The sequence below is a fragment of the Mixophyes fleayi genome, chromosome 3, assembly GCF_038048845.1.
Source record: "Mixophyes fleayi isolate aMixFle1 chromosome 3, aMixFle1.hap1, whole genome shotgun sequence".
In the NCBI taxonomy this organism is placed as follows: domain Eukaryota; kingdom Metazoa; phylum Chordata; class Amphibia; order Anura; family Limnodynastidae; genus Mixophyes; species Mixophyes fleayi.
In genome coordinates this window covers 298,891,142-299,035,320 of record NC_134404.1, presented here as the reverse complement: position 1 = coordinate 299,035,320, position 144,179 = coordinate 298,891,142, and the positions used below count along the sequence as shown (strand labels likewise).

General features: G+C 39.0%; 1 protein-coding gene across 3 annotated transcripts; it reads left to right on the top strand.

The window, feature by feature from the left end:
• The first annotated feature begins 22,953 nt into the window (after positions 1–22,953).
• Positions 22,954–120,992, top strand: BCL11A (BCL11 transcription factor A). 3 transcript variants are annotated; one of them, XM_075203855.1, is made up of 4 exons: positions 22,954–23,853; positions 28,611–28,940; positions 113,448–115,178; positions 119,390–120,992. In XM_075203855.1, the coding sequence occupies exons 1-4, from the start codon at positions 23,799–23,801 to the stop codon at positions 119,452–119,454; spliced, it is 2,181 nt and encodes a 726-aa protein (XP_075059956.1). In that variant the 5' UTR covers positions 22,954–23,798; the 3' UTR covers positions 119,455–120,992. The 3 variants fall into 3 exon arrangements, with proteins under 3 accessions (XP_075059956.1, XP_075059955.1, XP_075059954.1); XM_075203854.1 differs by having other exon boundaries at positions 113,448–115,330; XM_075203853.1 differs by having other exon boundaries at positions 113,448–115,458; positions 119,390–119,474.
• Positions 120,993–144,179: the final 23,187 nt, after the last annotated feature.

Sequence of the window (144,179 nt, the reverse complement as noted above, 5' to 3'; positions counted from 1 at the left end):
GGACCACCTGTGGATCTGTCACAATGTCTCAGTCAGTAATGAATACACCTGTGCTCTGAGGACTGGGTTTGGGAAACCCTGCCATAAGCTGAACGTTTTTAAAATGATTTGTTTGTGCATTCAATTACTTACCCTCACGGAGTTAACTTTTCTCAGAATATTGCAGCCAATAGCAGCACAGGGGAGTGTTCATACGTACTGTTATAAGCTTCCAACCCCCTGGAAGTGGTCCTGTGTTGCGTGCAGTTCTGCTACTACCCACCCGCCCCATCAATCAAGTTTACCATCTAACTTTTTTCCCTGCAGTCTAGATGCAGTTGCTGTAGGAGAGCAGCTTGGCTTGCTGAGAGGTCGCATGCCACTGTCGAGTCCAGAAGGGTAGTAGACACTTCTAGAACATCTTAGCACCGGCCAATAGATAAGGTATAGCCTAGGTTGGTGATACAATGGTCTGACCTTTCCACCTTTATTGGTTTTGCCAATTGTGGCAGACTGTCCAGCTCTTGCCACCCCTGATAGTTCATGTTTAGGTTTTTCAATAAACTATCTTCTTTTCCAAGTTTAATTATTGTCTTGTCGTTATTTGTTAGTATAAGTGAGGTATAAATCTAAGTCTGTGTTAGGGAGGTGGTTGAAGGAATATAAACGGTATACATTTTATAGAGGCTTTTATATTATTTTTGCTTTGCTTTTTTAAATCGGTTTTCAGCACAACTTATGGAAAGCGTTCTAATTCATGTTTGGATAACTGTAACTTTCAATTTCTGCTCTTATACTATATGCTGGATTAATCAACTAGATACACTACTGATTATTAGAAATGTGTACTCATTAGGATAAAGCTGGTTACACAACTATGCAATTTCTGTAATGATTTCACTAATCATAGAAAGTCCTGATGAGCATGCCGATTCGTGCGTATACACCTATACAATTTAACATCTGCTGAAAAGATATTGTTCCATCGTTGATCATGATTTTTAGGAAGTTTATAAGACCAAAATCAACAGATATGATGTACTTTGGTATGATAAAACATGATCATGGGAGCGTACATACTCTCACAATATCTGACCAAGCGGTTGTGAATAGGTGTGTACCAAGCTTTATAGTGAAATGAGATTTTAGGAGCTGAGAAAGCTCCACTATAATTAATAAAGCAAAAGTATTTTTATTACAAAAGGTATTCATGAGCACAAACATGGCTAGTTTGCTCTAATTTTGTAATGTTATTATTTTTATATGGACAAACAACTGTAATGTGGATGGTTGTTAAAGTCTGCTTGAGCATCACTTAAAAGACATGTTCCTGTGTAGTAATACAATAAAGGCAACAATAAATGCATTCTACTGTATGCTTGTTTTTATATTACTTTCCAAATAGGTCAACTCTGCTAATTGTTACTAGTATGCCCTCTTTTTAGTCTAGCCTTGAAAAAAGCTTTTACAATCCCATTCACCACCAGAATATTATAGTTATAGTCTTAAATGTGTTATTTGAAAAGTAAAGATTGTGTTTTGTTTTTGTTTAATGTAATACTTGTATGCTTTGGGTGACAGGGCAATTGAAAACCTGAACGAAAAGCAGTGTAGTGTTATGGTTATCCTCAGATCTATGAAATATGACACTATTGTAAAATGGTTGTGATCATCTGTAAAAATGCTTTTATTCCATTGCTACAGATTATGTTCCTCTGCTTCCTTAACTAATAGTACTCACATAGAGCCCAGAGTCTCAGAGGCACACCATGAACCCACATGATCTGCTGTACCAGTCAAGCCCAAATTGTAGACAGCATACTGTAAGCACTTGGTAAAGTCTCTGAAAAGATAGTGCCATTGTTTGGGAAAGTTATTTTCTGTGCAGAAAACTAAGGTGTATGTGTTTGGTGATTGTATGATTTTGAAGTGAAAGTTGATTTACTGTCAAAAAGACAGGGATATCGGTTGCCATTTTGACGAGGCAGGCTGGACAACCGAGGTAGTATACAAGGCAGGTATACTGGCAGCAAAAGCCCTGTTTGAAAAGAGAACAGTTAAAAAGCTTTTAGAACTTTCTCCCCAAGAGTAATCGCAAAGTTTAGCGATAGTTAGTATTGCTAAGCGGTGCGATCGGACGGCATGGTTTATTGTGCAACCGTGCTTGTGACTTGGGTTGAACGGCTGGAGGAATTACGCTGGTACAAACTGGTAAACTCCGGTACTACCAGTTCAGTAATACTCAACAGATTTTGTGGAGAGCCAGGATATCGAGGAGCTGATATTTCTGTTGTCCATAGTGATATTTCTGTGTTAGGAGGTGTGTGGGCGTAGCCTGTGAAACCGTCCACGGATAAAAATCTCTAGTAGGTTCTGTTTGAAAGGAGAACAAGTAAAAAGTCTTTTTGCGTAGCGTTGAGAAATAGGTTGTTTTCACAATGGGTGCTAAGCAAACGCTAGAGATGTTGTGCTGCTTAAGGAAGGACCAATTGATTCGGCGAGGTTCCGTATGTTTAATAAGTATGGTGCGTATGCAACGGCATACTGCGACAAATGGGTCAAGATGACCCGGGAGTGTGTGAAACCTCTCCCAAACATAGGTAGTTTCGAGGCAGAGGTGTTAAATAATGTTAGAGATGATGATTATATCAAGTAGGATTAGTTCTCTTTCCACTAAATATTCTTGAGGTACCCGAATTATGGGTGGGAGGTCACTAGGGGAAAAGTACAACACCTAGGTCCCTTAGTCTGGAGTCTCCCAATAGTTTACAAGCCGATCACTGTTAAATCTGAGTATTGGGGGACTGGGAAGAACGTACAGACAATAGCCCGCCCACAAGTGTTGATGAAAAGAACTGATGACATTATGAGGAGAGTGTATATTAACGCAAGCTGAAGGAGGTTGTATATGACATTATTGATAGACATAGGATGATGCTATCGATGAACATAAAGTGTTTAAATGTATTCTGAGCTTAAAGACATGCGTTGGACAGATGAACCTGTTAAACTTGAAGAACTGTAGTAGAGTATTCTGTATAGCTGATACATGTTCTATTGTACCTTTCCAAATAATGTATTACGTGTTTTATTGCACCCTTGAAGGGCATACAAAAGGTTATCTCCAAGCTCCAGAAGTGTATGGTCTATAGTAAAAGAAGAAGTAATTTAGAGGATTAAGACTCTCTCTTATGATAACTTGTTTAGATCTACAAACAGCGTGGTCATACACCAAGGGGGACTTGTATTACATAATAATGAAACGTGGTACGGAGATCCTGCATATAACATCTTTAAGGTGATAGTTTATTATACTATCAAAGGGTGGACCTATAGAAGCAAGCCACGTCATTTGCATTGTTCTCTGTAACACTGACTGTGTATATATTATCATAGCTGTGCACCCAGTTCTCAGTCTTCACTGACCACAGTATTCTAACAGATATACTGTCCACCGGGTCCTGTGGGTGCGCAGCGAGCACATGCGATAGCAGCGGTATGTATTTATCTTTTGGTATTGGCTGTACTGTATCATAATATAATAATGTATTGAATTTTTGACTATTTACATCTGCTAAAATAAATCACTTTGTGCGTTAGAAACACAATACAATCGCCTATGCAATGCTTATTTCAAAACGATAGAATACCTTTAATAGTAGCTAGTGGTTGCCTAAAACTGTGGATGAGTGACATAATGTTACTCACCCAGTGTTTTAAATTCTCCTGCGGCACCTATACATGGAGCGCTGGATGATGACATGAGAAGCAGCCAGCAGCTTCTTACATGTGAAGCTGTCGGCTGCTGCTCTTCAATGTTAATGCGACACTGGAAGCGTGGTGCTTGGCTATTATGTCACAAAAGAGAGCCACACTTCCAGTCTGAGGAGCACAGGATGCTGCCCCCACCTCTCGCCTGCTAAGTAAGCAGCGGGGTTGCAATGCCTGAGGGTCGCTGCCTATGGAGTCCTAACAAGTCGGATTGCAAATATTTAAGAATGATGAAGATAAGATAAAGATAATTTTGAATATTTTTTATCTCTTCATTTTCCTGTAATGCATACACTATCTTTAATTGGCTAATTTCACCACAAGTCGCAATAAACCTGGGTCTAGGGGCAGCAGAGGTAGAGGTGTGGTTCTTTCCATGCACAACACATATGTTATTCTTTCTTTGCCAAGGAGTGAATAAGAAAAACCAACGTATGTGTGTGGTTTTCAATATATGTTCAATCATATGGCTCCAGGTGGCTGTCAGCATCACGCTTCCAAGCAGAGCTCCTGCTGACAGAAGCTTAATCTACTGGAATTGAGTAACGAGGCTCCCCTGCTCTTGTTTCAAACCTCTCCTGGTGCTCCCAGCTCAGTGTGCCCTCGTTAAGTGTATTGCCCATGTGCATGCTTTCCAGTCCTGGACGCATGTGTCCTGTCTGCCTCCTGCTCATTCCACCTTGAAGGGTGGTCCTGTCCTACCAGCCACAGCACCAATGCCTCCAGTGTCCCTTGTCCTGCCAGTGGCCCCTTGTTGGCTATCTAACCTGGTTTGGCTGTCAGTGGCTCCTTTCAGACAGCCGGGCTGTTCAGTAGGGAATATAGCCCAGCAGCTCAACTCCTGCCATAGGGCCCTGCTTCTGTTCAGCTGTTTGTCTTGGTGCTGTGCACCTACCTTCTGTGGGGGCTATTGGTGCTCCATTGCCGCTGTCTTGCAGCCAGCGCTCTCCTCCTGTACAGGAACAGCCCCTTGGACCTCCGGCTCCCTCCTTGGACTACCATTGCAGATGGGATTTGCCATCCTGGGAGGCAGAGACACCATCCAGGCCTTCACTAACTAGGTCTCTGCACCACACAGGTCCTGTATTGGATCCAAGCAACATCCAGGCCTCAGCACCTTCAAGCCCCATGCTCATTCCCTACACCATCCAGGCCTCCAGTAACTAGGCCCCTGCACCAATTAGGCCCTGCAATGGACTTATGCACCAGCTCATCCAAGCAGGTCTCAGCACCTTCTAGGTCCCACACTGCACCCCTACACCATCCATGCCTCAAACAACTAGGCCTCTGCTACATCAAGGCCCTGCATTGGACCCCTACACCATCCACACCTCTTCCAACAAGGCTTCTGCACCTTCTAGACCCTGCACTATTCCCATAGATCATCCAGTCCTTCATTAACCAGGTCTCAATATCTTCTATGCCCCACACTCGTCCAAGATGGCTCCTCTCTGATCAGGTATCTGGAAAGCTCTCCCACTGTCCACTGTAAAGTCTTCTCCACTCTTTCAGGGTGTCTCTCCTTCCTTAATCCATATTTCTCTCAGGCTGCAGGGGACTCAGGGTGCCTATCTCCCTGAGTGCTTCACAGAATCTCCAACTGCTGTCAGTAGGAGCTCCTTCACATGCTCCCCCTTCCCACTGCACACGAGTAGATGTAGCTCTCTGCCAGCAGGGTGGTATACAAAGCAAATGTGTGGCCTGTTTGGGTTGTTGGCACTGTATATATATATATATATATATATATATATATATATATATATATATATATATATATATATATGATACTTAACACCTGAAAAATTTCATATAGTTTAAAAGAAACACGTTGGGTAGTGGCTGCTCATCTATTCCTTTTTCTCAGAAGTCTTCATCTTTTTACTATGTAAGTTCTCCTGAAGTGTAAAAATAATATGCACTAGTCAAATAGAAGGCTGGTAAGTGGGATATCTATATTGATTATAACACTGGTGGATCACAAGTTTTGAAAAGAGTGTGATTTATGGTGATATGCACATCTTGAAAAAGCTCTAGTATGTGTTAGGCTGTAGGCCCTGATCCCCAACCCACGGAACCAGATTAAGAGATCTTCGCCTATAGCAGCCGCCTTTCCCTTAGAGCTTGACGCGCTCACCGGTACTCAGATGCCCCCAGGACTTAGCTCCAAGAGTAGTGTGGGTTGGAAATACAGGACCACAGCGACGAGCCAGGAGACTGGTAGAAAGCAGCAGGTAGTCAGTACAATAGCCAAGGTCAAGGGTCACAGGCAAGCAGGGTATTCGATAAACACGCCAGAGGTCGGGGTCACAGGCACGGTAGCAAGGTCCAAGGTACAGGCAAGAAGGGTCAGGGTCACGAGCAAACAGGCAGAGTCCAATAATCCAAGCAGGGGTCATACACAAGAAATTAGTCCAACAGGTTTCCACTAACACAATTCAGGAGCAGGTTAGCTGACAGGCAAACTAGACGCTATAACCGGCAGTGAGGCTGCAGACCTCACTGCCCTAAATACTTCAGACAGCCAATCAGAGCCTAGCTCTGATATTACTCACAGGTCCCAGCTAATAAATTAATTTAAGCTTAATAGCCTCCAGGCTATTAACTAAGTTTGCGCATGCACCCGGTTGTCCCCTGTTGCCGGGACACGGCGTTACAGTGCAGGGCGTCCGACCGTTGCCAAGTGCTGGGCAGAAGTGACGTCCCGGTCGTCAAGGTGACGGCCGGGACGCCAGGGGGCACAGGAAGCGAGCCGCGGCGGCTGTGAGTACCGCCGCGGCTCGTGACAGTATGTAGGAATTTTTTATATCATTGGTGGAAAGATATACAGAATTTATAGAAACACCTAAAGGGAGCCACCTGGTGACACTATTTGTGCTGGTCAAACACGGGTGTTGTGTTAAAGAAAAAAGCATGACTGCACTATTCTCCTATTTTCTTCTTATATGTCATCATCACTGTACATTATAAATAAACAGATAAATTGTTCATTTTACAAAAAAGATGTATTCCGTCAGTCAATGGGCGATAGTCTATAAAATAGGAAGAAAGAAAATTTGGTCTTGACTTTAGGATTATCCTTCTTCATGCTAACATTTTCTGGCACTTCCGCCTCTTCTTATGTCAAGGAGTAAGAGTTGTGCATGATTTAGTTAACATCACTTTGTTTTTTTTTTTAAGTTCCCTCACTCCCATGGTACATACGACTACATTGAGTAGTATTTTAGGAGAAAAATATTTTCCCTTAATGAAAGGGGTGGTTCTAAAGTGGTAGGAGGATGAACTTTTTATATCACGCTTACATTGTTACATAGTGCATCTCCTCGGATTTTTCCACTTCTCTGCACATCTCGGTGCGCTTCTAGTGGAGCTATCTCATAAGGGCAGAGAGCAGGGCTGCACCTCGATGTGCACAGTGAGGACCATCTAGGTGCACCAGTGTAAAACCAAGACATTTTGCACCCAGTACAAGTTGTATATGAGGTGCTCTGTGTGCCTCCATACATATACAGATAACTGCATAATACAACTTGCTATGCCTGTTAGATAGAATTTTCTGTATATTTTGTGTATGTAAGGACAACTGTACATCAACACTTGACTCGGGTGTGAGGCTGTTACAGTGAACCTGCTTAGACCTGTCTGCTTAATGCTGCAAACTGTAACTTGGTAATGCACACCTGTCAAGTTATCATTTTAATCTCTACATTAATAAATTATTGCCTTGTTTTGGATAGGTTAGGGAAGTAGCCTGGAGCTAGCAGAGTGGAGGATGGGGTTAGTGTATATTAGTTATTACTGTGTCATAATCAGCTGGGGATTGGTTTGGAGAGCCCTTAAAAATGTTGCAATGGGGCCCATTTTTCTAGTTACACCCCTGCTTGTATTAGACTTATAGCTTGTATTCAAATTATTATATCACCTTGGTTATGTATTATTAAAGATGTTTTTTCATCTCATTTCCCAATAATCCAATGTAAAATGATGTATTACTATAAAAAAGTTGATCGGATCTCAGTTTCTAATGTATCAGATAACAGTGCAAGATGTTATGACATATGGAAGGTATTTCCACTTTCATTTATGTTAGTCAGGGTGGTTGGGAAGGCCTTTGTACTGGGAGTCCTATAAAAGGCTGCACATGACATTCTTCCCTTTGTGGAGCACTGAGCACAATAAGCGCACAAGGGGAACAAAGCAATTCAAAACTGTATTGCATCACGTGGCCAGGGATGGAACTAGGGCAGTGCGGCAAGTGCGACCGCCCAGGGCGCCAGAATACAGGGGGTGCTCTCTGGCAGCCACCTGTCTCTCTGTTTCTTTTCTTCACAGCTTCTGGTGACTGGCTCCTCCACCGCTACGCACAGGTTAAATAGCTGTCAGGACTGAAACCGTTTGAGCAGTGCGGGTAATGAGAGCAGCCACTGACAACTCTCACTCCCCACAATGCATACAGAACTTTTTTTTCATGACATCAATCTGTGTGTACTAATGGTGGCTGGCCCCTCACACCGAACCTACCACATTGTTCAATATGCTACAGATCAGAGAGATTCCGTTCTCCCCCCTCCCATTTCTCCTCCCCCTCCCTCCTCTCATTTCTCTTTCCCCTCTCCCTCTACTCTCATTTCTATCCCCCCTCCCCCTCTCCTCACCCTCTCCTCCCATTTCTCTTCCCCTCCCTCCTCTCATTTCTCTTCCTCTCCCTCCTCTCATTTCTCTCCTCCCTCTCCTCTCATTTCTCTCACCCCTCCCTCTCTCCTCTCATTTCTCTTCCCTTCCCCCTCCCTCCTCTCATTTCTCTTCCCCTCCCCCTCTCCTCTCATTTCTCTTCCCCTCCCTCCTCTCATTTCTCTCCCCCCTCCCCCTCTCATTTTTCTCCCCCCTCCCCCTCTCATTTCTCTTCCCCTCCCTCTCCCTCCTCTCATTTCTCTCCCCCCTCCCCCTCTCCTCTCATTTCTCTCCCCCTCCCCTCTCATTTCTCTTCCCCTCCCTCTCCCTCCTCTCATTTCTCTCCCCCCTCTCCCTCCTCTCATTTCTCTCCCCCCTCTCCTCTCATTTCTCTCTCCCCTCCCATTTCTCTCCCCCCTCCCCCTCTCCTCTCATTTCTCTCCCCACTCCCCCTCTCCTCTCATTTCTCTTCCCCTCCCTTCTCTCATTTCTCTCCTCCCTTCCCCTCTACTCTCATTTCTCTCCCCCCTCCCCCTCTCCTCTCATTTCTCTTCCCCTCCCTCTCCTCTCATTTCTCTTCCCCCTCCCCCTCTACTCTCATTTCTCTCCCCTCTCTCCTCTCATTTCTCTCCCCCCTCCCACTCTCCTCACCCTCTCCTATCATTTCTCTTCCCCTCCTTCTCCCTCCTCTCATTTCTCCCCCCCTCTCCTCTCATTTCTCTTCACCCTCCCCCTCCCTCCTCTCATTTCTCTTTCTTTCCCCCTCCCTCCTCTCATTTCTCATCCCTTTCCCTTCCCTTCCCTCCTCTAATTTCTCACCCCCCTCCCCCTCTCTTCTCTCATTTCTCTTCCCCACCCTCTCTCCCTCCCTCCTCTCTCCACTCCCATTTCTCATCCGCCTACCTCCTCTCTTTCTTTCCCTCCATTTTCTCTCTCTCCTTCCCTCCCCCTTCAGAGACCAAAGTGAGCTGCTGGGATAGAACTTGTCCATGAACAAAAGTGTTGGCTGCTATGGGGAAAATAGGTAGGTCTAATTATTAAATGGGAATACAATTAATTTAATGTGGGGGCTGGAGGGATTGCAGGTCGGTCTACTGATTAAATGGGAATGCTGTTAATTTAATGTGATGGCTGGTATGGGAAAAATAGGGTCTGTTTATTAAATGGGAATACTACTAATTTGTCAGGGCTGGTCGGGGTAATATGTCTGCTTATTAAGAAGAAATGCTATCAATTTAATGTCGGCGCTGGTTGGGGTGAGGAAATTGACATTTATTAGATCTGAATACCATTAATTTAATTTTTGGGCTGCTTGGGGGGGGGGGATAAGTAATTTTTTAAAACAAAAAACACTATTAAATTAATATCAGTGTTCATTCATTGCTCGGCCCTCTAGAAGGTGAATACTAACTAACTATCTCTTTTCCAAACAATTCAGCTAAGCAGCCACTTAGCTTAAGACACCGGCTGAACCACCAGCTAGTCAAATCTGTAAGAGCAGCACAATGGTGAAGGGCAATCTAATGTTTGTACAGGGGAAGGAACGCCCCCACAGTGGTTGGCCACGCTTCCTCAGGCAGTGCGCCATTGCTTGTGGGGGGCGCCAGCTTTCTTTCTTCCCCAGGGTGCTAAAATGTCTAGTTACGGCCAGGGCCGGATTAACCATAGGGCTAACTGGGCTACAGTCCAGGGGCCTATGGCATCCAGGGGGCCCTTGAAAGTGCTCACGAGATCTCCTCAGTAAAGAGAGTACAGCGCGCCGGAGAAGGAGGTAAGTGCCGGGGAAGGCAGGCTCGGATCACGGGGGGGGGCCCTCACGGGGGAACCACTCATTATGATTGTGGCATAATGAAAGAATCACTCTAATCCATATGCACTAAACAAGACTTGGGGCTAGATTTACTAAGCTGCGGGTTTGAAAAAGTGGGGATGTTGCCTATAGCAACCAATCAGATTCTAGCTTTCATTTATTTAGTACATTCTACAAAATGACAGCTAGAATCTGATTGGTTGCTATAGGCAACATCCCCACTTTTTCAAACCCGCAGCTTAGTAAATCTAGCCCTTGGTGCTTCGCAATATTTCTTGCATTTTAAGTAGCCCCAACTGTGATCATCAATAAAATTCCTGGCTTGAATGTGTTAAAAGGCATAACAAAAGAAAAGATTGAAGAGGTTCAGTAATGAAATTTCAAAATACTATATTAATAAAACACCTCCACTCTTTTCTATCTAAGCAGAAATAAAATTGTCCCTGAATTGTTTTTGCTGTGAAGTACCTGTATGTACTAAATATTGCAATATTGTCAAAACTACATTCAGAGGTTAGCCCAATCATGTTAAATTTAGCCTGAGTGAGAAAAGATTGTTGGTTTCCTCTGCCTATTAATTGAGAATCACTTAAGTTGGCAAGTGCTGACAAGTCTCACAGACAAGTTGTACAGCGTGTCAGTGGCAGATCACCATGTAGAATTCTGGGACATACTTTGTAGATTTGTAATGACTGCATTACGAGATGCGAACGAAAGCAATCTGTTTCCTATTCTCAAAAACTCCTGTTTACAAATTAATGAATTATTGTCTTTCCCTTGAAGGATTTAGGGTGGTGTTACACATTTAGGGGGAAGGTACATGGGTGCTTTTCAAAATAGTGCTTTCTTCAGCTTCAGAAACACTCAAGCTTAATTTTTCTAGTGTTTGTATTGCCAATTTTATAGGTCAGTTTGCTGATAATGCTGTCAATATTTCTGCTTGTATCTAGCATTACGTACACTCATCAGTGACAAACCAGCTTAGTATGCCTTAACATGGGGAAGCCTGTTTAGCAAGCATGGTGGCCGTACATGTTTTGCCATCACTGGATGCAATAACAGAAAAAAATAAATTAAATTTTTTTTTTTTTTTAACCGGTTACCCAGTAAGGATGTGCCTTTCTGCAGAGACTGACATGGTGAAGTGCTAAGTTAGTTTTTACCACTCCAGGCTAGTAGTACCGGGATAACTGGGTATCGCTCAGCTCCCCTGGCGTTATCATCGCATTTTGATAAATCGGCCCCTATATCACCAAGTTCCCAGATAAGGCACCTACAGAGTAAAATACAAGCACAAAAAAAAAGAACAATACCTAATTTCGTGAACATAGAGAACTTACAGTTATTTATTAGGGTTAACCCATCACATAATTGTGGGGAATAATGCCTAAATCATAACTCCAGTGTAAATATGGTATATCAAATGAATCCATTGATACGTTGAGCTACTAAAGTGTATTCGGGGGCTCTGCACATCCCAGTGTTAGAAGAAAGCAGTGTCACCTGTAGCAGCTTTAAAGGCCCCTGCGGTGAGATATATCCTGGCCTAGGATGGAGTTTTGACACCTGGATAGACTTTTAGGGATGTTGTTTGGCTCAAAGAGACCATGTGCTGACTTTTCTATATTTTATATAGACAAGAATAATTCAGTTTTAAAATATGCCACTTAAAATCAATAAAAGTAGTGAGCAACCACATATTCCATAGCATGATGAAGGGCATGATGAAGGGCATCTCATATGTCGAATTAAGAGTTCTGCTACACTGAGAAGTTCAGAAAATGAGTATAAGCTCAACTGACAACTGCTTGTTTGGTGTCAATAGATGGGTAAATTCATAGGGGATCTATTAATAATAAAATTGTGTCTGTGTGACGCTCCACAGAAAAGTTAGGTCACAAAGTAGAATTGGGTAGTAAATCAGGCAACATGCAAATGGTGACTGAAAAAAGTGTCACAGATAACAACCCCCCAGGAGGAGGGGAAGGGTGTAAAAGTTATTTTAAACAGCTGAGACCAGTTACAAGAAATTGTCAGCTTCTTGGGGATCAATCTAATTGAAGGACTGTCCATCTTTTCTGCCTACCCCCAGGCATACAGATTATAATATGTAAATTATGCTCTGTAATTTTATTTTTATTCCATTTGTTTTTATAGCTGTTTGCAACTTTTTATTTGTATGTCAAATCTTTATCTACTGGCTTTTTTTTTATTATCTGTAAGCATTGTACCTTTTGTATATTAAATCTAACAATTTAATAGTTCTGTCCTTATTGCTCTAAACGAATCCATTGCCTGTTTAGAAGAGACAGATTGCTTGGCTGGATTAACTCTTTAGAAACCAGTGTATGAAGGGTTAACTGTTTAGCTACCAGAGCACAGAGTGCGCACAATTGGGTGATTGCGTCATAGGTTTTTTATGGGCATTATACGTAGCTGGCGGCTGTTGGCGGAGACGTGTGGAAGCATGTGTGTGTTGGGAAAAGGACCAGCAAAATCTGTAGTCTGAAAGAGAGGCAAGTGTGAGTTTTTGGCTGGAATCCTATAGGTTCCCTTACAGTAAGCTTCCAAGTCACAAGTGAGCAGCGGGTAGTTTGTGACATATATATATATATATATATATACACACAGACCCACACACACAAAACATATATATATATATATATATATATATATATATATATATGTTTTGTGTGTGTGGGTCTGTGTATATATATATATATATATATATATATATATATATATATATGCACGCATACATAATACACATACACTTATAGACATAAACATTATATATGTGTGCATATATATATATATATATCAATATATATCAATATATATATATATATATATATATATATATATATATATTAATATGGCACCAACACATCAGGCAGCATTTTACAGAGGTTTGATCATTTACACCTTTCCCTGCCCCAGTGGAGCTTATAGTCTGAATTCTCTACCACACAAACCCACACACTAACATTAACCTAACAGTATGTTTTGGAGTAAATTTATTACTTCTGCAAATAATTGAGAACTGTTTTGGGATTATGTCTGTGGAGGAATTGGAAAATATGCGGGCTAACATAAACCATATAAAATATGCTCTAATAATTAAGAAATAAACTCCTGGACAGGAGAATTGCTGCCTGAATATAAAATTTGCTAGAGGTTATTAGGTAATGTATTTATTGGAGCAGCAGATGTAGAAAAGCCTAATAAAAACAATAATGCCAAATAATATTTTCTGTATTAGCTTGCTGGTAAAAAAAAAAAAAGAAGAAATTATCGTTTTAAAAGGGAAAAAAATGTACATGCGGCATAGCTGTAATGCTGGAGATCACTTGTGCTACTAGTATGCACTTCATGTGTACTGTAAGGTATGATAATTATATGGCTGTGCAGAAGGAGTAAATGCCCCAAGTCTGTTCTATTGCATAAACAGACCTCTTTCAATACAATTAATTAGGTTCAGAGTTTTATAAAGGTGATGACTGCTGACCTTGTATATGCCTATTGTGCACGCAGCCACTGGGAAATACCATGTTTCTGGTTTGCTTGAAAAAAAAAACAGAAAACCAAGTCGAAAGATCAAAAAGCTTAAATTAAATAGAAACCCTCTTCTAGGAATCCTGTTTTTCCTTCCATCTAAATTGACAAGATGCTACAAAGGTTACTCAAGTGGATTTTTTTTCACAGAGAGCTATTGCCTTATGGTAATGATTTAAAGTGACGACTGCGATGTGTTATTGAGTGCACTGTATGTACTAATTAAGCAATGCATATGGATCCCCACACCACAACAAATATACTGCATGCTGTATTGTATGTACTGGTATGTATAGTGTTCTGCACTGGTAGCTTCAGTAACCTGCCTTAAATAGATATTCTCCACCGCCCTTTCATACCTCTGTGCAGTCTGAGAATATAAAAAGCATCTGTCAGATGTGGAACAATGTGCTATATGCAATGCATACATCAAACAAACACCAAAAAAAATCAACCCTACAACTATACTGCGTGTGTTGGAAATCAGTGACAGTGAGCTCCAATTAACAGGACTCGGAGAAGAAAAGGACTGTTTCAAATAAGGCTGCTGAAGAGAAGAGGAGGTAAAAGGATCAGAAAATGTTGCAAAACTGGGAAAAAAAATGACAGTGCTGGGTGTTGATTTATTGCAGAAGCCCCTGGTCATTTCCATATATTGAAATGCGCCCAAGCGGCCAGTCAGTCAATTTCCTTTGAGCTGCTGCTGCTGCCCATGGTCTACCCATGTGACTCCCCCCTCCCTCCTATTCTGCATCTCTAGCTTTGATCAAGACAAAAACATATTAAAGATATAACCAAGCAATCAATGTCATAGGCATTGTAGGGAATACAAGCTCCCATTTCTTTTTAATACCTAAATCTGGGAAAGGGAAACTGAACTAATGAACCACATAGCTCTGGATTCCTAAAATATCTCTTATTGCCTTCATTATATACATTTGTGACAGCACGAAGCAATGAAATGCCTTAAAAATGTCATTCATCTTACATCATAGAGGCATAAGATTGATGTGGCTTTTTTTTTTTCTGCTTCTTAAAAGGATTTACAACCGGTACCCACTTTTCCCCACCGTAGTATAAACGTGGAAGAGGAAAAGAAACACAAGCTTTATTACTAAAGCATTATACGTGTACACTCTGTAAATATAGCTGTTTTCTCATTTTCTAGTGAGTAATGTGAGCCCAATAGTGTCCTATGATCTGTGTCTATGCTTTTTACATCTCTGAGATACAAGCAGAGAAATAGATGGAGGTGAGTGAAATATCAAATCACAAGACTGCATGTAGATTTATGATTGCATAAGAGGCTTTATCATTTCCATATATTGAAATGTGCTGTCCTTTCGAGTCTCCCTAGCCCTTGGCGGAGATGAGAAGCTCGATTCCGCCGTGATCAATGTATGAAGCAAGGAGTAAGAAAAAAAAAAAACAGGCTGGCACCAGATGGAGCAGGGTCTAGTGAAAGGTCAAGGTTAGCTCAGGCTGCTATTGAATCGGCTGCAGCCTCACAGATAGATCTCTGCCTTGGAGGCACCCACTGGGGCTTCTCAAAATCAAATCTAATAGAAAAGGCAGTCACAGAATGAAATCGCTTCATCTGAATGCTAAAATTGTTATTAGGCTACATTACAGACAAATCAGACACGTGATTACCAAAAAAAAAGAAGCATGCTTGGCAGTTTATGTCTGAAATCAAAGCTGGGAATGCTGCCATCGCTAACTACAAAGGTGTTAAAGATATACATGTGTAAGAAACACATATACATGTATGTATATTGGAGACATACCAATTCATTGTTAAATTGACCCTTGAACAAAGTATGCAGCACTGAAATACCTTCAGTGCTGCATGTTGTAGATAGGCTGGTGTTTCTATATATGTACCTGAATGTGTACAAGGTAAATACATATATTCATATATACATATTTATGCAAGTCTGGAAATATGCAAAGCTGCAGTCTCATTCTGGTAGGTTACACGGCGTCTGGGAAGAAATGAAACAAACATTTGGTGCCATTTATTGATCTTATACTTCAAAGACAAAAAACCCCAAAAAAACGCCACTGTAAATTCCAGGTTCATTTAGCTAATCACACAGCCTCATTTCACACTGGCTGATTCTTCAGACTGAAATGTCATAAAATATGGCATAGGTCTTTTCATATAGGGTAAGCTAATTTACACTTAGGTGACAATGGATAAGTACTGTCCCAATTCCACTCCCATCATAGATGGGAGTCGTGGTTATCAGTACTTTTTTTTATTCTACCAGCATTCAAGCATTAAAGACTGTATTTTTCAATTATCATAATGTAATGTTCATTAATGCTTCTTTAACCTAAAGCACACTCCTATCTTCAAGAATGATTTAGTCTCTTAAAACTAATTTTGGATTCGGTAGATTAAACATGATGACTGCACTCCAAGGGTTAATAAATTTAGAATTAACAGATCATCCCTGCTTGATATAGCTACTATAGATGATTTAATATGCAGCAGGGGCAGGTTGACAGTCAGCTCACAGATGCAGATAAGATCAAATAACCTCTTGATTCAATAGTTTGAATGGCTACACTCAGTATCTCTAAGGTAAGTGACAATACTTGTGTGTCTTACATGCTGCTAAATACAATCTAATTCTGCATAATGACACACAGAGCGGCTTCCTTTTTGTAGGAGTGCAGATCGCTTCTTCCTGTGTTGGGGGCACCCTCTGAAACTCTATTTTAAGAGTTCTCCAAATTGTGCATTCCTCAAGTGTTTCCCCCCAGCAAGCATCACCTCTTTTCTTTATGAAGGTAGAACTATGACCTACTGCAAGTTTTACTGTTAAAGTTTACTATGTCTTATTTATTTTAGAATTTGTTTTCTCATGTAAATGTGTCTATATATATATATTATAAGAATTAAAAGAACAAATACATATTTTTACCACTATTTATCAAATACATAACGTAACTGTTAATCAAATACATAAATGTGTATCAATACCATAAAACATTGTAACAGTATATTCTAATGACACGCACTTTCATAGTTACACTGTTGTATCTCATGTGACACAATATTTAGTGTGCGTGGCATATGACTGTGTTAGTTTTGTGTCATATCACATTAAGCCAATTTATGTGGATAATAGGGTGAATCGTCCAGTGAATGAACATTTTCAATTTTATTGCATTAAAATTCCATTGAATAAACCATCTATGTAAGTTGATCTGTTGCCTTTGTTTTAGATTAAAGTAATGTTTATTCACTGAACTTGTGTGTTCACTTACTGGCAATTTCTGCACTTTTCCTGTTTTTTGGTTGCACAATTCTAACTATTACTTTGATCTTTAAACAAAAAAAATATTTTAAATATTGGCCTAATAATGATAATAGTATATGTGTCAAAATTGTTTATATGTAGTATCTTCTACATACACCATCCTCTTAAACAAGAGACTTCCCTTAACCGCTCATTCACCGGACGATTCACCCTACCATGTTTTACTACTATTGGTCAGCTGACAGGCATTACATTATGTACATTGATGAAGGCAGCAGTCATGTATTCTGAAACCTGTATAGACTTTTTACATGATGTTAATGGTTCTCTGTTTCATTATTATGACATACCTACCTGTAGAAACATATAACTTTAAATACCATCATTTAAAATATGCAATAACCAAAAAACATTAAAGTATCTCTCTACCTGTCTGTGCAGCTGCCTGTTTGCATAGAACACACGTGTAAATGAACAAATGATAACCTCTTAAACAGGAACAACCCGTGAACGGCTGAATCCTCCAGTTCTCGAACACTCAAAGGTAAAATCACTAAAACTAGTAATTTCTCAGTGATTTGCATATTTATGGCACCTCCCGCAGTTCATTATGATTGCCTGGCCGTCAGGGAAGGTAGCAGGAAAAATATAAATCCCTCCTTATGCACATGTAAACAAATAAATAAAGACAATTCCCAGTGAACAGTAATGTTTAAGCCTTTTTACAATAATTGTGGAGAAAGATTGTACTCAGAGCTCATCCAACTTGTGCACTCTCCTGACGGTGAGGAACGCCATATTTATCCTGTCAGTAGAAGGTTCTTATTAACCTGTAATAGGTAATAGCAGGAACAGTATGTGTGATATAACAGACAGAGGTGCTAAGCAAAGCACAAAGTGTATTGCTGGGACATGAACGAGTAATATTAGATATATTACTCGTTCATGTCCCAGCAATAGGTAGGTGTATAGTGAAACAACTACTTGTATCTTAAGGGCTCATTCGCTTATCCACTGTTAGGGGCAGATTCAATTCAACGCTAAGTCCTGTTGGGAGCCTTGCGCGATATAGACTGGATACATTTGCTGGCTAGCTAAAATATATGATGCTTTAGTACACTATGGGGCATATTCAATCGTTGGCGTTTTCCGCCGCGGAAAAAGTATTACCGTTATTACGGTAATACTAAGCCAGATTTCAGCTCACAGCTCCCTGAGCCGCGAGCTGAAATCCAGCGTGAAAGGTACCGTAATAACGGTATTTACGTGCACTATTACCGTAATAGTGCGCGCACCGCATTACTTTAGGCAGCAACGCCAACAATTGAATATGCCTCTAACATCCCACAGAGTCTTATCACAATATGCTCCAATGGGACTTTGCGCCAAAATTAATCGCCCCTTAATGTATTTATCATACGCTAATGACTGAAAAGTGCATTAAAAATAGGCTGGATTTTTTCTTGTGGGCTCGATCCCACCACTGTGCTAGAAAATGTTAGAGTGCAGCACAACCGTTCCATTGCACGAACGCATGTTCTTAGTACAATAGATTGCATTTGCCAAAGCGCAGCACCTAAAAAACATGTTAAAAATGCATCACTAAAGCAGGCATTAGTTTTCATGGTTTTTACCCGTTTTCCCAGCGTGCATGTGTGAATGAGTCCTTAAGTGTGTCTGTCATTTGCAGAGACAGCCGTCATTGTGTCGCCTGAATCAATATTCATGAGTATACGGCCTACCAATTCACTGGGAATTAGTGACTGAGGCATAAGGCACAAATGTGCAGATGTGTAGGCGACAGGTACGTTTTTACGGTTCCCAGTGGTAAAAAGACAAATATGAAAACATATCCGAAAAATGTGATCATTTGCATTGGGCGTAGAACTGTTATTTTGCATTCCATGTAATTAACTTTTTCTATAGAAAGTGTCATTTATTTCAAGATGTCCCTGGAAGACAGATTGATTCTTAACTTCAGTAAATAATGAAAGGTGTTGGCCTGGAAAGTCATGTGAGGAGATTTTGTTGTGATCTTGTCATTTCCATTGAGATAAACCATTAACCCCTTTGCCTCCTGAACGTATGAGGCTGCTCTCAAGCAGATGATGCAGCTGACTCAAGGAACTGTTTACTGACCACATTCACGTCCCGAGCCCTGGAGCTAAAAGCACTTTACACCATAAAATAAAAGCACTGTCGTTTTTTCTAAAAGGTTACGTCTGGAGGCCACACTGCTCATACTTCATACAGAAAACTACTGAAAGAGCTATGAAATCCTCTATGATTTACACTCTCGCAGTGCATTAGGATATAGCTCAGGAAGACTCCGAACTAGAGAGTTTCTAACTGAACCAATATATGTGCATTCCTTTAGAGAACTGTGTTAGAAAACTTGCCACTAGATTGTAAAGCATACATGACTGCCTGGAGAATGAACTGGAAGCCAGTACATAACGCTGGAAGAACGGAAAAGGACGGGGCACGTGGAGTGGGCTTCAGACAGTTACATGCCACCCCAGGTCCATTGAATAAAGCCTCACCGACCATTATTATGAGACGGTTATGGAATCACTGCAGGCATCACACGGCAAAACACAATAAAACTGACTCGCGAGAAATTATTCCCTTTATTTATTGTAGACAGAAAAGAAAAAAAAAACAAGCATAGTGTATCTATTGTCATTTACATAGACAGGATCCATACAGAAAATGGTGTATAGAATAACTGCAAATACCCTGGCACTGATTGCATATCATAATTACTTGAATACATTTAGTTGTGAATACATTTAAATTCCACAGCGGATAGAAATACGGATTGATAAAAAAAACAAAAAAACTTTTACCAGCTGTCAAAAACTGACGTTCAAGTATGAGTTACAGTACATGTTGTAAACTACTGAAAATAACACATTAGTTGTGTACAGCTGACCCTTCAGTCCCTTTGTGTTAGCACAGGGCAGTGTACGTAGAGTCCAGTCCTATGTGTGCACTCCAACTGTGGTTGGGAAGTCACCTCTTCATTCTAACAGCAGCATAATAATAAATAAATGTACTGTAACTAAGTGCTCTACAATTTATTGTGAATTTTGTTTAAGAAAATCAATATAACAATGCAATTTATTGATTGAAAATAACCACTGAAGGGTTTTTCCATAACCTCCCTTTGCATTTTTAAACTTATATAATTAATTGTTTTTCATTTTAAAAGCTGCTCCATGTGGTGGGAGCACTATACCAATGCATACATTTTCTTTCTGTGTCATCTATCAATATATTTGTGCACGGAACATTACCAGCCTCTGCATGCATAGATTACCTTGCTAAATGCATTTTAACATTCACTTTTTCTGCGGCTGTATTCTTGCAAATCTGGAGAGCTAGCTGTACAATGTTTACTGGATCCTCTGTTGCAATTTAAATGCTATCTTAAATGGGTTTCTATTTCAAACATTGAAAGTGACATGACAGATTTTGTTGGTGGGTGTAGTACAGTTACTGTAAGGTAAATGCACTGATCAATTTAATACTACGGCAAATAAGTCTAAAAATACACATATAGGGTGTCAAAGGTAAATGTCTACATCATTTAATTTGAAAAGAAATAAGCACAAATGTGTATGAAGTAGTTAATACACATATATTAGAATCCTAAGCACTTAATTGGAGTAATGATAAACTTTTAGAAGTTTTCAGAAGCTTTTTTCCCTGAAACAGGCCTGATCACCTCCCATTGATTGACAGCCCCAGGAATGGTACCTCTCCTATCGCAGTACTATAGGTATTCATTTAAGAAACCAGACATAGTTTATAATGTTTTTAGCCTATACGGTTGTACACTTTAGAGATGCAGAACTGAAATAAATTCTGGGACGAAAATGTAAGTAATATTTTGGTGTTTATTAAATCCAATAATTTATCTTCCTGCTAGACTTACTACAAAATATTTAGTGAAGGGAATTTGATGCAAATATACATTTGGATTCTAATGCAAGATATGAAATGGTCTCACAGTTCTGTCGCCCTGAAATTACATTCGCTCTCATTCAGTCCTTAATTTACCAATTAACCCATATTGTATCAAAGGTGTACCATATTGCTAGATAAACTTTAAGAGTACCTAGCGAAACATTTATGTATCAAGGCAAGACAGAAGCATAATCTATGACATGAAGCCATACCTCCCTAACACCTCTTCTGCTATGCATGTAAACACCCCTCCCCCAATGCATGCAGCAATGCAAATGACCATAAATAACACAGTATGAAATAATGCATTCACTCTTTTGCTGATATAAAGAACTTAACATAGCATCATTCCTATAAAATACATTTCTTTTATAATAGACACCTTAGGAAAAAGACAGCCAGCATTAACTGGAAAGGAGAATGCTTCAGTTAATGGCACATTTAAGAAGTATTGGTCATTGCAAGTTGTTTTATTGTAGTAACTGATGTTACTAAAGCAAAATACCAAATACAGAGACGTAACAGGGTCCATATGAAAGTTTTTGTTAGTTGAATTCAATTATCTGGAGGTAATTTTGACCCAACTAATTGGTTTTCTGAAGAACCAACTCACCCCTTGTATCTGCTAATTTGTGATTTGAAGGATACTCTTAACCTGGCTGAGAGAAGTCGGTAGGTTGTGCTAGGAAGTAGTTGACTGAGAATAAACTTCAGATCCTAGAGGCAGCTACATCGGCTCTAATAGACAGGGATTTCTGCCAGCAGCAACTTGTGTGTAGCATTCAGGCAGTGTCTTATTTCCAACAGCTTTTCTGCACATTCCTTAATAAGCTTCTTCAAAGCTGTCTGTGCCCCCAAGACAAAGTCCTGTCAGCAGAAACTGAACTCCAGTATATTTAACCATATTTTCTTTATCTTAGTGCACCTATACGTTTCACAAGTGTCGCCTGAGCTGCCTATGGACACTTCAATGTGTATTCTGATCTCCTCCCTGTGTTAGTTATTATACAATTACAGTTAAATGTATATTGCATCTCATTTGCACTGTTCTTCCTTGTCAGATTTTTTTTCTTAAAGGGGCAACAGCTCTAATAATCAGAGATGTGTATCTGCATCCAATATTGTATATCACTTTTATTTAATAAGACTTGCAACTACTCTTTGTCTGCAAGCTATTTTTTTTTTAATGTTGGTAAATGACTAGCATTGCTTGCCCTATGTTTGACAACATTATTCTAGTTTTCTAAGCTGGACAATGTGTGTTTATTGATGTGTCTGCTTGTAGAGGTATTTCACTGATCCTGGCAGCCTGGTCTCTGGACCCCTGTTCGTTTCTTTTTAGCACTTCTGTTTGTTACACCAATCATTGGTTTTACCAGTTACCTTAAACCAGTTGAACTCTGCCCTCCTTTCTTGTGGCCTTCCAGCTATAGAATCTTATGTCCTCTGGTTCATTGTCTACACATACCTATCTCTCTCCTGTTCAACTCCTCCTCCTGTGACTTAACCCATTGTGTTATACTCTGGATGATGAGAAATTCACTGCACCCCCCCCCCCCCCCTTTGCTGTTAATTAATCTATCTGAATATGTATATATGTGTAGAATGTGACACACTATATATATATATATATATATATATATATATATATATATATATATATATATATATACACATATATATATATTCACAAACATTACCTATGTTCTTATATTACATAACATTATTATACCCCTTTATTATAGTTACTAAATGTATCCTAAGATCCAATCACTCTTTGTGGTGGGTACTACATGTTCGTGTCTTACACCACTCCTTTCACAGTTAACTTTTTTTTTTTCCCTACAACTTCCTAACCCCTCCCTCTTGTTTAACTTATATTTATGTGTCCTGTTCACATCTGCAAAACTTTTGGATTTTTGCTCCTTTAGATAACACCTAAGCTGCTGTTTCTTGTCTTCCTTGCTCATTATTGACCTGGGCCACCTTTTTCTGATTCAACATCATCTAGCTCATGTCACCTCCATTGCAGATTCCCCCAGCTCCTTTCCATGCAGGCTGTGAGCATGTGTTTGGCTCTCATAGGGCTGTACGTATATAGTGTGTTTATGTGATAGATGCTGTGATCTCTTTCTCTCTTGTGCTATCTCCCCAGCAGGATCAGATTCCAGCTCAACACTGTGCTTCTTTATTTTTTTTTATTTTTTTTTTCTTTCAATAAGCAGCAGCTTGTGTCTAGCCCCCTTCTCCTCACCCTCCCCCTTGTACTGCCAGTGCCCTCATTCCCACCCCCTCTCCTTCTGATCACTGTCCATTGGCTTGCCCGGGTCTGGTTTTCCTGTCCAGCCCCTTATGAGTGTCCATTGGTGTTGCCTTCCCCCCCTCCTCTCCTCTCCCCCTGGCCCTGCCCATGTTTTGTATGTCTCTGTCCATCCAGCTCCTGACGTTCAAGTTTGCAGGGACGTCACGTCCGCACTTGAACTTGCAGCTCAGGGGGGCTTTTGCCATTTTTTTCATTTCTCTCCTTCTCTATCTCTCTCTCTTCTTCTTTTTTTTTTTTCTCACCCCCCTCCAAAAAGGAAAGGAAAAAAAAAAAAAAAAGCATGACGGCTGTCCCACAATTCATCTTCCCTGCACCATCTTTGTATTATTTCTAATTTATTTTGGATGTCAAAGGCATTTGATGAAGATATTTTCTCTGGAGTCTCCTTCTTTCTAACCCCGCTCTCCCGATGTGAACCGAGCTCTCACAAGCCACCCACCAACCCAACATGTCTCGCCGCAAGCAAGGCAAGCCCCAGCACTTAAGCAAACGGGAATACTCACGTAAGTACCTGGCTTAATCCCTGCTTTACCTGCGCACAGGCGCAGCTTCCCGGAGGTTTCACGTAAAGGTGGGGAAAGGTGAAAGTGATCTCATCTGCTCAGAGAACCTCTCACTTTCTTCTAGTTGCTCTTTGCTTGTAGGCATCAAATACTTTTTTTTTTTTTTTTTTTGGTTTTCCCCCTTCTGTAAGAAAAGCTCAGAGATTATGGTAAGAAAAGGGCACCAGACTGGACACTCAGATCAGATCACAATTGAACTCCGGGAATAGCTCCGAGTGGATATGTAAAATAGAACTAAATGCACAGAATCAGGTTCTTTTATCCTAGAACTCTTCGTTCTAAGTGAAGTTTGACAGCTCCAACCCTAAAGGTGGAAGGTTTAGCCAGAGATCAGTGCTTTGTGGTTGGCATTAGGCGATGCAAGCTGAGGGTCGGTGTGTGTGAGTGCTGCTGCTTCTGTAATAGCTGCTCCATGAAGCCCAGTGAGAGCCAAGCACAGTGTGAGCCGGGGGATAGCCGAGGTCTAGATGCTCTTTCAAAGAAATCTCTCCCCAAACTCTTCTTCTTTCAAAACTTCTCCACGATCGCAGCTGGCAGAGGAAATCCCTTCCCCTCTCTCTCTCTCTCTCCCTCTCTCTCTCTTTTACTATTTTTTGGAAGATTTTCAAAAAAGTGGAAGTGGATTTTGATTGGGAAAAATCTCGTGTCTGAATGTTTACAAGCACCGCGTGTGCAGAATCTCCTGCCAACAACTGAGACAGGAAAAGCAAAATAATCTCCATGAAAAAAAAAGTCAGCAGCAAAAAAATAAATAAATAAAAAATGATCTGAAGAGGCAGCAGATCTTCTGTGCCAGGAATCAAACTCACTGTCCTGTTGTAATCTACCAAAAAGAAATAAATAAAGGTGGAAGGGCATTTTGTATGGAATTAGTCAGGTCTGTTTTTGTTTCCTATTGAGCTATTGTAGTTTATTTACACTGATCCCTATAACAATGTGTGCAGCTAGTTGTTAACTTGCATTGTAGAATTACCATGCGTCAGATCTCTGTCATTCCTGCTTGTCTTCCTTAAACCATCTACATGTATGTTTTCTTAATGGCGTCCGCATTTTTTTGAAACAATCCTGGAATGCCTTGTGGAAGGCAATGAGGATTATTCCTGAAATAGATTTGCATTTTTTGTATTGTTATCCAGACATTTGATTCCTTCACCTGACAGGTCTCTCCTATCCCCCCGAAGCTTAATCAATTCATTTCCAATTTTCCAGGTATTGATTAGAGCAACTCATTTTTATCGGAATTAAGTTCTTAGCACATAACACCAACACATTTTTCTTGGGTTTATGACATTCTGATTTACAGATGGAATGTGGCTGAGATTAGGAAAGTTACAATGTAACAAATAACCACATATGACCCTATAGGATTCAATTCCCCTGTCGACTCCTCAGTAGGTTCACTACTCCATCTCACATCATATACTGATTTCTAAGTGTATGTGGACTTAGTATGTCTTCATTGTCTGTTATTTTGGTTCTTGTTGTCTGCTTTAAATGTTTATTTCTTGTATTCCTCCCCCCTCCCCATTGCCAAGGGAGCTCCGGGTGACTTGATCGACAACATGAGGTTTTACTTAAGACTAGTCTTGTGATACCAGACCTGACCGCTAGGGAGCAGAGAGAGATCAGGAAACATGTACAAACTTGAACCTGACCAGTTCAACATATATTCCTACATTTTCATAATTTGTTTTTCTTTATGGTGGGGGTGAATGGGAAGCACATTTTTCCTCCTTCTCATTTCTTTGTCCTTATCTACAATTTGTTTCTTTATTTAAATGAGGCAGAGAGGGCTGTGGATTGAACTACCTTCTAAAACTGTTCCTCCTGCTTTCTCTCGCTGCTATCACTCTTCATGCTTTTGAAGCCTATATAAACACATATATATATATATATTTATTTATTTTATTTTTTTTCAGTTGATCCCCGTACTTCCTTTTCTTGTTATGAGAGCTTTTGTTTAAAATAAATAAATAAAAATTGTAGTTTCTTACAGATCAGCACATTTGGACAATTAATGGATTTTTATTTTATAGGAAATAGGAACTATCCTTTCATAGAAAATGCATTTTTCTGTATTTAGGGTACATGATCATTTTGTTCTTATACTTGTAATAAAAATAAACATACAGGCTGTTTATTTTAAAGTTTAATTGTTACACACTGAGTTTGCCCCAGTCCTTTTTTAAAAAGTTTACATTGTTCTGTTCTTTATTAACTCCCAAGAAGAGAAGCAAGAAGTCTTGTGTAAGAGGGGGAGGGGAGGGAAACAGGTTTTTCCTAAAACAGAGAGGTTCCTTGTTGACTTGTCTGACATGTTTGCCTTTCATCCACGTGTTTGGACAGAGAGAGGAAGAGGGAGGGATAAAGCCCTCTGTTCAAGCTCCCATTGTGTCTTTATTATTTACAAAGTTCACATCAAAAACGCTGGTCGTCCGGCCCGAGATCTTTATTATTTTTAGTAAATCCCAGGCTAGACCAGACGCGGGCTAACATTATTATTGTGCTAATCTGCTCCCTGATTTCTGCTCCCAAGTATCAATGAATGAGTGCGAACATTCCCTTCTAAACCGAAAAGGAAGTGGAACTCTCAAATTCTTATAATGTCGCTCTAAACTTGGGTTTATTTAAATGAATGTTGCTAAATTTCCCAAATGTACCCTGTTCTCAACCTTTCCAAGGCGATATCTAATTTTATGTAGATTGTTTATTATTTGTCTGAAAATATTCACAAATGATGTGGTCTGTACAAAGTATTAAGTGTATAGAAAAAGAACATGTACACACATGCTGTATACATGTCCAAGTATGCTGTATACACATTTCATAGGAGTGTGCACAGTGACTGATCTCAGTTGCATCTGATTTTAATAACAATGCCAAATAATGAAATCATTTTCCTGTGCTATCGCTATACATCCGAAGCCAAATATATGCGCTGAGCACCACACTGAATATATTTATTTATCACAATGTACTCCCCGGCTAATTAGAAATCATTTACATTAAGCACATCGGAAATGTAAAGGTTATGGATTTTATATCAGTACATCTGATCATCTTGTTATTTTCAAGAACTTTGCCTCCTATAAAATTAATTAGGTGAAATGTGGAGGGGTAATCGGCTATCTCTGAATAAGCTCTTCATTTCCTGGTTTTGATTGTGAATCAGGCTGGTGACTGCACTCATTAGACTTTGCCTATTTTGTGAACATATCTTTAAACTTGGCTGAACCTGGGTAAATACGTCTTTTGTGATTTACATATCCGGATCTCTGCTGCATTACAATTCATTTTTGTTTTGCTAGTTGTATAGTTTTAGTTTGAAGCATATAGTTCTGTGTGCTAGCACAGATATGAGCATGATTTGCTAACTTATGCATTTTTTTAAATGCACACTGTGGTTTACCTAGCACATTCTGGTTTTCCTAAGCCACTACTCTTTGTTATATACATATGATAAGTTAGGATTTTTCTCACATTTTGCTTCCGTAGTATTAGGGATGGCTTAGAGGCATATAGTCCAGTGACTTCTGGAAAGTCAGACATGATTTGTCCCAGTTGACGCTCAGGTGTAGTAAGGTATCGCTCTTATTTCATACTGCTCAACTGGGAGCTAATCCAGATCTCCCCCTTCAATGTTCACTCTACGTGGGGCTGAAATAAATTTAACCTGAGTTCAGTAGATTTTTGCACTTTACCAAGATCTGTTCCAATAGTCTGCAACCAAATTAAAATCTATTTTTTGATTCTCTGTGGCTTTAAGTTCATTAAAATGTGAAATTGACAGTCTGCTTAAGAAGGTCAGAATGATTAACTGTTTGATAGTTGTATTGGGCAACACTATTTTCAAAATGTATTTTCTTTGTGTTCTAATTGACATTGTAGGGTCACTCTTTATTTGACAAATCACAGAATACATCTTTACTGTTTACGTTTGATAGAATGCAGTGCATAGATGTTTGATTACAGGCTTTATTTTAACATTCTTAACAAAAAAAAAAATGACTCCAGCTCCATGCAGTCAATCTGTCAAGTTTGACAGCAGTAGAATAGGTATTTCAAGTTTAAGGAATAGACTCCTCTCAGCTGTTATGAAATGTGGCATTCACTTGACCACACTGACTTCTACATGATGGTACAACATGAGTATAAACATGTCCGGGTTATATTTTAGGAACCTCTTTCTACAAGATGAAAAGAAATTGCCAATTCCTCTATTTTATTTTATTTATTTTCTTTTTTAAATTGATCATTCAAACATATTTAGTGGATGCATCTTCAGTTGGATTTTTCCCCGTAATTAAATATTTCCCCCCCCTTGTTTCCTGTAATGATTATACAGATGTGTCGGACTCATTTTCCTGATTCTCACTTACTACAAATGCAAATAGAGCATTATACAGTATGAGGTTAAATAATTTTTAGACATCGACTTAGATTTTCATTCAACATTTGCTCACTATAGTGATGTGTTCACCTTAAAACAGTAACAACATTAGCAAGTTCTTGCGAAAAACTCCCAATTTTCCCGGTAACGTTGAAATCAATGGTTTTATTTTTACAGTAAATTAGTCTATAAGGATGTCAAATGTTGTTACTGTATCTGTAGGGTGTAAACTAAGCAAAGCTATTGCTCATTTCTCCTCTATCTTCTTAAGAGAGCTGATGTTTTTTCCTTTGTTTTCCCACTGCAGCCGAACCTGTCGAAGCCATTTTAACAGATGAGGAACCTGACAACAGCACATTGGGAACTGGAGAGGGGGATCACGACCTCCTAACTTGTGGCCAGTGTCAGATGAACTTCCCATTGGGGGACATTCTTATTTTTATTGAGCACAAACGGAAACAATGCAACGGCAGCCTTTGCTTAGAGAAGGCTGTGGATAAGCCGCCCTCACCTACGCCGAGCGAACTGAAGAAAGCGTCCAATCCTGTGGAGGTTGGCATCCAGGTCACGCCGGAAGATGACGATTGTTTGTCAACGTCATCGAGAGGGATTTGTCCAAAACAGGAAAATGCAGCAGGTAAATCTAATGGGAGGAAAGTTACTGTATGCCTTCCTTCACTGCAGTCACATCACCTTTATCTGCAAGGTGGTGATTTACCTTATCTGTGCAATAATCCTGCCTCAGTGCTCAAAGTCCTCTATGAAAATGTTTTTGCATTGATGAATGTAGTGTACTTCTTACCACACATATCTATCATTCTACTAGGCAGGACAAATGTCTGTGTGTCTCCTAACAGAGGATTAAGATATTTATCACAATAGAATCAGATATATTGTTTAATATAAATCTGCGATCGGTGCTTTAATTAGAAGATTTGCTTTTGCACAAACTTATGGTTCGTATTTTCGGCAATCCGTCTAGAGGTGCCTATAGTCAAGTACATGTAGTACCCCCTCCTCCCCCCCTCCACTTAATTTCTATAGCATTCCAAAAAATATTATTTGCTTTTTTTTTTTCTTCTTATTCTGGAAGATGATTGCTTAAACCTAGTAGAAATATTTTTTTTTTTCAGTCTGTACTTGGAGGGTTAAAGCATGTTGCAGCTAGCCTGGGAACCATGTTGTCTGTCAGCATGCAGGCTGTAATTAAACAGCCCCATGGCACAATGACACCTCTGACCTTGACTTTAAGATGCCATTTTCGACTGGCCAGGCCAGAGTAGAGAGGGCAGTTGCTGAAGCGCACAGACATGCTTATTCGAAAAGTTTAAGGGCATGTTGGAAATTTCAAAAGGTTGGTCTGACAGGAAAGGCCGCTTTCTACAGTCTGCCTCTTCAGCCAAATGATAAATGCCTCGCTCTGCTTTCCCATACCTCTGATGTGGTTTTGACAGATGTATCTTTATTTTCTTTGTGGCTTATATAACCACACATGAGAAACCCAGCACTGATTTTATTATATACACGTATATATCTATATTTACATAATTCCTATATGTTGCCTGCAATACATGAAACTGAATTGCATATAAACATTAAACATGCATTAGCGTGTTGCATTACTATTTGCAACATTATTATATGATGATAGGCTGATGGAATTTTCAGGGTTCTTGCTGTGGAAATTGGAATTATAAAAGTAAAGTGCTAGAGTTCAGGAATTGCCTTTCCAGGACTAGACAAACCTCATTCCCAAGAATAGGTCAGAAGTGTATTACTCTTTATGAGATCCCCTCTTTTGTATCTGTTGTTTTAACCTTTTACAGACAGGCATTGAATGTGAATTGACTTGCAGCCTAGCAGCGTGTGTAAAAGCACTGTGTGGTGTAGTTAGTATCAGGTCACTATGTGCGAAAATCAAAGTTACATCCTAATGCGACTCTCCACTGCTAGATGGATGTGGAATACAGTAGCGTCTGGCTCGTACCACCAGGCCCTGTTTTGCAGGGGAGTCCTGCACGCACTTCCTGAGTGGCAGAGTTTTTATTAAATTAATGGTGGAATTGTTTGTTCTTTTGTATTGAGAAGAATTTAAAACTGCATTGCAACTCTGCGCTATGAAATTGTTTGCAAAATGAATAGGACAGTCCACCTCGTATATATGTACACCAGATACATAGACGTTTATGTAAAGGAATTGGTGGTGTTTTGTAGACCATATTTGTTATGTCTAGGGTTAAGTTTCTTTCCTCTCCTGAAGGCCAACTTTCCAGTGACCATTTCCAATTCTGTCTTTTATACGAAGGACTAGCAGCTGAAGAGCATTTCATGATTAATGAAGCCAGAGCTTGGTGGAAGGGATCTGTAGCCTTTAGAGATCCAAAGTCATTCTAAATCACCAAATATGGAGTAACACTAGAATGATGTAACATCATATTTACATATCGGAGCGCTCTGTTTAAAAGACAAAACACAGTATCTGTCACGGAAGGTATTAAAAGCAGACTGCTTGCCATTGTCCCATTGTCACACTTCTGATAAATTCCACATGTTAACTTTAATATTACGGCACCAATATGTCTTAGGTCTGTGTATGTAGGATCTTACAAATTTATCTACCTTTAAGGTATTTTTGTTACATCTAAAGCCTGTATGGTTGGTGCATCTTCAGCCTTTGATCCATTCATAGGTTTAATCCAGAGATTTGGATACATTTACAAGTATGCCAAACTTCCTTCTGGGATTAATACATCTTCAAACATCCTTTAACAAGCATTTTTGGAACGCTTTGTAAATTTGCTAAATGCTATTCTGTGTAATTTTTATACCCAGAGTTGAAATAGAACTCACAATTGTGCTATCAGGTGCAAAATTCAATCTCTACAGAACACATCCTTCCGCAGATACGAGGAAATGTTCCCAAAGTGGAACATTTGAGAAGTCTTGTGGACAGTAAGAGAATATCATTATGATATTCGAATAATAAAGAGAAAATTTGTTTACAAATTATCGCTGAAAAGAAAATGATACTGAAAATGTCTGTTATCCTTTTGCATGAGCTGCTATGTTTCTTATGCATCACAAATGTTACAGTGGTTAAATATTTGGAAGTTACCATACAAATAATTTTGTGTCCATGTTGTGAGTAGTTCTGAGAATCACTGGCACATCTCACTTTTTAATGCAATGAATTTTAATTATTATTTAGGGTAATTTTTTAAAACTGCAAAGTGTCAATTGTTTAACATGTAACAGAGAATACCTTTACTTAAATTTTGGTTAGGACAGGTGTCTTTTTGTTGTGGTTTTTTGTTTTTTTTTGCTTTGTTTTTTGTTTGTTTAAATGAGGTTTTATTTTCTCATACATTTCTTGCGTCTGTATCTGTACTTCTGTAGATAAATGTTATTGTACAATGACCTTTTTCTACAGAAGTACAGTTGCAGGTATTGCAAACATTTAGATGGCAAAATAATTTCTCAACAGCCCTATCTAACATTGTAGTAACCAGTGTATTGTAAGCTATTTGTTAGAATAGTACCCGGTTGTACATTGAGAGAATATATGTCCATATTGTTTACTTGTCTAGATTAGAGTTCTATTTTGCAAGATAGAAATCTGTACAGCAACTTGCTTAATTTAAATAGGCAAGCACTGCTAGCAACATTATCTGTCTAGATGTACATTCTCATGCTCTTTGCATTCACCAACTTACAGCCTTGCAAACAGGGCATTCCTGAGCCTTAGAAAAAATACCTTTTACAGACTTTATAGTAAAAATATAGACTTAGAAAAAAAAAAAATCTACCCTCCACCTCAACTCTGGCAACGTCTACTTAAGTATTTGCTTTCTGCTCTATATATTCTACAATTCTACAACGCTCCCTCACGTCTGGCGCACTGCCAGAAATGCTGCATTTATCTCTTAAAAAGAAAAACCCCACATCTATGGTTTGAATTGATTAAATGAACATGTGGTCCATATAGAGGCCCCGCTGTATTGTAAACATGACGTAGAATGTGTGCGCTTTGATGTATGAAAAATGCAAAGGCAATTCATACATAGTAGCTGTAGCATTTATAAACTGCAGACATGCCTTTTCCTGTCTCCATCGCATGTGGGCTTGTAATCTACGCTTCCTTTTGTCTTGTGGGCCTTGGAATACTGTGCAGGCCTTTCTGGCATTTAATGTGTTAAAGGAATCCATTGATGCTGAAGCAAAAGTATACAGACCGTTTATATAAAGCCATTTTCTGAGGTATTTTTTTTTTTACAGAAACTGTGGTGAAAGTATTTCTTCTAAACTATATCTAAAAAAATAAAAAAGTATTAAATATGGTAGAGACTACTGTGAATGTGCATATTTTTGTCTTTTGATATGAAATTGCAGAAGTGTTCATGTTAATTTGTCCCTGTGATGAAATGGTGAATGTGGAGTGTTTGGAAAGTTACAGGCTTGCAAAGAACAATAATAGGACTGGGTGACTTGTGAACAATAGGGGGAAGAGAGTTAAGGTGTCTATAATCTCCCAAGTTGCATTGGTCAGATAATATTTGAACTGTGAGTTGTAGTCTACAGCTACGATGTTGTGCTGTGGGAGAGACTTTCATTGGCGAGACAATGATAACTGTTGTGAGCGAGACACAATCTGGAACACTGAAGAATCTTTATTCGCCAACCGTAAACAGAATTGATGTGTGTGGTGTGATCAATAATCTTTACATTCAGAAACCACAGTGGCATCAAGCTTTTATTATGTAAAAACCATAAAAATGGGTGCCCTTTGGAGATGCTGAAGTAGCTGATTACTCAAAAGACAGAAGCAACGGCTTCTTTCATATTGAATTAGACACCGTTTTGCCAGCAATGTAGTTGGCATTTGTATGCTGGGGTACCAGCTTTGTGCAATAAAAGATGCTTAGCATCAAGCTGGACACTGCCTGGCATTTTGCCATCACTTACTAGGAGATCTAATCAGTAAGCATCTTTATTTGCTTTCTGCTGGTAGAGGTTCTGTTTGTGCCTAGGGTATGTTGGCAGTTATGTGATTAGATAGAGTGGTCTGTTCTTATTTTATTCACACCCAGATGCATACCTGATACGCACGTTCATATCCTAGGTCTTGCTGTGTTTCTCTGCTGTGAAGGCCGCTTGTATACGCACATTCATTGGTAGATTTCATCTCTACTTCTAACAGCTTCAAAAGTTGGGTGTTTTACACTTCTCTACAGAGTGAATTTACAGGTATTTGCAGTAAATCACCAATTGATTTTGTATTGCTCCCTACTTGCGTTTAATTTGGTATCGCAATAGAAACGTCTTCATATCTGAGTAATAACTGTTGCAGGGTAACGCCAGATTAAGCGTTTGTCAAGTGCTGCCTTGTATTTTTTAATTTTTAGTTATTAAGGCAACAATACACATCCTGATCACATCCAATGGGAAAGCAACTATATACCCGATATGATTGTCATGGTTGCACTAACCAAATATCGTGTGTGCATTTTGACTTTGCAGTATGAAACTTGAAGTGTCTTTTCGCTTTGCATGCACATCTAGTCTGGATGGATCCAATAAACATTTTCAGTACAATTTGGAAAGGGTTTTACTGTTAATCAAGGGACAGGGAATTGAATGTTTCCATTAGACTTGCCTGTGGTTTCCCAAGTGGCACAGACTTGGACTTGTACAGGAAGAGTTGCAGGTGTGTTAAGGTCAGACCGCCTTCCTGCCGTGTGGATATGCGGAGTCTTGATTTGTGTATGAAATATTAGGAAAGTTACAGCACCTTCGAGAAGTCTTTTTAGGTGCGAGTTTAGATCAGTGCATGCAAATTTCTTGGCAGATGCACCACTGGAATCTTAATGCTCCACTCACCTTCCTCTGTAATAGAGCTGTACACAGCTACAAGCTGAAATTATAATGTGCAGTCAGTCCAGGGAATTGTACAATACTTAGCCCAGTGCGAGTGACAGCGTTGTTAAAATGTTCAATATGTCTGTTTCCTCCTTCTGTGCCAGCCGGTGAAGTTATCTTTGCTTTTTTTTTTGCTTTTTTTTTTTTTTTTTTTTAATTGCCTCCTTTCTGACAATAGCAGTTTCAAATTCAGTGGCTTAGTAGTCAGCTGTTCATAGAATTGTATACAGACTGCAAACTATCAATTGAGGTAATACAAAAAAGTGAGAATAAAACAAATAATGAATATTTTTGGTACTGGTAGTATTATTGTTTTTACGTTACACCTATTACTCCTTTTTGGAATAATGACAGTTCCTGCCTCTTTTGCAATTTTTTCACAACCCCCCCTACAACACAGAAAGGTTGGTGTTTTCATTAGGAACATTCGTTTCCTTTGTTTAATGGTGAGAAGGAGTTTTTAACAGTATGCCCATTTTGCAGGCAGAACATCTTCGTTGGCAGATGGACCAAATTAACAGAGTGTACAAAGAAGATAGAGGCATGCTTATAATAAAACACACTTGAACACATTCACCCCTTCCCAGTTTGCTTAGTTAAAAGAGCGTTGACAGTGTTTTTACAGTGTCTTATGGTCTTGTGAATCCACATTGGACCATAATGGAACAATGTTTGTGGCTAGGGTGCTCCAGGGTGTTAACTGGACAAATGCTTGTCAATCACAAAAGCTGCATATGGTGTGTTTTAAACCAGACTATGGACAGCATTTTAAACAATGCATTGGAATATTTTAATAAGGACAAAGCCATATGAGTATGACAGGGTCGGAGTGACTCGGTCTAGACTAGAAAAACATCCACTAGAGACCAGGGAAGCATTTGTATATTTTCACTTATATAGTATTAAAAGACAATACAAGGATCTAATATGTTACAAAACACTAACCTTCAAACAAAATGTAGTATAGCAGCGAATCGTTGATGCCAAAAAAACATCAGCAAACTTTATATGTTAAAAATTAAGTTTCGCAACCCTGTAGTGCAAAATAGAACAGCATTTTATTGAGCTTCTGTGGTAGTAAAATGTAAAACAGCAGTTCTTGTTATGCTCTGACTTTTGGCTCACCCTTAGCAAATTTTAGAATCTAGTTTTAACAACCCCCCCCCACCCCCCAACAAAAAAAAATTCCCTTTGCACAGATGTGCAGACAAGAAGAGGTGTGCTTGAAACAAACATGTCTCATCCTCTAACACAAGTTACCACAACTGCAGAGCTCCAGGAAAGGTTACTAATAAAAATGTAACCCACAGAAATATACCAGCTCATATCGTACAAGTGTTGACGGTCTCCGGGTCCTTTTATGAGTAACGCAAGATACGTGTTGACTTTTCACAGCTAGTCTTGCGTACACACAAAAAGTTTTACTATTGATGGTGAACAGATATTCTAAAAATGTATTCGGAATAGGCAGCTTGTATTTGTAAAATCATTTATTTAAAAGTCTATTGTAGTCCACAGTTGGCGCTGTGTGTGTTTGTTGCTTTTTTGACAATTACATTTATTAACTCTAGATAGAAACAACAGACCCCAGGCAGTGCACTTAATAAAACCGCCAGAAATAGGTTAACTTGCCTACAATGTTTGTTATATGCCAATGGTAATTTTCCATTTATCATTCAGCATATATTTTTCAAAAGAAGGTCTAATTGTGCTAGAAAAAAATTAAGTTGGTCGTTAAAAAAAATGGCAGTTGAATGGCAATGATTTTGCAGCAAAAACATAACTCACGTAAAGCCTGGTTGATTCATTCTTGAAATCTATTTGAATGAAAACAAAAAAAGGAAAAAAATAATTCTGATTTGGAAAAAAAAAAAAAAAAAAAAAAATCGCTTCTCAAAGAAAACTGATTTTTAACAAAACCTTTCAGGAGCTTCAAAGATTGTGTTTTTTTCCTTCTGATGTTATGGTTGTGTGGCGAATAGCAGCGGGAAAAGAAGAAAAAAAACAAAACATTTCTTCTCCTACATACAAGTGGATTGCTTAACAAGTCAGCGCAGGCACATACTTGTTTGTACAATAGAGATAAAAAATTCCTGTATAAAAATAATTCACTTGCTGACAGCAGGCATTGTGCAGGGGCTGCCTCCTTTGTACCGGCCGCGGGTCTGAGATCCAGGATCACGACTCCAGCTTTTTATGCAGAACAGTCTATCACGATCGCTTGCTGAATTCTGCCTAAAAGTTAATTGCTTAATTTTTAGAAATATTTCAATCTCCCTTTGTAATGTTTTCCTTTCTTCTTCTCCCCTGATAAGAATGTTTTTTTTTTTTTAGTTTACTGTAGACGCTGCAAAAGGAGAAGCGTTTTTGGCAGGTTAGGAATTGCGGCCTTTTATTTATAGAGATATATATTTTTTAATGCATTTGCATTGCAAGGCATTGTTTGTCTGTAGTCCTTTGTCTTGGCTCTGATCGAGGCTATGTAAACTATGGCTGGGCTCTGGTTCTATGTAGAATAACTTTGCCACTAGGCGGGTTTGTATGTAGCGCAGACCTGTGGCTGATACAGAGGTCTAAAGTAAATTTGTGTATTTGTTTTTTTTTGGGGTTTTGTTGTTTTTTGTTGTCCTTTTTGGTGCTGATTTTATTTTAAATTAAATTGCTCATTCAAAGCATCTAATAGTGCAGCGGTCTATTGAAAGTGCATCTTCCTGCTAATGTGCTCAACTGGTTTAATTTAAGTTTACATTTCTCAAAATAGTGGTTGCAGAAGGGAGAAAGTGTCACTTTATTGTGGTATACGAAAACACTGGTACCTGTCTGTAGTGCAATTTATTTTCTAGTATGATACTGTTCACTAATTGTCAACATAAAGAACCAAATTCCTGCAAAGAACTTTCTATATTTATATTCTAATCTAGTGATTGAAAATATAGTGACCATACTATAAGATTATAAAAGCAGAGGTGGCAAAATCATTGTTAAAGTATATTTAATCAAGCAAAAGAAGTCTAGAATGTAGCATATTGAAAATTAGTTTGCGATATACCTTGTGTGGTTCAACTTGCGTCCGATTAGGATGATCTAACAAAGATTCACATACATGACATCGGAGAATTCAGTATCTCGCAAATCCCATTTAATGGAAATATTAGGACTTGCAAGTGTAAAATTCAGATGTAAGATTGCTGAGTACCTGCCACTGAGTGCGATTAGAGAATCCTGCAGTTCACACTGTAGTGCGACGTCTCTAATAATGGAGTGGTCAGTGTGTGCTCCTTCCTAGGCTGTGATCTAAGGTTTGCACTGCAGGCCTCTTCATCGTGTGTGTGTGTGTGTGTGTGTGTCTGGCACAGATAGGGTAAAATATGCACAATGTGTAACAAAGACAGCTAGGCAGTGATTCACTGGCACTTTGGATATGTAAGCTGTTAACTCCTTCCCTTCTCACAGGCAGCAATTGTACTCCATACACTATATCAATGGAATGAGTGAAGAAATAGACTGATTAAAGGTTTTCAACGAATTCCAATTATGATGGCAGACGGACTTACTTGTGTAATTCTATAGGGTTATTTATTAATCCTTAATTAGTGCCTGGCAGAATTGCCAGAACTGTGTGTGAACCAACTGACTTATAGAGCATACCTACTGCAGGGCTATATTGTAATTTATACACTTTGATAGCTAGGTAACCCAAAAATGATCTAGCACAATATAAATGGAATGTTGGGGAAGCCAATGTGTAATCTATAAACATAACATACAGTGAAATATTGTGAAGCTTTGTCTCAGGTAACTGCTGAATCTCTAGCCGTGCATTCAGCAACTGGGAATTGTATTTCACATATAGCTTATGAGCAACAGGTCTCTTAGCCCTGATTCAGAGACCGGAGAAAGACATTACCGTACAGTATATTTCTGGTGTGCTCCACAATTCCTGAGAATTCACCTCTTTTCTCTTTGAAGTTTTGCAATAAAGAGGCTCATATTACATGAAGTCACCAATTGTTTATAACCAATACAAAGATGTTGCTAAAATCTTCATTTGGAAACACAGTTGGGTGTTTCATAAGTAATACGTTCCTAATCTGACTTTACACTGGATTTCTTATGTTCGTAAAATCTGTGCTGCCTTAATGTTGTCCTTTTCAATGGTATCTAGCACTAAATGCAAATTGCAGACACACAGACAAAAACAAGTATAGATGCATTGTGTATCTTGTATATATTCTGATATCGCACAACTTGTAATGTTGGATTTCATTACAACGGGATAAGAGGCACATTCATATTACCCACATTTTGCTTTCCTTGTTATTATGAATGTCACACAGAAGTGCTTCATTTCTCTCCGTGGGCTCTAACTCATAACGAAAAATATAGGACTTGCCTATATCTCCCTATTCATGCTAATGAATCCAAACAACATATAAACAGTGTTTATAAGGATCAATGATCCATATTCCCATATCTTTGAGTCTATACTGCTTTATTGCAGCATAAAGTGAACAATTACTTATAGCCAAAGATCTATATAGAATCTCCTACAGCCAAACCAAGAGGTTTGGTATATTGCTCCTCTTTGCTCTTGGTACCAAATCCAATTCTAAAACCACTGCTTCTGTAAGCTATTTAACACATGATGGTATATTTGGTTAAATGTATGAACATGTTTTTTATATGGTGCAACGTAAAGTATTCAACACCATAGAATATAGGAATCTGCTCCCTGGTTTGCAGAGCTTCCAGTCTAATTGCTCATGTAGTATAATTATCTTATTTGACCCTTCTGAAGCGTAGCATATCTTGTATGAACACACTTGCATTCTATTTAGTCTTTTTCCTTTAATCATACCATTTATATTTTAGTAGAAGTATTTGGTCATCTCTTGATTTTAGTAAATTGACTCTGTCTTTCTTCTCTCTTAAAATACCTGAGGCAAGGCTTCCGGTACAATGCAATGAATGGGCCATTGTTCTTGTACAAGGATATTTGAAAGCCCAAATACAATTTCTATGCTTCCTATTAGTGGAGGAAACCTTTCTATTTGGAAAGCTGTTGAAAGTATGAGCCCCACCAAAATATTTCCCTGTTAAGAAACAACTGGCTCTTAATGACACCAGCAGTTATTTTTCACAGCCAAAATCAAGCAACGGTCAGTATAAATATAAGCTGGAACATGCATCCTTTCGAAAGTGTGAAATTGATTGATGGTTCTACTTCCTCAAAAAAAGTGAAGATGAAGCAGAACTTAACGGCATTAACAACTGATTTTGTCTCACATGGCTTGGCTGGTACATGCAAATCTCAGTTTCTAAAAGGCTGCCTGAGACATTGGGTTGGATTTGGCTGTCCAGAGCCACCACAGCTGATATTTAAAGATGCAAGTATGAAATAACTGGAGTTTCACTTCTTCTTTAAATATGATCTGTTCCTTCACTACAAAAATAAGCTTGGCTGCCTGCGCCCCACGAGGGTATTTCAATGTCTTGTTAAAAATCTGCAAATCGGGGAATCTATTGAAAATTGTAATATTGCTATACATAGTATAGATTATGTATAAAGAGGTATGTTTAACAGTATTGTCCCCTTGATATACATAATTATCCATATGGGCATACCTCCTTGTTCGTTTCCTGTTTCATAGCAGCTGCAAATATTTCACATGTGCATTAGAATAGTATGTATACTCCATGTATCTAAGTGTTCTATACAATGGCATTCTGTCATAAACAAGTATTGACCAAGGTAAGCGATTTGAGTCCTGACTCTCTAAATCTTGTTGTGTTCCAAATAAACATGCTTTATTTTTGCAATATTTGACATGCATATTGCATTGACTAGCTATAAGAAAGTGCCACTGACTGTAATAACATTCACTGCATATAAGTGATGCACATTGAACAACACAACTGGTAAATGACTGTGTACAGAACTTTGGAAGTAATACTGTGCACAAATGATTTGACGATATAGGCATCTATTTATACATGGGAATATAAATTTGCATTAATGTATAACTGCACCAATATTTAATTTTTTCCCCCAATGCCCTAATAAGACAAAAAAAATATTGAAACAAATGGACTTAATTCACTTATCTCTGAAAATAATAACACAATAAAAAAAGTGCTTTGGCAGTACAGACTAAGAATAATCAAAATTATTTATTACCCGTTGCATACAGAATGCTTAAAAAGTTTTAGCCATCACAAAGCAGCTTAACTACCTAAGCCCTTAAGCAACGAATGAGTTAATTATGTTTGCACTAAAAATACAAGAAGGGCTGTGAGTGAATTGAAGCAAAGTAAGGCCACATAAAAACACGCGGGGCCCGGGGCAGCGCTGCCTTCTGCACCCCCAAGCACCCCCTCTATAAAGGTAGCCCTGCAGGTTTGCATTAAAAAGAGGAGGGGGTAGGAGGAAATCATGGGACAGGCAGCACTGTGCTTTTTGGATGAATTTTACTGATAATTTGCTAAAGCTCATTTGAATTTTAAGCACTGCTTTAATCTTCAAAGGCTAAATTGCTTTATGAATATGCATGGTGTGGGCAGACTTTAGTTCATTACCTAGTTGTAAATTCTAATGACCATTAGGTCCTTGCAGTAATTGCGAATTGTTTTGCATTTTTGATTGGCTTATTAACATGTGCATTCGGCACACATCAGGCTGGGCTGTCAGGCTGCTGGAGGAGAGAAGGGGGAAAAAAAAGGTGAAAATTGTTTAGCACCAAGATTCTTAAGATTTTTTTCATTCTGTAGAAATTGATGATATAAAAAAATGTTTTGTTTTTTTTTTTTTTAGTTTTTTTTTTTCTTCTCAAGAGTGAAAGTTCACCAAGAGATTTGACATATTTAATTTACATGATGACTTTGCACTCCTTCATTAATGCAATTTGCATATGAAGCTGTTGTTAATCACTTTTGATCATGTTTTGTGTATTAGCTGCCTCAGTGGCTTTTCTCCCTCAGATGCTCAGGCAGAAAGCAGCAAAATGATGCATCTCCTTGCCAACTTTCCTTTAGTGAATTGAGGAATTAAGATCCTAACCTCCAGTAATTAAATATGTTTTTTATCAGTTTTTGCATTTATGTTAAGTACAGTTTGTGGAATGTAGAATGAAACTGTTCCCATTTGGGGGAGACATTCCTTTAAAAAAAACAAAATACGTAGATTTATTTTTCCCCCCTTTCTTTCCCAGAGGTTCAGTTGAATTGATCTTGGCAAAAAAAAGGAGGCAGTGAGGTTAAGCTGCAAGCAATTTGACAATGGTGAGACGGAATGCTTTAGTGCTTGTGCTGTTCCATCAAGCTGCAGCATTCCGAGATATAAAAACTGGCCTTATAGAAACCTCTTTCATCGATTGTTGCTGGGCACAAGTTGTGAAAAAAAAAAAAAATGTGAAAGGTGTGTTCGCTTTTCCGATCACATTCTAAAAATCATTTTTACACAAGATCTGCTTGTAGCATCTGCTTCTCTTCAAATTGGTGTCAGGATGTCAATACTTTAATTGTTTTTGCAAAACGTAAATAACAGAACTGTTCTGTTCTTGTGTTATATGAATGTGATGGATCTATTTAAAAGGCATAGCCGTTAACTAAGTCTTATTAGATGTATTATTAACATAGGTCATCTTTCTCTTAAAGGGCGCATCCTCCCTTCTGGTGTTATGTTCCATCGCTGTATTTGACAGTAATTAAGCAAAGGGGGGCGTTCAATTTTGGGCAGTGGCGCAGCCGGAACTGCTTCCAATCATGTGCATGGCCACATGGGTGGACAAACCCTTTAAACATGCAACTGTGCTAAACATACTTAACGCCACTTCCCATTTTGTGATATTTGGCATATAGATAAACAGGGCGCTTTTCTTGAAATCATTCTGCAGACTTAATCAGTATGCAAAGAGTTTAAGGGGTATATTTAATTAGGTTCTGTGATCACAGTAACGCGCAGAGTGCGCATTAACGAAGGTAATATGGTACCACAATAACGTGGATTTTCCTTTGCAACCCTATGTGGTCCAAAGGAAAACCAGACTTACTGCGGTGCCGCGGATTACCTTCGCGCCCCGTTCCGGCGCGTTACAGCGGTCCCGGGACCTAATTAAATATTCCCCTAAAATTTCAAAATGTATTGTATCTTCCTCAATATAGAGACTCTATTGCCCACCTTTTAAGCATGGGGCCAGTGAATGAGCTATAGACACCGTAGCCTAAATCGTGCAGGAAATCCTGAATAACCTCCACTTAAATTAAAACAAATTTTTCTAAAAAAATAATTATTTATCTATAACCTCCCAGGGACCTCATAGTGCCCTTCGACTCCGCTCCACAGTGTGGTAAATGCACGCTTCAGTTCAGAGTTGTTAATATTCAGCTGGGAAACACTATCCAGAACACAAATAAATTATTAAGTGCATGAACTTTTTAGGCAGTAAGATGAACTGATGGGGTCCATCTGTGAGATCTAGGGGCTTTTTATGTGTGTGTGTGCCGATGATTCTGCCCTCTCCGACTCCATAGCCTTTGGTCTCTGGCCAAGTGCATGCATAATTGATTCCACACGCGCTATCATTTTCTTGATGTAATTGCTTCAGTAAGATATGATGAAATCTAATGGCTAGTTTACCATTTCAAAATGATAGAGGTAAATGTCCTTCTTTGTATTGGTCAGTGTCATAGTATTACTATTTTCCACTTCTTCTGGTACTGTATTGTTACCACTTGAGAGGAAGGTCTTCATTACTCATGATCTCCTTGTTCCTCAGATGTCTCTGCTCTGGGTACAGATCTGTATTTGGAAGTAATGCAGAATTTGTGGCAAATTGTCCTAAAAAAAATAAATACCCAAAACAACATTTTTTTTTTTTTTTCCACAAACGGTACAAAGGATTTAGACTCTTATGAATATATTAAATATATTCCTGTAACACCGCATTCCTAAGCACTTCCCCTATTCTCGTCCTATACTGTCGCCACAAAAGCTTTTGCATACATAAACAATGTGTGCACAGACTTCTGTATATATTATCAGAGCATTGCCTGTTCAAACTTTGTTCACGTCCGCTTTAGTCAACTGTTCTGTTTACTATGAATATAATGCTGTTTGGCAATGCAGGGGTTATGCAGGTTTAAAACTATTTAAGGTACGTCATTAAAATATAAAAAGAGTAACTTTAGCTTTCTGTAGGACATTTAAAAGTGAATATCCACAAAATATAGATGATTTTATTCAAGAACACCATATTAATGCATGTTGAATTATTTTATGGAAGTTGCCATATTTGAGTCTTCATAGAAAAGTTCCACTGAACATTGTTTGATACGTTTATTCTACTGAAAGGTCACATTCTGCATCTGTGTTCCGTTCCTCTGAGGTGTTTAGACACGTCAAAATGCAGCTAGATTGCACCACAAAATAGGGGAACATTGTTCCCTATGTTAATAAGGCGGTCAGTATCCACTAGCAGTCGATGCAAGGGTTCAGCATTAATCGCCTTCATATAGTTCTGAGGTGGCTGGACACTAAAAGAAATAACAAAATGTGTTTGTTTTTGTTTTTTTGGGGTTGTTGTTGTTTTTTGTTTTTTTATATAGAGAAAACCCCTTCCCCACAAATGTTTCCTGTCCCTTGTCTGTTATCAAAGACATGATATTCAAGCAGCTCTTTTACAAATGAGTATCATTCACAAATGCACTACTAGTATTATGTATGTACAGTGTGTAAAGTCTGTCACAAAATGTGCTATTTTCATATAAATGGCATTCAAAGTGGTCGCATATCTAATATAATAAAGGAAAAGATGTATAGTTATTCTGCACTGTTTCTGCTGAAGCCCCACTTAGGCTCTCCATGAATATCAATGAAATGTTCGAGAACTGGCAAAATTAGCATGAAGTCTGACAAATAAGCCCTGATGCATCCACAAGAAGCTTAGTTGTTCCGCAGAGCCTATGAAATGTGCTTCCAAATATCATGTGAAATGGAGAGAAACTTTAATGGCTGCTAGCACTTCACATGATTCATAAATACATGTGTTTGCTTATCGTTCTGTGGTGTTGTCTTTGGCAAAGCTTTGGGACTGAAGCAAGGGTTTTGTAAGTCATAATAAAGGCAAGCACATGATGTGACATTTGATCAACAAACACACACTTATGCCAAAGAATTCTTGCCATTCGCTGAGTGTAAATCTGTAAACCACTCCAGTGGGATTCCCTCCATTAGTGAGCGAGAGAGCTGGAATAAAGCACCACAGACATCAATGTTGATGTGACTACTTCTTCTATTTTCTAAACTGTTGGGTGGTTAGAGCTGCCATGCCAGCGCTGGCCTGTGTAGAAGATTGAGGAATCACAATACCGTTACCTGTTATAATTTCTGAATTGAACTGTAATATCCATATAACGAATATCCATAGAAAGTAATTGGTGTCTGTGATCATGTGACCTCAAACTCAACTGATATCTTTCAGTCCCTGTGGCTATGTGCATTGAATATGACGGTGATCGGCAAAGGCTTATCCTATTGGTGATTTGTTGGTGGTTCTTTCACATACTACGGTCATTGTAGCGGCTTTGCTAAATAATAGAGAAAAACAACAACAACATAGTGGTTACGGCATATAGCTTTTAGAACAGCAATACTATTGATAGATACCCTCGTTAATCCTTTCATTGCCAACACAATGCACTGCTTGCCTCTCTAACTGTTGAAAAGCCTGCTCTGTGGCTTGATTCATTTCCCATTATCTGCTATAGAGTCATGGCACTGAAAAGCTTGCAGTGATAAATAGTGAGTATTTTGTGGAGGTGAGAGCACAGAAATGAGAGTGACCGCCTTTTGTGTTGTCTAGGTCTTGGCCATGTACTTTCTAATTCCCGAGGTTTCTTTCAACAATTCTGTCTGGACTAGGAGGGGCTTAAGCCAAGTGGTCCATCACATCTGCTCTGGAGAAAGTGGCAAAGAATGGAAGTAAGTTGTAATAGGCCAGCAGCACAATGGAAAAATTGTACACGGAGAGCTTCAGCCTCTATAGTCTTAGTGTGGCCAGACTGGTTTAGCAGACAGAATGATAGATTGCTTTGTCAAGGGTCCCAGGGTGTGCCCTGAACTTAAAGCACTTTGTTTATCTTGAATAGCAAAGGAGAAAGCACAGACATAATCAGTGTCTAGTTTGTAGGAGCTTGATGGGGAATGTGGGGGGTGGACTAAAAAGAACATATTATTTAACCTGTTTATGTTGCAGAAAGAAGCATTAAAAGGTGCAGGGGGGGGGGGGGGAGTGGATATGGTTAAATATCCTACCAACTGCAAACACATAATATAGGAGAAGTGACACTTTTTTTAATTGCTCGTTGAGAATAAAACTATTAACATTAATAATCTCAGAATACAGAATTTCCTCAATTTTTGAAATTCCGTAGATCGCGTCGATCCGCCCTGCACCTTTCTGTTTATGACATCTACCATGTAAAGAAAAAAACCCGAAAGCAATTTCAAATCCCTTGATATTTAGTATTATGCAATGTGGTTTTATTAATCTAAGATCTGAACAACAAAATAAGCTTTGCGATTTTACATTATGGGAGGAAAGTTAGCATTAAATGCTAGATGTGAGCTATGGCCGTCTTAACCCTTCTGTGTAACACAACGTGTACAGTGCATGTCTGTGTAGCAGTCTGCAGGGCCCTGTGGCAGAGAACAGGTTAAAGGAGATCTGGAGAGCCTGTAGGGAAGGCTGGGTGGGGGTGGGATGATGCTGTCCATTAACAGATGAACTTGGATGAAGTCCAGGCTTTTGATGAGAAAGTGTCATAGCCCAGGAGCATTCAATATTTTTTTTTATACCTGCTGACTGTTCATCATAGTCTCTCAGGTCTTGTGGCTGAAGGCAGAAAGGAAAACAAAATAGCTTTTTTTTTTTTTTGTTCTCGGAGAACCAGTTGAGACCAGTCATTTGGCCACGCAGGCAGGTGCCATTAGATGTACTGACATGGGTGCTACATGCAAGAATCACACGGGGATATGGAGGTGACAAGGGTCCAGGATAAAGGAGATATCCTGACTACTGATAAACAAAAAGCTACACCAGAAAAGAGCAGAAGGCTTGGAAACATGACACACCGCTACCCATCCTCCCCCAAAAACAGAAATAAATTGGGAGATATTGTTTTTATCTTGTAGCCGGGTAAAACATGCAAGTCAACAAGTTTGCAGTTGATGGGTACGGGAGGTTCTCCTTGTACCTGGGGATACCCCAATATGTAAGTTCTTAATCTTGCCCCGGACTGACAGTTTGTCCGCTTCTTGATTTTAGCTTTAAATGAATAATGTACTGATCTCACCAATGTCTACAAAATGAATACACTACTGTAATATTACATTCCGATCATAAGGAAATTGTAGTTTTGTGCAAAAATATTAAAACATGATGTGAGTGAGTTCTCTGTACAGCGCTGCGGAATTAGTGGCGCTAGATAAATAAATGGTGATGAAGAAAATATGAGTCGCCATTAGCTTCAGCTTTTAAATACAGACCTGTCCTTGTCGTCCCCTTTTTGCAAAGGGTAGGATAATGCCAGGTTGCGGGGTCTACAGGGGGCACACTACACACTTTGCAGCATCGTTTTTAGATTTTATTTATTTGCAATAATTGTATCTAGGTAGCACTTTATAGAACCGTCTGAACTTTCTGCTTCTTGCTGAACTATATTTCCATCATCTACAAACATCCTCTTACTTGTTATATGGTGGTGTATGAAGGCCTCCTCACAAGCACCAACAGTTGCTTACACCTTTCACGCACAAGTGTTCTCTGTTCAGATTTGGAACCGTGGCATTTTTTGGTGAGTGTCCGTATTTGGTGCCATTAATCAGCCTTATACTTGTCTTTGCAGTGGGATTACAAATTTAGGGTTTAGACATTTTTGACACCGCTGTACATGCTTTCTGTTGTCAGATGCAGTTTTTAATGCTCTATTGTAATCCTTCCGTGGAAAAAAAAACCCTTGACTGTAAATACAGTAAGTGGCTGGTAATATGTTGCAGGCTCTTCTAATGATCACACTGTGTAGTAGCTGAATACGTTCCCACACTTTGTTGCAGATGGATTAATAATGCATCTCTTTCAAGAATTGCCTTCATTTTTGATTGATGTAAAGCAATTTAAGGTTAACTATTAAATGTGGGCAAATCTAATAAAAAAAGACAAACTATGTCCCCCAAGTTACTGTTTTGTTAAAATCACTGTATCATTCTTTCCTCGTTTAGTTATTAGCCCTTAACGAGCCCCTAATGTATATACAGTGGTGTACAGTGGATTCCTCCCTACCATATTTACAAGATAATCAGATTTAACCAGGGCTGTAAATGGCCAATTACTGTAGGAAAAGATGCGGCTGATGCAAGGGCATTAACAGCACCTTGGATGGTTCATATTCAACTGCACAAGACTGTGTGTGCCAATTATCAAAGAATATTTTCTTGTCACTTTAAAAGGCATATTATCATTAGAGGTTTTAAGTAAGGCTGAAGCGTGTTTTTATTTATCTGCTTGTACATGTTCCGAGATAGAAAGGTCAGATCACAAACTGGCATTGAAATTAATATACTGACTAGGCATAAGATACTGCAAAATAAGTAAAGAGGTTTGGAGTGTATATATATTTGCCATACTATGACCAAGTGTATTGCAAGGCTCATGTGAAATGGGAATTGTAGAATGCCAGGATTCTGACGCTCCTGTAGTGACTGACAGCAGCGCCATCAGCTGTGGGACACTGTGTATAGTAATCCTCATAGCTAACTGCAGGGCTTCCCAAGTAACAGGGAAGCAGCAGGGCTTTCCCTTCACTGTCATGAGTAAAAATGAGTGCTTCAGTTTGTTATGATGGAAAAGCAGAGTGCTTTACAACACGTGTGACATCAGCTTAACCTGCACAAATCGCAAGGAATAAGCACGCTATAGAAGGGCTTTTCTACTCTGAATTCCAGTGATGACTACAATTAACTTTTTGCATTAAATGTTAAAGCCATTGGTCAGTGGATTTATGTAGCAGTATTCTCCCCAGCATCTATTTCCTAAGTGCTCCACCCGGCTGTTTTTACTTGCCACTCGGCTCTTGGAGCCCAACAGAGTCCTATTATAATAGGATAAACTAGTGTTGGCTTACCTGTGACACTCCAGGTGTTGTGAAACTACAAGTCCCAGCATGCTTTGCCAAAATATAGCAGCTTTTTGCTGGAAGGGTATGCTGGGACTTGTAGTTTCACAACACCTGGAGTGTCACAGGTTGGCCAACACTGGGATAAACCATTGTTTCTCCTATTAGAACAGGCACAATGTGAGCACTACATCCAGCAGTGTGTGTGTGTTAAACCAGCTCTGACAGGTGTGGGCAATAACAAAATTTTTTTCAATATTATTGCAAAGTATTGCAACTGCCCCTACTCGGCTCCTTCTTAATGCCACCCGGCTAGCAAAATCTTCCTGGGAGAACACTGTGTAGCATCTATATACTTAAATCTACAGCAGTAACACATCGGGCTCATTTGCCACCATGCAAATCTGCTACAGTTGCCCAGGACTTTCAAAAGCTGTAGTTTCACTGAGTAAGTCTATGGTCACAAAAGATTGTGTTTGCTAAATCCCTGTATGGAACGTGGACTAAGCGTACAATGGCTCACTTAAACTTACCTGTTGCCTAAAGTGTACCTGCTGCTTAAATAAAATTGAGGCAGCCTTTGTGTTGATTCAAATAGTTACCAAATTATTGGGAACTAGTTGCATCACTTCATGCCTAGGTGATGTCACTAGTTTCTAGTGAACTGATGCTCTCCGGATACAATTACAACCATTGCAGAGAGCAAACCAGAGAAGTGACATATCCAAGGGGTAAAAACTTGCTACATTTCTGAAAGCCCAAAAAAAAAAAGCTAAGTATTTAGCAAACATCACAGAAAGCCAATACATCAGTCACCTGAAAGTGGACAACCCCATTCTATGTGAAAATACCTCCCAACAATTTGGCATTTAAAGATATTCAACACTTTTACAAATCACAGCTTGATAAGCACAGCAACAAACCTTATAAAGAATGTACTAAACTTATTGGGGGGGGGGGGGGGGGGTTTATTAAAAATAGACATTTATGGGAGAATTTTATTTTTAGCAATTATAAAAAAAATCATGTAAGAAGGTAACTTGTTGAGCTCCAAAAGGTCCACATTAATTTTAAAGTAAATAGAGTTTAGGTTGTAACTTTAAAATATTAAATAGATTTTTTTTTTTTTTTAATGTGTCAGAATGTGTGTATGTAATGAAGTGTTTTCTTTTAGTCTTCAGCAAATTATACTGTAGATCTCTACCCCCAATACACAATGGAAACCTTTTGGATTCCCCCTGCAAAGAAAAAAAAGAAAGTGTTATTACACGGAGTTGGCCTCCCAGGCATTCATTCATATTTCCTGGAATCAACTCAGATGTATTTGTACTTGGCAACTGTTGTACATAACCCTAAACAGCACCATTGTGAGAGCCTGCTGTGTGTTGTCTAATGGAGTGTGCCATATTGTGACTTGTTGTATATTTACCTTGCACAGTGACCTGATATAAAGTGCAGATTACACAAGTCGACCACATATCTTTGTAGAGATGTAGCACACGTTCTTTGGCTGGGGTCCCTTTTATGCCAAGGCAGTTTATACATTAGCAAATAAAAAAATAAATGGTATGCGATGGGTATGTTAGTCTTGTTTTCAGATTTTTCCACTTAATCTATCAGTTGATCAATTGGGTAGTTAAACATGTCTGCATGTATGTGTTTATATAATATGCAGGTGTGTAGTATAATATACAGCTGGACAATTTTTAAAATTTTGGAGTTGGTCAAATCTAGGGAACCACAGTAGGAGACGGGGATGATGAACGTACATGTGTTGTCCTGCAAAGAAAACAAAAACTATTTTCTAAAGGGCAGTAATTTTTTTATTAAGTGCATCGGCTACCTGGCTGTTGGGCCCTGATATATCGCGTTAATCAGGTTTCATGGCAGAACACGCTGTTTCAGAGGTGCGAAGTTGTGATTTTGCTATGTCATTCCGAGTAATACACTCCGCATTCTACTTAAAAAAAATTTTACATGTTGGAAAATTTATAGTATATGAATAAAACTGGGGCAGCAACTGTCAAGTCATTCTGCTGTGTTATCTGGTTGGGGTAGGACTTCAGGTAACCTCCCACCAACCAAATGTCCAATATTTTGCAGACAAATGTGGAATGAGGCAAATAGCTATCGGAACAAATTTTCCCTTATTTCCAGAGGTATATAGGTGACCCTTCTTGTTGCCTGTACACAGGATGTGGGATCCTTTTTATAGGCTCCAGCTGCACCCTACTTATCCTCCTACTATCTCTCCCTTCCAGACAGCATTTGGCGACATCATTTGTCCTTACTGTCATGACTGCTGGCTATAGCCATCTGCCTCCTATAGAGATGTACCAGTGCATATCGCTACAGGGTTATGCCTGCATTCCTGCATTGACTGATTCCCTACATTGCAGCTCCTCTAGGGGGGTCATGTTCTTCAGTATTTTGCCGTTTCATTTTTGACTCGTGGCTTTCTTGTTTTAGATGTTGCATATGTCATTTGATTGTTTTGTGGATATCTGGTCATAGAACTGGTAATATTGGAGGTCACTCTGCATGTAATTCATTCCTCTACACTCTATTTACAAGCTTTCAGTGATTGGCTTATGGCGGTCACGTGTTCTGCGTGTGGCAGGATACGTGACTGCCGTAAGCCAATCACCTTCTAGCTGAGACTCTAGCTGTTTTTGCTTATGCCTAAAACTTGCCAACAGCAGTCAGGTGACTGCTACAACTTATCATTGTCTCAGCTTTAGCTTAATACTAAAGTGTGTATCACTGTATTTGTACTACTGCCACTTATTAGGGCTGGGCCACATTTGGCAGCTGTGTTTCATACTTTTTATAAGATTCACCTGCGCTGTAATGGTTGGATCTTAAGTGTTTTGTACATAGTCCATTCGTTTATATCTTTACGCTTCACATTGTTCCGTGTGGTTGGTGGCACCTTAGATTGCTAGGCAACAGTTTGGTGCTGTTATTCGGTGTTTAATGCGAGAGGTTTATAAATACTGTGACAGCTTCAATGTTTTGTTGACCTTGATAAATGTGGCCTGCAAAACATCAGTCTGGATTATTAACAAAGTCTTAATGCACAGGGAAGTTGAATAAGTGAAACACTACCTTATTGTTGTACCCTGAATTCAAGTGCACAGTAACACGCTCAAAATATTATGTATTCAATGTGAAAGAGTACATCTTTTAAATTTGTGTTTTTATATATCTGGGTATAATTAACAATCTAGTCCTCGAGAGTTCTAATATTTTATAAATCTCGTGACAAATACATAATAGATTTTACTTTTTGTTTATTCAAGAAACAAATCCAACATTAAGACATGTGAAAAAGGTATGTCCTATGAATGTTTTATACACACATGTATTTTATATTTAAAAACACGGCTATCGCTTGGCTCTGGTAAACTTTGTGACCCCTGATTATTCCAAGGGCTACACAATACATTAACGCTCTTGACGTTCTTCTTTAGTAGGCAGTCATGTGACTTATCAGAGGATATACATATAGTCTGACGCTTCCTATAGCCATTGTTGGAGCCCAGGATAGCCTTACATCCCACAGGTATGTATGCTAAGTTATTGTTCTCTACAGCTCATGCCATACTTGCTAATAGAAGTCACTTTTACCAGCAGTATCAATATATCAGAGTATTGATAATAGCCAGCTTTCTGATAACACAGCAGTAACTAATACTCCGTAAAAGGTCAGCAGTAACAATACCCAATAATGTTACTAGTAGTATTGTTGCTCAAGAGTACCAGCATAGTAGCGATGTCCAATAGTTTGAGCAGCTGTCGTTACTCTGATTCTTTGAATTAGGAAAAGGAGGAGCTGGTAGTTTAGTCAGTCGACTTCACGTTTTTAGTCATTTGACTTGACCGGAAGGTTGTGCTGTTAGCTTCTAATTGGTCACCGCTCATGACCAATTGTAAACCTGCAACATATCATCATCGCCATTTAATTATATAGCGCCACTGATTCTACAGCACTGTACTCTCTGTACACTGTACTGATTCACATCAGTCCCTGCCCCATTGGAGCTTAGTCTAATTTCCCTAACATACAGAGAGAGAGAGAGAGAGAGAGAGACTAAGGTCAATTTTGGTAGCAGCAAATTAACCTACTAGTATGTTTTTGGAGTGTGGGAGGAAATCTGAGCATCCGGAGGAAACCCACGCAAACACAGGGAGAACATACAAACTCCACACAGATAAGACCATGGTTGGGAATTGAACTCATGACCCCAGCGCTGTGAGGCAGAAGTTCTAACCACTTAGCCACCGTGCTGCCTATATATAAAACCTACTGCCATACAGGGACCACTCTGTGCTGCTGGGAAATTACATATGCTGTCCATGTCCATAACATGCGCTCTCTTCCTCACCCACCTAAACCTCTTATATGTCCGAGGTAGAAAAGGCTGAAGACAACGAGTTGGGTATTGGGGATCTAGAGCTTCCAGTAAAGGGACATGCACCTCTATTCATTATTATTGTATTTTGTATGTTACAATATTCAGTCTACTGAAAGTTGCTGCAGTAAAGGTATAAACCGAATCCCTTCATAGGAGATATTCTTATACTAAAACTGACCTTGTTTGCATGAGGATTTCCCCATTCATAAATCCAATCATGCAGGTACTGTAAAATTATAAGCCGTAGAACACTTGAAATTTGATTTAAAAAAAAAAGTTGTAACAATGTAAACTTGCAAAACGAGCTGGAAGCCTTCATAGAAAGAGCACTGATTTCAATGGATTGCACCTGATTATAGAAGCAAGACCCAGCCGTCTTCATCAATGGGTTAAATGTGTAGAATTACCTTGTGAACACCTGGTGGTCAAAGCTTGGCCCTACATTATTATTTAAGTTCAAGTCGCATCATCTGTTATTCATGACAGGCAGGAAGTTTATCTGCATTATTTCTTTTTGTAAGAACTGCAGGTTACATAACCTTAGGCCTTTCAGAAATGGCAGTTATAAGCTTGTGTATATACAAGGTAAGTGTGTATATACAAGGTAAGTGGTTCTCCTTTTGTGCACTACAACTTTATAAAACATCTGAGTTAAAGCTGTAGAAAAATGTATTACTTACCTCCACTCCCAAGTGGCAACGTTGTGGATGTTCTATGTCTGGGATGCCAGCAGATATGCACCTGGCAATTCTCCAACCCAGAGGCAGCACTAGCGAGCTGTGGGCCCCAATGCAGGTAGGAGGGAAACGGGGCCCCCAACCCTCTGCATTTCCTATGCAGCAGGCCCAATTATCTCCACGGGCCCCGGTGCACGGCATTGGCTGCACCAATGGTAGTCCTGCCACTGCTCCAACCCCTACTGTTTATAAGACTTTTTAATCTAGGCCCTATTCAACTTTTGTGTTGGCCATAGCCACAAAATCACCTACTATTATTGTTTATATAGCGCCAATCATTATTATGCAGCCATGTAAAGCGACTATGCTGCCATTGACAGAAGTATCTGCCCCATTTGATCTAGCGATATAAATTTCTTATCGCACAGGCCAGGGTTCATTTTGTCATAGCAAATTAACCTACCATTATGTTCTTGGACTGTGGGACAACACCAAGAGGAAACCCATGCAAACACTGGGAGAACAGACAAACTCTACACAGATAATGCCCTGGTCAGAATTGAATTAACTAAACCAGGGCTGTGAGGCAGCAATGCTAACCACTGTGCAACTGACAGATGAACGTGATTGATTGTATATTGATTTCATATTTTCCTGACTGCAGCTGCAGAAAAATTGACTGATACTGGGGTACTAGGAGTAAGAATCTTCTGAACAGAGGGATTCTTTTTTTTTTTTTTACCGTAAAAATGTTTAGTTTTATTCACATTCTTGTTTAAACTATATTGTGCACTACGAATTACCAGAGGCAACAGATTTGTTTACATGATTCAGTAACCGGCTATATTTGCTTCATGGTTGCAAAGCAAACCCCTTTAATTTTGATTTGGACACACGTGAAGTACAACTGCTGCATGGGACGGCATTCAGCATGCATGGTATTCAGCATGCATCTGAATAAACTCCATTGCAGCCATGCGCCACTTGTGTTGCAGACGTGCACAGCTTGAAAGGCCGCAGAAGACCAATCTAACGGCTCGCTCTCACTACTTTGGTGCAAATGCACTTTTCAGGCAATAATGTCTATAAAGCACATTGCAACACAGCAATAAGATATAGCACAACAGTGCAGAATACACATTTACACTTTATTTGTAAATATTGTAACACTCCAAGTTCTATTTTTCATGTGCTGCTGCACATTCAAAAACTATTCAATGTATTATATTGTAAATACATGAAACAAGTGTTTGTGCACTTTTCATGCCTAACATGTGTAACCCTGTCCCCCAAGTGATTGCTTAAGCAGCATGGCGTTCTTGTGACACTGAGGACGCATAAAGTGTGTCTAAAACAAGCATTCATGTCCGTAATAGATCAGTGGCATCTACGTGACCCTGGCCTAGCTCCCTCTCTGGAAAGGTCATCATTTTCCGAACATCTTAAATATTCACAATATAGCAAATCCCATGTAGTTAAAATAATTTCTCTAACCGTAAAGAAAAATAGATTTGCTGCATGTGATCCAATGATAGGATATCAAAACGTGTAATTGTGTATTTGGCTAATCAAGTGCATGACACATGGCCCTTTTTGAGTTAAAGTACCTTTAAAATGCTACCGACCTGCGGCTGACTAGTTAATAGGCCGTTGAATGAGTTGTGTATTATTTTTGCTTCAAACTGATTGAAATGTTGACTAGAAATCAATGGTGTCGACTAGCGATAATTTACAGTGCTCTGTGTGCTAAGTAGTCGTGCTGTGCAGTTGCCGTCCGTAGACTAGCGCTGGGAAGCTGTGTGTACCGCGATGAATCAAATGTGTTATGGGTCAGCCCTTTTACTTGTTCCATCATGGCTTTTACACAGTTGCCCTGTAATTTATAGCGCCTTTCGCATTGTCAAACATTTTCATTGCAGCTTTCACGGCATATCCCTGACACAAACACGGCAGCTCCGCAGCCACTATTGTTTCATAATCTAAGAGAGGGACTATAAAACATCAAATTACTCTATCTTCAGGCTAATTTAAATGCACTGCAGATTGAAATCAGAGCTCGTTTGTCCCTGATGCAAATTATTAAGTTCTAATTATAAATATCCATTTAATTACTCCATACATTTTTATTTCGCAGACCAATTTTGGCAATTCAGCATGAGATACATGAGAGAAAATCTGCAGTAATTAATTGTGCACTTTTCAAAATGTAAATGGTGGAAAAAGAAGCCTTTTTTTTTACCAAATGACTGACTGCGTTTTGCACACGGATTAGTTCCCTAGGTGCCATTATTTTCTCTTGTGCTATAATATTTTCACAATGACATATATTCTGTCATGGCATTTGGGTATAGCTTACTAATATATCTTTCTTTGGACTACATACACTTTTGAGTTAATTAAGGCGAGTGCGACCTTGGGATCCATTTTAACAATAGTTTACCTGTTTTGGATCTTTTCTCTTTACCACATAGTGTATAACACATACGTGGCTTGTAGTGTGATGGGGTATACGAAAGTGATGTACACTATTGACTTTGAGACTTCTCCCAATAAACAATGATGGTATTTTTGCACATATGTTTTTTTAATTTTCTCAGCTTTATGTCCTTGCTGTCCCAGGTGAATACCTTGAAAAATTAAGGTATAGGTAGGTTTTGCCGTGTTCTCATTGGAATTAATTGGTAACAAAGCACTATGAAAACCAAAGAAAGGAGATATTATGCATGATATAGTGAGACTTTCAGGGACCATATATTCTATTTGTATCTTAAGTATACAGTAATTTGACTTTATTTATCATTTTCACTACATATTGCATAAAATATACCATACAGCTTGCTTTGCCAGTGCTGGATGTATTACCAACAGTGGAACAAAATGGATTTTAAAAATGTAGACCTGTTTTATATTGCGTGTGTCTCACTTGAGGGTCATGTGACCTTTTTTGTCTCTCACACTGTGTGTGTGTGTGTGTGTGTGTGTGTGTGTGTGTGTGTGTGTGTGTGTGTGTAGATTTGGTTATGAATTAGGCTACCAAACTAGCTTATGTCCAAATAAATAGATACTTTGAATTATGCATGTTTAGGTTCCAAAGATGGCCACACCACAGGCTGATCACCGCAACACTTTGTAGTAAGACACGTGGGTGTCATCAGCCCGAATGACCTGGCCTGCTAGTGATGTTGGATGATGAGTACAGAGAGGCCGAAAGCAATCATCTGCCAGCTGCATTTGCAAACATGTCTAAATTGGTTGGATTTTTAGGTATGGCATTGCACTCGTTGCTGGTGATATTTGAGAACGTGTGGCCAGCATTTGAGTTGCATTGTTGAAGAACACCAGATATGCCTGTGGCTTGCCAATTAAGGTACCCACACACAATTCACAATAGTGATCAGCCCTGGATGTGGGTGGTCTAATTTGGATCTTGTCTACAGGCCCCTCCCCTCCCTGGGTGTACATGGTTTGCTGGGTAGAATTAATTACAGCCTGAACTGATAAGAACGTTTGTCTAATCTGCAGTTTAGGCGTGAAACGACCAAACTAGCTAATACCAAATGCTGGCATCCAGTTGTCTTATTACTTTCAGTAGTGTAGTGTGACGGCTCTTGTAGAAGATCTGAGATTTCAGAAATGAACACTAAAACATTAGTGACCACGCTGCTGATTCAGGGATAATCTCATAATGATGGAAAGAAAAGAGACTTCCTTGTAGTCTAGCTACATATAGATGCTACATATATCAACATTTATTTATATAGCGCCAGCAAATACTGCAGCGCTTTACAATTGGGAACAAGACTTAATGAGCATATTCAATTGTTTGCGTTAATTTTTTTTTAATTTATTTTTACACGCAGCAAAGGCTAATTTCCATCTTTTTTCATACATATTGTGTTTGGAAAACTTTGCTCAGGAAGGTGATAGTTCTGCGGTTGTGAGATTCTTCCTACGTGAAATGTTTAAGCGCTGGTACCTCGATTTGGAAGTAGAGAAACCTTCAGCTCGAGGAAAAAACCTGCAGACATTGCCTCAGGTCAGTCGGCAAAATGCATAATCAATACAGCAGCTTGAAACAGAATGCTTGAATTTTGGACAATTAAATATTTATTAGGGAAGAGAAAGAAAGATGTAACAAAGAATCACCTAGTGAGTAATCGTGAAGGGGAAAAAAAAAAAAGCTTTTGAGAGGCAGATGCTGCTTATACACGTTTTACACGTTTTCAAGCGATTTGTTATTTAGCTGTTCTCTTGCAATGTGCCCAGATAGAAGATAAGGTGAAAAATTCCCTCATGTGATCATGTCACAGTATGTGGGACCATCTGAGAAATACACGTAGTACAAGATTCCTCAGGCCTCGGATTATCTCCTAATCTTTATTTTTTTTTTTTCAGGTGTAATGCACAGATCTAAAGCACAAATGATGCTTTATCGTACCTTGAATAATAACTGTTCTTACCAAGAATAACAAGCTATAGTATAAATGTGAGACCAAAAAGAAAGATTCCTCTTAAAGGAGTATAAAATGTAAAGTTGATTGGCAAAGTCCAAATGCATTTGGCCACTGGGTGTACTACTACATTGTTCTATAGATTATATTTAGTTTTATAAGAGCCATAAATCATTTTCACTCATAATTGATTTCCTGTATAGAATTAACTGCAATATATCCATATGCTTTATTGAGTTTTATATAGAAAAATAAACCTTTTTTTACATTAAATTATGTTTTTAAATATCTTAGAATGGATTTTATGCATGCAGATTTTTTTTTTTTATTATTCAAACTGTTTTAAGTGATCACAATAAAGAAGTTTACCTTGTGTGATTTTTTTTTTTTTTTTTTTTTTTTTTTTGAGCCCAATCTCTGGTTACTCCAATAAAGGTAAACTTCCCTTTCACTCTTAGTGTGATTGGTATTTTCAGGACTCTTTTATATCCAGGAATAACAATTTTGCACAGTGAAATGTGGAACCCATTCTTCCATTTTACCATGCTCGTCCAGTTTAGGGACATAACCCTTCACTTATACCCTGTAATAGCTGTCACCCTAGTGCAGCACCTAGGGGTCTCTCCCCTGGGATGATTACCAGTGAAGACCTTCCCGACTGTGCTATTTCAGAGCAGGTGGTCAACAGTACAGACTGAAATGACTAGCTCATGTTAAATTTGGCAGGATGGGAGGTGTGTGCAGTGTATGTGGCACCTGATTAGACCGGAGTCCATGAAGGGGCAGGATTCTGTAAATACCTCCCGTCCTAGAAGAATGAATCTGTAGAACAGGGCTACTCCTCTGGTGCTGAAAGCTCTCTGCTCTAACAAGTGTAAAACCTCCCCATCATAGGAAACTTATCAGAGAGGGGATGGGGTTAATCCAAAGTGGACTGATTTTATTTTTTTTTTATTTTTTTTTCCCCCGCCCCCCCAATTCACATACTAGATATCAACAATAATTTGCTTAGACTAGGTTGCAGAAACATTTGTCATGTATTACAACCTTGGCAGTAGCCAAGTAATTGATGCTCTTAGGCAGCTTTATAGGATTTTACTGTTGCTATTTGAAAACCAGGAGCTGGAATATAAAAGGGACTTGAGCACTGTCAATACATATGTATAGAGAAGCATTACATTTGTCAAGAAGCAGCATGGTAATATGTAACGTTTGGATTTCTAGATATAAAATATAATGTTACACCTGCAGATTCCTACCCAAGTTCATACTAAGGGGATGTTGTTCCCAGCTATTTTTCCTCCTGTGACCTTCTCCCCTTTTATCTGGTTAAATGAACTTGTCTAATCCCTGCACTGTTACTCCTTACTAATCATTTTATTTCCTAAAAGATCTTTAGACCTTCATGCTTTTAGCTAGTGCGTCTACTGTGGAAACGGCTGGGCAATTTTTGTTTCAATCTAAAAGTCTCTGGAGTACTGGTTCCAGAGACTGATCAATAAGTTTTGCTGTCGACCTCGCTGTCTCTATAGGCCTGATGACCTTATCCTGTCTAAAAATAGTTTGTGCTGTTGTTGCCTACAGAACCTTGACCTGCAAAAACCCATTTGGAACATAACTGACACATTCAGTCAGCTGTACATCTCCGATAGATCTGGACATATTCTCCTTTCATCTCCGCTAGTACTGAACAGAATTTTAGTGGTGAGAGGGGATCCTTTTTAAAAATGTATATGAATGTTGTAGCTTGTAAACAAACAAACAAAGAGCAGAAACTGGAGCACAGGTACATGCTCTTATTTTAAGGAATATTTTGAGGGATATTTCAATTTCCAAATATTGCCTTTCACACCTAAATTACTGTAAAATGATAGTCCCGTGGATAAATTACTGTAAAATGATAGTCCCGTGGATAGCAATATCCTGTGCACAGTAAGGATTGGGGTGATAAATCTACCCTCATGATCCTTTCTTAAATGGGCTTCCCCCATGCTCTACATGGGTAAGCATTCGTTGGGATAAGCCAGACAAACCCACTCACCAGAGGGTGGGCACTACCACCGGCAGTAATACCTTGAGAGAAAGGAAGAAGCCGTATCTCTGGTGAAAACACACCTATAATAATTAGAACCCTAGGTACACACACACACACAAACACACACACACACACACACACACCTAATGCTATTTTGAATAGACAACAACTTTACATCACTGACGGCAATTCATGTGTCTGTCTAGCATCAAGTTGTGCTAAATGGGGGTAATGTGATTAAAATCTGACTTAAATATTAATGTAAATAACTTCTCCTGACAAATTTACATTGATAGAGACAGACAAGGATGTGACAGCCGCCTCCCCCTTCATGTTTCCACCCTCAGTATTGCTCTTTCATCCCTCTGTTCTGATTTTTAATAAAATGAGTGCCAAAGATTATTGTGACCCTTTTAAAAAGGTAGGGGGGTGTGAAAGAAGCTGGGTAACTGATAACAATGTTTTTACCTACTGGGTATTTGCCTGGTGTGTTAGAGCAGCCTTAACCAGGCTTTGGTGGGCAGGTAGAATGAGGGGTTCCCAGGGATGTTTGTTACCTGGTGGCCTTAGCTCCTAGTGTTACGGAACCATACCGCTGAGTCTGCACATAGCTCACACTATGCTGTGGTGTTAGTAGTGCAGAGCGGTACCAGAGCCCATGTAAGGATTAGTCTCTTTATATTGTTGCTCATCTTAATATGTAATAAATCCCAATAACATAATAGGATATATACATAGTGACAACGATATCACAATAGACAGGATAGTCATCATCTTTTGAGGCCAGTGAAAATGTAAGTTTGCAGTTTGTGATTACTAAAAGTTGCCCTGTAACAAGACTGGTGCAGTTCAAGTGAATGCAGTAATTGGTTAAATAATGTACAATAAGTCTACTTCAGAGCATGTGAAGGATGAAACGCTCGGACTTCAGGGCTGCAGAAAGGTGGCATTATATTTTTTCACTTAACAAAAGCCAGAACTTTTGTAGTCTCCTAGGTCACTGGTGGTATTAGTGCAGCTAAGGCTAATCCTATGAAAGCCCGGGTGGGCCTGGCTCTGCTGCTGGATTGGCTGCTTAAGGAGCTGAGACTGGCCACAATGAACCGTTCCCATACACAACTTACGTGTCCCAAATGTCCGCTCTGGCCCCGTTAATGCACAGGCCTATTATTAGCAAGTGTCAGTCATTTATCTGAGAGTGGCGCTTTTAGCTGCCACCTAAGTGCCTGACACTTTGGTTTACAACAGATTAAATTAAATTTTCGGCTGGTTTGGGTTTACTGAAAGCAGACAAAAGAAGCAGCTGTTGTGGAAATGTAATCTGGCACCAACAAGTACAGGGTGCCATGAAGGAAGCCCATTTTTTTTCCCCTCTCCCTTGTTGGAGGTTTGTAATGCACAGGTGACTATTTTCAGATTAGGTACCTGACAAGCTGTTCTCCGCAGGGACAGAAAATGTCAACCATTGTCCTGCCGTCACCAAGGCTTTGTCTCACCTGATGAAAGAAAAGATGTTTGCTTGGACGGACAGGTTATTTCTGTACAAAGATCAGTTGACACGATGATGCATGTTATGTGTAAATCTCCTGAAATGTAGTTTTAGTTTCAAGAATTTTATGAGAAAACAAACCAATGTATAAAAACATTCCCCACTCACACTTTTTTAAAATAGTTTTTTTTAAGTTATCGGTACGTACATTTATCTCACACATTTAAAGATTATATTCGAGATAAATTATAGTTACTGACAGTTTTCACAGGTATAGTAAATTACACCTCCACAAAACAACCTGAGCATTGGACAACCATAATATTTCTATTTGTATATTAAATTTGTTCCTTAATTCTAACCATATATGAAATAATAGAGAATTGCACCCAACACACAGAACAAGCGAGACTATTTCTATGATAAACTTGTGGCAGCTCAGTGGTTAGCACTTCTGCATGAGCACTGAGGTCTTGAGTTTGATTTCCGACCATGGCCTTATCTGTGAGGAGTTTGTATGTTCTCCCTGTGTTTGCGTGGGTTTCCTCCAATAATCCAAAAACATACTCATAGGTTAATTGACTGCAAATTGTCCCAAGTCTGTGTGTTTTAGGGAGTTTAGACTGTAAACTGTATTGGGGCAGGGACTGATGTATGTTCTCTGTACAGCGCTGTGGAATTGGTGGCGCTATATAAATGATGATTGTGATGAAAGTTTGACTGTTCCAGGGAATCATGGACACTTGGCTTCTTAGAATGACATTTTGAATATATGGTTAAGATGCACATAATTTGTTCATTTCACACAGATTGTTGTAATAGCCCACCAGGGTACATATATTTTACCTGCTGCTAGCCATTTCAAATTGCAAATCACATATCATTTACCAGCACTTTTTGTTCTTTGTAAATCACTGACTGGTGGATTTTTAAAAGGGTGAGTACAGTCTTCAGTGATGTGTGGTGTTCTGCCTATCCAACTAAATCCACAGGATTGTCCAATCTCCTTAAAACTTTGAGCACATGTGTTTATATAGTACCACCCTACTGTGCAGCGTTTTACAGAGAAAATGTAATTGTTCTCTCCATTGGCACTTTACAGTGTCAATTGTCTGGAACAGAAACAGACTAGGGTCCATTTTGGCAGGGGCCAAGTAAAATAGCACAATTTTTTTTAGGAGAGAGGAAAACTGTAATACCTGGAGGAAACCCAACCAAACACTGAGAACATTAATACAACCGCTGAACAAATAGTACCTTGGGCATTATTGAAGTAATGACCCCAGCGATGAGACAACAATGCTAACTACTGTGCTGCCACACACACACACAATTTGACTTCTAAATCTGCAAATGTAATGGAAAAAGCCTTTAAGATTAGAAGCGCTTAAGTTATTGGCAGTACCTCCCCCTTTTCCTTTTTAGAAGTTTTAGTAAATATATCCCTTGGTCTTTGATGACCGCTTACCAAATCTGCTAAAATTTACTGAAAGTTCCATCCATATCCTGTACATGGCAAAACCATTATACAAAACCTATAGACCTTGTCCAACATAAAAAAAATACTGCCTAGAGTAAAGAGAAGTTGATTAAAGGGCCACATCCTAAAATATGAGAACCACAAGTGTGTGTCTTGAACTTAATGTAGACAAATAATGCCCATACATTGCTTACGAAAGTTTATCATATATTTATATAGCGCAAGTACTTCAGCAGGGCTGTACAGAGAACTCATTCACATCAGTCCCTGCCCTATTGGAGCTTACAATCTAAATCCCCAAACTTACACGCACACAGACCGAGAGAGACTAAGAGCAAGCGCGCCTGTTAACCAACAGACAATGCAGGTACACTAGCTGCCAAACCTGAAACTTGCCAAGTATTTGGCTACTCATGTAGTGGAAGAACCTAACATTATGCAGATGGACAGAACTGTAACTCACTGAAAGTCATTAAATACCCCAGTTTCATCTTTCATCACATGAAAGTTTTATTTCCATATCAAAAGACTTTAAGGTGATGAAACTGAGGGACGAAGCAACTTTCTTGCAAATTGTTTTATTATTCACATGTTAATTCAACCCACATTAAATAGGATTTGTTGAGGAAAATCTGAAGCTATCTTTGTGCATTGCTACGTAGTGAAAAGAATAGGTTTTCTTATGCTTTATGATAGTTAGTTAGATAAAAAAAAAAAAATCGATTGCATTGATACTCTACAAGTAAACACGATCGAATAAATAGGAAAGTGAAACTGGTGTTTTTTTGTCTTGGTGTAAGTAATCGTGTCTATGTTTAAAAAAAAAAAAAAACCCAAACAAACAAGTGTTTTGAGGTCCAGAAGTAGCTACCATTGCAGTCCATGGCTGTAGAATGACTGGCTGATTTATTTTCTAAGAAATGGTGATAGAAAACTAGCCCTATCAGAGAGTAAACTATTGCTGTGATAGCTGAGTGATATTGGCCGGAGTGGTAACGCTTAAATTTCTGCTTCAGCCAGGAAGTCACAATGGACAGCCATTTTTAATTTTTATTTATTTTTATATACCATCGCCATTCAGAGATGGCTATAACGGAAGGATTGCAACAGTATTTGTACCGCCACGATCCTTGTTACATAGGATTCTCCATGCTTTACACTGGAAAGCTTTCGCCAGCTGAGATGGATAGGGAACAGCCCTATCTCTGGCGTAAAGAGTCTGTTTTTTCCCGAACATGGGGATCTCCTTCCGTTACTAAATGGAAACTTGTTCTTTAACTTACAATTAAACGTTTGCGCCTGTAATAAATTTATATAACTTCTTGTTGACATGTTTATGAACTGCGACGCGCAATTAACAGGGGCAAACGCAGGATTCGATGAGGGGGGTTTCCATGCCACGATACCAGTGGGCGTGACCAGCATGTGTAGGGGCGTGGCTACAAACACACAACATCGGGTCAAACACACAGACATGTAAATTGTCCCATACACAGACAAGCACAGACTCACATATACACAAATACGTAGACCTGTAAACTGCCACATACACAGTTAAGCACAGACACACGCATACACAAACAAACACAGGATCAAACACACAGACAGACATGTAAACTGCCATATACACAGACAAATACAGACTGACACACATACACAAACACACACACAGGATCAAACACACATACATGTAAGCTGTCATATACACACATACATGTAAGCTGTCATATACACACACACACATTCTTACCTCCTGCATTACACCCATGCTGGCTGTGTGGGAGGAAGGGGCAGGGCCACACTGCCGGCAGAGAGCTGTGCTCACACAGCAGGGGACTGACTGGGAGTCGATCCTCCCAAGCTACAAGCAGGAGAGGGGCCACTGTAATCATACAGCACCCAGGTAGGACAGGGGTTTGTGGGGACTAGGAAACCCCCCCTGGGTGCGCCCCTGATTAATACATTAAAAATGGATGGGAAAGAGGAGATTCCAAAATAAATAAAAATGCTGCATTTGTAATAAAGTATATCTACCCTCTATAGGTGTTTTACAAAATAAAAAAGGAGTTTGCTCGTTGCTGATGTACAGCTTTAGTATGTACTCCTTATCTAGGCAGTGTTTTTTTTTTTTATAGAATATTTATAATAGTCTATGTTGCAATTGGATACTACACAAAGCTGCTCTGTTTAAACAATTCTATCCAGTTCACAGAAAAGAGCTGAGCTGTGACCTATACAGGGGCAAATACAGCAGGAAACCAGAAAGATACAGTTTTTGTTCTGTATTTTAAAAGTTGCAGTCCAAACCAAAGTTCTCTGGAGGTGGAAAAATACTTTAAGGGATCATTCGAGCGCCTACTAAAAGCATACACAAAACCTTAAAATATGTCCTCGCTATTAAGTGATCAAAGTGGGTTCTCTGCCTCCCTGCTGCATTCTGTACGATGTACTTAATGAGCACTTCTATAAAACGCCATTACATTGTACCAATTGCTAATGCAGGAGTCAGTGTTAAAATTAATACAAAGCAGAGGTTCATTCTCCCCTTTTTTTTTTGTAAATAACCAAAATTTAAGATGCGCTCTAAATGCCTAGTTTACGATGAGGTAAAACGTCTTTAAAATAAATATACTTGATAAGTGTTATTGGTGATTTTATTTGCATACATTTGTCGTTTTTACTAATTTTAATTGATTAACAATGTGGCATGTCAAAGTAGAATGAGCAAAATGATCTTTAAACATGCACATTGTGCGCTAAAGTTTGTAACAAAGCTTCTCGCTTGCAGACAAGGTTTACTGAATGATATCTCTTAATATAAAATGATGCAGCAGATGAAAATAGCTGTCATTAATAGTACAGTTATGCACACTGAAGCTATTTAAGTCTTAGGATCAGATTAGTGTTCCACTACCTTTTTTTTTAATATAGCCAAAAAAAAAAAAAAAGAACCATCTGAACAAGAGAAAAATATTAGCATTATAAACATGTTAACAAGTACCCATTAGTACTTTATGTCTGCATGAATTGCATCTTTAAGTGTTTTATTGGTAATGGAACAGAGAGCAGCCAGGCAAAATGACATTAATTTTCAAATTGGCAAGTTATTTTAATTCTGCTTTCGCGCAGTTATCACCGATCACATGAGCAATATATATTTTTTTTTTAGCCCTCCCTAAATGGAATTGATACATCAGATGTGTTTTCTGCTTATACTAATAAGATACACCTCTATAAACTGATATGGCTTCATTAAACCATACCAAGAGATCACTACAAGTAGCTTGAGCCACACTGCACCCATGTAAGTGTTTGGACAGTAAATCTCCTTCTGATGAAGGTTTTTATAAAGCAAATGTAAGAATTGTATCCAGTAAATCTATTGTTTATTTCTGCAGCGCCATCTTGCATAGCGGTGTACAGAAAATATTTACTTATTCCCATCAATCCCTGCCCCATTGGAGCTTACATTCTAAATTCTCTACCACACACACAAAAATGATATGGTTATGTATTTAGACTGAGAGGAAACCAGAGCACGGAGACATACCGGCAAAAGCACTTATGTAACATGGTATTGTGAAGGGAGAGACTGAAGGACAACTGGGAACTATTCAGTTAGGAGTCACCTTTTATTGTACCCCACTCCAATACGATGGATTCAAACTACAGGTATTATTCCTGGTTCAGTTATGTGTATACATGCAAGTATAAACCATCCAGGTCATAATAATACTAATTTTATATAGAGCTCTATAGAGTATCATTCACATCAATCCCTGCCCAATTGAAATGTACATTTCCTAACACACTATGGTTAATTTTGTCAGCAGTCAGTTAATCAACCAGTATGTTTTAGAAGTGCCCTCTCATCACCATCAGAGACTGGCACCGTACCTTGCAAGAACAAAAAATGCAAAACCTGCACCCATGTCCTACCAACATACACAGTCCACATACCCAACACACAACGGGACTATAAAATCACTGACACATTCTCATGTACATTCTCCAATGTGGTGTACATGATAGTGTACAAGGTGCCCTGAGAGAATCTACATTAGCGAGAGACCAAGCAGAAACTGCAATCCAGGATGAATCTACACAGATGCATAATAAAGACGACTCTGGACACCCCTGTTGGTAAACACTTCTCTGGACCAGGACACAGTATGACATATTTAAAAGTTTTAATACTGAAAGTTTTTTTAAAAAATGACGGAGAGAAAAATCTGGGAATACAAGCTGGTAAGAACATTCCAGTATTTTGACTCAAGGACTCAACCTAACACCTGGATTTATGACCCACTACATGGACACTTCATACCCCACAGCAGAGTGACTCCAATGGGTAAATGTATCAAGCTAAGAGTTTTCCGGCAGGTTTGAAAAGTGGAGATGTTGCCTATAGCAACCAATCAGATTCTAGCTATCATCTTGTAGAATGTACTAAATAAATGATAGCTAGAATCTGATTGGTTTTTCAAACCCGCCGAAAAACTCCGCTTGATACATTTACCCCCAGATCTCTGAACTCTTAGGACTTTCACTCTTCCATCCGTAAAGAAAACCTCAGTTTTCCTACTTTAGCTTATCTTAATGATGTATTTCCCCCCCCCCTTCCCCGTACAAATTGCTTGATATAACATCTCTTAAATATTGTGCCCCTTTCTCAGTCATTCATTTGTAAACTTGCCTGATGAAGGGGCCTCTGTGCTCTGAAAGCTAGCAAATATATAAATTTGTTTTGGTTAGCCAATAAAGGTATCACTCCTATAATACTTTTGTCTTTTTTGACACAAAAGTATTCAACACACAGATTTGTCTGGGTGACACGGTACTGCAATAAAAAAATTTTTTTTATTTTGCTACACATTCTGGAGTGTGGGAGGAAACCCATGCAAACCCAGGGAGAACATAAAAACTCCAAAGATAAGAGCCTGGTTGGAAATCTTACTTAAGACCCCAGCGCACTGTGAGGAAGAAATGATAACCATTGTGCCACAGTGGAATGCTATAACCCATGATTCCCTCATTCAGATGGCAGACAGAGTGGTAGATAGCAGATATAGATAGTTGAAATGTGGATGGATTAAACCTTTGCAGTTTAAAATTCTTTTCAATACATCAATCTTCACAACGATTGTGTTATGTTGTACACTAAGTTATGATAACACAAAAATGTAATACTGTGCAGCATTCTTCATTACAAATGTTATGTTCTGGAGCAGCAGTTTAGGTATTGGTCTATTTCAGTGTTGGCTAACCTGTGACACGCCAGGTGTTGTGAAACTACAAGTCCCAGCATGCTTTGCCAATATATAGCAGCTTATTGCTGGAAGGGCATGCTGGGACTTGTAGTTTCACAAACACCTGGCGTGTCACAGGTTAGCCAACACTAGTCTATTTTTTTTAAATTTTGGAGGGATTTTTTTTTTTATGCGCATTCTACTTGGATGAACCATGATGAAGTTCTGGAAGGCAGGAAGCATTCAAAGGTTACTCACCTGTGATCAAGCAGAGAAGAATGTACTTAGGGTGAAATCCAATAAGAACTTGCATCTACTTCTGAAATCTATTCCATTACATTGGCATAACATTGGCTGACGTATCAGCAAACACTTTCAAAGCATAATGTGCATGAACCAAAGTGTCCCATAATGCAGTGCACAATCATATATTTGTAATTTATTCCATATCAAAAAGTACTATACCCACATAGTAAATGTCACATTTTAGCCCATTTGTTTGGATAAGGCAGTTATTCGACAGTCTTCAGCTTCATATTTAGCTACTTAGGAAAGCAAATTTTTGCATTGTAAAAAGAATAAATGACTTGAATTTTCAAGATAACTTTCCCAATTAGAACCACTAACTCTTTATGGAAATAATCAAAGACGTTTTCCTTTTTAATGGTTAGTACATGTCAATTATACTTCTATAAGAATGTAAACGGAACAAGAAGATTCTGTAATTGCTTGTAAAGTTTTCTTTATAAATCCAAGTCTTAAAGACCAGGGTATTTTATATCGGTTTCCATATAGAAAATGATGACTGCTCTAGCAAGTCTATGACCTCGGTTTTCACCAGAAACAATATTGATCATACCTTGGAATGAGGGTGTGAGCCCAAAACATAGGACTTTGGATGTCTTAAGAATTGTTTCACTGCCCTTTAAATAACCAACTCCCAACCTGAGAGGGAAACAGACAATGTTGCATAGTCCTAAAAGAAGAGCGAGTTCAACTATTCACTTACTGACCATCCCTGTCCTTCTGAGTACCTGAGCATGTGCTCTGAGCCGTTGTCATGACAGCATTATGAACTTAACTGTTAATTATAGCTTCATAGTTCTGTATACCATAGATGCTGCTGTGGATTATCTTATGACACCCCAGAGCTAAATACATGTGACTGGTTCTATTTCCATTTCAATGCAGTTTAAAAACCTTGGGTACTTAGTTTACATGGGGTAGCTTAATGGATAGACATTTACCAAGTTAAATATTGGTAATTAGTCAGAATGTGGTTTGCACCATGGTCATTGGATATTCACAGGTGAAATTGTCGCTTCTGTGAAGATAACATTGGAAACATAATATCGGAAGTAATGTGTGGGGTTGAGGGTGGTATATCATTATATAGATAAAATGGAAGGCAGTTGGTGAACTTCTTGTAAAATTCAAATATCATCAATTAAGTTGGTCTGAAATTGTTTTGCCAATCAGATTTTATTCAGGCAGACAGAAAATTATGTTTGGCCAATGACTGCAATGACATGAGTGTTGCCATCTATTGGGCAGACATGCATATAACCTATTATCTGGTCTTTTGGCTTGCATCATCACCATTTATTTATATAGCGCCACTGATTCCGCAGCGCTGTACAGAGAACTCATTCACATCAGTCCCTGCCCCATTGGAGCTTACAGTCTAAATTCCCTAACATACACACAGATGCAGATGGACAGACAGAGAGACTAGGGTCAGTTTTGATAGCAGCCAATTAACCTACTAGTATGTTTTTGGATTGTGGGAGGAAACCGGAGCACCCGTAGGAAACAATACAAACTCCACACAGATAAGGCCATGGTTGGGAATTGAACTCATGACCCCAGTGCTGTGAGGCAGAAGTGCTAACCACTAGGCCACTGTGCTGCCAGTGAATAATCTGTGTCATGTAATCATGTGTGGCAAAGTCCGACATCTGTTTAGTGATCTGTGTAAAAGATTAGATTGCAGCATGTGTGACCATAGGTTTAAAACTGGTTTAAAAACAAATGACTATTTTTGCATAAAGAAATACTATACGGTAAATGGTATTGCTATAGTTGGTGAGTAGTGATATTGCAATTGCCAAGTCAGAAGATGATTACTTTAGCTCTCAATAGTCACAACTTTATGAATGATTGGAAATGTCATAACCTGTAGAGTTTTAAGAATATTTCAAATATTTGAAGTAAACAAGCTAAAATAAAAATAGATTGCATAACCTATATCTACTTAGCCTTGTTTATTTATACCCATTGATTAGGATATCCCATGACTTCACAGAGATTGATGTGGTGGTTTTCTGCTTGTTTCAACTTATCCCATTGTTTGCCTAAAGCTGTGAAGACTTTAGAGTAAATCTTTTCAACTTTCTATGTGGCATTGATCATGGTGCAGAGATGTCCCAAATGGTGCTACACAGGTCATGCTGACCCCACAGACGCTCAATGGATGAATGGAGTGCCTAAGCTACTTAAAGAACAGAAAAGGAAGCCATGTTTTTTTTTAGCCTACTGAACTCTATGAAAGACATTTAGAACTCAAACCGTATATGCAGAATGTTCCCTTGTTGTAAGAAGTTAAGGTCCCATACAAAATATAGCTCTTTACTGATTGTTACATAACCCTACTGCTGTATCCCTTGAAAAAGTGTGTTATGGATGTTTGTCTCACAGCAGCCAGCAGTAGTTCTTGTTTGTGTAAATGTCAGATTTTATGTAGCTATTGACTGTACTGCTGGGCCTGCATGTCTCACCACTGTAAAGGAGTTGGCCTGGGGCGTTGTGCTGTGTAACGAAGACTTTTTTTGAGCCTTTCTTGCTGCTCAGGCTTATTCTGCATTCTGTGACTGTAAAGAAGTGTGTGTAGTGTGTATATCTATCTCTCTTTTGGTAGGTCGCTCACGGACAACATTGGCTCTTCACAATGAATAGCTACAAAGATACTTCTAAGCCGGCTGTTCTGCAAATGCAAGCATTGTGTTGTCTTTGTGCATCCCAAACAGTCGAACACTATATAACAACTTAGGACATATCATGACCGTATGAATCCTGTGATGTAGTACAATTCTGTGTTTTGTTTACTTACTGGAGGCAGGCCATATAGTCCTAACAGCTGCTTATTGTACTTGATTATTCTGAGATGCTCGAAATCACATGTTAAGCCCTCTTTGAGGACTGCCAGACATTACCTCGTGTTTTTACCTTTTTAAAACTGGACAGTCACTATGTAGTATGTAGTATTGGCAATTTATAACGCCAAAAAGTTTTTTTTTCCTTATCTCATGAAGTGTGGCTTGTTTAGAGAACACACTTATTACACAACTGCCTGTCTGTCCCATTCAGCACAAAGCCATTCAGTGAATGTAGACATTTTACGTTCATAAAAGAAATCATGCTTCTTTTATCTATTTCAATAAGACCACAGTGCCCTTGATTAAAAGAAAAAGTCCATCTTAAGACAGTTTGCTGATAAATAGGGCTACTGCTTTTGTAGTGGTCCCATCCGCCGCGATACCTGTGGTTACTTTATTTGTACTGGATACCATTATATTTTCAGTGTGGCCACAGCACTGTTCCAGTCAAGTGATGCTGTTGAATACCTCACTTTGGCGGTTTGAACTTCTGCTTTCATGCTGTGAAAACCAGGTAATGACAAGGGGAGTTGTCCGAATGTGGATACATTTTAAACATGCCAACCCTCCCGAAATATCAGACTCCCGAATTCTGGGTAGGCCAACCAGACTCCCATTCTCCCGCACTCTGCAGGACCGGTCCCTTGATGACACCAGTAGCATCATTTTGTCCAGGGCTGTGAAGAAATGAGACAATGGTGTCATTTCACTGCTGGGGGCGGGGCCATAATGAAGTGTTGCACGACGCCCCCTTCACACCTGCAAATCACCTCCAGGATATCCAGGAGGGGAACAGTAAAAAGTAGGTACCGGTAAGTATGCTTTTACAATTCAGATCTAAGGTGCAAAAAAAAAGGAAGTTATTACATTGGCCTTGCTGATCCACACTAAACTTACTAATATACTTCAATTTGCATGTGCAGATCCTTATTGTATGTTCTGAAAGCAAAACCCAAAACATCAATTCCTCCTCGCTTACTGCTATAGCTGAGGCAAGGAAGAGCAGCTGATGTAATACGTGGCCAACTGCACAGATTTCCTTGTAGACATTACTGTGTATTATTTGATTATTTTATACAAGCTAAAGATTAATGCGCTAGATGGAAAAATGACTCTGATTTCACACAGCGGGCCGGGAATTGGTGGTATTTTAGGTCAGGTCTCCAGTGATGATTTTGCCATAAAGAAATAATGGTTATGGCAAAATGCCCAAACTTTTGATCCATATGTTGGCTTCACAAGCCGGTAGAAGTGACTGTCACTGTTCACAGATGCTCACAAACACAGCATGTAATGCTGTCCAGATGAACATCCGTTGTGTGATGCATTTATCTTCCAGCATCATCTTTACAGGTTAGTTTTATAAAGCAAAACTGGCATGTTCAAAATGTACCTACCTGGAACATCTTACACTGTGGTCTATTACAATGCTCCCAAGGCAAGAGCAAATGAGATGCTGGTGTCTCTGTAGCTCTATTTTAGCATATATAGTCTAAACTTTATGTGCTAGAAGTTTAGTTTTAGAGAGACCTTTAAATTGCACTGTATTCAATAAAATATTAATATTTTAAGTGCATTAACTGGTCCCATGGGAATAACTACCAAGGTAACAGCTGCTATAGGGCCTGGTGGCTGAGAGGGTCCATCAGTTTGTGGCTGCCACCTGTGCTACCCAGGGGCCTGCTCCCCTATGCCATCTCCCCTGAGCAAACAACATACTATCCTAAGTTACCACCCGAATAAGCTGAATCCCACAATATTACACAGGTTGGTTTATACAAACACTTCATCATATGTGTATAGACATTTGATAAGCCAGCGAGTAGTGTACCCACAAATGTCTGTTTATTAGGTGGGAATTGATGGGTAAAGATAGGGATTTGATGTATTTAAGGGGTGCAGCTTTTTTTTTTTTTTTTTTTTTTTTAAATCATCATCATCACCATTTATTTATATAGTGCCACTGTTTCCGCAGCGCTGTAAATATATCCAAAGCTCCCTATTCACAAATATTCCTCAATTATCAATATACATTGTAATCTATGTAAATTCCAAGTATTTAATGACTCATTTTAATAGAGAACACCATGTGCGTTATGTTTGGGGCACTTTCAGTTTCTAAATCTCACTTCTGAAACCGCCATGATCACACATTCAATGTACAAGTGTAACATGACCATGCACACAACATGTGGGTACTCACAGACCCATACCTGTATAGATGCACTGCAGCTTGCAAGCTGTGCTTTTTGTAAATGACCCCCAGCTTCATCTATTTTTAGGGCAGAGGTTATAGACCCTTATGTAACTGCAGTAAGGGCTGCTGTGACATATTAGTAGACTTTTGAAGCATGCAATGGATAACTGGCACACTTTAGTATCTTTGCAAATGTGATTATGCAAATATATTCATTCTTATAAACACGCCTTCATCTAAAGGATTTCATTTTTAGAACCCAAATAATAATAATCTTCCAGTCTGAAATCTATCTATCCTGTCTCAATAACTACAGGGATCTAATACTACGTAGTGTGTAGGGGCTCTGTGGGTGTAGTGGGCAGGGGCTCTGTGTGTGTAGTGGGCAGGGGCTCTGTGTGTGTAGTGGGCAGGGGCTCTGTGTGTGTAGTGGGCAGGGCTGATGAATATTCCAATTTGTGCGTTTGATTACAACTTATGCTTTTAACGGAAATTGAGTTGTGTTTTTGAAATGCCTTATTTGAGAAATATATTTATGTGTAGGTTTCATCTTCATACTACTTTGTATGGTAAATTAGCTTTACTGCACATATATTTTTATGATGTGTACATGGATCCTCAAAAAAACTGCACCACATGGTATATTTATTCATTCTAAGGTTCTTTACACAACTGATGTAGCAGTTGCCCAGGTATCGATTCACCTAGGAATAGTGCTATGGATGTAAACACACACAAGTCTACAACAGAGCCAGATAAATAGCAGCAGCCAGGTAGCCAATGTAGTCTAAAATAACTAAATATTGGGGATTAATCCTTTCAGTAGGAGTGAGACTACTGAGGAAGGAAAACACTACATGGAAGGCTATCAGTGTGACAGAGGATGTTATGCGGCCACTTGGCAATAAAATATTAGAGGCTGAAATCCAAGCTTATTGACCTGGGAAATGCCTATTGATATCAGTTCAGCATTAATTCACCTCAATTGATATTGCCATTGTAAGCAATGCAGTGGTGGACTGAGGTCACTAGTTCCTGGTGGTTATGCTGCAATCTCATGAATATTGCCTGACCCCACACAATGCAGGCGTGCACTTAGGACATAGGTTTCCCCCTACCCAGAAACCCCCTCTGTGCGCACTCAAATCACGAGAAGCCTGAACATGCTTATGCAAAGTCTGGACACTGCCGAAATGGGTGCCAGCTCTGCCCGCCTTTCCCACAGAGCAGACGCCCCCAGGGCAATTGCTCTGCCCGCCTTTCCCACAGAGAAGACGCCTCCAGGGCAATGCTCTGCCCGCCTTTCCCACAGAGAAGACGCCTCCAGGGCAAGGCTCTGCCCGCCTATCCCACAGGGCAGACGCCTCCAGGGCAAGGCTCTGCCCGCCTATCCCACAGGGCAGACGCCTCCAGGGCAAGGCTCTGCTGCCTTTCACACGGTGGAGGTGCCTCCAGGGCAATGCTCTGCCCTCTTATTGGGAACTGTGGAGCAAAGTGATCCCCAGCTGGAAAATCGTCTGTGATCAGTCAGACGGGTCGTAGATCAGTGAGGGGCTTTATTAGCTACTAGCACCAAGTTTTAGGAAATCATCATCTTAGGAACAGTATGCTCTGTAATAAATTTCATTGCTACTAATGTTAGAACACATAGTAGCTGTTATGGGGAACCAAACCTAAATAATGTATTCATTTGTTGTGAGAGCAGGGTCAGGTCTGTACTTTGTTTATAGAGCTTCACAGAACCGCTCATCTTGTTTGTATCACTCTCCAACCGCACTCTTCATCTGCTTTGTAATTGTGTCCCAGCATGTCATGTTAGCGGCTGTTGGGGCATGCTGGGACATGAGCTGGGGAAGGACTGAAGGTAGCAGTCGCCCTGATGTCACAGCCAGCTCATCACTTCATGATGACAACTGTACTTGTTTATATTAAAACAATTTCTCTAATTTTGATTTAATTGTTGCTGGCTTATTACAACAAGGTTTTGTTGTGTGTTCCAAATTCAAGCATTTGGATCGGATCAATTTATTTTACAACCGTTTTACATACGCTGAATTATGCCGAATTACAAGCTTGATACTTTTAATATAAAAAATTAACAGCAGCTCTGTGCTACTTCCAAACAGACCATGTTTCCTTCTCGGGGACAAAATATATCATGTGTCTCAGAAAATGCTCTATAAATTTTGATTTTATGTTACGGAACTAACGCAGTTATTTGTAGAAAATCTTCAATCCCTCTTGACTTTTGAAAGATGTTTATGATCATCGAACAGATTAAATGGTACTGTAAATTGTAGCTACCAATCAGACACGTGCTGTCATTGATCTACTTGGTAGATGACTAATCACAGCTAGTTGCTGATTGGTTGTTTGAGGCTTTGCACTTTGTGGATTTGCACCTATACACTTTTGTTGCTGCATGATGGTGTATACCATGGGTGTAACTACTGGGGCACCCTCAGTTGCTGGGCCCCAGTGCTTCTCAGGGCCCTGCGCTCTAACTCCTGATCACTCAGAGAAGAATATTGCATTGTTTGCAGTCAGCAGGGAGCTTAATGAACTTTGCTGTGTAGCCGATGACACCGCAAAGGCAATTGAAGCCCTGTGTGTACTAATTGTGCCCTGGTCGATCCATCTTGGATTAACCTGCCTGATCCTTCAGAATTGTCCACACACATCCCTTAATAGTGGGTGCATTGTGCACTGACCAAACACCTTTATCTGCCCTTCTATAAAACACATCATACATTGGTGCTGTATAAATCAAGGGTAATAATGATGGTGGTACCTCTTATAGTCACTTTGAGGAGCACTGCTGCACAGTTTAATAAGGAGGCAACACGGTGGCGTAGTGGTTAGCACTTCTGCTTTACAGCACTGGGGTCATGAGTTCAATTCGCGACCATGGAGGAGTTTGTATGTTCTCCCCATGTTTGCGTGGGTTTCCTCCCACACTCCAAAATCATACTGGTAGGTTAATTGGCTGCTAACAAATTGACCCTTGTCTGTGGGTGTGTGTGTGTTAGGGAATTTAGACTGTGAGCCCCAATGGGGCAGGGACTGATGTGAGCGAGTTCTCTGTACAGCGCTGCGGAATTAGCGGCGCTATATAAATGGTGATGATGATGAGGCAATGTCGGGGAAAGACAAGTAACTTAAATGTAATTTGGCATATGTAATAATCCCAAGCACTCCGCATAGTAGATCCATTATATGTATATAGTGTGACATATGTTGTATGCTTCTTTAGTATTACAGTGACTACTAGTTCAAATAATGATTAGTCTAATTTTGTACCAATTAATTGGAATTTGAGTTGTGGTTTACAGGGATTTGTTCTCCTTTCTAAACTGCTCATGAGTGCCCCACATTTACACCTGATCGCCATGGTAGAGATGTGTGTGCACACAAGCATATGTTAAAGGGTGTACATGTGTGTGTGGGACAAGGGGCAGTAGTCTTTGGAGCAGCTGAATGCCCTGCTGCACTCTGGCCACAATGGGGCCGGCTTACACTCGCTGATTCCTTTCTGAGACTGTTTGCTTAGTCTGGGTGCAGCAATAAAATAACCCAGCCACCTGTATGGCGTGTTGATAGAAAGATAAGGAGAGGTGGGGAGTGTGTGATCTGACTCTGCTCCGGAGGACACAGAGTTGCACATCAGTTGATGTAGATAAAATGTTTGTCCAGCTGAAACCAATCCCACCCAGCTATAGGCACGATGAGTGATTCACAGAGGTGACAGCTGCTCTCCTACATTTCACCTGCATGTTCCAACAGGGCTCCGTGCTCCTAAAGGTTATTACTGCTGGGTAATCCACAAAAGCTGCAAAGGGAGACTTTGATCGGAGACCTTCTTTCTTTTGTTTTTATGCCTTAGTTGTTTTAAAAGTCATATCAAGTCTACATATGGTCTGAAACACAACGTCATTAGCGTATACTGAGAAGAGAAGATTCTTTGTTCATTAGTACAGTACATGTGACCTGCAGCAATCTGTGAAGGGAATGCGTTACAGCTTCTTGTGTGTATATGTAGAATATCTCAGAATTGCTTTGCATATATATATATATATATATATATATATATATATATATATATGCAAGGGGGTTGCACTATTTATTGGGATAGAAAATAAATATATATCTGTCCAGTGTACATTACATGTGGGACCTGCATGCCGCTTTAGTACAATGGAGTATAATGCTAGAACTATGAACCTGCCTTTGTGATTTCATAGTTCTGTAATCAATACACTATGAGCAAATGCTCCTAACTTGAAGTCACTCTGCGTGGTGATACATTGTGGGTGAGTGTTAAATGTCAATGAAATCGATAGGATTTATCAATCAGTTGGACAAGTTTGACAACAACCTATACAAAGTATCCCGGATAAGGGTTTATCTATAAAGGTCAGATGGCATAATTGCATTAAGTTAAAATGGCAATCAGAAGCACAGTACAAAAAACAAATAAATTCAGAGTTATGGGTATACAACACCTTTAAAAATAGTCTTCAAAATAATGTAGGTTTTAAAACCATACATTTTCCAATCCATCACCTTATAACAGACAAGGTAAGTAAAGGTGAAGTCTTGCATAGCAGCGCAAGGCTAAAGCTGTCAGTCCCCCAAGTCCTGTGTAACAATATCCAAGTAAAGGCTTACAAAAGGAAGAAAACAGTGGTCATGGAGACCCCTCAGATTACATATCTTGCCTGAGATCCTGCAGTAATGTCTCCAGGGACTGGTGTAAATTTCTTTTGCTATAAATTAAAGCAGGTTTAGACAACCTGTTCCCAAGCACTACATTCCAGAACCTTTGGTGACCAGGATATGCTGAGACTTCTAGTGCCACCATAGCTATCACTGACCTAGAGGCAGACATTTACTTATGTGTACAGATTATAAGTTTTTTTGTTTTTTTTTTACATTTATCTATTTTTTATCATTATGAGCAGGGCCCTCTTACATCTTTGTTAATACCCAGTCTGGATTTATTTCAGCGTTTGTTTCCAATTGTAAAGCATTGGGGAGTATGCTGGTGCTATATAAACAAATATTAATAATTTTGATTTATTTTTCTGCTCCTTTCCCACTAAGATAAAGCAGGTGATGCAGCTGAAATAACAGTGTGTGGGGGTACAGAGAGGAGCCGGACACTAACCGGTGTGACCAGAATGCATTAATGCTGCAGCACTCCTGCAGTCTTATTCAAGACCTGTCTGAACTCTAAAAGATTTTATTTTCTCCTTTTCAGTTTGGAGGGTTTTTTTTTTCTATTGACCCTCCTGTGTCTCTAGAAGACTTGTCATAACAGGAAACTGTCTTTACCATGAGCTGGTCAAGTGGAACTTTGTGAATACACACACTTCAGCCCCCAAATATCATGTTTTGTTTGTTGCTATCTGTAGCACTGTACAATGCACTTTAAGAAAACTATAAAAATAGGCAAAAATCACAGTGACATTTTGCACAAATAAAGTTTGCAGTTAGAACAGCCATTTATCAGAGTTCCTGCAATACAATCTTCAGCTTTCTACTTTTGCTCATACTTGCCAACTCTCCCGGAAAGTCCAGGAGACTCCCTAAATTCAGGTCAGTCTCCCAGGCTCCCGCGAGAGCTGGCATTTGTCCCGCATCCGTGAATTCCCTGTTTAAAATTACTCGATTCATAGAGAATCGCGTCATTTTGGCCCCGCCCCGTGACAAACTGTCATTGGGCGGGTCCAGAACGCCACGATTTGAGGCACCCCGCCCCCCCTCACGCCCCTCTCCCTGTCGTCGCCTACTCAAAGTAGGCAAGTATGCTTTTGCTGTTCTCTGGAATGCCATGCTGTATCTGTAAATGTGCATTTCATGGAATTTATGGTCTATGAATAGAGCAGATGCCCAATTTATGTTACCATGTGGGGTGGTTGGGGCAGGACTGGGAGCACTTGAGACAAAACTTTGTGGCAAATGCAGAATGAGGCACATATTTCATGGAACGGTTTTGAAAACTAGCTCATGCCTGATCCCAGAAATAATGTTTATTGCTTTTCTGTTTACAAGTATGAATAGATGACTTGGTTTTATGACATTTATGTGTTTTTAAATACCACATAATTGATACAATCCATACAAAACTTATGCACAGGTAACAAGGTGCTGTAGCCAATCTGATTAATACCATGGTGAATATATAAATATCGTATTGTGGTAGTTATTATGACCACCGTTGTCACCCCAGAAATGTTACACCGTACAAATACACCACACCTAAATGTTTGACCACTCATTTTGTGAGAATGGCTGTTCAGTCTTTGACAGGAAAAGCATTGCTTATTAAATGTTGTTTACAGGTCACTGAAGTGGGTTCTTGGGCGCTGTTTTTGTTAGAAACTAGCAGCCTCTCTCCCATTTGATAATTGAATTTTAGCATCTTAGGCATGCAGAATTACAGTTATACAGTTTGTCTGGATATTTTTTTTTCCATTCTGAATCGGCTAATTAAGCTTGAAAGCTGGGCTCCTAAAATAACTACACTGTTTGGGAATTCACATAAGACTTTCCCATTGAAATGTTCATAGTGAATTATTTTTCTTTTCATGTGTCGTTAAAAGGAAGAAGGCATAGAAAGTATTTAAAGAGGTTTACATGGTTTACAACTGTTCTGAGTTAAGTCATTGGTTTCATAGATTTGGCCCAGTATATATACACATACTGGGCAGCTTTATTACACTGCGTTTTTAGAGTTAAGCTAGGAAGTAAACCGCCTCCAAAAGGCACAATGTAAATTTACCCTACATTTAATGCATGTAGAAATTTAAATATAGAGCAGTGTGCAGAGTTACACCAGCTAGCTCTGTTAGCTGCTAACTCTAAGGGGCCTATTTATTATTGAAAAGCCAATTCAAATTAGTATTTTGACCAGAGATCATAATCATATATTTATATAGCGCCACTAATTCCGCAGCGTTGTACAGAGAACTCACTCACATCAGTCCCTGTCCCATTGGGGCTTACAATCTACATTCTCTAACATACACACACACTGACCACATGAGACTAAGGTCAATTTAATAGCAGCCAATTAACCTACTAGTATGCTTTTGGTGTTCTTGGAAACCCACACAAACATGAGGAGAACATACAAACTTCACACAGATGAGGCCATGATCAGGAATCTAACTCATGACCCCAGTGCTGTGAGGTAGAAGTGCTAACCACTAAGCCACAATGCTGGGGCTTTGCCACATACCTCAAGAGGGTCACCCCTATTGGCACTATGATTCAACGGGTCTCACAAGCGATGCCATCTCAGGATGTTGATAAAAGAAGAAAATGAGAAAATCTAAGGGTCGCTATTTAAATAAAGCATTTTTTCACTCGCCCTTCCATTTTTTTTATTAAGGACTCACCTTTTTGACCCGTTAGGTCTTACATTTAACAATTGAAGATTTGATTTGAATACTCTGACCCTTCCAACCTATCATCTGCCTACCCAACAACCGTGGGCCCCTCTAAGCAACAGAGGACATGAAATATAATAAAGATAATTGAATGTCATAATGCAGGGTAAGACTATAAAATATATCTATATGCTTCCAGCTTGGCATTTCTAATGTCAGAACTATCATTAAGAAATGGACGTTATGGTGAACTGTTGGTAAAAGGGAATATCTGGAAGCCCCAGAAAAATATCTGCTATAATTACTTGCAAACGAGTCATATAGACAAAGCACAGTCCAGATATCACTACTAAGGATGTACAGGAAGGCACCAGAGTAGTACTTGGAGGTGGTTTTGTTTAGATATAGTGAAAAAACATGGCCCAATGATGACGCCTGTCTCTCCATATGTGTATGGGGTCCGTATCCCACCAGTAAGTGCAGGAGGTGTTGCTCAGCACTGTATTCTGGTTGTTCAAGGGCCTGGATAAACAATCTGATCAGTGCAATTTGGTCCTCAATGTGTGTGGCCTGTTGGGTCGATTGTTCTGGTTGAACTGTTTGTGGCATACTTACCAACTTTTGAAAGTTGGCTTCCATGAGCCTGCCAGGGGAGGTAGGCGTGATGGGGGTCGGGGCTCACATTCGCGTCATTTTGGACCCGCCCCCGTAACGTAATGACGCAAATGCGTCATTTTACAGCAGGGGGCGGGGCCCAATGCTGCGATTCCGGGTGAATCGCTGCGTTTTGGACCTAATTCTGCCTTCTTCATTAGGAAGTGGCCAGATCCAGGAGATTGCACACTCTCCCGGGAGTCCGGGGACTCTCGCGAAATGCGGGAGTCTCCCGGACATTCCGGGAGAGTTGGCAAGTATGGTTTGTGGGCATGATCTAAATCATAACAAAACCATTTTTTAACACTTGTAGAACTCTTTGGCAGATTTTATAAACCGTTTGGTTGAACACGTCCATATACACACACTCACGTAGGACATTTATAACACCTGCACATTTATTTTAGTTTCTGCTTACTGGCATGTCAGGTGCAACATGGCTTTTACCCCAGCTAATTGCAGAGGCGTATTTAATATTTAACAATCAGTTTTCTCATTACCCTTGTTATTCAAGTGCAATAAAAAGTATGTGACCATCATAAAAGTGCAGGTAATAATCCAAACTTTCTTATATCCGTGTTAACTGACTCTTCAATAAGTACAAAAAAGAACATTTCAAATCACTTAATAACCTTATAGCAGTAAAACATTAACAATTTACAACAAAAAAAACTCCCTCTACACGTCACAATACATATACAGTGCTAGGGGCTAGACTAGGAATTTCATTGGTGGAAAGAACAAAATGTTCTCTCTGTGTATATATAATATGCACTATCCGGACACTTCTTCCTAATCTTCCGATGTTAATAAATTGGGTTTCATTTTTAAAAGCGCGTTTTATAAAATGACAATGGTATTTATTAATGCTCCCCCCTCCCCCAACATGACATCATGCTGGCACTTCTGTAGAGGGTGGGTAATTTTTAAAACACCTTGTATAAAGTGCTATAGTCTTCATAAAGCCTCATAGCCACTGGCTTTAAATTATATGCTTTTACTAGTGTGTAACATTAGTGCAATAAATTTGAATGGATCTGACAAAGTTCCCATCAACATACTCATTCACATTTTTACTTGTGGCAAGGGGCAGTTTTCAAAATGCATCGATGTTAATAGTTAGTTCCAGTGATCTCCTTAAACTTGACGTGCGGTTTCACCGGTGTTTGAGATTGTGTTTTTAAAAGAAAATAAAACCTCTCTAGGTACCTAGCCTAAGTTCTGTTCTGAATTGGGGATTCCAGTCACATGTAATCTTTCTAGCTTGGGGAATAACAGACATGAATAGACGTGGGCATCTGTGTGTGCAATTTAGCAATGACATTGATGTGTCTTTAAAATGTATATATTTCCTTAAACACTTATTAGCAAGGGTTAAACAATCACTTGGTTGTATTACTCCATTGAAGAATCATATCAGTCTTGCATGTAGTATAATCTATTTATACACATCTCCTAGTATCTTTATTCTGAAAGTCTTCTTTGCAAGAGTTGTATTACTTACTAAACCACAGCTATTTGTTTTTGTCCCTTAACAATTGCATTTGTGTTTGTATAATTGTGTTTCAGTTCAAGACTTTAGTGATATCATTAACCTCTATTGGCCTAAAAGAGGCCTGATTATAGGATAGCCGCTTTTGATGAGTGACTCTACAACAAATATTTATACAGCACAGATAACTGTCATAGTATTACAACACAAACTGCTGTCAGCTTTCCAAGATTTTTTATTTTTTTTCCCTTTTAAACATCCCCTAATTTCTTTCGATATCGGCAGTGATAACACTCACTGATCAAACATAGCAAGGACACTGCAGCAATAGATGTCGACTGAGGTCCAATCATGGATAGGTTGCAACCTGTTTTCATTGACTGTTTAGAAATTGCTGCTCAAGCGTTGACAACCTGAAAGGCTCTACGGCTCCACCTTCAGTCAGTCTAAATTCTTACAGCTTTCTGATGCAGAAACTCCTTTAAAACATTGGGTTCACTTTTTACAGCAGACAAAGCGCGTGCCTTCACTCTTGACAAAGGTTTCCTATAACATACTATTGTTACTACAAATGAGATTTTATTGCCAAACTTCTTTTATTGACATATTGGTCATAGTTGCCAACATTTGAATATAATTTACAGACACTCGGGTACATCTTTCTATATACTGTGCAATTTCCGCAGTCAGCGCATTAAGCGCCAACAGGAAGATACCTGTTGAAATTATATTTTGAAATATTCACTTTTCAGTGTATTTCATACTAAACAGGTGCCCCATACAGGCTAAAATCTAATGTCCAGAAATGCATTATACATACACAGCATACTTCGGAAACCTGTGCCCACATTGACAGTGCATTGCTAGGACTTATTTTAATTAATTAAAACATACCTTGTTGGTGGTTGCAGCAATTATGCACATTCTTTTTTTTTGTATTGTGAAGTAACGATAAATCTGCTATTTCTCGGAAAAGGGATTCTTTTACGAGATCAAGATGAAAATGTGTAGGAAAGGCAATTTGCACAAAGGCAGTCTCGGTTGCTCAGAGTAGGACCATGCCTTGAAGTGAATGAGACTATTGAAGTAGAAAATGAGTGTGCATACTCTCCAGTGGATGCAACTCATTTGAAATGAGTGAGACATGACGAGCTTGCTAACATCTGATATAACCTTGAATTATGTTAGTGTTTTATGTGCAATGTTTGGCACCTTAAGGATTCAGCGAGAAACTGTAGGAATAGAAATCTGCATCTGTTACCCAAGTAGGACAGTATATTCTAACAAAAGAAAAAAAAAGTCACATCTTGTACATTGGTCAGAAGGCTTAAGCCATTGTATATGTATAAAGAGTGGGGGGAGGTGCTTGTCAGTCAAACAGGCTTCTGATGTAAACAATGGAGACTTTCTGGATATAATACATGATTATATATGTATTTATCCCTATTTTAACTGCTTCTGATATACATCTGCTGATGTACGACTTGCGTTAAAATTCTGGGAATCAAATAGGGGACAAACAGGTTTGACATCTGATGTTCAAGACCCCTTCTTCCCTGTAAACAAGTTCTTTCCCCAATATAAACACTCTATGGTTGCAAGTGTGTATGCAAAGGAAAAACAAAGCAAACTGAAAACTTTCTTCCATGGTATTATACGTTAAAGTCCTTGCTTCAAACATACCTTAAATTTTCTAAAGGGTTGTGTATGTGTTATGCTCTTACGTGCTTATTATGCAAAGATTGTGTCTGAACATCCAGAATAGTTATGCAACAAGGAACAGAAACTTACAGATGAAGTAGTGAACTATTTTTTTCTTTTTTTTTTCTTTATCTTTTTGGTTCTACATTCTGCATATCAGAAGCCTGGTCTGTTAGCAGGGATATCTGCAGTTAAACGTGTCAAAAATGTTATCACAATGCACCATGCTGTCCGTTTGCTTATGAACTACTCATGCTAACGATCACTAACAGTTGTCTGGCTTGGCATCCCCGAATAAAAGCACCTCCCATGTAACTGCTGGCTAAGTATGTTTGTTTGGTTAGTTTTTGCTGTCATTTTAATAAATACCTAAAAGAAACACATGAAATATCTAACTTCAACAATTTAATATTTAGATTCTGTTATTTCCATTTCAAACTGCACAGAAGCACTTTTGATACAAGCAAAACCCATAAGATAATTTTCCACATGGCAGCCATTTTCTATGTTTGTAGACCTCACCTGAGGTAGCCTGTTACAATATACTGTGATTAAGTAGAGGAAATGTTTTAGGAAACTGTGTATATACATGCATGTGTGTATGCGTGTGTGTGCTGACCAAAATTGACATTGTGTATGGTATAAAATTTACACTAAGCTCCAGTGGGCAGGGACTGATACACGCAAGAGTTACCCCATACATGAAAGTACATAACAGTAATATTTTTTTTAGTACATTTAATCTATTTTTTAAAATGTATAAAAAAATGAATGCATTAGTGGAACCGAAAACCCAAATCTGGACTTTCATTCCACTGAACAAGTCCACTGACACACGTATATCTGCAGAGACTGTACCGACCAAGAGGTAAGTTACTACTGCTCCAGGCCAGTATTGGATGAGTTAAGTGGAGGGCTTCCTAGTGCCTGGAAACTCCCTCCCCCAAGCCTGGGGTACTGTATAATTGAGGTGGCTTGACCCTGCTCCTGCTTCACACAGCTCTGCTTGAACAGTAGTGCATGCAGCATTGCCCATGTATATGATGGGGATAGGAAGAGTTGGAGAGCAGCCAAGCACTGTCTAAAATTATAGCTACGCCCCCCCCCCCATGTATGCGGGTCACACCCACTGGCGGCGTGGTGTGGAAACCCCCCTCTACAAATCCTGCATTTGCCCCTGCCATGTTAGACAGTACTGTACAGAGAATAAGTAATCATTCAGGACTCATGTTTGGTACTCTATAGTGAATGTTACACTATATCCGTCCAGTTCTGTGAGATTCTGCGGCCTATCTCTTCACGGCTGAGCAGTTGCTCTTAGTTGTTCCCACTTCACAATAACATCACTTACAGATGACCGGGGCAGCACTATCAGGGTACAAAGTTTATGAACAGACATGTCTGAAAGCTGGCACCCTATGACAGTGCCACGTTGAAAGTTACGGAGCTCTTCAGTACCATCCATTCTACTGCTAATGTTTGACTATGGAGTTTTCATGGCTGCGTGCGAGTACTATGTGTACCTGTGCATGTAATATATAAAGTGTTTGTGTGTGACAATGGTTTGCCACAGACCTCTAAGAGAGGAGTTAGGTATTTAGCTGACCTCCTGCAGGGCAAGGTTGCAAAAAAAGTTACACATTTGTACAGTAATGCACCTAGGTTAAAGAGAGACAGGCAGGAGGATGTATGTGACAAAATAATAGTAGAGAGTGTTATTTAACTTACACATTTTGAAGTGGTTTAGAGGTATCCTTTTCCACAGAGAACAGCAGCTGGGTGTGTCTGCACTGAGACTCATCAAACTGAGCACCTGAGGAGAACTCCTCTATAAAGGCCAGGTGGGAGTGTCACCTGTCCATCAAGTCAGGGCTGTGGGAGGAGTGTAAAGTATAAGAGTGTGTGTGCATTAGGGAGCTGGTATATCTTTAGCATTAGGGGTACAAGAAAGTTTGTAGAACTTTGCTGTAAGTTACTTTGTACTTAGCTTTATTTGTCAAGATGGCAAAGTGTGTATAGATCAACAGAAGGGTGCCTGTTCAATTAAAAAATAATAATAATAATTATTATATTATATTGTACTCTTCCCCACCCACCTCCACGGGCCCCATTGTGGCTGATTCTTCCACTCCCCCCCCCCCCCCTTCCCCACATAGTGTGTGCAAAAGCCAATGCTTGACTCGTGCTCATCTTTGTCAAAGGGTCTGCACATTTTATTTTCCCTGCCCACACTCTGGCTTAGAGGACGCTGTGAATGGGCAGATGGGGTCAGACCACAGTCAGTATTGCCTCGATTGGGCTCCCACAGAAACCCCTGACATCTATAGCTATACCTAGATCTCTGGTTAGTCAGTCCTACAACCAAGCCTGTAGACTTTTAATAAACACAATTAAATGTTTTGCTAGGAAAAAAAAAAGCACATGTTAATGGCAGCTTCTCTTAGTGAAGATTCACAACCAGCAGCAGACCAGAGTTGAACACAACAGAGCGATCATAGTGTTGTAGTTAAGTACACTAAATAAGTGTATAGAAAATTGTGTCCTTGGGTAGGAAATAACAGCTTACCTGAGTAATGGCTCAGACTTGTTGGAACAGGGGAGGTCCACCTTTTGGTTGTTCTAGGTAAGGTTACCTTTTAAAAATTCTCTGAGGTTGGCTGGGATCTCTCAGCTGGTGGGGGTCAGTCCTTGGCGGGGACTCCACTCTCACCATGTAAGTGATCTGTTCAGACATCCCCCTGCCCACCAGGAACAGCCCTCTTTCAGAGCACTTCCCCTGTCTCTTCCGTTCATTTTCACCTGATATATATAATTTATTGAAAACTGTGTTAGTGACTCCATGCAATGAATGTAGCCATGTGCGGGTTTGCCCAATATTTATAATTTCTCAGTAACCTATTCCTAGTGAAATTCTAGGCTGCTTTTTCAGTGATTGTACTGGTTTATAGTAAATTCATAGACTGCCTCTTCATGAGTATTGGTCCAGCTTACAATGGAAGCGGTAGCTATTGATATCCGCCATCAAATACAATGGCCCTTCCTAATAGGAACTTCACATTGGCTCAACATTCTGAAAGTATCAATAAAATTATACTTAAATAAGCTCATACTGCTGAATGGAATGCGACATTCAGCAAGTCCTGTTTGTGTTGGCTAAATTGAGGCCATTATTTAGATGTAACTATTGAACTTTTTTTTAAAAGGGAACTACAAGCAGAAAACTAAGTGCACAGAGTCTGCTAATTTTGGAGTTCTTGAATCATTTTACCCACAAAGGATTTTGCAATGCATTGCTGACCACTTTGACAGCGCCTGGCATTTCTGTAGAAAAAAAAAAGGTTGATATTACAGACAGCAGGGCCATGATACGAGTCCCAACTCTGTAACGGAATCCACATGTCACAATCGCACAGAGCTGCATTTTATCTTCTGATTTGCAAGCCAAAATAAAAGCCCCCCTTGCTTTTCAATTAAGTTAGCAATATCGCCCTACAGCTGTGTATTTAGTTAAGACCTCTACAGCCTTCTCTCCCATCGGGCTTGATTAGTGTGTGATACAGAACAAGAACAATGCTCGAGGTGGCCACCCACCAGCACTGGTGTTATAAATGTATGGGTTAACTGTGGGTTGCATGAACACTTAGTATTCCTGAGGGTGGCAGAACAATGGGTACAACAGGACCAGAGCTCAAGTAACATCCGTCAAGTTACTGACTCAGGAACTCTGCGATAAAATAGCAATATATCATGAGAAATCTGCACTGCAACAATTCTGCGTTCAATTCTAGCCAATAATTTCTGAATTTAGAGGTTTTTCCAACAGCAAAGACAGGATAATACACTGCAAGACTTGAAGGCACATGTCATCACTGCTCTGAAAAGTAGGCGTGAAAGGGCAAAGGTAATAATCCCTTGTGAACTTTGTTTCTATTTATTTCAGTGGCCACTTTGTCCTATTTAACTCCTTCACGGTCTGTAGTGTTTTTGCTTTAATGGCGTGTCAGTGGCTGCGAAGGCAGATTTGATAAGAGATTGTATAAATGTTGTCTCCCCATCTTGTGGTGGACTGACAGAGCATAATTAGGAGCATCTGTCACACATGTTCGAGGTCATCCTTAACTTTCTGTTGTTGTTTGGGGGGGCGTGATGATGCAATTCTGTCATCCCGCAATGGGAAACAGGGCCATGATGTCATAATTTGCATTGTATTATGTCATCAAGGCTCCACCCACTTCAGGATGAAGTGAAACAGGATCTGGGAGTCTCCCGGACGTTTCGCGAGAGTAGGCAACTATTGTTTTGGCCTATCATATCAGGTGTTCCAGAGCTTACATTAAACCACACATGCCCACCTTTAAGATTTCGAGATCCAGGGGGAAAGTCATGTGACATGTGGTAGGAGGAGGGCGTGGTGACATTTCGCATCACCATAGCCCCGCCCCCACTATAAAAAGCCGAAATTCTCCGCCCCCTCCGTTCAATAGAGGGGGCGGAACTTAATGACACGATTAAAACCCGCCCCTCCATTCACTTCCGTGAATTTCGGGAGCCTGCCGGGGATTCCGGGAGAGTAGGCAGGTATGCATTAAACACCTGTGAAGTATTGAGCCCTTGCGTTGTATCCCTGAGTTTCTTGACTCCTCAATCGGTGCCACTTATAGACATATTTACTTACCTGCTATGCTATATTTGACTTTGCCAATGTGAAATAGGTATAATTGGGAAGCTATTGTCACTCTCCAATTAAAATGTGCAAACTGGCATTATAAAGCAGCTCAAACTCTGTTACGTACTGAGCAAATGAATGCAGTGTAAAGTTGCAATAAAGAGTACCGTCGTTTTCAACAAAGGAATTTGCTTTATTTTTTTTTATCATTAGATGGCAGTAAAAGCTCAACTTAATCAGATCATTTCAAGATAACAAATTAAACTATTACCACAAAATAGACCATATAATCTTGCTTGCTCTCATGTTGTAGTATGTAGTTTACATTTTTTTTAAAGTATATAATCTAATTTTTAATGTGCAATTACATACATATACTTGTTTACATGCCAGCATTTATAGTTGTCCACGTTTTATTATCACTGTCACTATTTCACACCCTTAGAAAGGGTGGGGGGGGGGATAAGAAAGATATATAGTCCAGACACTATTGTTTAGCAAGAGTTGTGCGTGAGGGGATAAAGCTTCCCTGTCTGTTTGAAATGATTGGAACATCAATGTGGCCTTCTATTCTCTACTTCCTCCTTTAGCCTGTGTTTTGTTAGGGAACAAGTGTTGGTCAAACAAGCTTTTGTTTGTGGTCAATCACTTGGCACACAAGAAAACGTCTGGCCTGTGACAATGAGGAAGCTGTTTTCGTGACTAGAAGAGGGCAGCTGCAATATTATTTAGGACAAGAATACAGAGTTTGCAAGGTATTGGAGTAATTGTTAACCTCCAGGGTGCTTAGGTAGCCATTGAATCATCGGAGACTAGACAGTAACAAAAAAAATGGGTTACTCTTTTCTGAGAGTGTCATTCATTCTGCACATGTCCATGCACTACTGACCCTGCAGAGGGGTGTATAAGCTTTCACCTCTCCTATCAGTTTAGCATATGTCAGCATCCTATGTGTATTTGTTGTTTTCTCTTGTGGGAGCTAAGTGCTGGAAACTAGATCCAGCTGCCTAGGTAATGAGGCCACTAGACTACACCCAAAGGAGCCTTCTATCCGCAGATCTGCTCCAATGTGTATATTTTTTCTGCTTCTCTATTCATACCCCACCCTGCCTCTGATTTTACAAGTGCTATGGTGACCTTGGTCCTTGAAGCAAGTTCTGATTACCCTGTGGGACTCTGCAGGTGTGCAGTTGTTTGGTGAGTGATATCTAAAGAATCTGCAGAGATGTTATTTAAGGAAGCGGCTATGACAATCCACCGACTGCTGCTCAATTTATTTTGCCACCTTAAAAGCTGCAACAGTGTCAGATCTATTTTGGAGCTGTATGTCAGAGTCCTGTGTTTTTTTTAGTGTATTTTCAAACAAATATTTGTGCACACAGGCAGTAAACCATAACAATCAATATGATTTAGAGCTTTGATTTTCCTAGTAGTGTTTAGAAAATGAATACACGTGTCTGAATGGTAGCTTTTGTGGAGTAAAAAACTGGAGCTGTTGAAACTGGTTTCTATTAAAGCTGCACTGCCACATAGTAAATGGTAGTAGGGCAGAACTCCACTTCCCCCAGCCAGAGGCCCCCTGGTGTGACAGCCATTTCCCAGGACTCCTTTACTTTTTACATCCCCAGGGGTGTGTGTGTGTGGTGAGAGGGAGGACAAATCACGAGCTGCTCACGTGTTACTGTCACCCACCCCCCTGTCATTTTAAGTTTGTTACCAAATTAATTTGCTGGTATTTGTATTACAGAACTGGCAGAACCCCAGGAAACTCTGCTGTATGTAGCATGCCCCGGAGCAATGGCTAGAGGCAGTGTTCCCCGATTTATGGGTGCTCCACCCAGCTGTGTTTACTTACAACCCAGCTCTTGGAGTCCAACAGAGTCCTATTATAATAGGAGAAACAATGGTTTATTCTATAACAGGCACTATGTGAGCACTACAGGCTGCAGTGTGTGTGTTATATCACTGACCACCAGTCTGACCAGTCCTGGCAGGTGTGGGCAATAACCGCCAACGTTTTTCATTATTATTGCAAAGTATTCCAACTGCCCCCACCCGACTGCCGGTTGGCAAAATTTTCTGGGGAACACAATGTAGAGGTTAAGGTGTTAGTGCAGCTTTAAGGCGGCTGTTTTGAGAAGATCTTCTAAAGCTGAAGATCGGCTAATGGCGGAACAAATATTGGTCACATCCTTCATCCACTCCATGTCAACACATGAAAAATAACAAGCCACATTGTAACACACCATTAACAGTTAAAAAGAAGTGATAGTGTGAACTGCACAATTAAAGACAATGTTTTTTATTGTTAGGTTTTTGTTTTTTTTGCTTTACAAGCATGTGAATGATTTTTCAGTTCCTTGTTTTCTGGTCACACATTTACATATAACTCCTCAGGGGATAAAAGGTTTCTCTGAAAATTCCTTTATTGCCCAATGCTGGCCACACCCCCTGTGGTATCGCAAATGCAGTCAGAAGATGACTGTAATTGACCCGTGAATGTGGTTCTCTTCCGATAGCACTTACAGGCCTCCGTGAGCATTTGGGCCTCGTTTAATTTGGCCACGTACGTGTTTGACCATATTGGACGTTAATCATGTTACTCAGCACTAGGGTCTGTGTATGACGAATTCAAGAGAGCAGATATCAAATGAAATATACATTTATCTGTGTGTGACACACAAGCAATACAAATGAAATATATATAGAGAGCTCAAAAATTTAATCTTACATTGCATGTCTGCGGGACAGCAGGTAAACTACCCTCATTATGCTACCTGCAGTGACCACCTTCATTTTTCAAGAAAACTTCTTAATCTGTTGGCCAATCATTCGATGTGGCACCTCAAATCAGGTGAAAGATTTAGTGGGAGTTGTAACTGTGGGTAATCAAAAGACTGAGCTGTCGCCTCCCCCTAACCTTGTTATTTTGTATGAGTTTGCTATACTAATCCTATACTGTAGAAGTAATTTTTCCATATCTAGCATTGATAGCATCTAATACTATCAAAAATATTTATCTGTGTGTATCTGTGCATTAAATCAGACTTTCTGGATGCATAGTTGATACTATGTATAATAGGGAGCATATAAGTACTCTATTTCAAAAAGGTTTTGAGTAGAGATGTTCACTGACCCCCGTGTTTTGGTTTTGGATCTGGATTAGCTTTGTGTTTTAGTTTTGGCAAAACTGCCCTTGGTTTTGGATCCCTGTTTTTTTTTCTAAAATCCACGTTTTTTTTCTTTCTAAAATCACATAATTTGCTCCTTTTTTGTTCCTACATTATTATTATTATTATTATTATTATTATTATTAATAACCTCAATAACATTAATTTCCAGTCAATTTTTGTCAAGTGACAAGAACACTGTTACCCCTCCTGTTTCTGTGTGAGCAATGGCGTTGGATCTCCTGGGGAGGGAGGTACTTATGGAATCCAAAACCCGCGAGATCCAACAATAAAACAATGACATTTTGCCCTTGTTTCAGATCTGAGGCTGCACAAAAGTACCGAGTCAGCTCGGATCCCCTAAGTTCGGTTGGGTTCGGTTTTCAGAAAGCCAAGCCCAAGCATCTCTAGTTTTGAGTGTGTTTTTGGCCAAATTCAAGGAAAACCTTTTTGTTAAATGAGGTCAGCAGTTTTTCATATTTCTTTAAAGGCTGTCATGTTCACAGAAGATCAACATAAATGTTTGACGAGAATAGCAGAATCCCATTTTGTTTTAACATTTGTATAAATAAATGAATATTTTCACACTTACGAGTTGAACATTAACATTATTGTGACGTTTACAATTCGTCAATTTAAACTCATTTCCTTGTGCTTGGCCATATGGATGTTAGTCTGTTTACACTAATAATCTTCGTGATTATCATTACAATGTCAATGGACATCTGAACAATCACCAATGATTTGGTGCGAGAGATAGCAAGACATTATACTGTGACAAGGACACTTTTTTTTAGTGGCCTGTTAATATTCAACTAACTGTAAAGAATTTATGACTTTCAGAAAGCTGGTAATGTATCAGCGAACGTGTGTGTTTTTGGTCTTCCAATATACTCATCAACTGTTCCGTGATGGGTTTATCTAAATGACATTTCATACCTGTGTCCTTTCTTTCACATTTCCTGTAATCCTGTTACAGCACTGTCCCATTATCTTAAATAGCGTGATCTTTAAGTGCAGTCGACTCTTAACTGGATTGCCATAGACACCGAGGAAGAATCTAAGTGAACCTGATGCAATTTCTAGAACACCCTGCGTACCTTTTGTCTTTCGTTTTATTTGCCACATTATAAAGAATAATTCATATAAGTAATTTGACAAACAGGGAGCAATTGTTCTGTATTCAGTGACAGATGACACAAAAAAAGTTCCTTTGAAAAGATGTTTTGATGGAACAGATTGTTACAAATTACTAAGTAAAATGTTACCCATTCAATAAAAGACCCATGATATAATAAGCTTCGACAGAGATTACGATTGTATTGCTACGTAATTCTGGGGAGTCTAATTTTCATTGTTGCGCTCTCTTTTGCGCTCTCTTTCACTCTTTCTTTCGCTCTCTCACACACACTCATGTACTACTGTCCAAATGGAGATTCATGGCCCTCCGAGGCTATTTGATAACCTCAGTAGACTGTTGTATAACAGCATTGTCTCTGTAGCAGGGGTGTATCTAGACATTTGTGGACCCCATGGCCAAATTTTGTAAGGGTCCCTATGTACATGAAGCAGACTGTTCCTCACCTCTTATCTACACTGATCACTGGCTGCTGTCCTAGTAATCAATAGGATAAAGCCTGCACTGGTAACCAATCACAGTTACCATAATAACAGCAGCCACTGCCTGGTCACTAAGGGGGATTCAGTAATTTGCACCCCCACTAATGCTGCATGTGGCCCGGAGGAGGTCGCCCCCCCCCCCCCCCCCCCCTTGGCCTTGGGCCCAGTAGAAGCTGCATCCCCTGCTACTATGGTAGTTCCGCCTCTGCTTCCCTGCATATAGTTATAGCAGAAATGTCACCCTGTTCTGATACCTGGACAGCACTGCTGTAGTAGGAACAGGAAAACAAGTTCTGCAATACTATTATGTCTGGAGAAAAGTAACTCATTTTAAATTGTCTCCATGCCACTGTCACCCTCTCAGCTATATGAGAATGATTGTGTTAAGATCGTAAAGGAGATGCCCACTCATTTTTTATTAATTCATAGCAGAAAATTGATAATGCACTGACTTGCTGGCATTGTTATTCATTTTGTGCTGCCTTAGGGCTTGTACACATGGGCATTCAAGAACAACTCCTGTTACAAGCATAGACAAAATCTTGCACTTTGTTTTCTTAGCGGTTTTCAAATAATGTTCTCAAGCTTTGCTGGTGCACCGTGTATTATATACCAGTAACACATACTGGTGTGTAACAGTAACATTGCTGCAGAATGGCTGCATGGTAGCAATCTGAAACTGTAGGAAGTAGAATGCCAAGGTATATGGGAGGCCTAGTACTTCAGAGGCACTAGTCATACTCCCCATTGTCACATGGCCAGGCCACCACCATGAGATGGCTACATCGCTGTTTGATTCCGAGGCGTAAATGTATCAAGCTGCGAGTTCCGGCAGGTTTGAAAAGTGGATATGTTGCCTACAGCATCCAATCAGATTCTAGTTATTATTATTATTATTATTAATTTTTATTTATAGGGCGCCACAAGGTGTCCGTGGCATCGTACAGGGACAAAAACGAATTACAATACAAGGTGAGACAGCACAGTACAGTAAACATAAAGCACAGTAACTCAGTAAGCTCAATGCACAGCTAGTGAGGGCGGGGGAGTATCCAAAAATGACGGGGCCCAAGAGGAGGGCGCAGAAGACAGGGAGACCCCCAGAGGGGGGAGGAGGGCCCTCGAGGAGGGCAAAGTAGCTGGAGAGCAGAGTTAGAAGTGGTGGAAACAGGAGGAGAGATGGCCCTGCTCAGAGGAGCGTACAATCTAAGGGGAGGGGTGGACAGACGGAGAAACACAGGGGAGAGAGGGAGAGTAGAGGGACGGAGGCAGGGAAGGGGAAAGAAGGGGGAGAGGCAGAGGATAGTTATCATTCATTTAGGACATTCTACAAAAGGATAGCTAAAATTTGATTGGCTGCTGTAGGCAACTGGCCGGAAACTCTCAGTTTGAGTTATAAAAGAATGCCCCCAAAAGTAGCTCTTACCACATTAATTGTTCTTCTCCAAGTCCACACGATTAATTTGGGAACAACATACTTTTCTTCACAATGCAGCAGGTAAATTGGGCAAACAGCTTGTAGTGCTAGTATTTATTCGGAACCTTGTGATGTAATCACAATGAACGCAGCAAGATTTTCATCATATTAATAAAGAGCAGAAAATAAAATATGGGACTTTTGTAAGTGTTAATTTGAACCATTCACCTTTTTATTTTTTATTGTGCATTTGAGCATTATTACATATATGTTTTACGTGCCTGGATTTTCTTCTACAGCCTTTTCAAGTTTCCCTGCAACTTATGTAAGTGATGTCCTGTTCTACCCATTCTGCTCTGAGATCTTGTGATTCTTAGTCCAGAATGGGACTCATGCTTGCTCACTGTTACAGGTACAATTACAGGGAGCATAATATAAGTATTAATACTCCTGGGGGCTGAATAAATAGTTTCTGTTGAGCCGCAGTGGTGTATTCTACAAAGCATTTTATTTGATAAATCTATTATTACTAAGGATAGTTCGTTGAACCAGACAGTTGCAAAAATCACCAAAGAAGCCTACTTGGGTGATATGTAATGCATCATACTATGTCTTGGGTGATTTGTACATTAGAAATTAAATGTTATATCACAAAAGTTGTTAAAAATTAAATAGTATGTCACATAAGTTGTTACAGGGGGACCTCTGTGATCAGAGGTTTGGAATCCGAGCATATCCTCTAAATGTATACTACGCAGATGTGGAAAATGCGTATATGGTATTGGGATTCTCAGGTATTTAAAGCATTCACTTCACTTGAAGAGGCACTGCAGAGACACATTCATAATTTAAACAAGCTGCTGTCAGAATGTGTTACTGGTGTACATTTAGCATGGTCCAGTTATCTAAAAGGGTGGAGTTAAAAGTGTTGCTAAATCCATCATTAATTAAGATAAGTGATTGTGAGAATTTATTCAATCAATTATCTTCTAAATGTCACTATGCACCGTTTTTTTGAAGCAGACTGACGCCATATATAATATTTAGTTATTACATGCAATGCAGTTCTGCTCAAAAAGCAAAGCAGAGCTGATGAGCATGTTGGTGCACGGAGCTGGCGAGGACACAGCGAATGCTTTACCGTGCGTGGCCTAAGTCCACGTGATTTTCAGGCTGATCATTTAGGCCTACTGTATTATAATGGTACAATAAGCCAAATAAAGGTTGGGGCTGAAGCAAATTGTTGGGAATTGCTTAAAACCTTATTGTACCTATCAATGCTCACGGGGCACATGGCCTTCCCCCCCGATGTGACCACACCCACTCTCAAATGTCACAATTTAAACAGCACATACCTGATTTGAAGGCACTGTTGCGAGAGTCCTCATGTTTTGTCCTGACTAGACTAGAAGTTGTAAGGTGTCCCCTCTCGCCATGACCATGCCCCCTTTTGGTGTGCCACCAGTGTGCTACATTTGTCCAGATTACCTACAAATAAAAAAGTTAGCATACCGCCTATGTTGATGTTCTTGAAGGTGGTTTCCCATCTTGTAAGTAGATTTTATGTTTAAATAATCACATCAACATATAGGGGCATAGTCAATTGTTGGCGTTATAGCCCAAATTCTCGCGGTGCGTGCGCTATTACCGTCATTATGGTAATAGTGCGCGTAAATACCGTTATTAGCTGGATTTGAGCTCATGACTCAGGGAGCTGCGAGCTGAAATCTGACTAGGAATTACCGTAATAACGGTAATACTTTTTCCGTGGCGTTAACAATTGAATATGCCCCTTAGAATGTTGAGCGCGATTTCTACTGGAAATAATATGGAATAAATCAATATTTGTTTTTAAGGGTGCTTTGACTTCATTTGTACCGCCCTTAATAAAAATTAAAAGTAAAAACAAATGAATAACTAATATTACTAATCAAACATTTTGAACGTGGTTGAACAGCTACAAAGAGCTAAGTACTACTGTGGTTAACAGCCTTCGGACCAGAGAACATCTCTTCCTGCTACACTATTTTTTCCCAACAATCTTGAGACCTGATAGCCTCATCGCATGTGATCTTTAACATAAAGCTCTAACATGCAGATGCCAATCCAATAATAACCTGGAAACTCTGGACACATTGTGACATTAGTTGACCTCCCTCCCTGTTTGACTCTCCCGCAAAAAAAAAAAAGGAAAGCTCTAGCTATTTATAGCAAGTTTTGTCAGCGTTTGTTTAATGTGAGGAAACCGGGTATATGAGAACTGTATCCGTACTTGTAAGCTTTCTACTGAAACTGGCAGGCCAGTCTGATCTACATGACCCTGCCAATATAGGGAAGGTCAGTCCTACAACTGTCACAGGAACAGCATCAAAAGCCGGAACTGTCGATAGTGACCTGTATTTGCAGACAAAAAAAAAAAATCAGAGGGCTTTCTAATTAACTGCAGATCTCTAAATTAGAGTAAATCTGCTCGACAAGCCCCCTCATATGCCGTAAGTGTCAAGGCGCAGATAATCATTACATCTAACAAGCCTCTGATTTTTAACAGTAGCTATGAGACTCAATCAGCTCATAATGACTTTATTTCAGAATGTTATAGAAGATTTGCAGATCCTCCCCTCAATGAAATTAGATTTCTTGCTTTCTCACTAAAATATTCAGCTGTAATATCTAATTTTAGTCCACACCGACATTAGCTATACCACCTCCGTTGGACCACCCACTGAATTAATTTCTTTTTTTATTGCTCAAGGTAAATGATCCACTAAACAGAGTCAAAATGTACAATGACAAGACCATCGGTTTTCACATTAAAAACATATTGAAGGAGAATGCAGGTGCGCAGTACTGCAGATTATTTGTCCCAGTACTAATTAGGCAGTTTAGTGTAACATAGATCAGCACAACAATCTAGTAAACAAGTATTGGGACTTTATTAAACCTTTTACGGCCCCAGCATGAACTTCAGCAATGTATAACAGGTTGCTTGTGGGAGGTGATTCTCACATAATATCTAAGGACTCTATATTTATTAAACAGAGAAAAGCCCCATCTCCGCCGAAAAGGTGTTTTGTTTTTGTTTTTTTGTTTTGTTTTGTTTTTTTTCCCAGTGAAGGGGTTTTTCTCTATCTACCAAAGGGTTAACGCTGCAATAGCACCGCTATCACCAGAGGTCACCCCTGCAGGCGATGAGCGGTTTTTCTGGCGATAACCTTACATGTGCAAAGCCAATTTAGCAAGGATCATGGAGGTACATATACTGTAGCAATCCTTCTTCTGTTATCGCCATCTCGGCATGTCGATAGCAGAAAAATAATTCAATGCTTTATTTAAATATGGGGAATATCCTTTTAGAACAAATATTTTTCTATATATTTGTAAACATTTTTTTTTATTCTTTTTTTTTTTTTTACAAGTGGAACTAAAAGGCCATGTCTGGGAACTGGCTATCCAGGTCACGGATGTGCATAGCCTTTAGACGAACGGACATATTTAAGCAGTAAGTCTACTCTTACCGCTCTTGGCCAGTATCACCGGGCAGCTAAATATCACTCTGGTGCCACAGTGATATTTTCTTAGCGAATTATGGCGATAGGAGGTTTTCTATCGTTATGATAAGTGATCAACCATCCCTGTCTAGAGGCGCACGGAGGATCTTTAAGGGGGGGTTTCCCCTCCACCCAAAAACCGCGAGAGAGCTGCCGCACATGCGCAGCAGCTCCGTCTCGGCAGCACTATAGAGCAGCCGCGGCGGTGTCAAAGAAGCGTCCGTGGCAGTGCTGTATACAATATAGCTCTGCCGCGGACGCTTCTTTGACAGCGCCGCGACTGCTGTATAGTACAGTGCCGCTATGTGGGGCACTTTTTTAGCGGAGGGGAGGGGTTTCTGGAGACCCAGAAACCCCCCCCCTGCGTGCGGCCCTGCTGTCTCCACTTTTTAGTATACACGCAGTGAAGCTCCCCTTTCCCCATTTACTTGCGCCCATCCCTTACATTCTATTTGATTTCTTGCCCTTAAGTACTATCAAAATACTCTTTTTATTTGGGAATAGTGGCAGCATATCTCTCTTTTTTGCCCTGGGTCTCGTTTACGGTCACTAGAGAGTGCTCACCGATATCACTTGTAGACGAGAATTCTCAGTACAAGTACTCCAATATTTATTTATCGGTAAACTCGTGTAATTAATAAGTTAGGGGACTCTTTTTCCTCCAATCTTTTCTATAATTACTAGAATCTGTTAAACAGGAGGATTATAAAACATATACTGCATACTTGCCAACTCTCCCGGTATGTCCGGGAGACTCCCGAAATTCGGGTCAGTCTCCCGGGCTCCCGCGAGAGCTGGCATTTCTCCCGCATCCCGGAACTCCCTTGTCAAAATGACGCGATTCACAGAGAATCGCGTCATTTTGGCCCCGTGACAAAACGTCATTTTACTTGTGGGGGTGGGGCCAAAATGAAGCAGTTTGATGCGCCCCGCCCCCTCCCGCCCATTAGTCACGTCACTCTCCCAGATGTCGCCTACTGAAAGTAGGCAAGTATGATATACTATATAACCAGATTGTACGTTCTACAGGTCAGGGTTTAAATTAGACATTGTGATTTTGTGTATGACCATATTTTCAGCAGCAGTTGAGATCATGAAAATTAACTGTACAGGCATTTGATGGATAATGGTATGTTAGAGGTGACCTCCTAGTTCTTGGACCTGTATAAAACACTCTGCGTTCAGTTTTATTACTTTTTATATAGTCAGGAGATATATAGGTTGTCAGGAGACTGCATGGTGACTTCTAATATCCATATAATATACAATAGGGGCTATATTGTTGCTTATATTAGTAGGAACTTCTATTAAATCTGATTGCAGTGGAGCAGATCATTGTGAATAAAATAAACGGTGAGACATATACATCCAAGCTGTAATGCTTGAACACTAAGCATTCTTTCCAGTGGATACTCTGCCAATCAATAATCTGCCGGCCTGACTGGGCTATCAATTATTGCTGCAATTATTTGTCTAGCTGGATATTTAAAATGTCATCAGAAAGACATGATTACATATTCTAGAAAGCAAGACACTGTATAATCAGATGAACTGAATCCAGTTAAACAAGGCTAAATCAGAATTCTGTAGTGTTGTCTGCAGCAAACCCCTAGTGCTGTTTTTAGAAAAAATTATTTAACCTTGAAACCTGTTTTTTGTCCTTTAGGGTCACATGTGGCATGGACAAGTCAGGCGGATATATCGCCAATGTGTTTTTTTTGTTTGGGTTTTTTTTTTATAAAAGAAAGCAGTCTTTTTAAAAGTTTAAAGTTAAATATGAAATTGGTCATTGACATAATTTTGATATATTTATTCAAATATTTGGAATATTTAAGGCTGTGCTGCTCCTCTTCAGATATAGATTTTAGACCAGACCAGACCTTTTCATGGGCATTAACAACTGCAGCGACTTCTGCAATTTGTTAAAAATAAAGTATATTTTAGTTTAAATAGGAGTTGTACAAAATCTTAAAAACTGCATCTTGTTAATCGTTTTCCATTAATATTGGAGTTATTCAATTAACTTTTATGTCATACTTGCCAACTCTCCCGGAATGTCCGGGAGACTCCCGCATTTTGCGAGAGTCTCCCGGACTCCCGGGCGAGTGTGGCAATCTCCCGAATTCTGCCCACTTCACTAGGAAGTGCCCCACTTCCTAGTGAAGTGGGCAGAATTAGATCCCAAACGCCACGATTCCCGGTGTTTGCGTCATGCCGTCACAGGGGGCGGGGCCAAAATGACGCGATTTTGGACGTCACGCCCCCTCCACTGGCTGGCTCCCGGAAGTGAGCTGAAGAAAGTCGGCAGGTATGTTTTATGTTTAATCCTTAAAGGGGAAGTTTGCTTATGAAGCATGCTGTTTTGCTGACCTTTTCTATTTTGTAAAATCAGTATTTTTTTTGTGGTTTTTTTTTCTTCCCTACCTCACATGAAGCAAGGAAAGCTCCATAGCATCAACAGTAATATTATGTCTGAGAGATGCTTTTTTTCAAAAGTTAGCCAAGAAAATAATATATGCTGTAATCCATAGCACAGTCAGATTGTACCCATAATTTCACTAGTACATTTTTGAAAATTTTGTTTGCTATGGGTTACAGTTTTCTGTGTATATAAGTTTTTTCGGACATTCCCAATATTCTAGTACAGTGTTCTCCCCAGTACCTATTTCCCCTTTGCCCCACCCAGCACTTAAAGCCCAACAGAGGCCTATTAAATTAGAATAAACCATGTTTCTCCTATTAGAACAGGCACCATGTGAGCACTACAGCCAGCAATGCGTGTAAGACCACTGACCACTCCTGGCAGGTGTGGGCAATAACCAGCAACATTTTTAATACTGTTACAACTGCCCCCACCCGGCTACTACTTAATGTCACCTGGCTGGCAAAATTTTCTGGGAAGAACACTAGTAGACAGAAGGGATGTGATCTGTCAGTAAAGGACACGGCCTTGCAGAAAATGGGATGATCTGGGCATGGTTTCATGGGTTCAAGGGGTGGCCTTCTTTCTCCCGAACTTCCATTTGGGATTATTAGCAGGTGTGCATTGTGGGCCAGAATCACAAAGGGACATAAATGCCGATATGTCGTATTTTGCAGCAGCGTCCATGTTTTGGGTCCATGTTTTTGTGTTGTATCGCTTGCTTCAGCTACAGGTCTGGTGTAAGTACACATTACGGCGGCTGTGTATGGATGCTAGAACATGTGTTTGCAATCAGTAAATATGTAAATATGCATTTTGTGTACAGTAGACATAGATAACATCCCAATGAACATAATTATATGGCAAAACATTTCTTTTATGGTTTTGTCATTAATGACTATTGTTAACAGGTGACATTTCTTGAATGTTTTTTTATTTTTTATTTTTTGTGCTTTCCTTTGGAACTTGCTATTCCACATGTGTTGGACATGCCCTACATTGTATTGTCTCTTGGAATAGAGCGGACCTGGACCCTTATCTTTACATCCACTCCTTGTTGAATACAGACATGTGTATCCCCCGATGTATGTGCAGTTTTAAGAGATCGCACATTACACTCGTTTTGCGTTTCTTGATGATTTGGGCCCTGTATGTCTAAGTGACCTATATTCTGGCTATCACTCATGTTAATGAGTGGAAATATGTCATCTCTGCAGGGTTGCTATGTATATATTACAAGTCAGGAAGTCAAAGCTCGGTTATGTGTCAAGGCAAGGGGAGTAGTATATTATACACCAACAAACCAAGGATATGTGCCTGGGATGCATCCTACTAAGCAGGGACATAACTAGTCATTTGTGGGCCCCCTGGGATAAAATTGATAAGAGCCCCTATGTGCCACCCAATAGTGAAAGACTCTCATCCCCCCACCCCTTCAGCTGTGGGCACCCTGCAACTGTCGTTTCTAGGAGTTGCTATTACCATTGTACACTTTACCTAAACACCATAGATGTAATGTAGTTCTGCAACTAATAGTCCTTATTAATATGCTTTTGCTTAATATATGTATCAAGGTCTGTGACAATGACTGAGCTAAATAATATAACACAGTAATGTGTTTAGAATTTAATATATACTATTCTTTATGCTAAATATTTTCAGCATGTTGCCTCTTTTATTCTTTAGATTATATTTTCTGAAGGGTAGAGCCAAAAATCGATTTGCTAATCTCTTAGTTGACAGGATAGAAATTAATGTCATATTAAGTTATTTTTACGTAGTGCTTTATCATTTGAGCTTTTTGTCCTGTATTCTGTATAATGTGTACATCTTTTTTTTTTTTTTTTCTTAAGTAGCCGTGCATTACATTCTTATTGTTCTGGTCACCTAAACCGTTGATAGGGAGTTGCTATACAGAATAGAATAAAATCTGTATAGCAGTAATAGCATAGTAACAATTGCAGATATTCCATCATACTTGCACAGTAAATTTGTCCATAAGTGACATGTGTTCTAAATATCATGCAATACATGTTCCTTTAACCCTTACACATCATCCTAGAGATTGCAGTGTTGGCTGAGATATTCATTTTTATGATCCATCTGCTAATAGTGTTAACAATGATACAGACTAAGGGTGTGAAACACTATACAGCCTTGTTGGAGCATTTGAAATTCAAAATTCTCCATACTCCCCATGCAAGAAAATGAATTGTTGGTCAGGCGCCACGGTGGGGGAGCTGGACTTTAGACCTCAATGTTTGTGCTAGTTGTGGACATCACATTTTTTTTTTATATTATCCAGCATTTTCATATTTTTATATTATTCCAGGACAGTGACAATTATGTAAATAATTTGTTCATACGCATCTGATAGTCCTAGAGAGTTCATGCAAAATCTTGTCCATTTCTGAAAATAAACATGTTTTGATGTTGGTCCCAAAAGAAAGGTTTACAATCCAGCACTCACAAAAATATATCCCATTTTTAACTGAAACGTATCCAGTGTTAATATCCAGCAGAGCAGTCATGATTACTAAGAGTGTAGAATGCAATTTCTATTCCTGGGAGCAGAGATGAAAGTGGCCTTAAACATCACATTACATCAGACTTCTCGGGGGAGTTCTTTTGTATTGCATTAGTAACTGAAAAGCCTAATTGGGTGATTTTGTATTAGTATTTGTGCTTTTACTTCAAAACCATATGGCTCCATTTTAATATGTTTATTTTGAACATGTTAGAAATAATACATTCTGTTATAGGAAATGATAGAACAAATAGCAAGAGTGGCACAATGAAATCTCTCTGCACCTGCAGTATTATGTTCACTCTGTATGTGCTTAAAATGTTAATTGCTACAATGTGCAAGGTTACACATATAGGCTTTGCTTTCTTCTTGTTGCCGTGTTGTCCTTTTGCAATGAAATCATATTCAATTAGAAGTCAAATAATAGTCACAGTTAGACAATATTTGTCAATCTGCCTCTGTCTAACCTTCAATCTGTCTAAATATCTTTCTCTCCCATTTATCTGTCTGTCTCTCTCCTATGTATCTCTCCTTTTACCTCTTATCTATATCCTCCTCTTCTTCTCCTATATTTCTATCTGTCACTCCCTTTCTTATCTTTCTATCCCTCTTCTCTCTCTTCCGCTCTTTGTCTATAAAGCCTGTTTTCTATCGCCGCGAAAATCACTTGTTGCCGCAATCTATTTATAAAATATCACCAGAGTGGATGAGCGATACTGCTTCAGCGTTACTGGCCTGGAATGGTAAGGGTTAACTTACCGCTTTGCCATTCTCCAGGGTTCTGTGCATGTGCAAAGCTGAATTCTCAGACGTGAATAAACAAATTAAATATATACTAAAAATATATAGTAAAAAAATATATTTTTGAAAAGGATTCCCCAATGAAAAAATGCTTTTATTTAAAGAATAAAGCATTTTTTTTTACATTAATTTTCTTCTGTTATACAAGTACCGCCATGATCCTTGTTAAATAGGTGAGAGCTGGCGAGTCTTCCGGTCAGTGGGGGCTACCGCCAGCAACGCATAAGGACAAAAAAGGATGTTTTCACCGGGGATTGAGGTTTTCATCCTATAATAAATAAGCGCTCCCTTATTTTAATTCTAGATTTATGTCATAAGTCCAGTAATGCAGTCCAGTAGGGCAGAAAAGTCATGTGCGTCCTCTCATGGGGCCAGGCAACCAAAGCAGCTACTGTCTTTATCCTAAAACTCTTGTCTTACAACAGTACATACTGCCTCTGCAAAACTGCTAATAAAATATGGAATTTTATTACAAAATGAGATAAATGTTTGAACATTGACATTTTTAGTTTTGTATCCCTAATTATTTCATACTAGTAATACAGGTTTAGAGTTTTACAATGATTAACTCTTTAAGCCTCCTTTGCACATACTAACTAGCACTTACCTTTGCTTCACACACTCCATCTTTGGAGTGTCGGACATATCCAAAGACATACTGGTAGGTTAATTGGCTGCTATCAAATTTACCCTAGTCTGTCTGTGTGTGTGTGTGTGTGTGTGTGTGTGTGTATGTATGTTAGGGAATTTAGACTGTTAGCTCCAATGGGGCAAGGACTGATGTGAGTTCTCTGTACAGCGCTGCGGAACTAGTGGCGCTATATAGATGATGATGATGATATACAGCCCTCCGTCCTCACAACATTGGGCTTGAGCTGAGTAGCAAATAGCTTTTTGCACTATTTAGTTTGACCGGCTAATGTCTGCCAAATGAGTTGGATATTGGGCTGGGATTAGACACAAGACTGTCCCTGAAGATGGTGAATCTACAGCTAGATATATATTGCTAGGAAGTGCAGCTAGCAAACAAAACAATGTAGGATAGAGGGGGTTATAGTTGCAAAGCAGAACATTGGCTCTACACCTTTAACACACAAGTTTGCGAAAGCGGATGAACTTGTATCCTTCAGAACCTCTTGAGATATATATATATATATTTCCTTCTTATCATAGGACTAATTGAACTCCTAGCTCTGTGGCAACAAATGTGTTACTTTTTTATATTTGTTTGTCAAAAATTAGTATTTGCTTTTTGTATTGTGCCTGGGGAATCGTTTTGCATGCAGAGATTAGATAGATTACTTTTGGTATATACAAAAAAAAAAAGTGTTACATTTATACAACCATAATAAGTTTGATAGTCCATAAATAAAGTCTTCTTTTTAGTTTGCTTTGTTGATGTATAGCTTCTAAAATTGGAATAGCACCATTACACGGCTACAGGGTCTTCCTACCTTCCTATACTTATACTAGACATCGTCATAAATGGGGATTATGTCCAAATTATTCAGACAATCTTGCTTTGTCTTTCTTAATATATCTAAATAGAATATATTCTCAAGGTAAAGCCAAGATCGTTCTCAACCCAGGTGATCTACAGCTAATGAAAATGTTAAGATTGAAGCTGGAAACGCCTAAAATTGAACCCCTTAGTTGCTAATAAGTATTTTTGTAGTTTTCTAGAAACCAGTAAATTCTGACCAAGCATTGAAAACATTTTCCCACAATAAACACACGGCAAGGCTCCTCCTACAGTCTGCTTTCAGTTATCAATTGACAAACATTAGTAAGAGTAAGAGTTATTCACAAAACAAATCTTACCACTACCCATTTGTCCTTTTGTAAAGTCACGCCTACTTTTGCCTGAATGCACTTTTATATGTAAGCATTTGCTTGCGTCGTGTACTAGAGTGCCAAAGTTTGCACGGCCTTATGGGAGGAGTTGGGTTAATTGTGTGAATTCCTTGCTGTTGCAGGAATAGATTAAATGTATACGTAAATTAATTTACAGTGTTCTCTGCTTTGAGGGAGGCCACCAACTTGATCCTTCCACTACTTCTAAACTGGTTGAGATCGGGCTTTGTCCTATACTTTCAATGTGATGCATTTTGCACCTTCCAAAACACACATTTCTAGCCGCATTTCAACTAATGTTATAAAATCTTTCAAAATGGAGGCTCCCATCCTGTCCACTCACTTGGAAGTGGACAGGATGTGAGAGAATGGCCCTTTTCTTCTGGGAGACCTACCTTGAATTTGGGAGTGTTCCGGACATTCTGGGAGAGTGGGCAAGAATGATATAATGAACTGGTTCTAATGTGGTAGTGATATTTTCACTTTTTCCACCATGTGGTTTTTTTTCAGGTGGATTTGTAAACCTGTAAAACTAGACACGGATTTGATTGTTTTTTTTCTGGGGCCAGTCCCAAGCACCAGGAATAATAGTCTCACCTGTGCAAATAAGTATTGCAGGTCTACTTTCTTTTCATATTTAATCTTGGTGACCACAGTGTTGTGGTATTGAAATGTCTCAGGGATGTTGTCGTTTCTAATAAAGAATCAGCTGTTGTCTCTCAATATTGGTTCAGTCAACAAAATGGCTACCCTCATAGTAGCTCTTCAAATAAAGATGTTGAGTTATGGCCGAAATGTGCGGGTCTGAGCTCAAACCAGTTTTTTTTTTATGGGCATATACTGTGTTTAAACCCATTAACATATGTTTTCCATCATGTTTAAAGTATCAACAACATTTTTGCAATTTCTATTTTATGTAACATTTAAGAAAAATAAAACAATAGAAAACTTAGAGAAATATTTCTGTAGAGAATTTGGCAACTTTGAATGAAAGAGCAGAATGCATAATTACGTTGTGTAAGTGTAGTTGTGTGTTTCAGTAGTTGTTTGATAGGTAGAGTAACCAAGTCTTAGTCTGCATGCTTAACTTATGAATTCATTAGTGATTGTTTTCTCAAAATAAATATTTTTTTTCTTTCTCCTGAGATGATCCCCATTGACAATTTTGCCATTGTTATGTGTTACTTACATGACATTTGATAGCCTTAGCCGCTCTGTCTGAGTAACTAAAGCTAGGTACACACTACACAGTTTTCGTCCAATAATCGGCTCAATCAGCCGACATACGACCGCTTGTTCAAAAGTCGGGTCAGTGTGTGTAGTGACACGATGGTCAAAAGTCTGCCCAAGTGGACAGATTGTCGACTCATTTGATTGGTCGTACCGTTAGATATTTTCGTTCCAGTCTCGTTTCCGTTGTGTAGTGTGTATAAGTTTCCGACCGATCCACAACAGTGAGTACGAAATTACAGTCATTGCTCACCACAACATGGCTGTAAAAAGTCGCTAAAGGGACGTCCGCTCTTCCCTTTAGCATCCTTAACAAGGCTGGTGTGTATGCAGTCCATGGACCGAGCGATCGGACCATCGATCGCATGTAAAATCCCTCAGCATAAAAAGTTGGTTGAAATTTCTGTAGTGTGTACCCAGCTTTACTTATACAATTGAAGTGCTAAATTATGTCTTACCTTTTCAGGAATGGGCAACATTTTAGGCAAAGCTATTTTGTACGTGGAAAATTTACTTTTGGTTCTAAATTCTCTGGGCAAAGAAACCTTTCTTTCATAGTCGAGTAGTTCCATGTTGCTTCTCTCCTCTTTTGGCTCACACCCCAGCTTCTTAGTTGATTCCACGGCTGGTGGCTATGGTCCTGCCAGAGTCCGTTACATTTTGTGCTTCCCCTTGTACAAATTCAGAGGTCTTTTTTTACTGTATGTGTTTGTTTAATTATCCTGGTTTATCTTTGTTGTAAATATTCCATTTAGTTGTTGCTATCTTTGTTTGACCTTTTTTCCTTTAAAAGTAGTGATTAAAATGTAATGTGATTTTCTATCCTAATGTTCGCTGGAATGTATTTAAAGACATAAACAAAACTGTCTGTGGTTAAAGGGCTAATTGTGAATGTCAAAAGCACTGCCAATTCATATCTTTTATATTTATTTCTCCTTATGAAAAATCAGAATGGGTTCAGTCTCTGTTGGCTGGACAGGTGACAAACACAATTGTACAGTTCAAGATACTTTGAAATTCTCCAGTCTGTACTGCCTAGAGAAATAATAATGTATACTTGGAATAACGGCTGAGAACATAGGATGGGATTCCCATTATTATGTGAGTTTCAAGGAGAGGATTCAAATCTAAAGTAAAAATATAAAGTAACCGTTCTCTTACAAGGATTCATAATAATGGTGTGTAACAAAATACCCATGTGCAGGCTGTACACCGAGGTAATAATGACATGAAACGAAAGATAAAGATTGTCTATCCCAAATGAGCTTGCAATCGAAGAGATTGACGCATAAGGAAGCGAAATAACGCAGTGTTTGGTGGTTGGCATTTCTGTGCAGCTCCTGGTGCTGTGTCACGGGTGAAACAAGGAGACACATTGGAATGTAGAGACGGAAATGACTTGAGACATAATTGTTGAGTTTTGACATAATATGGTACCGCCCAACATTAATATTTAAAATTTGGGACAAATTACGAGTGGGGCCATGGTCACATTAGATGGGGGCATGCCACATCAATTCAGAAGTGTTGGGCTACCCCTCCTCTAAAAACACTCCCTCGTCAGGTGTGCGCAGCATTTAAGGAGCATGACTCAGTGCGACAGACTCTGACTGGACTGAGGGGTATGGGGGCATGGTCAGCCTTGGTCTGTGTCACTGGGCTACTTGCATTTATTTGTTCCCTTTAAATTGTTCCGAATAAGCTGCTGAGCAGAGTTGGTTACAACTTGAAATTCGGCCCCTGCAGTGAGACATTTCTCCCAAATCCCTAATAACCGGGACATTAGAACAGTCCCCTGAATCAGTTGGGAGATATGTGGTGTCAAATGCATAAGACATTTTGCCTATAGTACTAATAGTATCAAATCTTAAAAGCAAATTAATCTCAAATTAAGACAGAATAAAAAATATATAGTAGTTGATCTATGCAGCCTTCAAAATTATATTTTTTTTTAGCACCTGTGCATGTTTGGTGATGTGATTCCCCACCATTTATCTGTAATATTATTCTAACTCTCTTCCCGAAATGATGGCTTTTTATTGTTATTACTGCAATGTCATTATTGTGCTGGTATAAATGCTATTTATTTATAGGATGTCTGGCCAGCATGAAAAGTTCAGGATGATCAATAAAGTTTTGAGTAAAAACTTTATTGATCATTGTGAACTTTTCTTTCTAACCAGACATTCTCTAAATAGCATGTACACCAGCAGCAGTATGCCGGCTTGGTATGTCATTAACACATGCTTGACTGAACAAGTCACTTTACTTACAAACTTAAATTTAATGTGTGTATTGAACTGCTTTTCCCATCACACCAAAAGGACAGTAGCTCAAAAGGACTTTGCAAATGGCTCTTCAATATACATTCATATAACTTTTAAACAAAGGTAAATGGGAATAAACATGTACATGCATGGCCGGCGATACCATTAGGCAGACCTAGGCAGTTGTCTAGAGGGTCCTGTATTTTTAATGCCCCCACAAAGAGTTCCAGCAGCTCACATGGAAGTTAAGGAGACGGTAGCTTGTTATCTATGAAAGTGATACACCTCTGAGATTGGCCCTGGGTTATGATGTCATAACCCAATGGCCCACACCCATTCTGGTGAGCAGAAGATGCTGTACCCACCTGTCTTATGGGGACGTCCTCTTCTGCTCCTCTTCAGACTAGGAGGTATGAAATAGCAAGCATTGAGGCACAACACCCCAGGGAGAGGGGTGCACGCCGTCTAGGGCGCACACTGAGCTTCCCTAGCCCTGTGTACATGTAAAGTATATAAACATGTACTTGGTTATTATAATGCACTGGTATTTTTGTTAACTATTTTTATCTTTGCAATAGGTATAGGTAGTTGTCTTGGAATTGTACTACTGTCATTTTGTGCTCTTGAATGAAAATGACTTCAGAGGGCTGACATTTCCTGGGTGTGCGCAGATCTATTATGATCACTAGTTAAATTGATGCCAGTAAAATGATTTAACTGTTAAAACCTTTGCTGTACTTTTCAGACTTCTAGAAAGATATGTGGGTCTGCGTACGCATCTAACCTGTAACATTCTATTATACACATTTCGTCCCATTGACCGTATATATACTTGAAGCTTTTTTTTTTTTTTTTTTGCAAGATAATAAAGAGCCCTTTATCACAAGTTGCCAAATTAAAAAATTATTTCTATTTCTTTTAAAATAAATGAACATATTACACTCAAGCAAATCAATGGAAACATAATTTTGCCACGTAGATCAATCCTGATCTTTAGGCAGCTGAAGACAGTCTGAACAAAGTAATTTAGATTATGGCAAGTAGCACATTTATTGATGGTGTGAAGTTGAGGAATGCTGAGATGCCGCTCGGTATAATGGAATCTAAGCAGCGGCTGAGGGAAATACAGGCAGCACAGTGTAACAGTAATGTATTATTTGCTGTTGGCCAGTGATAATTACCATTTTCAGAGCAAATCTTTTACTGTTTTGTGGAAGTTCAGGGTACCAACTCCTCTCATTGACATTATTATTAATAAATTACCGCTAATCTGATATACTTATCAGAAGAAAGTCAACACTAATCATAGTAATAATAGTTTTATAGTAATTCCTTCCAAACTATTAGAAGTACAGGGAATCCATGCCTATGGCCTATATGGGATAGAAGATTCACATTACCATCAACACTGTAATGATGTAATGAACGTTTTCTTGTCCGAGGCTGACAAGATGTTTCACTGTAAACTCAGGCAATGAATAGTGGTCAATGCAGCTAAGTGGGTTGCTTCCGCAACTTTTCCAATCCCCCTGCATTGATAGATTTTAGATAGATTTGATAGATTTTAGTTTTCTTTCATAATAAATATATGATAGAACTTTAGGGGTTACCCTGCTTGATGTGTTTTATATGCTGTGCATGAGGGAGTGTTCACCAAAGAATGAACGCAAAATAAAATGCATTAAAAAATACAGGTGACCAAAAAGATCACTTACCCATATGTATTTAAATCACCAATATTTTATCTATATAGGACGAAGATAAAAGGGCGGATTCAATTCAGCATGAAGTCCCATTGATGGGCTCCTGCTCTTATTTACGTGTATTACGGTACTATTAATATCCCGCAGAATCTCATCACGTTAGGCTCCAATGGGAGACTTTGAACTGAATTGAATCCTTTCCACAATTGTGAGAATCGTACTTTGCTTCGGCAGGAAAACCAAATAAATACATGGATAATGCCAATAGGTGACTGGACAATTCAACAGTAATGTCAACAGTATTTTATTAGGAAATGTAACTCTTTCACAATATGAAAATGTTTAACTGTATGATCTAATCTTGTAAAGAGATTTATTTATCCAAGAGCAGGATTTTTAATAAGATTAAAATGCATTACAAAGTAGACTGTAGGTCAGGCCAGGAGTATAGCATAAACTAAGGACCGTCGCAATGAACAAATACTTTATTTTCCAATAATATTTATTTGATTTTGTTCTTCAGTTCAGTTTATAGTTTTTGTTTTTGCAGTATACACTCCTGGTTCTAGAAGTTGCTTTGAATTGCAGTTTATTGTTTTAATATTAGATGGTTTTTATTAGCTGCTAACACCAGTATAATGTATGCAACAGATTTTCACATTGAATTGATAAAAAGTCACCAATGCATTTTCACCCATATGCCCCTTACATTATATAGGCGGATACCGCTATGCGATATAGAAATTGTTGGCAATTCTGACATTTTTCATTTTTTTTGTTTGTATGTTACAGTATTGCTATAGAGAACATTGTTTTTATGTTTGTTACTTACTCAGATATGCACTTTTTTTAAATACAGTTATCTTCCAGATAGGCAACCTAATTCTTTCATTTGCCACAAAGTGTCACTTTCTAATGTCATACATTTTTGTATTTTGAATTTCAAAGTAGCTTCAACTAGGCTCATTTTAGCTAGTTGCCAGTAATTTGAGTCAATAAACCATATATTTCTGTTTGTCTTCAGATGAGCAATGTGGTGATTTTAAATTGCCCTTTTTTTTTCTTTAAGAGTGGTTCATTCCAAAAACTGCTGACACATCAAACTATTGTAAATGGTCACCAACAAGTGAAGCTTGCTTTCTGAGATAACTTTATCACTTCAAAACACAAGATGATTGTCTGTGTTCAAGAGAAAGATTGTTTGATTAAAAATAACACGAGCTAAAATAATAATCAAACATGAAAATGTTACTTAACTAGCTTTCAAGGAGTTTGGTTTGAAATGTAGAATATATTTTTAGATTGGTTTAAACAGATGCCAGCCTAATATGATGATTATAATCAGTATTCATGATTTTGTTTGCAAGTAAAGTAGAATATATTGTTGAAGTATAATTCACATAGTAATTAATAACTTGTGATACTATTGTGCTGTTTTTCAGGCAAAGATGAGCCCAGCAGCTATACATGTACAACATGTAAACAGTCATTCTCCAGTGCATGGTTTCTCTTACAACATGCACAGAACACTCACGGCTTCAGAATCTACCTGGAAAGTGAACATGGCAGTCCTCTTACACCCCGGGTAGGCATTCCATCAGGACTGGGTGCAGAATGTCCCTCACAGCCACCACTCCATGGAATTCATATTGCTGACAATAATCCCTTTAACCTATTACGAATCCCTGGATCAGTATCAAGAGAGGCTTCTGGTCTTACTGAGGGTCGATTCCCACCAACTCCCCCATTATTTAGCCCCCCACCAAGACATCATTTGGATCCACATCGCATTGAACGCCTGGGTGCAGAAGAACTGGCTCTCGCAACACACCACCCGAGTGCCTTTGATAGGGTGCTGCGACTTAACCCCTTGGCTATGGAGCCACCAGCAATGGATTTTTCAAGGAGACTTAGAGAGTTAGCTGGAAACACTTCCGGTTCCAGTCCTCCTTTGTCTCCCAACCGGCCAAGCCCTATGCAAAGGTTACTGCAACCATTCCAGTCAAGCAGCAAACCACCATTTTTGGCAACTCCACCCCTCCCTCCTCTTCAGTCTATACCTCCTCCTTCTCAACCTCCTGTTAAATCAAAGTCCTGTGAGTTTTGTGGGAAAACTTTTAAATTTCAAAGCAATTTAGTAGTACACCGTAGAAGCCACACTGGAGAAAAACCTTACAAGTGCAACCTTTGTGACCATGCATGCACGCAGGCCAGCAAACTAAAGCGCCACATGAAAACACACATGCATAAATCGTCCCCAATGACCGTTAAATCAGATGATGGTCTTTCCACGGCCAGTTCCCCAGAGCCAGGAACCAGTGATTTAGTTGGCAGTGCAAGCAATGCTCTCAAGTCTGTAGTAGCCAAGTTTAAAAGTGAAAATGATCCAAACCCAGAGAATGGTGATGAGGAAGAGGAGGAAGAAGAAGAAGAGGAAGAGGAGGAAGAAGAGGAGGAGGAGGAGGATTTGACAGAAACGGACAGTAGACTGGATTATAGTTTTGGCCTAAATCTTGAAGCTGCTCGTCACCATGAAAACAACTCCAGATCTGGTGAGGAGAGCCGATCTATGCCTGATATGATGCAAGGCGTGGGTCTTGGTGCAATGCATCACTTTAGTGATGCTTTTCATCAGGCATTGATTGAAAAACATAAAAGAGGGCATTTATCTGAACCAGAAGCGCAAAGAGACACTTGTGATGAAGACTCAGTGGCAGGAGAATCAGATCGTATAGACGGTGGTACTGTTAACGGGAGGGGGTGTTCGCCTGGTGAATCTGCATCAGGAAGCTTGTCAAAAAAATTGCTTCTTGGTAGCCCAAGTTCCTTGAGTCCTTTTTCTAAACGCATCAAACTTGAGAAGGAATTTGATCTCCCAGCTGCAGCTATGCCTAACACAGAAAATGTTTACTCCCAGTGGCTTGCTGGCTATGCCGCATCTAGGCAGCTAAAAGATCCATTCCTCACTTTTGGAGACTCTAGACAATCGCCTTTTGCCTCCTCTTCAGAGCACTCATCTGAAAATGGTAGTTTACGTTTCTCCACACCTCCAGGAGAGATGGATGGAGGGATTTCAGGCCGTAGTGGCACAGGAAGTGGAGGAAGCACTCCCCATATTAGTGGCCCAGGGCCTGGAAGGCCCAGTTCAAAAGAGGGCAAGCGCAGCGACACTTGTGAGTACTGTGGAAAAATCTTCAAGAACTGTAGTAACCTCACTGTTCACAGGAGGAGCCACACTGGTGAAAGGCCATATAAGTGTGAGCTTTGCAACTACGCCTGCGCGCAGAGTAGCAAACTTACCCGGCACATGAAAACACATGGTCAGGTGGGAAAGGACGTTTACAAATGTGAAATTTGTCAGATGCCTTTTAGCGTGTACAGTACCCTGGAGAAACACATGAAAAAATGGCACAGTGATCGAGTCTTGAATAATGATATAAAAACTGAATAGAGGTATATCGATAAACCCCATGTAGATTTTTTTTCTAGTCCCTTGTGAAAAAATAAAATAAAAGTAATGAAAGCTAAGGATACAAGGGTGTGCTTATCACTAGCACACCTGATTTTTTTTATAACGTTCTTTTTTTCTTTTTCTTTTTTCCTTTTCTTTTTTTTTTGTTCTCACAGTTTGAATGCATGTTCTTTATTGGGGCAATACTATTGCATTTTACGCAAACTTTGAGCCTTTCTCTTGTGCAATAATTTACATGTCGTGTATGTTTTTTTTATTTGTTTTTTTTTATTTTTTTATAACAGACCGCATGTATGGTATGTTATAGCTATTTTCAATTGTCCCTGAATTAGTTGCAAAGCAAACGTTGCTGTTTCCAGTTCTGTGCTGACAAGTGACCATGCTGCATGCATTCTGCAATACATATCATGTACAGCTTTGTTTTCTGATGGCAGAGGGAACAACTCTTCACCAAACCTCCAGGGACAGGAATTCTAGTGCTGCAAATGCTGGTGTAACCTCATCTCCTCTCTCCAGGGGTTACCTTTTTAGTGTTTAGAGAAGCAAAAGATAAATAGAAAAAAAAAGGCATGGAAAATATTAATTTGTTCTGTCATTTGGTTAAAAAAAAACACGAGTGCCTTCAGTCTATTTGAAACCATATAAATGGTTCTTCCTATGTTGACATGAACATGTAGCTTAATTCAACATGAATATATGTAGGTCTCCATTGATCTAGTGTATAATTATAATGTATTGTATTTCTTACAACTGAGGCTACCTAAAATACGACTCAGTATGTCCTAGTTAATCATCATTCTTTAATAATATTTATTTAGTGATATGTAAGCTAGTTGCTCTTGCTGTCAGCTTTGAATGAATTTGATTTCTCCTTTTCCAATTTACCTAATGTTTCTGTGATTAAACCTTTAAATTAAAGCTGAACTAGAATATAATGGTGAGGAATTTAAATTTTTTGGGCAATATAGTGACTTTTTATGAGTACGTTGCAAAAAAAATGAGGAAAAGTAAATTATTATTAATATATGTGGTTGTCTGACTGACAATCGTTGATAATGTTCTCAAATTCTGCACTGTATGGAAAGTTAGGTAATAATTATATGCTATCAAGTGGCACAATAGAGACATGGACATATAATGGTACCCTTTTTATTTGAAAAGAAACAGCCATATAAGCTAGATATAATGATGATTAACTATGAACTGTTGAGGCTTACCTCAAAAAATCCCCCTTTAAAATAAAATAAAAAAAGTGAAAAGGCATGCGTTAAAGTACAAGTTCTACCCTGTCTTATCTATATCTGTATTCCTCCAAATGTTTCTTGCTTTGCACTGTCTATTGCTATCATGAATATACAGATTAATTGTTTAAATTTTTAATCGATCAGCCCCGGTTGGTATTCATAAAGCACTTGACTCTTCCAGAAAAGTGTGTACCTTTTTCCTTAATCAGAGGTACTGTGGTTGAGTATAAAGAATGCTCACATACATTTAAATGCACTGTACAATTTTCCCTGTTTACAGGCTTACACATGAGGGAAATGTTGTGTATGTGTGTGTGTATAATATGTGTGTGTATGTATGTATGTATATATATATATATATATATATATATATATATATATATATATATATATATATATATATATATATTTACACACACACGTACATGTATGCATGTATACATAAACTCTGCCAGTTATTTACTTGACTTACAAATGTACCTAAAATCATGTAGATAATGCTGTGAATGGAAACAGACCACCACATGTACTTTACAAAAGAATTATTGCTTTGGCCTTTACAGTACAGGGGTATTTTTGTGTACAGAAGCAATTTTAATTATAAATGTGGATTCTTTTAATTTTTTTTTTTTTTAAAGAAATAATCACCTTTGTTAAAGGGGAATTGTATTTTAGGGCTTCATTGTCTTGTACAAGACTTATTATTCATTGCAAATAAAATGGTAGAGGAATTTATATGCCTTGAATATATCCCAATTCTTTCAGGATGTATAAAAAAAAAAAATGTGCATTGGGGAAAGGTCCATATTATATAGTACTTAAATATAGGGAAATGCACATGTTGGTTCCTATGCTAAAACACATCTATTGTCTTTTTTTTTTTTCTGTACTTTTAGAATGGTATTTGAATTTAAATGTTCATCTAGTGTAGGGACTATAGTATTTATATTGAAGCTTGTATTTTTAACAGTTGCTTGTCCTTTTGAAAAGGTATCACCGTACCTTTTTTTATGGTAGTGGAATAAAAACACAGGCTGCCACAGTATATATATAAATATATTTTTTTTATTTCGGCAGGATAATATAGTACAAATTATTTGTATGTTTTAAAACAAGAAAATAAAAAAACGTATGTGTGACATTGTACAGTACAGAAGCCATATGATGGCTACTTGGGAATACCGATTAGAATGTCATGCAGAGAAGCCTTTTTACAGAGGGCTGTACATATCTTTTTATTTTGCTCTTCTCTCTTGCTGCCATGCTATATACAGTACCGCAAGCTGATGGCATTGGTTTGTTCTGTAGTCTGCTTTCTGTCCCTTTTTCTTCACCCTACATTCCAGCATCAAACTTCATATGCAATAAAATGAAACACACATTTTAAATTTATTTTCATTGCCAAAAAACTAAATGGTGCTTTATATTTAGATTGGAGAAAAAAAAAATCATATGCAAAGCATATTAAGGTGGAAGATCGCTCAAGTCCATACTTTTTTTGTAAATGGCAATGTAGAATATTTTGTTATTGGCCTTTTCTATTCCTGTAATGAAAGCTGTTTGTCGTAACTTGAAATTTTATCTTTTACTATGGGAGTCACTATTTATTATTGATTATGTGCTTTTTGTTTAAAACTAAGGCACATTTTGGTGTTTGTTTCTTTTTTTTTGTTTTGTTTTTTACTCTTTTTTTTTTTTTTATTATTATTATTTTTGTATTATTTTGATGACCAAAGGTCATGCAAACCTGGCTTTTATTGTATTTGTTTCTGGTCTGTTAATTTCTATTGGATAAACCACTGTCTGTGTTTTTTTTGGTAGTTGTGTGCATTATCCTGTTCATATACCCATTTTGTCCCTTTTATTGAAAAATAAAAAAAGTAATAAAGTACACAGCATAAGCCTCTTGTGACCTTATTTGACACATTATGAAATTTATATTGTTAACAACATCCTGACAAAACCCTAAATTAAGAATCCTTTTATTTTTAAATATATTTTCCATTTATTTCATATAATGAATCTTATTATTTATTTGACAATAATGTAAACCAATTATGGTCTACTTTTATAATATCTTAGAATGGTTCTTAGAATGAATCCTTTGTAAGTTAACATGCATGTATAAAGAACACCGATCATATGATTTAGTCAGGACAAGAACTCTGTCAAGCTCTATAAAGATTTATTAAGGCACTCAAAATAAACATAAGAAGATCAGAAGTGTGGCTAAAACAAATAAGCAACAACACCATAACATTAACCCACATTTCACCAACTCCACTGCTTTTTATGTTCATTTTTGTACAAACTATAAATTAAAACTTGTGTGTACATATTACATTCAAAAACGCCAAATCAAGTCAATATTTTTGTTCTGCGTCAAGCCCCATCTTTGTTCTCCATTCTATACACCATGCATGCATTACCATCCATATGGCTTCTAGTTGTACACTGTATGTACTGTTTTTTTAACACTTTGTTATGTAAAACTGGCAAATAAATGAATGATTAATTTGCTGTGTGATAAAAACCCGCCAAACAACAACAACATATATTGTTTTCTATGCATATTGGTTTGTAACCTGCTTATTCCCCATGTCTTTATGGCAGAACAATATTTTTTTTTTATTTACTAAGAGTGTGATTTGTATCCCTTTTTTTCTAGGGGGAAAATACAGCAACTTTAAATCTAAGGACAGAACAATCAAATTTATTTGGCAAGAAGTCTGAAAAGATATGCAAAAGTGTTAACAAATATGCATACCAATTTGGGCAAAATAAATAACACCTAGCTTTGGAGGAAAAGAAGACAAAGGAGAAGATGAACGTGCTGATATGACCAGGCCAACCTATTGTAAATGAAAAAAAAAAAAAAATACTTCAACCTGATCTTTATGTATTAAAGTTGTAGTTGGGTATAAATGGTCATTGCACCTGGCAGGAAAGCCCTCTGAGTACATTGCTTTTCTGTATCGACGTGACTTTGACTCTATCGCTATATAAATACCCACAAAACATGGTTCTGGTAATTATATTTATTGATGACTTTAATGGAAGAGGCCAGTTTTTTTTAGTACATGATTTTAAGATGTAATCAAGGTCTTCTAAAGACCTAACATTTGAAAGCGAGCCCCGAGACAGCTTCTCAATGGTTTTGCACATTAATGGTTTAGAAGTCAGATGCCCATTTTGCAGAAAAAAAAAATGTGACCACCTATTTATATATTAAAAAAATAAATAAAATATTCCTATTTCAACTTACTATATGCTGGACAGATATGACAACCCTCTGAAAATCACTGGGCTAGGTAGTATTTTTTTTTTGCAGCTTCTTTGTCTATTTAGGACTTCATGATACCCTTATTTAAGAGATAATTTACAGTGCAGCCTCAGTAACTGGGGCTTTAAAAAAAAAAATAGTCAACAAGAACATAACTTACAAATGACATGTTGTACTCTGAGCTCTAAAGGAAAAAAAATAGGAATACAGAGTGTGACATTTTCTAACTGTGTGATAAATTAATGGTGTTATAAAAACCATGAACCATTGAGGCCTTTTCAAGTTTGTTAGAATTCTGCACCAGATTTATATGGCATCCATAATGTGTTCTTAAGCTGCTGTAAAATTCCATACAAGCATGACCTAGTGTCCAGAGAAACTTTTATAAATATATTTCTATGTTGAAAAATGTCAAACTGAAAAAAAAAATGATGTGGTTATCATTAACTGTTTACTGTTAGAGTTTCAAGGCCTACATGTAAGAAAAAATATTTTAGAAGAAAAACTGTCACAATAGAATCTTGTAGAAGCTGTTAACAAAATAATTTCACCGACATTTTTTGTGCAAAGGTAATGGAGACCATGGGTAAAACAAGGATTTTACTTTTTTTTTTTTTGTTGTTTGACTCAATATAATTTCCATTTATATGTTCCTCTGAGTCGCAATAAATTCAGAATAAAAGGAGATCTAGTTTCAGTGCCTGAAATTCTAAAATATATTGGTTGCGTTATGGGACGAAAAGGAGGGGGGGGGGCGGTCAGTTTAATGCAGTTTGTACAGAATAAGATATCGTAAGTTAAAAAATAAAATCTGCCAGTTCTTATGTTATTTGTTACCCATTTTGGGTGAATTTAATGTGTTGTAAACCGTTGTTATATACTAAAAGTATATTCCAAGAATCATTGTTAATATACGTTATACATTTGCCTTTAAAAAGGCTGAAACACGGAAAAAAATTAACTTGACACAATAAACTGTAAAGATTTAGGTCTGACTTTTTATTTCCTCATTATTTGTTTATTTTCTTTTCCTAAAAGTAAAAAAAAAATAATCAATGCTTGTTAACTTAAATGCAAACTATGTTGAATGAAACGCATTCCACATGATGAATTCAGAGGCTGGAAATTGGTACCTTTTTTAAATTGCAAGCTCTATTTAACAGAACATAGTATACGAGATGAATCCGAGAGATGATCTGCAAAGACCACAACAAGAATAACGACACCTCCAAGTTCAAGAGAACATTGCCACTTTGGGAATTGGATATAATCAATACACTAATGTAAGCAGCCACATAACATATCTTTTTGCCTTTGCATATGTTTAGCATTCTAAAAGCATCAATGGATTTTAGAGTCTTGTTAAAGGCCTCTGGATGTTGCGTGGGTTAATAACCTAGTAGGCAATATTTCTTATGAAAATTTTTTTTTTTTAAAGAGAGTCCTGTTTCAAATACAGATGTCTGCTGAACCTCAAAGAGTAACCTGTGACCCCATCTTTCACTTTTCTGTGTGTATGACAGAGCCAATTTAAACACATGTTGGGTTAACCCCGAAGATGCTGTCTGTGGCTGTCGATTTTGTGAAAGTGAGCATGAAGACTTTATCAACAACCATCTATACACTGTTTTTAACGTATTTATTGCAAACCAATCCAACCCAAACACAAATTGTTTAAAAAAATCAGTTGGTGTAAACTGATTGAACCCTGTCTGAAAGTCCCTACTACAAAAACAAAGAGGCTGTAATGAGTCACCGTTCAGTTACAGTAAATGAATCGCTTTGCAGATGGTGGCCTGTGACTTCTAGAGAAGTGCTGCATATATACCATGTTACATGCATGCAACCTTAGAACATCTGGAGCCATAGTCTGTCTTTTTCTTTGAACTCATCCATAGGAATTTCATAATTTACCTGTGTTTGAAACCTCAAGGGAACGACTTGAAAATTCTCAGCATATTTGTAAAAGGGCCATCAATTACAAAAAAAAAATCTCATAATTTACAACAGTTTAACACACCAAGCCTGGCAACCCTGTGAAACAAGGGGTATATAAATATATATATATATATATATATATGTGTATATAATTTATCCATACATTTGCATACACGTTATGTATTGAGATGATAATTCAGCATCTTGGAATTTGCCTAATCATTTTGGATTAAGTAATATTTTAATGCTATAATTTATTAAAGGGCCTCTAAAAATAAAATGCAAGTATTTTGGTTATTTAAAAGCTACTACTAACAGTCACAAACATGCATGAAAATATTTCAGGAGGATATAAGAGGCTAAAGCAGTGAACAATGACAGTTATATTTTTATCTCTGCACATCAGGAGCCCTGTGTTAGTCATATCAGAGTCTGAAATGTCCTATAACAGAGCAATCTGGAAAGCAGACTAGTATAAAAGAGACCAATATCTGACAACTTGAGGCTTCGGGGATCAAATGAAAACCTGGTGAAATGTTAATAATGCAGGCCGGGCCAGCCTGTGCCTCTCCAGATGTTGTGAAACTACAAGTCCCAGCATACCTTGCCAGCTATCGACTGACTACTGGCAAAGCAAGCTGGGGCTTGTAGTTTCACAACACCTGGGGCTAGATTTACTAAGCTGCGGGTTTGAAAAAGTGGGGATGTTGCCTATAGCAACCAATCAGATTCTAGCTGTCATTTTGTAGAATGTACTAAATAAATGACAGCTAAAATCTGATTGGCTGCTATAGGCAACATCCCCACTTTTTCAAACCCGCAGCTTAGTAAATCTAGCCCCTGGAGAGCCACAGGTTGGCCAGGTCTGTAATAGTGTATCAGAGGTAGAGGGAACTCTACCTAATACTAGATTTAATGTTTTGGGTGTTCTTTTTAGAGTGCAGTGACAGTGAATAGGATTGTATAGCAGAAATCTTGAAACATTGCCTCATATTAACAAGATATTCCTTTACACACAGACTCGGCAATCTAAATCATATACTTGATTATAGAAATTATAATCATGTAAAGGTTGATGAGATTTTTTAATTTGATTGAATTTGTGCATTAATAGAGTGGTACAGAAACAGTATTATAAATGTAATCCTATATCATTGACTGCAAATCTCATTACAACTAGTGCAAGTCCAAAAGATAACTTTCATATTGAAAATGCACAGCTCAATACTCACTTAAATTTCCACTATAGTATTTGTTAAAAAAAATGTTATTTCTTTATCATTTGAATGTCATAAAAACACTTACAAACCTATAAAGACTATGACTAGACGGCAATTAGGATAGTTAAAAAAATCCAAAAAACACAAAATGGTGCGGCATGGCACTTTAAACTGGTTTTGTATCTATGCTTGAAATCACCAATCAGTACAGCAAGTTTAGGTTTATTAGGAGACTGCAAACCAGTCATTCAGGCTTATAAATATTACACACTGCTGATACTGATCACACTCAGCAGTGATACATTCCACTTCAATAAACAGTTGTTCAGGCCTGGCAGCTTTCACAAAGTGACTGGGATAGTTACTGCAGCATGCTGGTTGAGGTTGGTTATTGTAAATATGCAATGCTGGCATAGTGATGCAGAGATTTTGGTATATGTATGATCCAATCAGGGATGCAACACTGAATCATCCCCATAGCAAAATTTACTGAAGCCTCTGTCGAGAGACCAGCATTAGTGTGCACCCCGTACCACAGGGCCCCTTAACAGTCCTATGGGCAATGTTGAAGTAGTTCCATCTCTTGGTCCAGTGGTGGGTTTGCACACTAGTTACACTTGTGGTAAAAAAGGTCATCATTTTAGGATCCTTCAGGTCCCACCAGACAATTTAACAAAATCATTTTTCTAGTAGTGGTGGTGATCCACACATCTAGGATCTCAATAAACAAATCACAAATTATATAGACCACAATTGTTTTTGCTATATTTTTTACCATATGTCCTATTCTCCATTCCAGTTGGTGAGGTGGTGTGCTGCTATATGTACACTGCACCATGTGTCTGTGCAGCAAAGTTTCTGGTTCAGTGAAAGGTCAGCGGGCAGGCTCCATATCTGGTACCCAGTTTAATAGGCTAAACCATGACAAATATACATAAGTCAAGCCACATCTGATACAAAGTTAATATGCAGAACCATATCCGGTGCCCAGTATAATATACTGGGCCAAGTCTTATATTCAGAACTTCATTTGGTGTCAAGTCTAATATAGAGGGCCAAATCTGTTTCCAAGTCTAAATACTGATCCACATATGCTGTCAATCTAATGCAGATTAACATGTGTTTGCCGTCTAGATGCAGACACATATCTGGTGTCAGGGCTAATATTCAAAGCCATATCTGGTGCCAAGTCTAATATGCAAAGCCCATTATTAGTGCCAAGGCTAATATGCGAAACCCATCCTCCCGCCAGGTCCTATTCACATCAAATCAGCTGTCAGCCAGTGACAGAAATTGCTGATAGCTGTTGGATGGGGAACCAGCCTGCTTGCATGTGTTAGTGTGTGTGTGTGTGGGAGAAATGTGTGACCTGTGGTCCGCTTGGTAGCTCTACACACCAATGGAAGCAATGCATAGTCGGTTGGACCCAGAATTTATTGCAAGCTCCAATGGCCCGGTGTTATGTCTCAGAAGTCATTGAAGGCTGCCATATATATTTGCTTCTCAATTCCACCATTCTTCTGCTCTTACAGGACCATATTAATTTCTTCCTTCACATTGTACTTACTACTATTTTCCAATGGTTCTCATACTTCACTTCTCCTTATACCATCTGTTCTGCCTTTATTTCCTTCTCTCACCTCATCATTTTATTTAATCTTTCCTACAGTTGAGTTGAACTTTTCCCCTAGTTTCTCTTTCAGCATAGGATTTAGGCTGGGTACAAACTACATAACATTTCTCCCAATTCGATATCATTTTACCAATGATTGAAAGTCCCGATCAACATGCCGATTCATGTGTACACACTATACACGTTTTACAAGATTTACCTGCAGATCTGTGCACTTCATCTTATAACCATCGGCTGAAAACATCATGACTCTGTAAACTCTATGGAGATCTGCCTACACTGCTGGTTGTGAGTGCAGACACACTGCAGAACTGGAAAGACATCGTTAGATCACTTGCCGAGATTTTTAGTCTGTTTATAAAATCAAATCAAACGATACAATGTGCTTTGGAGCTAGAATAGTTGAACGTGGAAGTGTACACATCAATGCAATATTGGGCCGAACAGTCGTTTATCGTGTGATTGGTCCGATAATCGGGTGAAAAACTGTGGTGTGTACCCAGCCTTAATCCAAAGTGAGGAGGCATCTTGGAAAATACACAAACTAAATGAGAGAGATTATACTATTTGATAACCCTATTATCTTATTAAGTCTCTATTATAAGACTGTTACGGCTAAGTAGGATTCTCTACAGTGTTCTTCAATATGTGATGGGAAGTCTGCAGAGCAAAATCTTTCCCATGATCAAAGACTTTTCAGAAATATATATTTAGTTGTCAGAAGCTTTTGGGGTCTTCGCATACTTGATTTGCGAATGTTATTAGCTCTTTTTTATATAATGCAAATTGTATATTCAGTTAAGCTTTCCTTTAAGTTTCTATCAGTGGCACTAAAGCTTTTAGGAAAGCTATAGCAAGAGATACAGCTGTGCCAGCCACTCCTTCGGTGATATGACTGGTGACACAAGTTAGGAACAAGCAGCATGGAGGAGTGGAAGGGACTTTCAGTAGACAAACCTACACACTTGGTATCTATGTCGCCACTTTCTCTATATTTCTGCCAAATGTTTCTTACAATCTTATGCATATATATATATATATATATATGTATGTTAATAGTTTACTTTTATCAATTAACAAAATGCAAAGTGAATGAACAGAAGAGAAGTCTAAATCAAATCAATATTTGGTGTGACCACCGATTGCTTTCAAAACAGCATCAAAGCACCAATACTTCTAGGTACACTTGCACACAGTGTTTGAAGGAACTCTGCAGGGAGGATGTTCCAAACATCTTAAAGAACTAACCACAGATCTTCTGTGGATGTAGGCTTGCTCAAATCCTTCTGTCTCTTCATGTAATCTCGGACAGACTTGTTGATATTGAGATCAGGGCTCTGTGGGGCCGTATCATCACTTCCAGGACTCCTTGTTCTTCTTTACGCTGAAGATAGTTCTTAATGATATTACCTGTATGTTTGCGGTCGTTGTCCTGCTGCCGAATAAAGTTGGAGCCAATCTGACGCCAAACAAAATAATTTTGCTAATTGATAAAAATAAATTATTAACACTTCTATTTTTAAAGCATTCTTACTTTGCAGCATTTTTTTCCACGCCTGCTTAAAACTTTTGCACAGTACTGTATATATTACATTTTTACCTGTATACTAAGGACAAATTAGCAACATACCTAGAGAATTTGGTGCTTAAAAATCATTACCCCATCCACACTTCTAATGACAAAATGCCCCAGCCCTAAAAAAAAGAATTTAAAAAAAGTTTAAAATATAAAAAGGATATGTGAATATTCTGTGTTACATATTTTATAGGAAGTATGTAGAATTGGTAAATGCTAAAAAATTAATTTAAATGAAAGGACGCAGTCCAGCAGAAAAGCTCCATCCACGGCAAGTTTCATAGATAACTTTTTTCATACCTCCCAACATTTAGAATTCCAAAACCGTCACAAACTCCACCCACAAGTGGTCAAATATGTGCAACACTCCTCCCACTTTCCTATTAAGCCCCTCCTCTTTTGTGGTCTGCGAACCAGAACCACTGGGAAGTATGTTTTTTTGGCAATCTTTTTAGGTGGCTAAAGGTCCAATCAGAAAAAAAAAATCTCTCTCCTAGTTAAACTTCTCTATCTCAAAATTGTTGTACAGATTCCCCTGAAAATAAGACCCCAAATATATATCTTGTCAACCTCTCTCTGCTTAACAGGTTTCATGCAGTTTCAAGCATGGTGGCATGAGTTTCATTCCCGACCATGGCCTTATCTGTGTGGCGTTTGTATGTTCTTCCCGTTTTTGTGTGGGTTTCCTCTGGGTGCTCCGGTTTCCTCCCACACTCTAAAAACATACTAGTAGGTTAATTGTGTCAGGCGCCGTCCCTCCGCTCCTACGACACGGCCACCTGTCACTTCCCCCGCCGTGTCTGGTTGCCTGGATACTTCCAGTTGGATCGCTGTCTCTGTGGTGCAAGCGCGCCCTGTTGCCAGGCAACGGGATGCTACTCGGATTCCCGGCGGCGGCCAATGACATCACGCTGCCGGCATTCCCCATTGGATCCTGACACTCTTTAAAGAGGAATTGACAAAAATAAAAGAAAGAAAGCATGGAATGTAACTAGGGGCACTCTTTGAGAGATAAGAGTAATATTTTAAAATAAAATACTTTATTAGATATATATTAAAATGTTCCCTAAATGGCCAATGAGCCACCAGTAGCGAAATATTTAGCTGCCCCACCTCGCTATGTTAAATATATTTTAGTAGTGAATCAATAATCACAATAGTAAATTATTATAAGATCCTAAATTATTAATCCCTCAATAAAGATTATATAATCTCTTTTAATATCCTATTTGGTATGATATAACAATAGCTACTTTTAGCTTGATGGATAAATCAATATTATATCCGATGATGGTAGTCACTTTAACGGTGCTGATAACACCGACAGTGACTACCACGAAGGGACCAAAACGAAAATGACTTCCCCGACTTAGAAGAAAGGTGGACTGACCTTAAGAATGACAGAACAAGTGCCCGGCAGTCTGATAAAAAATCACGATCCCCAGTAACAACGGCATGTTGTTAGTACATCATTTTCAATTGCGACTTGTCTCTCACTCTTTTTAATGTCGCTTCTCATCCCACCTATTAGACTTAGGCTTAAGTGTAATAGTTGGTTGGGATGTTGGTTAGTTCTTCCTCTGGTGAAAAATATGAGATCAGTTGGATTTTGGATTCTTGCACTCTGCATGGTCGTCAGCAATTCCTGCTTCACTGGAGGGGTTTCGGTCCTGGGTGGAAACCAGGACTTACACGCCCCTCGCCTACTCAAAGAATTTTGTAAACAGCGGACTGGGAAGAGAGGAGGGTATACTGTCAGGCGCCGTCCCTCCGCTTCTTCCGGTGGTAATCATTTTCATGATTACCACCATTCCGACACCGTGGAGTCCTACACCTAAAATTCTAATGTCTGAAAAAACGATTTTAATATAAGCAGACTTACCTCTAAACCGACGCTGTAGATCTCCGGTTGCAGCAGGATGGCGACCGCAAGTTATTCCGAATAGACAGGTGTCCGTCTCTAGACTTTCACGGCATCGCAACCTCTATCAATTTTCATTTAAAGCAGCAATGTCGGTTTAAGTGTTTAAACACTTAACCTGCGGGGTCCTGACTTTGCCGCTTTAAATTAAAACCACTCTCTACCTTGTACCTCGCTATACGGCTTAGTATAGGACCGCAACCTTGCGCGGGTTCCTGGAGAAGACCTGGGGCATTAGACTCCACACCTTCTACTTGAGCTGCGTCAACATTAGCAGGTACTCCTTGCACTTAGTTGTGACAAATTGGCTACTTTCAAAATTGACCCTAGTCTCTCTCTCTCTCTCTCTCTCTGTGTATGTATTAGGGAATTTAGACTGTAAGCTCCAATGAGGCAGAGACTGATGTGAGTGAGTTCTCTGTACAGCTCTGCAAAATTAGTGGCGCTATATAAATAAATAGATGATGATGACTGGCATGGATATAACTACAGGGGTAGCAGCTGCTATAGGGCCTGGCTCCTGAGCAGACCCTAAGGTGGTGGCATGTGTCACAGGTAAGGGAAGGGGTCCTATAAAAGTGTGCTATGCGGCCCACACCTTTTTTAGTTATACCCCTGCAAATGGGTTATACTTTATAGAATATAAATGTTAACACCACTTGAACAAGGGGTTATAACTGAAAGCCCAGTTAAATCCCAAGTCCTAAGCATTTCAGATAATAGATCCTTCTGACTGCTATTTTAAAATATGCTGTATTGCTAAAAGTATTATTAACTTAGTGCATTTGCAATAATATTATAGGCAGACAATTATCATTTATAACGTATTCACATCTCAGATGACACAACAGGATCTCACATCCTGTTGGAGTCTCTTGGAAAACTTTAGATAAATAAAACACAACGTACTTCAGCAGCACAGTGCTAAATCAAATAGCTAGTGGCACAACTTTGCTACTTCTGCAAAGAAGGCTGTTTCTATTATTATGTTTTTATCTATATATATTTTAAAAAGTGGCAGGTTATATTTTCTTTTCCCTGCATTGTTTTATAATAGTGTTTTCCCTTCTATAGATAATTTATAGAGGGATAAAAAAATTGTACATTTTTAAAAAAATAAATAAATGATGGGATGGCGTGAAGTATAGTGAAACATTTATTATGTGCTGTAACTGTAAGAGCTCAAATTTTAAATATCTTTAAAAGAAGAAATGTCCATTCCTAAATAGCACCATTGTTTTTTAAGCAAAAAGGTTTTCTTACATAAAACATATTTTTACTTTAGTGATTGTGTACAATGTAAATAAATACAGATGCAAATAGAGAACAAATTTAGAGATCCTACCAAAGAACGATTTTCATAAATAGTCATTTCAATTGCCATTTTCTAGCAATACTTTTTAAATCGCCAACTCTATTAAAGGGAAATCACCATATAAGTCACAAATGTTTCAGACCTCCAAAAAACAAACTGTCAGACATTGGAACATCACTGACATCACAGATCTGGGCAGTGTTAAGTATAGGACAGGAATAATCTAGGAAATATTGAAATAGTAATTTGCTATTGTAATAACCAATTAAAAGATCACTGGTTTCAAAAAAAATGTATGCCTCAAAAACAGTGAGATGAGTGAGAAAAAAAGCTTTTATAATTTATAAAGAGCTTTTCCCATTCATACCAATGGCGTTTATGCATGTAGCACATATGCTAGAAATCCCACTGAAGAGAATGGGAAAAGCTCTGCTAAGAAATAAATAATCGGAGCCCTCCCCAAAAAAATCCTGAACCTGCCCCAGCACCAAACAGCGCTGACATGATTTCGACAATAACAGGGGGTGAACATACAAACTCCACACAGATAAGGCCATGGTCGGGAATTGAACTCAAGACCCCAGTGCTGAGAGGCAGAAGTGCTAACCACTAAGTCACTGTGACTCTTAAATTTGTACTTTATAAGAGTTTAAATTTATATCTAATAATTAATAAAGAACCAATTACTTGATTATTTGCTGCTCCTTAGAGGGTTGTTTGTGTGACAACCCATTAATACATAAAAACAAAAATTGGCTCCAAAGTTAAGAAGTGCAATCAATCAATAAACCATAATAGAATGCCACCATATGATAGCAATTCCCACCTTTTCCTTAATAAACAAATTTAATAACAAATAAAGCACAGTAAAAACATATAAAAAAAACTCCACATAATAGAACAATCAATGATGTGTGTATCAATTATCACACTATCTCTATCAGGACTCTCACTCAATGCTCCACATCTTCTCCTTTCTCATGAAAAATAAAAGGAAGATTAGTTGGTAAAGTGCTGCTGCTTATAAAGAACCGTTGGTCACAAACTGTATGATAAAAGTGGATAATCAAAACAACTTATATCACCGTATATCGAGGAAATAAACTTGCTCCTACTAGAAAAAATACATATGTCCACCTTTAAGTCAGCCTATTAGAATCAGGGTTAACAGAGTCTGTGTCAGTGTTAAACGTAAAACCGGCTGCAGACAATCGATATCTCTACCCTCTAATAATCAAGTTCTGGCTTCTTTATGGTAGCATTCAATCTTATGGGCTTTTTTCTCTCCATGTTTATCACCACTTTTAGATTCGGGTCTTTGGAATTGTATGTTGTCCTGCATCAACGAGTTACCACGTGTCTTACGCATTTCTCCACATCTGTGGTTTCATCAGAGACCAGAGTCTATTCTAAAAATATATTGGAAAAAATAAACACTTAGACATAATTTTGAAGTAAAGATTATTTGAATAAAAAACTCACAAAACCCTTTTCAAACAGTTTATCAAATCTAAAATATAAAAAAAAATAATTATTTTCTTCTTTTATGATCTACCATAGTGCAATGCAAAGAACATTTTTTTTTGTGGCTTGACCCGTGATAGTCCAGTGGGGCGGGGCAAGGACAGAGAAAATTGTGCATCCGCACATTAGCACTGACTGCCACTTAATGATTAATGCAGGTAGACTTTGAGACACCCAATAGCCACCAGACACTCAAATGAGATTTCCCACACCTGCTGGCCATGATTGGCTGGCAGTGTGCAGAGGCGAATGCAGGATTTAGAAGGGGGGGTTTCCCCCCCCCCCGGGAAAAAAAAATAGAGCGAGAGAGAGCTGCTGCGCATTTCAGCAAGTCTGAATTCTACAGCAGCCGCGGTGCTGTCAAGAAGCATCCGCGGCAGTGCTGTATTATACTACAATACAGCACTGCCGCGGACGCTTCTTTGACAGCGCTGCGGCTGCTGTGGAGTACTGTTGGTTCCGAGGGGGGGTTTCTGGGGAACCAAAAACATTAAAAAAAGAATTACAAATAATATGAAGATTATTGGCCTACTTATCAAATCCTTTTTTCAAACTATTAAAGTGGACTGCAGTCTTGAAACATCTACTATCCACAGTACAACCTAAGTAAAAGCCAAATCACAATGTTAGTTATTTACACACATACCAATTTTGCAAATATCAGCTATAAATTTTCTCTATCTTTTTTTTTGCTTGCTGCTATATTACCTTAAGCATCAATTAATTAGAATTGTAGGTTTTCCTGTGGACTGAATATGTAATATCATATAACGTGGCCCTTCAGAGCCATGCACAAGCCTCACAGGACTCCTACAGTTTGATGACATCCTAAAGATTTCCTAAGTAGAATAATAAGCATACTTCTGCCACAATATGGGAAGGTTAGTTTCTCATCAGTTCTCATGAGTATTAATGTCTGCCCATAAGATGGTTAAATTCATGCTGGCTTTTAAAAAAGGGAATTTAGGAAAAAAATATATAGCTGTCCAGATATTGTTTAATGTTTAGTTGTGTTTAGGTAATGATCCACTTTAATACTTGGTGTCTGGGGAGTGACCACTTGACTGACCACTGTTTAGTAGACAGGAAACCTGTTGTTGACTAAAATGTGAGAGCCACATCCGGGCATATGAGATGATCATTGGTAGGATCAGAAGTTAGCCTGAAACCAGAGCACAACACTGGACTGTTTGTATAGCTAACCCCATTGGAGCATCACCTTTGAGGGCACAGTTTCTAATCATTTCCGGCATCTTGGGCAGCACGGTGGCTAAGTGGTTAGCACTTCTGCCTTACAGCACTGGGGTCATGAGTTCAATTCCCGACCATGGCCTTATCTGTGAGGAGTTTGTAGGATCTCCCCGTGTTTGCGTGGGTTTCCTCCGGGTGCTCCGGTTTCCTCCCACACTCCAAAAACATACAGGTAGGTTAATTGGCTGCTAACAAATTGACCCAAGTGTGTGTGTGTGTTTGTGTGTTAGGGAATTTAGACTGTAAGCCCCAATGGGGCAGGGACTGATGTGAGTGAGTTCTCTGTACAGCGCTGCGGAATCAGTGGCGCTATATAAATAAATGATGATGATGATGATGATGATGATCTTTGGCTACCCAACTTTCCCCGTAGGGTACAAAGTTTGTCTATGGGTGTTTTGTGCCCTCAACAATCTAACTTTGTGATTACAGTGGATTCAAAGGGACATATACAGAATGTTGACCATTTTAAATATCAATACGGCCTAAGACAACAGCAGTGTGAGAGGGGGAATATCAGGCAACTCCAACCCTAGGATTTGGGGGGAGAGTATGGAGAGAGTACTCCAGTAGGAGTCAGTGGTTAAGTTGTTCTGGTGCGTGGGAGTAAAGAGGAACAACAAACCTAATGAAAATGCTATACACCACCCTTGAAATTAGTACCCACCTAAAATGAGGACTATAGTAAACGTTTTTAGGAGACTGTGTTTGTGGAACCACCATATTCTACATTACCATTAAGAGAGAGAAAGAATACACTCATTTTCTTTTCTTTTAATGTGATTTTAAAATACTTTTTAACTTTTCTTCACTTTTCTTCCTATTTTTGCAAGCACGTTACTATTTTCTAAGTTATTTGTTTTTTTATATTTCGCTATAATAGTTCTTAAGGACTTAAAAGATTTATATTGTGGTGTTGTTTTTTTAATGAATATTAATAAAGTATAGGATTCATTAACTTTCTTTTGGTATTGATTAAGAATCTTGGGCCTGATTCAATAAGGATCTTAACTTAAGAAACTTCTTATTTAAGTCTCCTGGACAAAACCATGTTACAATGCAAGGGGTGCAAATTAAATTTCTGTTTAGCACATACTATATGGGACTATATGAATTATGACACAATAATTAATTATGTGAAGGGTTCAATTTTAAAATAGGTATATTTACATTCTATGTGTAATTATCTTTATCGTATAATTTGGGAGAGCATTTCCCAATCTGTAAATTGTAGATTCCTTTGGTCATATGAAAAGTAGAATATGCGGACTTATTTATTTATTTATTTTTTGTGATATCTTAAAATAATCAGGAATAAAACCAGAAACAGAACAAAAAACTTCTATACATTTCATGTACTCTATTGTCTGGAGAAATGCTAATATGTGGACAGCTTCTCAGTAGCATAATGTCTTTCAAAAACTGTCAATTTCTCACAATTTTAATTACTTTTCATTACTTTTTTAAAATCCACCTCAAACTTGCTTCTGCCCCCAACATTCCACTGAAACTGCTCTCACAAAAGTCATCAATGATCTACTTACTGCAAAGTCTAAGGGTTATTTCTCCATACTTATTTTCCTGGACCTCTCTGCTACTTTTGACACTGTTTATCACCGTCTTCTCCTACACACCCTTCACTCCATTGGCCTTTGTGACACAGTTCTTTTCTGGTTCACTTCCTACCTATTGAACCACTCCTTTAATGTTTCTACCTCTGGCACATCCTCTCCTCCACTCCCACTATCTGTTGTTGGGTCCCACAAGGCTCTGTTCTTGGCCCTTTACTTTTTTCATTATACACTTCTTCACTTGGGGCACTAATTCGCTCATTCGGCCTCTAATTCCATCTTTACGATGATGACACCCAAATCTATATCTCTTCCCCTGGCCTCTCTCTTCTGTACTAGCTCATGTAACCAACTTTATTTCTGCTATCTCCAACTCTACCTAAAGCTCAACATGTCCAAAACAGAGCTTATTATCTTCCCTCCTGCCAGAGTCACCACCTGCTCTCAAATCTCCGTCACTATCAAGAACACCACAATTTCCTCAGTCTCCCAATCCCGCTGCCTTGGCATCACACTTGACTCCACCCTCTGCTTTATTCCTCACATCCAGACTCTCTCCCGGTCCTGTCGACTCCACCTTAAAAACATAGCCAGAATACACCCTTTTTTTACTCAACATGCTACCAAAACTCCTATCCATTCTCTCATCATCTCCCATCTTGACTATTGCAATCTCCTGCTATCTGGCATTCCTGACACCCATATATCCACACTTCAATCCATCCTGAATGCTGCTGCAAGGCTGATCTTCCTCTCTCACTGCTCCACATCTGCTGCCCCACTTTGCAAATCCCTACACTGGCTCCCGGTGTCCTCCAGAATCAAATTTAAATTACTCACCCTTACCTACAAAGCCCTCAACAATACTACCCCTGCATACATCTCATATCGAAATGCTCTCCCTCCCACCCTCTTAGATCTACCTCTGCCCTTCGCCTTGTCTCTTCTCTGGTAACCACCTCTCAGTCCCTCCTACAAGACTTCTCCTGTGCTGCTCCCTACTTATGCAATTCTCTACCACGCTCAATCAGACTTTCCCACAGCCTTCAAAGCTTTAGAAGCTCTTTGAAAACCCATCTCTTTTTAGAGGTGACCTTATCCCTGATAACACTTTTCACACTAATGCACCCTCACAACTGTCCCAATCTCCACTCTGAGCTGTTCCTCTTGTTTCAGCTGTGTCCTCTTCCACTCAGAATGTAAGTTCTCTAATGAGCAGGGTCCTCCATATGTTTTGTCTACTAATTATGTCACTGTTTTATGTATGTACTGTTTTCCTTACTGTACTGTGGAGCACTGTGGTGCCTTATAAATGTTCCATATTAATAATAATACTCCAGATTTTTCCACTAGAACAAATTTATGTTATTAAAGAAACACACAAAACAAAAACACTCAATTCACATTTCTCTCCAGGTTGCATCAATTTAATCCATCCTTTAGTTACTCCACCTGAATAATTATTACCATTCCTCCCAATCAGAGAATAATTAGGAATAAAGGGACTTCATAGCAGCAGTTTGCAGGGGCCCCATCCCATCTTCAGCTCCTCAGACAAGACCGTTCTGCGAGGTGTGCTGTGAGCAGATGTGCACTCCAGCGAGTACACTAATAGTATAAGGGTGCTTTTGCGTGCGGCTGTGTTTATTAGCTAAGGCAACACTGCGCGTTGTTTTATGGCACATAGCAGGCAGTGTAAGCTCTAAGTTCATGGCACATGAACATTGATTTGTTTTGTGAATGCTATTTGCAGTGCTTGTCTGCCAGGAATTTAGCACGAATGCTGCCTGCTTTGTGCAGAAAAACACAATGTAAATGGGCAGGGTCAGAGAAAGTTATTATACAGGGGTGTGCAAAGCGCCAAGTGCCTTTAGCCTTAGGGGTCTGAATCTCACCAGACCCCTTCTGTCTCCCGAGTCCAAAGCAGTTGCATGGAGTGCTATGACTATTGTTACACTATCTCAACACCTTGCCCCACTGTTTGTCCCTGAGCATAATTAACTGGAAGAGAAACGCAGTGATTCACCTGTGAATGACGGGATTAGGGCCGTATTAACCATAGGGCTAACTGGGCTACAGGCCAGGGGCCTATGGCATCCAGGGGGCCCTTGAAAGTGCTCAGCAGCAGTATTGATCGGTCGGGGCGATCAGTGCTGCTGAGCACTTTCCCTGCAGTACTTCTCCGGCGCGCTGTAGTCTCCGTACTGAGGAGATCTCGTGAGTCTCATTCTCACAAGATTTCCTCAGAAAAGAGAGTGCAGCGCACTGGAGAAGGAGGTAAGTGCGCGGGCAGCTCAGGCAGCTCCGATCACGGGGGGGGGGGGCGCGGGCAGCTCCGATCACGGGGGGTTGCGGGCAGCTCCGATCACGGGGGAATGGAGGCCCCCTTAGCCCAGGGGCCTCCATTCCCTTAATCCGGCCCTGGACAGGATTATCAGATAACGACAGATAGTACCATTTGACCCATCTAGTCCCAAAAATATAGTAATGTGTCCCTCTTACAGATTCAGAACTGTAAAGAGGGTTATTCTGAAGAGGCATCAACTTTCAGTGCAAGGAGAATGTGTGTACAGATCTCATACTGAAGTCACAAACACTTTATGTAAGTGTTCTCAAACTCATGCAAGATCATTCATTTACTGATTATTTCAGAATCCGTAAAATCACAGCTGATACAATGATTGTTTTGTTAACATCAGCATCATTTTTTTTATATGGCACCACAAAACTCAGCAGCGCCTGACAGTCGGTATCAAATCATACAAAAACAAATCATACATACAAATAGAACAAGACATACAAGGTTAGGAGAGAACGAGCGGATATGAGACAGAGGATAGAGAAGACCCTGTTCTTGAGATATTACAATCTAGATATCATCAGTAGTTAAGGCTGTAAAGATTACATCAGATTCTGACACTGGACACTGTAACCTCACCATGGGGCACATTTATCAATATTCACATAAAGTGAAAAGTAGTTTTCAATCCTTATCGCAATGATAAGGATTGAACTATTTCTCACATTTATGTACAGCCCTGCACAGAAACAGCAGTTCCGAAAAACTGCTGTTTCAGTGATAAAAAAAATCATACTTACCCCCCTCTTCGGAAGCGCTGTCTCCGGATCTTCTCTTCACTCTTCAATTGCGCATGTCCAGTTCCAAGAACTGGACATGCACACACAGATCCCCTCTCTGTCTCTGCAACGATAGTTGCAGAGAGAGCGCGCTGAGTGACAGGGAGGGATCATGTGATCCCTCCACACATGCGCTGTCCAGCTCTGCTCTTCGGAGCAGAGCTGACAGCATTAGATTTCTTCAATTCCGATGATGTACGCCAGCCTCAGCTGGCGTACATTAACATGACAAGTTCCCGTAAAAAATGTTTTTCCGGGACTTGTTAGGTTGCGGCCAGGAGCAGTCACCATTATGTTGAATGGTGACTGCTCCCAAAAACGAAGAGGAATGCAAAGCAGCAGATATCCATGATATCTGCTGCGATGCACCCTTAATAAATTTGCGGAGGACACCTTAATGACCCGTTAAAAGCACTATCGTGCTTTATTAAATATGCCCCCATATTACCTGCAGACAATTTTGTGGACATGTTAGGAAATATGGTTTATATACTACTTCTTACTGGTATTTATTCCTAAAGCATTTGAACATGAAATAATCAGGTTTAATGGACTTCCAGATGAAATTGTGGTGGTTGAATAAAAAATTAATTTGGATATTTTGAAGATTTGACCAAAAGTTTGAATTGATCAAACCAGAGTTCAATTGAATTTTGAACTGTCTGGAATAGTTTGAACATCTGTATTTACCACCTCTCATGGGTTACATATAATATATTTTTTTTTGCTGCCAACGAAAAAAAATATGTTTTAACCCCTAGCTGGTGCTGGCACTGTAAGGCATTTGGCTGCGTAATTGGTGTGGATCCTACCTTACGTTATAGATTGATGACTCCTTGACTGTTGTCATTTGCACACCTGTCCTCTGGAATAGGAGATAGAAAAATAGACAGTCTCAATTTTGTGGAATAATTTTATGGGGTGTGATACCAATAGGCTTTGTTTTATTACCATACCCATTGTTCAATCCATAGAAAGTAAAAAAAAAAAGTTACAGTAGACGTTTCCTTGTCTATTGAGGATCACTGATACATTTCTTTCAGATTAGCTGCCATTCTTCCTCACCATTTTTTCTGTTTTATTTGCTGTATTGACTAGGTAGATAGCCATCTGAGTATTATCGACTGCTTGACTACCTGGGATGAATCCAGTCGGGTACGGGGTCAACAAAGGGCAATATGAATATTGGTCGTCTATTTCTTAGGTTTTTTCACAAACATTTTTTTAGATCAATGTTAAGGAGAGAGATGGGACTATAACTATAAAATGCGCTCTGGTGGTGTCTCTCTTGAATTGATTGCCTTGAAGGGTTCTATTAAATAAAGTTAACATTAAATGACTAGGGTTAGAAGAGTTAAAAAAATCTCTAATTTAGATCTATGTATAACAGGATTGTCATTCTTTGGTTTTAAGTTATAAAAGGTATATTATAAACTATTTGTTCCATTTTATCTTATAATTCTGTTTCTGGTATGTTTAGCTTTTAATTTATTAGCTAGGATAGTGCCCGCCTTGTCATCCCTTTAATAATATTTCTGCTTCCCTGCCAAGAGCTCATTAAATTTACCTTTAACATCTAGTATCTATTCGTGAGTATTATGTGGTACAGAGAAGTGCGCAAATATTTTTTTTGAGTGGTGAAGAATTCAGAAAGAATCATATAGCTTATTATGTTTCATGTGTTTCATAAGTTTTCAGTTCTCTTTTCCAGTATTTGCATTTAAAGGTACCCGACTGATCCAGGTTAGGATCTACAACTGTGTTATAGTCTCCACCTAGAATCACTTTTCCTATTGCGTTTTTAGAGAGCTCTTCAAAGATTGCAGTTTAACCACACATATCTACCTTGTGGTTTTAACTGTGACATCAGAAAATATTTTATTCTTGAAGACTGTTGAAAATATAAAATAAAATTGTTAAATATATATTGAGAACATTGACATGTTTTGGTAGTAAAAAAGCTGGGAGTACAACAATTTCAGTTTCTTATTAATTTAGTAAAGATGTGCACGAACTATTGGTTCGTACTTCAAGTGGGGTCCCAGGTTCTGTTTTTGATTATGACTGTCAAGTTGTCATGATTGTCATGTATTGACATATTCTGTTATAACAAAAAATCTTGGACTACAAGTTAAGTTTGTTATTAATTTAGTGAAGATGTATGCAACCCATGGGTCAGGACTCCAAGTGGGGAACCAAGTTCTGTTTTTGGTTATGAGCATCAAATTGTCATGATTGTTAGGCTTGCAATACATTCTAATCCGAACTTCCTATGTCCAATAGCAGACTTGGGACTACAGATAACAAAAAGTGTATATATATATATATATACACACACACTATATGGACTAAAGTAATTGGCCACATCTATTAATTATTGAATTGAGGTGTTTCAATCAGACCCATTGCCAGAGGTGTAGAAAATCAAGCACCTAGCCATGCAGTCTCCATTTGCAAACATTTGTGATAAAAATGGGTCGTTCTGAAGAGCTTAGCGACTTCAAGCGTGGTAGTGTGATAGGATGCCACTTTTGCACTAAGACATTTTGTGAAATTTCAGTCCTGCTGGATAATTCACGGTCAACTGAAAGTGATGTTATCAGAAAGTGGAAGTGTTTAGGAACAACACCAACTCAGCCACAAAGCGGAAGACTACATAAAATCACAGAACGGGGTCAACGATGGTGTGTAAAAGTCCCCAACGCTATGCTGATTGCATTGCAGAAGAGTTCCGAACTTCCACTGGCATTAATGTGAGCATAAAAACTGTGCAGCGGGACCTTAATGGAATGGGTTTCCATGGTCGAGCAGCTGCATGCAAGCCTCACATCACCAAGACCAATGCCAAGCGTTAGACGGAGTGGTACAAAGCACACCGACACTGGACTGTGGAGCAGTGGAAACCTGTTCTGTGAAATGATGAATCACGCTTCTCTGTTTGGTAGTCAGATAGGGGAGTCTGGGTGGATGTGGCAGACGCCGGGAAAATGTTATCTACCTGACTGTATTCTGCCAACTGTGAAATTTGGAGCAGGGATAACGGTATTGGGTTTTTATCAGGGTTTGGGCTAGGCCCCTTATCTCCAGTGAAGGACAATCTTAATGCTTTATCATACCAAGTCATTATGGACAATGCTATGCTTCCAACTTTGTGGCAACAGTTTGGGGAAGGCCCTTCTCTATTCCAACATGACTATGCCCCAGTGCACAATGCAAAGACTACAAAGACATGGTTTGATGAGTTCAGTGAGGTAGAACTTGACTGGCCCGCACAGAGCTCTGACCTCAACCTCATCAAACACTTTTGTGATGAACTGGGATGGAGATTGCAAGCGAGGCCTTCTCTTCCAACATCAATGCCTGACCTCATAAATGCTGTACAGAATGAATGGGCACAAATTCCAACAGAAAGAATCCAACATCTTGTGGAAAGCCTTCCAAGAAGAGTGGAAACTGTTATAATTGCAAAAGTATATGTATTAGAATACAATGTCATTACAGCCCTGTTGGTGTAATGGTCAAGCGTCCCAATACTTTTGTCCATATAGTTTATATCTATCTATCTATCTATCTATCTATCTATCTATCTATCTATCTATCTATCGTTATATATTTACTAGGTTATTTATCAAGTACACCTTTCTTGTGCTGGTTAGGACATCTCCGTTGTCCCCAGAACAGCCTGAATTATTTATGACATGGATACAACAAGGTGCTGGAAGCATTGCTTAGAGATTCTGGCTCATGTTGACATGATAATATCATGCAGTTGAAGCAGATTTGTTGGCTGCACGTTCATTCTGCAAATCTCATGTTTCGTCTCATCGTAAAAGTGCTCTATTAAATTGAGATCTGGTGACTGTGGAAATCTGGTGACTATGACACTAAACCCATTGTCATATTGGAACCAGCTTGAGATGATGTGTGCTTTTGTGACATGGCGCATTATCCTCCTGGAAGTAGTCATTAGAAGATGGGTAGACTGTGGCCATAGAGGAATGGACATAGTCATCAACAATACTCAGGCTGTGGCATTTAAACAATGCTCAATTGTTATTAAGGGGTCTAATGTGTGCCAGAAAAACATTTCCCACACCATTACACAAGCAGCAGCCTGCACCATTAACACATGGCACAATGGATCCATGAATTCATGTTGTTTACATAACATTCTGACCACATCATCTGCATGTTGTAGCATAAATTAAGATTCCTCAGTCCAAGCAACTTCTTCTTATCCTTACCTGTCCAGTTTTGATGAGCTTCAGTTTCTTAGCTGACAATAGTGGAACCTGGTGTAGTCTTCTGCTGCTGTAGTCCACCCATTTCAAGGTTCAATGGGATGTGCATTCAGATATACTCTTCTGCATTTTACTGGCTATTTGTGTTACTATCACTTTCCTGTCAGCTTCAACTAATCTGACCATTCTCCTCTGACCTCTCTCTTTAACAATGCATTTGTGCTCACAGAACTGCTGCTGAGTGGATGTTTTTTGTTTTGCCCACTATTCTCTGTAATCTCTAGAGACTTTACAGCAAAAATCCTAGGAGATCATCAGTTTCTGAGATACTCAAATCATCCCATCTCCACCAATAATCATTCCACGATCAAAGTCACTTAGCTCACATTTCTTTCCCATTCTTTGTTTGGACAACAACTGAACCGACCATGTTTGCACGCTTTTAGGCATTGAGTTGCCGCCACATGATTGGCTGATTAGAGATATACATTAAGAAGCAGTTGTACCTAATAAAGTGGCCACTGGGTGTCTGTATATATATATATATATATATATATATATATATAAAAATCTCTCTATCTATCTATCTATCTATCTATCTATCTATCTATCTACTGGGTCGTTATATCTGTTTTAAAAATGAATACATTTTTATTTACTGTCTACAAACCAGGACTGCATAGGCATAGTAGCAGCAGTTGCATGATAAATGAGATAGCCTCCTCTTACCCAAATAGAAGCAGCACTCAGCTTTATAATGTTAAGGGCTGTAAATCATTGATAAACGGGCACCTTGGTGTTCTGTCATATTTTATTTACCTGCAATCACAAAGCTTGAAGTAACATCTTACTTTCTCTGCCCGTAAGAGTCTGATATGTGACACTATTTGAACATCACCTAATATAAAATGCAAAACGAGCTATTGAATGTGACAGGTTAACGCAGCTGCAATAATTCTCTTCTGCAATTGAGTTATCATCAGGGCAATTTCACCTTTCGTGTCCCAGGAGACACCGAAAATAACCGGTATACATAGAAGTATTTAAGGTTTTGTTACTGGTGATAAGCGGCCAAACCTATATATTGTTCAAAGAAAAATACACACACATTATATAAAGTATAAAGTATCTTTTAACAAAGTCATAACCAGAGTACATGTTTCCTTTTTTAAAATAGATACATGTTTGCATCAAAAGTATGCCAATAAATAACCCCAGGATGTATATTTATTAAACTGAGGGTTTTAAAAAGTGGAGATGTTGCCTATAGCAACCAATCAGATTCTAGCTGTCATTTTGTAGAATGTACCAAATAAATGATAACTAGAATCTGATTGGTTGCTATAGGCAATATCTCAATTTTATGAAATCCGCAGTTTAGTAAATATACCACCAGGTCTGTAGTTAGGAAAAAGTGCCTAGATTTAAGTACCCACCTACACTGAGAATAGTAAGCTCAGCAATATAGTGTCCCTGTGCAGTGTTTTAAAACTTAAGAATTATTATCTATACATAATTATTTATGTATTAATGTAGCAATTATGACCTCGGCGATCAGTACTGCAATTGGATGACAGAAAAATAGGAGCAATGACCTGTGAATTATTCTGTTTGATGACTTAATGTTTGCTTGGAATCACCTTGTATCTTCCGACATCAACCTTCTGTACAAAATCAGGGCAAAATAATTTTAAAGTTTGTTCATACATGTGTGTTGCCAAATAGGACAGATTTGTTAGAAAGTGATTTATGTGTGTCAGCATTACAACAGGAGAAAGTTTTTCCAATCTGGTTACCTACCTATCCTTAACCAAAATACTGATTATAGAGAATATTTGCGGACTGGGCTCAAGGGGGGCAGCACTGTGGCCGGTTACCCACACTAACAATGTCTCTTAAGATATTGTTAGACGGCCAGGGTTGTGTGGGCGCACCATGCCGCAATCCTTAGTTATAGGGACTGTAATCACTGCCTCCCTGCATCCCTCCTGCGTGTGCCTCCTGGCAGCATCATGGTGCTACAATACTGTTACTGGAGAGGAGCGGAGAGTGTAAAGAAAGGAAAGAAGAAAGCAGAAAGTATAAGCAAGAAGCAGAGATTCAGACAAGAAGAGAAAAGAAGAAAAGGTGAGATGGGGGATGGGAGGGGGAGAGTTACGCTAAGAAATCTCGACAATTTACATACTATTAATTTAAAGGAGCTTCACGTTTGAGCAACAATTTATTTTATTAGTATTTGCACACTATTTGGCTCTCCTGTTTTCAAATCTATTAGTATAATTAATTTTACATATGCAGAATACATTAACAAATAAACAGAAGTAATCTACATGACATACATACAGCATTAAGCTGTTTATTGATTAAAACTTTTGAGAAAACTTGGTGAGCAGGGGGGCATGTTTGAGAAAAGCTGGTGAGCAGGGGGGCATGTTTGAGAAAAGCTGGTGAGCAGGGGGGCATGTTTGAGAAAAGCTGGTGGGCATGTTTGAGAAAAGCTGGTGGGCAGGGGGGCATGTTTGAGAAAAGCTGGTGGGCAGGGGGGCATGTTTGAGAATAGCTGGTGGGCAGGGGGGCATGTTTGAGAAAAGCTGGTGGGCAGGGGGGCATGTTTGAGAAAAGCTGGTGAGCAGGGGGGCATGTTTGAGAAAAGCTGGGGAGCAGGGGGGCATGTTTGAGAAAAGCTGGGGAGCAGGGGGGCATGTTTGAGAAAAGCTGGTGGGCAGGGGGGCCAATTGAGAGAAATTCTGGTAGGGAGGGGGGCATGTGTGACAGAAGCTGATGGGCAGCGGGACATGTGTGAAAAATCTGGCTAGGAAGCCATGGGCAGGGGTGCATATGAAAGAA

What these genes read in the sequence shown, in the direction of transcription:
- BCL11A (XM_075203853.1), top strand. Translation starts at nt 23,799, where the DNA reads ATGTCTCGCCGCAAGCAAGGCAAGCCCCAGCACTTAAGCAAACGGGAA. An exon ending in AAGCAAACGGGAATACTCAC is followed by an intron (nt 23,854 to 28,610) that starts GTAAGTACCTGG and finishes TTCCCACTGCAG; the next exon opens with CCGAACCTGTCGAAGCCATT. An exon ending in AAAACAGGAAAATGCAGCAG is followed by an intron (nt 28,941 to 113,447) that starts GTAAATCTAATG and finishes GCTGTTTTTCAG; the next exon opens with GCAAAGATGAGCCCAGCAGC.